Source organism: Lithobates pipiens, unplaced genomic scaffold, assembly GCF_037356315.1.
Source record: "Lithobates pipiens isolate NorthernLeopardFrog02 unplaced genomic scaffold, aLitPip1_a1.2 Scaffold_8, whole genome shotgun sequence".
NCBI classification, from domain to species: Eukaryota; Metazoa; Chordata; class Amphibia; order Anura; family Ranidae; genus Lithobates; species Lithobates pipiens.
In genome coordinates, this window is record NW_027507903.1 from 121,867,645 (window position 1) to 122,011,823 (window position 144,179).

At 43.5% G+C, this 144,179-nt stretch overlaps 1 protein-coding gene and 1 pseudogene across 1 annotated transcript; both read left to right on the top strand.

Annotated features, from left to right (window-relative positions):
* The first annotated feature begins 8,864 nt into the window (after positions 1–8,864).
* On the top strand, positions 8,865–95,624 carry LOC143963830 (stimulated by retinoic acid gene 6 protein-like). The gene is made up of 18 exons (XM_077473560.1): positions 8,865–9,021; positions 45,621–45,717; positions 48,823–48,920; positions 50,092–50,231; positions 60,767–60,887; positions 61,392–61,440; positions 64,167–64,289; positions 65,238–65,311; positions 65,798–65,909; positions 67,627–67,747; positions 67,843–67,918; positions 68,215–68,284; positions 70,711–70,759; positions 71,734–71,851; positions 78,053–78,172; positions 83,977–84,140; positions 91,462–91,578; positions 94,246–95,624. Exons 1-18 carry the CDS (start codon positions 8,996–8,998, stop codon positions 94,506–94,508), a joined length of 1,938 nt encoding a protein of 645 aa, XP_077329686.1. The 5' UTR covers positions 8,865–8,995; the 3' UTR covers positions 94,509–95,624.
* A 12,540-nt stretch (positions 95,625–108,164) lies between these two features.
* LOC143964088 (nascent polypeptide-associated complex subunit alpha pseudogene) lies at positions 108,165–108,961 on the top strand (annotated as a pseudogene).
* The last annotated feature ends 35,218 nt before the right edge of the window (positions 108,962–144,179 follow it).

The following is a 144,179-nucleotide window of genomic DNA, read 5'->3' on the forward strand; positions in this document are numbered from 1 at the left end:
GACAGAGCTCTGCTGAAACGGACTTGTCTACACACGATCACACCAAAGTCTGTTAGTTTAGAATGCAATGACGTATGATGGGACTAGAAAGAGGAAGTTCAATAGCTAGTAGCCGATAGCTGCCCTTGCATCATTTTTGGTCTGTCGGAATAGCATACAGACGAATGGTTCGGGAAATATTTAAAACATGTTCTATTTCTAAGTCCATCAGAATTTTTGAAAAAAAACTCAGATGAAGCCCACACACGATCGGATTATGCGATGAAATTATTCCGTCTGACCTTTTCTGACGGAAAGTCCGGTTGTGTGTACACGCCGTTAAGATTTGACTTCATATTATATTGTTTTGGTAAATCTGAAGACACAAATCTACAGAAAATCAAATAGTGTATATGGGGTCTAATTCTTAGTATGGGTAAGACTCTGGCTCACAAAAGGCTTCAAATTTCCATCATGTTATTGGTACTATACTCCCATGAATCCTTCTCTACAGATGTCCATATGCGGTTCATAGAGTCAAGTAGTCTCAGTATAGGCCAAGGCTAGGGTATGAGTCAGACTCTACTTCAAGTAGCACCACACAGTACCTAAAATATCTCAGCCTATGGCAGACACAAATCAGAAAAGCAGTGTCTGTCCATAACAGTATGGCAGCTCTCCTTGTAGCAGGACAGAAACAGCAACAGAACAGATACAGAAACACTGGAACAGAGGCACCGGTGAGCTCATTACAGCACTGAATTCACCAGTAACAAAATCTTGGATAGACCCAATACAGCAGCTGTGTACACTAGTCCCGGCTCAATAGGATTCTCCAGCTCATCACAACATCACAGGACAGCTAGGCAGTAAGGATGAGTTCCGGCGTGTTCGCATACTTCACGTGCAGAGCCCACCAGGAAGTCGGCGCAGCGCTCCGCTAATCACAGGCAGTGAGACATTGCCCAATCTCTGCAGCCGCGCATCTGGGCAATGTCTCACTGCCTGTGATTAGCGCAGCGCTGCGCCGACTTCCTGGTTGGCTCTGCACGTGGCGTATGCGAACACGCCTGAGCTCATCCTTACTGGGCCAAAAGACCCTTCAGGCTCCTAGCAGTCCAGCAGTCCTCAACAGGTACCAAATACAAATAATTTGTATACAATATTTCATATTTATCTGGCAAAACAATGTATTTTCCCCTAATAATAGTAAATAACTTATATACAAACTAAGGTTATAGAAATTCTATGCTGCTGCCTAATTGCTGGCTATGAATACGGTAGTATTCTTGCAATCGCACTGTATGAAACACACATAGCTCCCAAATGTGCCAGATTTTGATGGCCTGGCCCTGATTTCGAGCAATGTCCCTCTATCCCTCTTTCCTCCTCATTTGTCTGATCTATATAGTTGTATATAAAATGCCCTTTTTATCTTTCAAAAAGTGTTTTCCAGTGCAAAACCTTTCATTCCATTTCTAAATTGCTGCATATAATATAATATTATATATAATATTATAAATTTCAAAAGCCAATATTAAGGAATAGTAGTGGTGGTAAAAGCACCTGTGGCTTTAATTAACCTTTTTTTAAAATTATTATTTCCCCTTTAAGGGGCTTGGCAGGGGGCGTGTGCGATGCCTACATACATTTGCTAGTAGGTGTCCCTCATTCTCATCTCAAAATGTTGGGAGGTATGAACACATGTGCCACCCACTCAAACAACTGATAATGAATAATACAAAGTGCCTAAAGTAAAAAAGTCACATACCTGTTTGTGTAAACAGGTATGTCAGCTTTCTGTTCACAAGACTTAATGGCTCACATTATTGAAAGTGGAGATATTATTTGCATTGTGTACCATTTGCAATGTATTTTTGTGTAAATTAATCAAGTTTTTTTGACTCCTTGAATAGAAACATTCAAGCCATTAGATTAGTCAAACATGAACAGGTGTTCTGATTTCTTCCCTCGATAGAAGAGTCAACAAAGAAATGTGAACAATACCGATTTCTAAAACTTGCATATCCGTTCTTTGCTGTAATTAGGTGATAACATAGTTCAGATAGCCAAGAAAGTGTTTCAGCAAACAGAAACTGGCTGGTAGATGGAAATGCCAGTGTATTTCCAATGAGTACCTTAACCAATTAAGCCCCGAACCATGTTGCTGGCCAAAGACCAGAGCACTTTTTTGCGATTCGGCACTGCGTTGCTTTAACTGACAATTGCGCGGTCATGCGACGTGGCTCCCAAACAAAATTGACGTCCTTTTTTTCCCACAAATAGAGTTTTCTTTTGGTGTTATTTGATCACCTCTGCGTTTTTTATTTTTTGTGCTATAAACAAAAAAAGAGCAACAATTAAAAAAAAAAAACACATTATTTTTTACATTTTGCTATAATAAATATCCCCCAAAAATATATAAAAAAAATGTTTTTTCCTCAGTTTAAGCCGATACGTATTGTTCAACATATATATAATATATATATAATAAATCGTAATAAGGATTTATTGATTGGTATGCACAAAAGTTATAGTTTTATGGCATTTTTATTAATCATTTTTTTTATTAGTAATGACGGTGATCAGCGATTTTTATAGTGACTGCGATATTATGGCGGACATCGGACATTTTTGACACATTTTTGGGACCATTGTCATTTATACAGCAATCAGTGCTATACAAATGCACTGAAATCTGTGTAAATGACACTGGCAGTGAAGGGGTTAACCACTAGGGGGCAGTGTAGGGGTTAAGTATGTCCTGGGGATTGAATCCAACTGTGGGGGGCGTGGCTACGTGTGACACGTCACTGATCTCTGCTCCCGATCATAGGGAGCAGAGATCAGTGACACTGTCACTAGGCAGAACAGGGAGATGCTTGTTTACATTAGCATCTCCCCGTTCTTCCTCCCCGTGACATGATCGCGGTATCCCCAACTCACGGAGCTTGCCACGCGCGCGCAGGCCGCATCCTAAAGGGCAACGTACAGGTACGTTAGTTTGCCTGTACGAGCCCTTCTACCAACGTATATCGGTGTGAGGCAGTCAGCAGGTGGTTAAAGTGAAGTTCAATCTGGCCATACATTGAAATAAAATGTCACCAGATATAGACAATGATAGTTCAGTTTTCTTGGTAAGTATGCAATACATACATGCATTGACTGGTGTCTGTGCATGTCAAGTGAAAAAGGGGTTCTCCTAAGGGTATGACTGGTAAGAAATAATTAAAACTTTCAGCTTTGGCTCAAAACACAGGCAAGCCTTGGGCTGGTACACATACAGTTCCTTACCAAAAGTATTGGAACGCCTACATTTACACGGACATGGCATGAACTTTAACCACTTGCCGACTGGGCCATAGCCGAAAGACGGCTACCGCGCGGTCAGCATATTCTGGGAGGACGTCCTCCCAGAATCTTGCTCCCGCAAGCCCCCAGAAAAATCCATGACTGCCGGGTCTTCACGGATCACGGTAAATGGCCGCTGGTAGCAGCCGTCTACCACGTAATTTGACAGAGCGATCACTTGTAAACAAGCCGGCATCATGTTATGACACCGGTTCCTCCCTCCCCTCTCTGTACCCATCAGTACAGTGCAACGGGAGAGGGGAGAAATCGTTTTCAGCAGCGCTGTGGGCTGGATCTGTAGTGCCCACAGTGCTGCTCAGTGCCCATACTCTGCAGTACTCTGCAATACTCTGCCAATAATTTGCAATACTCTGCCAATACTCTACCATACTCTGCCAATGCTCGCTAATACTCGCTAATACTCTGCAATAAATTTTAACAGAATCAAAGAAGTTTATTTTATTTTTTTTACCGAATTTTCAGGCTTTTTTTATTTATAGCGCAATAAAATAAAATAAAACAGCGGTGATTAAATACCACCAAAAGAAAGCTCTATTTGTGTGAAAAAAAGGACAAATATTTCATATGTGTACAGTGTTGCATGACTAATTGTGATTCAAAGTGTGAGAGCACCGAAAAGTGAGAATTGGTCTGGTTAGGAAGGGGGTTTAAGTGCCCAGTAGTCAAGTGGTTAATGACATCCCAGTCTTAAGCCTCGTACACACAATTGGATTTTCAGCAGGGAATTGTGTGATGACAGACTGCCTAAAATACGACCGTTAGTACGCTCCAACAGACAATTGTTGTCCAACTTTCCACCAACAAATGTTGGATGACAGGCTAGTAAATTTTTGTTGGACAACGGTCTGTTGTCAGATTTTCCTATTGTGTGTACACCAGTCCATCACACAAAAGTCCAAAGTACAAACACGCATGCTCAGAATCAATGCTCACCAAACCCGACATTAGCAGAAGGTGCCCAAAGGGTGACACCCAAGAGCTGAATTTCCACGTAGTAGGTAACTATGTTCATGCTGGAAAATAATGGTAGCCACACAAAATATTGACACTTTGGGCCCAATTCGGACATTTTCATTTAGTGGTGTACTGACTTTTGTTGCCAGCGGTTTAGACATTAATGGCTGTGTGTTAAGTTATTTTGAGGGGACAGCAAATTGACATTGTTATACAAGCTGTGTACTCACTACTTTACATTGTAGCAAAGTGTCATTTCTTCAGTGTTGTCACATGAAAAGATATAATACAATATTTAAAAAAAATGTAAGGGGTGTACTCACTTTTGTGAAATACTGTGTGTGTGTATATATATATATATATATATATATATATATATACACAAACATACATGCCTCCATCTTCTTTGCACCATCCCTACTCCTCTTTTCCACTACCTGCACACCCCTGCACTGCTAATCTCCAGTGCCAACTTTGAACATACTTGTTTCTCTACTTCCAGTGCCAACTGTGCACTTCTTCGTATCCACTGCCAACCGTCCTTTATTGGCCATACCTGCCAAATCTTTCTTAACAATCCTATCAATGCATTGTCCCTTTACAGTATTATTTAACCCCCCAAAAAAGTTGTGTTTATTAATTAAAAAATCTATTCTAAAGCTATGTGCAGAAGCTTTCAACAATTTACTTTTCCTTACTAATAAAGACCTAGTTGATTCTGTCAGTTCCGAGGCCTTCCCCTATTGTAAGTGGCAACGATATAGCAGCCGATCCTCTGGCTGAACCGTTGCCTCTCTAATTGCGCATCCTCAGGCAGCTTCCCTGTAACTCTCTTCGTCAACTTGAGGGGTGGCTCCAGAGGGTTGAGTGACAGATGCCTGGTCCTTCATTGTCTACCTGTATCCTTGATTAGCTCAATGCTCACTGCTCCGTTGTTTTTACCCCAGCTCTTCCGCTCCCAGCAGCTCCGCTCCTATGATGCCTGGCTTTATTACTGTAACAGCCGATTTCCCTTCTCCTACTCACGTGGCAGTTGCAACATTTGAACATGGCCATTGCTGAGAACAGGGTGCGATTTCTTAAATCGCATGACAATTCACTCCAATGGGAACAACGCTTTATGCAGATTTATTCACTTAATTCTCTTTGCTGCTGCTGTCCTCCCTTCACCTGCCGAGTGTCAGATAGGTATGCCACTGCAAACAGGTTAGAAAATTGGTCATGGATTTTAATCCTAGTACTGGGGTTCAGATATAATAATTTATGAAAGTCTTATAAATGTCCATGGGTAGTCCATCCCTCAGGGCCCTAATCATGGCACAAAGCAACTATTGCAGAGCAAAGTTCCTCCTTAGTAAAGAGAATGCCAAAAATTCTGTGTCTGCAGACCAGAGTCTGAATAAAGTGATTTGATTGTGGCCTGAATACGATCATTGTGAGCTGTATAGGCCCTGGTAAAATTCCTGAGATAAGCTAAGTACCGCTCTGTGCCTTAAACCACACAACTGCCTTCAATGCTTAATAAAATTATTAAAGATACCAGGCTACTTGGGTTTAGTGATAGTTTCCAGGAGTAACCTACTCTTCCTCCCTCTACAAAGTATGCCTGTTTTCAGAAGAAAAGTTTATTCTTTGCTTTTTGCATAACCAGGCCAAGTACAGTGTCTTGAAAAACTATTTATACCCCTTGACATTTTTCACATTTTGTCGTGTTACAACCAAAAGCGTAAATGTATTTTATTGGGATTTTATGTGATAGACCAACACAAAGTGTCACATAATTGTGAAGTGGAAGGAAAATAATAAATGGTTTTCAACATTTTTTACAAATAACTATGTGAAAAGTGTGCCATGCATTTGTATTCAGCTCCCCTGAGTTAGTACTTTTTAGAACCACAATTACAGCTGCAAGTCTTTTTTGGTACATCTCTACCAGCTTTGCAGATCTAGAGAGTGACATTTTTGCCCATTCTTCTTTACAAAATAGGTCAAGGTCTGTCAAATTGGATGGAGAGCATCTGTGAACAGCAATTTTCAAGTCTTGCCACAGATTCTCAATTGGATTTAGGTCTGGACTTTGAATGGGCCATTCTAACACACACACACACACACACATATATATATATATATATATATATATATATATATATATATATATATATATATATATATATATATATATATTCATGAATATGCTTTGATCTAAACCATTCCATTGTAGCTCTGTCTGTTTGTTTAGGGTTGTTGTCCTGCTGAAAAGTGAACCCAGTCTCAAGTCTTTTGCAGACTCTAACAAATTTTCTTCTAAGATTGCCCTGTATTTGACTCCATCCATCTTCCCATCAACTCTGACCAGCTTCTCTGTCCCTGCAGAAGAAAAGCATCCCCACAACATGATGTTGCCATCACCATGTTTCACAGTGGGGGGGGGGGGGACTGCAGTGTTAGTTTTCCACCACACATAGCGTTTTGCTTTTAGGCCAAAATGTTCATCTGACCAGAGCACCTTCTTCCACATGTTTGCTTTGTCCCCCACATGGCTTCTCATAAGCTGCACACAGGCTTCTTATGGCTTTCTTTCAACAATAGCTTTCTTCTTGCCACTCTTCCATAAAGGTCAGATTTGTGGAGTGTATGACTAATAGTTGTCCTGTGTACAGATTCTCCTACCTGAGCTGTGGATCTCTGCAGCTCCTCCAGAGTTACTATGGGCCTCTTGGCTGCTTCTCTGATTAATGATCTCCTTAACTGGCCTGTCAGTTTATGTGTATGGCCATGTCTTGGTAGGTTTGCAGTTGTGCCATACTCTTTCCTTTTCAGATGACGGATTGAACAGTGCTCCGCAAGATGTTCAAAGCTTGGGGTATTTTTTTATAACCTAATCCTGCTTTAAACTTCTCCACAACTTTATCCCTGACCTGTCTGGTGTGTTCCTTGGCCTTCATGATTCTGTTTGTTCACTAAGGTTCTCTAACAAACCTCTGAGGGCTTCACAGAACAGCTGTATTTATACTGAGATTAAATTACACACAGGTGGACTCTATTTACTAATTAGATGACTTCTGAAGGCAATTGGCTCCACTAGATTATAGTTAGGGGTATCAGGGTAAAGGTGGCTCAATACAAATGTGAAACATGGTGGTGGCAACATCACGTTGTGGGGATGCTTTTCTTCTGCAGTGACAGAGAAGCTGGTCAGAGTTGATGGGAAGATGGATGGAGCCAAATACAGGGCAGTCTTAGAAGAACATTTGTTAGAGTCTGCAAAAGACTTGAAACTAGGTTCACTTTTCAGCAGGACAACGACCCTAAACAAACAGCCAGAGCTACAATGGAATGGTTTAGATAAAAGCATATTCATGTGTTAGAATGGCCCAGTCAAAGTCCAGACCTAAATCCAATTGAGAATCTGTGGCAAGACTTGAAAATTGCTGTTCACAGACACTACCCGTCCAATCTGACAGAGCTTGAGCTATTTTGCAAAGAAGAATGGGCAAAAATTTCACTCTCTAGATCTGCAAAGCTGGTAGAGATGTACCAAAAAGACTTGCAGCTGTAATTGCAGCGAAAGGTGGTTCTACAAAGTTTTGACTCAGGGGGGCTAAATACAAATGGACGCCACACTTTTCAGATATTTATTTGTAAAAAAATTGGAAAACAATTTATCATTTTCCTTCCACTGCCACTTTGTGTTGGTCTATCACATAAAATCCCATTGAATTAATTTACGTTTTTGGTTGTAACATGACAAAATGTGGAAAATTTCAATGGGTTTAAATATTTTTTCAAGGCCCTGTAGAATCTTCTGGGTTGTTTTGCAATGTAGCGAATTGGAAGTGGAAGCAGTAGCAATGTAGTCTCATTCATTTGAATAAACAATAGAGAGGGCCTACTGTTTGTGCAATTTAATGCTAATTTTTCATTTCAATAAATTTTTATTGACGTATTACAAGTTGCAATTAACAGAAGAGTAGCTGAATACAAAGGTAGCAAAAGACCTGGTACTGACCAAGGCTGCAGTTACAGGCCCAAAACAGTACCACCCAAAATTTACAAAATGGCCACGTCAATCAGAACACCCAAATATAGGATGCATGGGCATGCTATAAGGGCAGCCTAACTGCCAGGCCTTTAACATTGAGAGGAGTATCAAAATGTATGGAATAGTAAAAACCTTGAAGGATAAGAGGAGATAGAGATAACAAGAAAGAAGGATTGGGAGTAGAAAGGGGAACACTGGGAAAAGGGAGAGGATAACCCCGGGCAGGGTAGTGTTGTTTTCAATAGTTTGTATTTACTTAATGGGGTAGCGGGAGCCCAATGTAAGCCTCATGGGCTATTTATTACAGGCAGCTGTGCAAAATACTGTACATACTGTTTTTTTATGATCCATCACAAATGTTTAGCTCCTATATCATTACACAGAGTGCATGTGGAAACCATCACTGCAATCTGTCCTGTAATAAATACATGTATTTGAATGGTTTATAGCATTGTTCTTTCAGTGTGAAACCTACATGGCTGGAATTGGCCATGAATCTTTTTTTAAATGTCCAGTCTACCCAGTCATTCTGGAAATTTTCTCATTGGTTCCCTGCTGATAACGATCCCCGACCTTCATTTTTCACCTGGCTGGCAGCAGATTACAGACACACCTTGTGACCATTACTGCAGGAACAACTGAGACATTATGGATTCTCTTCCCACTTATAGCTCGTAAGTAGAAAAATTGTTTAAATAGACTGTATATTCTCATTTTACCCTGTACAGCTACTATGTACTTTTAGATATCATAACACACATATTTGCAGTTTAGTTAGTTAATGTTATATACTGGTAATTTCTTAAAATTATAGCATGGGAGACAGATTTGATGGAAGGACTACATTTGTTAGAACGTGTACCCAATTAAATTTGTATATATCTGTCATGTACTCAGCCACAGCCATTTCAGAAAAGGGATCAGTCATTGCATGGTTTATCGTTATAAGGATATGACACCTTATTGAGAGAGGCTGCTTTTGGGGGAAGCTGTTTTTATGCTTTTTAGATTTTTAAAAATGAAGTCTGTCTACAGTAGGCATTTGATTTTTCAATGGATACCCGTGTATTGAACTTTCCATTTGGCCATACACCTGTAGAATGTTGTTTAAAAATTATCATTCCTGGAATGTTTGAATTTATAAGGCTGGCCATAGACTGAATCGGCCGAGATTTGAACCATGTATGGGCAGGCTGAATGTACCAAGTTAATCGATCACGCAGCTTGGGTACAACCTGTGGATCTTACATGTGATTACCGCTAGCGCCTGGTAGAGTGGCCCTCTGCCAGCAGAATACAATGACAGGATTCCCCTGTCAACGCTGTCTGTATGATGGGGGAATCAAGCAAATTTCTATTTGCATCACATATGGCCGGCATCATTTTTTCTTAAAGAAACAAAAATCTACATGTGAATGTAATTTTAAATCAAACCTAGTGTAGTGTAACCTGCTTAATGCGTCTGGGAATTCAAACAAATAACAGGTCTGGATGAAATTGTAAGGGCTATTGAATAAAATAAGTTTACCCAATGCTGGCAAAAAAAAATTCTGAATTTCTATATGAAAATTCCAACTTAAAGTGGTTGTAAACCCTTACAAACCACTTTGACCTACAGGTAAGCCTATATTAAGGCTTACCTGTAGGTCCAAGAAATATCTCCTAAACCTACAAGTTTAGGAGATATTTACAAAAAGACGGGCATGCGCATGCACCATAGACAGCGGAGCTCAGGTGCACTGAGCATGCCGCTGCTAATGGCGATATGCCGTTAGTAGCGGCCCCCGTGCGCATGCGCAGGAGCTGCTCCAGCGCTGTGAGAGTGCTATGCTAGTAGCCCATTATCTTTACTTTTGCAAGGAGACAAAGAGGAAGTAATCCCATCAGGGTTTACTTCCTCTTTAAGGCCGGGTTCACACTGCTGCGGGGGGAGATCCGGATGTGATTCGCACCGCACTGCAGTGCAAATCACATCCGATCTCCGTAGCGATGCGAGTTCAGCCATACAGATAGTATGGCTGAATTCGCATCGCTCCCGCAGCAAACTCGCACGGGACCCTTTTTTTGGTCCGCAACAGAATCGGATCGCATGGGTGTTCACACCATGCGATCCGATTCCTGTGCGAGTCTGCAGATCGCACTGCGATATGCGGACGGATCTGGGGGTGTCATTAACATTTCATTGACACTCCCAGCCGTTCGCATAGGGCAGTGTGAACTGCCGGCGGGAGTCATGCGATGCGGGAAAACGCTGCAGATTCGCGGCGTTCCCGCATCGCTGTGGTGTGAACCCAGCCTTAATCTAAACATGTATGGCCAGTGTAAGTGAGCTACCAGATCTGTCCTTTTGCTGAAGCCAACTGAACAGGGTTATACATTAGGTGAACATAGCTTTTTAACCTAAAAAAACTTGCTTGCCCATGTAGCCTTGAATTTTGGTTGTAAATGTTGTTAAATTTTGCATCTTGTAGAAAAAAAAAATATTTGCCAAATTTATATAACAATGTATATGATTATAAACCAGTTTAATGTCACATTTACAGCATTTACAGATTCCTCGGCTGGAAAAATCTATCTACTATGTGAATAATAAAGAACATAAAGATTTTACCAGTCCATTATCTATAGTTTGTGGTTATATTATCACCTTAGATCTGTATAGTATCACTTTGGAACTTTAAGCTTAAAGAATATACTGTACAGTATAGGGAAATGTCAAATCCATATGTGCTTATTAGCTATGCAGACACTGAAATCCCCCACCAAAATCCCCCAACTGAAAAATCAAATGAGCCGGTTTGAATGTTGTCAGCCAAGTAGCAGCTGCATCCAATCAGATGCAGCTGCTGTTTGGGAATTTTGAAAGCGGGAGGTTCATAGATCTGTGCTGTATAGTGTAAAAAGTGGATTCAGATTTTTTTTTATTTTTTTTTATTATTATTCAACCCACGGACTCAATTTAAAAATTACAATAGTATGTGGCACAGCTTAATTAAGCTTATCTTAACCCTCTCTTTTCAATTGAAAGCGGGGCCTCTGATTCTTCTTGTACTGAATTGTAACTGTACTGTTTGACCTAACGCTGTAAAGTGCTGCCCAAACTGTTGGTGCTATATAAATCCTGTATAATAATAATAATTAATTGTTATTAAATGGGAAATGTCAATCACAATGCCAATGGGAGTAGTAAATGCCCCATCAATGGTTTTAGTGGGAGGAATAGTGTCTCATCAATGGTGTCAGTGGGAGGAATAGTGTCATCCGTCCCAGGGCTGCAGTTTGGAGACCACTGGTTTATAAGTACATATGCCCAATGATAGTCAAAGAGTCAAGTTTCCTATGTTCAAATTTTTCAATCATCAGTAGAAATAATTTCATAAAACTTTATTTACACATTATCACAAGCTCTAGTGATGGAAATCTGACCCTGGTTTGAACCCTGATGTCGTTTCTGCTGTTGGGATGTTCCCACTTCTTGTTACATTCTTCATTTACGAATCCAAAATGAAAGATGATATCTCTTGTAATAGCCATGGGAGGTGTGCAGACCTTCAAAAATCTAATCGCTAGAATCTGTTGGATGTTTTAACTGTCCAGTGTATACCAAATATTTAAATCTCAGCTTTTGGTGAGCTCACCCTTTTATTAATTTCATATACGTTGTAAAATACATTCTGCATTTTATAGACTCCAAAGTGAATTTTTAGATGGTCATGCACAGAAATGGTAGCCAACGTGGTCCAGGTTTACCATCTCTATATACAGTGGTGTGAAAAAGTGTTTGCCCCCTTCCTCATTTCCTGTTCCTTTGCATGTTTGTCACACTTAAGTGTTTCGGAACATAAAACCAATTTAAACAATAGTCAAGGACAACACAAGTAAACACAAAATGCAATTTGTAAATGAAGGTGTTTATTATTAAAGGTGAAAAAAAATCCAAACCATCATGGCCCTGTGTGAAAAAGTGATTGCCCCCCTTGTTAAAACATACTATAACTGTGGTTGTCCACACCTGAGTTCAATTTCTCTAGCCACACCCAGGCCTGATTATTGCCACACCTGTTCACAATCAAGGCATTACTTAAATAGGAGCTGCTTGACACAGTAAGGTCCACCAGAAGATCCTTAAAAGCTACACATCATGCCGAGACCCAAAGAAATTCAGGAACAATTGAGAAAGAAAGTAATTGAGATCTATCAGTCTGGAAAGGGTTATAAAGCCATTTCCAAAGCTTTGGGAATCCAGCGAACCACAGTGAGAGCCATTATCCACAAATGGCGAAGACATGGAACAGTGGTGAACCTTCCCAGGAGTGGCCGGCCGCCCAAAATTACCCCAAGAGCACAGCGACGACTCATCCAAGAGGTCACAAAAGACCCCACAACAACGTCCAAGGAACTGCAGGCCTCACTTGCCTCAGTTAAGGTCAGCGTTCATGCCTCCACCATCAGGAAAAGACTGGGCAAAAATGGCCTGCATGGCAGAGTTCCAAGGAGAAAACCACTGCTGAGCAAAAAGAACATCAAAGCTCGTCTCAATATCTCCACAACACATCTTGATGATCCCCAAGACTTTTGGGACAACATTCTGTGGACCGATGAGACAAAAGTGGAACTCTTTGGAAGGTGTGTGTCCAAGTATATCTGGCGTAGAAGGAACACTGCATTTCATAAAAAGAACATTATACCAACAGTAAAATATGGTGGTGGTAGTGTGATGGTCTGGGGCTGTTTTGCTGCTTCAGGACCTGGAAGACTTGCCGTGATAAAAGGAACTATGAATTCTGCTGTCTACCAAGAGATCCTGAAGGAGAATGTTCGACCATCTGTTTGTGTACTCAAGCTGAAACGAACTTGGGTTCTGCAGCAGGACAATGATCCTAAACACACCAGCAAGTCCACCACCGAATGGCTGAAGAAAAACAAAATGAAGACTTTGGAGTGGCCTAGCCAAAGTCCTGACCTGAATCCTATTGAGATGTTGTGGTATGACCTTAAAAAGGCCGTTCATGCTCGAAAACCCTCTAATGTAACTGAATTAGGACAATTCTGCAAAGATGAGTGGGCCAAAATTCCTCCAGGACGCTGTAAAAGCCTCATTGCACGTTATCGCAAACGCTTGGTTGCAGTTGTTGCTGCTAAGGGTGGCCCAACCAGTTATTAGGTTTAGGGGGCAATCACTTTTTCACACAGGGCCATGATGGTTTGGATTTTTTTTCACCTTTAATAATAAACACCTTCATTTACAAATTGCATTTTGTGTTTACTTGTGTTGTCTTTGACTATTGTTTAAATTGGTTTGATGTTCCGAAACACTTAAGTGTGACAAACATGCAAAGGAACAGGAAATGAGGAAGGGGGCAAACACTTTTTCACACCACTGTAGCTGACCATGTGTGTCTTCTATTAGATTAGTTATCACTATTAAAACTGGCCACCATATGGTCGTATACAGTTGTGTCAAAAATAATAGCAGTTTTTTTTAAGAAAGTGAGTGAAGCTGAAAATCCTTATAATAGCTTTTATTTCCATACACGCAAGTGTATTGGGAACACTGCACAGTCTATTCCAAATCAAAACATGAAGAAAAATATTTCAAAGTTGTTGTTACTTTACAGAAAGTGGAGAAAAAGGAATATTAGGCTTTTCTAAAAAATAGCATTGTCTACATTTCTCTTTACAAACTCAAACATTTACTATATAAACCAAACAAATGCTTGACAATTTGACTTTCCTGTGAATCACTGAACTAATATTTCATTTTATAACCACCGTTTCTGAGAACTGCTTCACATCTGTGTTGCATGGAGTCAACCAATTCTGGTATCTGTGAACAGGTATTGCAGCCCAGGACGATTGCACCACATTCCACAATTCCTTGGCATTTCTTGATTTTACCTTAGAAACAGCATTTCTATTGGTTTAAAGTGGTTGTAAATGCATTAAAGTGAAAAACTGTCTGTGCTCCAGCCCTTTTTCTTACCTGAGCCCGACTTGATCCAGCGATGTGAATGACCACAGCGGCTGCAGCCGCTGTCTCTCTCCGCATTGACTCCCGCTGCTTTCGATCAAATCCTGTGACACGGGAGCAGGGACGAGTCCTGCTGTCTGTGTCAATGAACGCAGCAGCGGAACTTGGGAGCAAGCCTGCATAGGTGCCCCATGGAAAGCGGATTTCCGTGGGGGCACCCGATGAAGAGGAGGAGCCTGGAGCACTGGCGAGGGACCCCAGATGAAGAGGATTGGGGCTGCTCTGTACAAAATATTTAAATAAATAGAGCAGGTAAGTGTAAACATGTTTGTTATTTTTATACAAAATAAAAAAAGTTTAAAAACACTTTAAGGTCTGGGGATTTGGCTGGCCACTCCTTAAAGTTAATTTTGTTTCATTTCAAGGGCATTTACCTTTCGGCATAAGGTAACATGACCTCTTCAAGTTTATTGATGTATTAAAACTGATCCATGATCCCGGGTATGCAATAAATAGTCCCAACACTATAGTATAAGAAACTATCCCCATATCATGATGCTTGTGTCACCATGCTTTACTGTCTTCACAGTGTACTGTGGCTTAAATTCAGTGTTTGAGGATCATCTGACAAACTGTCTGCAGCCCCCAGACGTAAAAAGAAGAATCTTGCTTTCATCAGTCCACAAAATATTGCACCATTTCTCTTTAGGCCAATCAATGTGTTCTTTGGCAAATTGTAACCTCTTCAGCACTTTTTTTTTTTTTAACAATGGGACTTTGCAGGGGCTTCTTGCCGATAGCTTGGCTTCAGATAGGCATATTCTAATTGTTAGAGTACTCACAGGTCACGTTAGACCTTCATTGATCATCCTGGAGCTGATCATTGGCTGAGTCTGTCATTTTGGCTATTCTTCTATCCATTCGAATAGTAGTTTTACATTTTCTTCCACTTCGTTCTGGTTTTGGTTGCCATTTTACTGAGCAGCCTATCAGTTTCTGCACTTCTGTATATGTTTCCCCCTCTCCAATCAACTTTTTAATCAAAGTACACTGTTCTTCTGAACAATGTCTGGAAAGACCAATTTTACTCCTATTTTCAGAGAGAAATGCACTATACATAAGATGTACATTTACGGCCTTTGTTCTTAAATAAGGGCCACCTGTTTGACACCTGTTTTTTCACAGACAGAATGACCTCACTAATTGAACTCTGCGCTGCTATAATTTTTATTTTTTTAAATTTTTTCCACAAAAGTTTTTTATTGAGATTTGTCATAGATAATACAGGTAGTACTATATAAAATATATAACCAAGATAGAGGTACATGGTTCCATCTAGAAGAATACACGGGGTTCAGGTTTCAGAAAGTGGGAACCAACCTATGTTGTCTCCACATATGCTCATCATACAATCATACACATAGTCGTGAAGTGCTAGAGTATATTTCTCATCATGGGGGACGTGTCTTACACGTCTGCTAATTTCATGTAGGATAGTAGCCTTCACACAAGAGTATGCAGTATATCTTCTCGAGTACCATCGCATTCGTGAGGAATGGGAGAGGTGTCTGACTACTAGGTCGGCATACACTTGTGAGGCTTTTTGTCGAATAAGATCAAAGATAAAGAGGTAAGAAAAAGGAGAAGAGAGGAAAGAGAAAAAGGTAGAGGGGAAAAGAAGAAAAAGTAGAGAGGGGAGGTGGGGGGAGGTGAGGGGGGCACAGAGAGGGGGAGTGTTTGGGGAGGGGGTGGGATCACCACAAACATCCCTCCCCAATCCGCCCTGATCAATAAAGAGGATGCAGCGGTCTGTTGCGCTGCTATTATTTTGACCACGCCCCTTTCAATTAATGATTCAATTACACAGAATCAGCAGCATGCACGTCATGACTGTTAGATCTGTTGGTTTTCAAACTCTACTACACCTACTAGTAAATTATTTGCCATGTAGAAATATAATTTATACCAAAAACAGTGATTGATCTGGCTAGTAATGTTGGGTTGCTATTATTGTTAACATAGCATCCTTGCTAAATTAGGTTTATAAACATGTTTTCATGGGGGGAATTAGGAGATGAGCACAGACAAGGTGAAACTAAGGCAAATGTGCCTAAAAAACCAATTCACACAGACGCTTGTTTTCATTTGCTTAGCTGTTACCCAACTTCACAGTCTTCTATTTGCACAGTTATGGGTGTATCAAATTTATATGACAATTGCTTTTAGTCATCAGACATGACAGTAAAAAGGTTAGTGCAGATTGCCATTATAATGCAGACTAAAGTACTGCTGAGAAGAACAACAGCCATAAAAACACTGTATGCCATCTACGAGTTGGTTTAGTTGTTCATGGAAACCTGTTTCTTTTTCTCCAACATAAAGTTTTATGTAAAGCTAATTACCCTCTTTACTGCCCATATCCTGCATTAAGAGCCCATCATGGGATGTTCTTTCTGTAAATTGTACCATCATCATGGCATCTTTCTATGGCACCCTGTGTTGTGCAATAATAAGCTGTCAGCATGACGTTAGTGGGTAAGCCTCTCTGTCTACACAAAGGAAATATGGTGCTCATAAAATACATCTAAAATATACTCTACAACCTGCAGCTATTTAAGAGAAAAACATAAGTTAAAAATATTTTTAACTGCTTTTAAAAAACATTAGAGAATTTTCCATGAGAAATTGAGCTGTCAGTTTATTAATAATTGGCTATTTGATAGTTTTATGACAGTAAAACCAAACAAAATTAGACTAAAATGTGTGCATATTCAGCACTCATCCTTTACTTGCCCTTTAGCCTGCCTAAATAAAGTCAGCTGTAAGGAATTTCTATTTTGCTGATCAATGGAAGTTTCAGACATAAGGACCTCCGACCTCAACGTGGTCGGGTCAGTTTACTAAGACTATCTTCATATCTTTGAGATTACGATTTCATGTGTTTTCCAGTGCATGTTGATGTGCATTTTGCATGTGCATGCATCGTGTTTTTTTCATGTTGACCAATTAAAAACTATGCAGGCTAGTTATCGGGAGTCGAAAATGTATTCAAAACACATCATACCTGCATTTTTATTTTTTACCATTGACTTCTAAATAGTCTGAGCTATTTTCAAAAACCGGTCCCTCTGGGGTTGAGCATTACATACAGATCCAATCATGCTATATTTATAACATTGCCTTTGATTACACATGTACTTAAGTGTGTTCCAACGTGCATGTTGCAACACTAATGTGTGAATAGGGAGGGACTAAGGCACTAGAAATTGTTCACTTAACTGAATTTTTACTTAGCTTAGGCAGGACATGGGTCGCAGGAAAGAAATTTGCACAATTCCCTCATCAATATAGACAGTGCTGACAGGGTAGTGTCAGGGCTGGGCTCAGCCCTTCCTTCTCTGAGCTGGCCGCTCAGCTGTTGGCTAATTGCCAGCTCCTATCTCTCCACAGTTACTCACCTGTTGATAATATCCTGCTCGTGTGTCCTGCCTACTTAACCACTTTCAGACCGGACCATTTTGCTGGTAAATGACCAGAGGTCTTTTTACACTTTGGCACTGCGCTGCTTTAACTGGTAATTGCGCGGTCATGCAATGTTGTACCCAAACAAAATTTGCGTCCTTTTCTTCCCACAAATAGAGCTTTCTTTTGATGGTATTTGATTGCCTCTGCGATTTTTATTTTTTGCGATATAAACGTAAAAAGACCGCAAATTTTGAAAAAAAATGATATTTTCTACTTTTTGTTATTAGAAAAATCCAATAAACTCAATTTTAGTCATACATTTAGGCCAAAATGTATTCAGCCACATGTCTTTGGTAAAAAAAAAGTCAATAATTGTATATTTACTGGTTTGCGCAAAAGTTGTCACATCTACAAACTAAGGTACGTTTTCTGGAATTTACGCAGCTTTTAGTTTACGACTGCCTATCTCATTTCTTGAGGTGCTAAAATGGCAGGGCAGTACAAAACCCCCCCAAATGACCCCATTTTGGAAAGTAGACCCCCTAAGGAAATTGATAAGAGGCATGTTGAGCCCATTGAATATTTTATTTTTTTGCCTCAAGCGATTGAATAATGACAAAAAAAAAATTTATTTATTTTTTTTACACAAAGTTGTCACTAAATGATATATTGCTCACACATGCTATGGGCGTATGTGAAATGACACCCCAAAATAAATTCTGCTGCTTCTCCTGAGTACGGGGATACCACATATGTGGGACTTTTTGGGAGCCTAGCCGCGTACGGGGCCCCGAAAACCAAGCACCGCCTTCAGGCTTTCTAAGGGCGTAAATTTTTGAGTTCACTTCTCACTACCTATTACAGTTTTGAAGGCCATAAAATGCCAAGATGGCACAAAACCCCCACAAATGACCCCATTTTAGAAAGTAGACACCCCAAGCTATTTGCTGAGAGGCATGTTGAGTTCATGGAATATTTTATATTTTGCCACAAGTTGCGGGAAAATTACAAACTTTTTTTTTTTTTTTTTTTTTTTCACAAAGTTGTCACTAAATGATATATTGCTCACACATGCCATGGGCATATGTGAAATGACACCCCAAAATAAATTCTGCTGCTTCTCCTGAGTACGGGGATACCACATATGTGGGACTTTTTGGGAGCCTAGCCGCGTACGGGGCCCCGAAAACCAAGCACCGCCTTCAGGCTTTCTAAGGGCGTAAATATTTGACTTCACTCCTCACTACCTATTACAGTTTTGAAGGCCATAAAATGCCAAGATGGCACAAAACCCCCACAAATGACCCCATTTTAGAAAGTAGACACCCCAAGCTATTTGCTGAGAGGCATGTTGAGTCCATGGAATATTTTATATTTTGCCACAAGTTGCGGGAAAATTACAAACTTTTTTTTTTTTTTTTTTTTTCACAAAGTTGTCACTAAATGATATATTGCTCACACATGCCATGGGCATATGTGAAATGACACCCCAAAATAAATTCTGCTGCTTCTCCTGAGTACGGGGATACCACATATGTGGGACTTTTTGGGAGCCTAGCCGCGTACGGGGCCCCGAAAACCAAGCACCGCCTTCAGGCTTTCTAAGGGCGTTACAGTTTTGAAGGCCATAAAATGCCAAGATGGCACAAACCCCCCCCAAATGACCCCATTTTGGAAAGTAGACACCCCTAAATTTAGGGGTACACTAGTGAGACTAGGTAATAAATGGCGGGTGCCCTGAAACTATAAAAAAATAACTAACCAACCAGCGTCACCTGTAACAGTTATATGGTGATCACTGGTGAAAGGGTTAACTAGGGGGCAATCAGGGGGCTTTATGCGGTAGTATATGGGGGTCCCTGGCGCTATAAAAAGCTGCGGCGAACCTAAATACCTACCTGCCTAACTAGCGTCACCTGTGACACTAATACAGCGATCAGAAAAACGATCGCTTATTAGGCTGGGTTCACACTGGAGCGATGCGGGAACGCCACGAATGCGCGGCGGGTTCCCGCATCGCATGCCTCCCGGCGGCAGTTCACACTGCCCTATGCGAACTGCTGGGAGTGTCAGTGAAATGTTACTGACACCCCCAGATCAGTTCGCATATCGTAGTGCGATCTGCAAACTCGGATCGCATGGTGTGAACACCCATGCGATCCGATTCTGCTGCGGGCCAAAAAAAGGGTCCCGTGCGAATTTGCGGCGGGTGTGGCGGGTGCGGCGGGTGCGGCGAATGGCTGAACTCGAATCGCACAGAGATCGGATGTGATTTGCACTGCAGTGCGGTGCGAATCACATCCGTTCTCAAACCGCTGCAATCTGAACCCAGCCTTAGTGACACTGGCGACGGGGGGTGATCACGGGGTTAAACCTTTATTGGGGGGGTTAGGGGGGTACCTTAGAACTAAAGGGGGCTAACCCTAACTGCCCTAACAGTTATTAGTCACAAATGACACCCGCCAGGTGATCAGGGGGTTAAACCTTTATTAGGTAATAAATGGCGGGTGCCCTGAAACTATAAAAAAACAACTAACCAACCAGCGTCACCTGTAACAGTTATATGGTGATCACTGGTGAAAGGGTTAACTAGGGGGCAATCAGGGGGCTTTATGCGGTAGTATATGGGGGTCCCTGGCGCTATAAAAAGCTGCGGCGAACCTAAATACCTACCTGCCTAACTAGCGTCACCTGTGACACTAATACGGCGATCAGAAAAATGATCGCTTATTAGGCTGGGTTCACACTGGAGCGATGCGGAAACGCCGCGAATCCGCGGCGGGTTCCCGCATCGCATGCCTCCCGGCGGCAGTTCACACTGCCCTATGCGAACTGCTGGGAGTGTCAGTGAAATGTTACTGACACCCCCAGATCAGTTCGCATATCGCAGTGCGATCTGCAAACTCGGATCGCATGGTGTGAACACCCATGCGATCCGATTCTGCTGCGGGCCAAAAAAAGGGTCCCGTGCGAATTTGCGGCGGGTACGGCGGGTGTGGCGGGTGCGGCGGGTGCGGCGAATGGCTGAACTCGAATCGCACAGAGATCGGATGTGATTTGCACTGCAGTGCGGTGCGAATCACATTCGTTCTCATAAACCGCTGCAATGTGAACCCAGCCTTAGTGACACTGGCGACGGGGGGTGATCACGGGGTTAAACCTTTATTGGGGGGGTTAGGGGGGTACATTAGAACTAAAGGGGGCTAACTCTAACTGCCCTAACAGTTATTACAGTCACAAATGACACCAATGCAAAAAAAAACAAAAAAAAAAAAAAAATGACATTGGTGTCACTGTGACTGGGGGGCAGGGGTAATTGGGGGGGTGATCGGGGGGTAAAGGGGGGGTGTGAGTGTGCCTGGCATGTTCTACTGTGTGTGTAGAGTGTTGGTGCAACTCACCGATCCGCTCTCCTCCGTGTCGGAACGGAAAATACCGACACGGAGGAGAGAATACATCACTTCCTCTCCTGTGTTTACATTACAGGAGAGGAAGTGATGTCACGGGGGATTTCCATTCGTCGAGAGCGATCGCGAGGGGGTGGCCATGAATGAATGGCCGCCCCCTCATCCCGGATCGCTCTCGAAGAAATGCCGACCGCCGCAGGCACCGGGGGGGGGCCCGATCGGGCCCCCCACCCGCGGGCAGGCAGGGACTTATATATACGCCCATATGCCTGCCCGTGCCATTCTGCCGACGTATATCGTCGTGCGGCGGTCGGCAAGTGGTTAAGCTGTCCAGCCCAGATTATATCTGCCTTCGCCTTGGTTAACATCACAGAGACTGTTAAAGACTTGCTTGGCTGACATTTCTTCTGGCTCCAGATCCTGCTTGCTGTTCCACTACGCTGTTGTCAGGGCTGGCTCAGCCCTTCCTTCTCTGAGCTGGCCACTCAGCTGTCGGCTGTCCAGCTCACTTCATCTCTGCCTTCGCCTTGGTCACATCACAAGAAACCATCTCTTGCATACCTTTTTAAAGACTGGCTTTGCTGACATCCCTTTTGGCTCCTTTGCCTGCTTGCTGTTCCACTTGGATCCCTGACTTTTGGCTTTACTGATTACTTGATCTGGTTACTGAACTCTGACTATGCTTTGACTACGCTTACTCTATTTACCTTTTTATTAATAAACAAGTGTGATTTAATTGTACTTCTGTCTTGGTCTGATTCATGGTTTCTGACAGCTGTTCCCTGGCTTCCTGACTTTCTGGCTTGTCTGACTATCCATTGCGGTTACCGAACTTTGGCTATGTTTTGACTACATTTGTTTTATTTACTTTTATTACTAAAGTGTGATTTAACTGTAATTCTGTCTCGGTCTGATTCATGGTTTCTGACAGGTAGTCACTCCTGTTGAGCAGTTGTTTGCTCCCAGCGGAGGGGTGGGGAAGGCAGTCCCCGCCGGAGAATACATTGATTATTGCTAGCGGCTATAGCAGCCTCTAGCGATAATCACAAGTGAATTTGGCAGGCTGGTTGTACCCAAGTTGATCGATCGATGAACTTGGTACATTTAGCCTGCCCACATAGAGTTCAAATCTTGGCCGGTTCCTGCTGAACCAGCCAAGCTTCGAACCATCTATTGCCAGTCTTACTGAATAATATGAAGCAGTGTTCACTTAAAGAGTAGTTCCTGTTGGGAAAAAAATTAAAGTCAGCTACAAATATTGCACCTGCTGACTTTTAATGTAAGGACACTTACCTGTCCAGGGAGCCCACGATGTCAGTTACTTGGCTCCGGGTGCAGGCGCTGGCATCCTTACTAAGGGGAAGAGGAAGTGAAGCTTTGCGGCTTCACAGCCTGTTTCTTACTGCACATGTGCGAGTCGTGCTGCGCTTTCTGAATGGTTCCTGCTGTCTAGGACCTGTATGTCCCCAGAAGGCAGCAGGGGGCCCGGACATTGTGTAGTTCGCCACACAGATTGAGGTGATCTTTCCACAGAAGTGGGAGCAGATACCTGGATGACAGGTATCCGCTCCCCCCCTGAAAAGTGCCAAATGTGGCATCAGAGATGGGGAGGAATCCGATCCGTGGAAGTTCTATTTCTCGGAGGTACTCCGCTTTAATAATTGGGTTATGTGCAAAAAGTAAAAATACTATTTTTTTTTCTCTCTCACACACATGATTGGGTATTCAAAGCACAACTTCATCTTATTCATTCAGCTAAGTCAACATCCACTTTAGCAAAGTTTACTTATACTTTGTTCAGTAAACAGTCTATTTTTCTTTCAACCCTGGTCTCTTTTTTTTCTGTTTTTGAAATCCAGAGGCTTATTACTGGTAATCTCTACTGGTATTTAACTGCTGAGAAGGCAGTGGCTGCCAAGAAAAATAAAACATTTACTCACTGCTATCATAATAGAAGAACATACAGAGCTAGTCCATCCTGAAAAGAGTGGGAGAAATTGTATTTTCCTATATTTATTTACATTTTTAGATAGAGTTGTTCAATTTATGAGTGATCAAGGTTAGTATAAATCAAAGGTAGATATTCAAACGAGACTCTGTAGGTGCCAAAAACATCATAACATAACATCACATCCTATTTTACATCAGGGGCGGATCCAGAGTCTAGTCTCGGGAGGGGCACTGCCAGAAAATAAGGTTGCCCGCACACTGGGGTGGGCGGGCGACGGCGGTAAAGGCCGCTAACGGGACGGTTTTATCTCATTTATTTCTACTGAGACACACAGCCGCTATATCCCAATATGACATGTTGGTGCGGGTACTTGAATAAACCCTGCATGAATTCTGGGATCCGCACGCATGACATACTGGGATATAGCGGCTGTGTGTCTCAGTATAAATAAATGGGATGCATGTAACACTTTATGCATCCCCAAGCCAGTAAAAGACAGCCCTGCATGTCAGACGCATGTCTGCCCTGTGTGAATGAAGCATAAAGATACAGATTTCTGTCATTCTATATCATCATTATCATCATGATAATCACACAATACAGGTGATGTGGCTCAATGCACCTGTGCTGTGTGATTATCATGATGATAATGAAGATGATTGGTAATTGTAATATGACACATGGAGGGGGGTTAATGTACTCACTGATGTATTACTGACCAGTGGCAATTAATTAACCCCTTTGTGCTGCATTAGTGGCAGTGTTTATAAACCCCTTCATGCTGTAGCATAAAAGGGGTTAATTAACATTGATGGTGCCACTGTCATTAATGCAGCACAAAGGGGTTAATTGTCACTGATCACAAATACATGAGTGAGTACATTAACCCCCTCCATGTGCCATATTACAATTACCAGTGTAAATTATTTCACCCCCCCCCCCACCCCCAAAGCATTCACCACTTCACCTGTAAGACAAGGTGTTAACTAATTAACATAACAATGCCGCTCGTAGCTAATTAACATAACAATGCCGCTCGTAGCTCATTAACACAACACTGCCTTAGCTAAGTAAGTGATCACTCACTTGCAGTGCACTGAGTTGGCTACAGTCCATCTTGTCTTCAATCCTGCGCGCCTCTGAATCGTGACGTCACACCAGCCGGGACTAGGAAGCTCCTGTCGGGTAGAGATCACTCCGCCTGACAGGGAAGTGAAGTGACACTCGTGCCGCTCTGCTGCAACTCTGCCAGCATGTAGCAGCAGCCCGTGTCACATAAATTACAGACCCCCATAGTGACCCACTGGCCCCCTCTAAATAAACTGATGGAAGCCAGGGGAAGCAGCAATAAAGTCCCAGCTGCATTTAGATGCCTCATGCAAATCTGGTGAGGTGGCGGAGGGAGAAAGCCTTGGAGTAAGTTCTATTTTCTCGGAGGGGGCAATTGTCCCGTTGCCCCCCCCCCCTGGATCCGCCCCTGTTTTACATACATAGTTAGTCAGGTTGAAAAAAGTCCATCAAGTTCAACCAAAAAATGTTATAAAAATACAATCCCATATACACAAACCTACACCTACAGTTGATCCAGAGGAAGGCAAAAAACCCCAGCAAAGCATGCTCCAATTTGCTACAGCAGGGGAAAAAATTCCTTCCTGATCCCCCGAGAGGCAATTGGATTTTCATTGGATCAACTTTACCTATAATTGTTAGTACTCAGTTATACTAGTACATTTAAAAAGGAATCCAGGCCTTTTTTTAAAGCAATTGACTGAGTTTGCCAGAACCACATCTGGAGGGAGTCTATTCCACATTTCCCAGCTCTTACTGTGAAGAAACCTTTCTGTATTTTGCATATTAAATATTTTTTCCTCTAGACTTAAAGAGTGCCCCTTAGTCCTCTGTGTTGGCCTTAAAGTGATTAACTCAACACCAAGTTCACAATATGGACCACCTAGATATTTGTGCATGTTTATCTAATCCCTCCTTAATCTCCTCTTCTCAAGAGGGAATAGATTTAGTTCTGCTAATCTTTCCTCATAGCTGAGCTCCTCCATGCCTCTTATCAGTTTGGTTGCCTTTCTCTCCTATCCTTTTTGAGAACTGGTGCCCAAAACTGAACTGCATATTCCAGATGAGGTCTTTGTAATGATTTGTACAGGGGCAAAATTATACCTCTCTCTCTGGAGTCAATACCTCTCTTAACCACTTGCTTACTGGGCACTTAAACCCCCCTCAGTCCCAGACCAATTTTCAGCTTTCAGCGCTGATGCACTTTGAATGACAATTGCGCGGGCATACAACACTGTACCCAAATGACATTTTTATCATTTTTTTCCCACAAATAGAAAAAATACAAAAAAAAATCATGTTTAATAGTTTGTTATAAAATTTTGCAAACAGGTCATTTTTCTCCTTCATTGAAGTGCGCTGATGAGGCGGCACTGATAGGCTGCACTGGTGGGCACTGATAGGCTGCACTGGTGGGCACTGATAGGCTGAATTGGTGGGCACTGATAGGTTGCACTGGTGGGCACTGATAGGCATAGTTAAGGCGGCACTAATAGGCACAGATAAGGCGGCACAGATGGGCACAGATAAGGCGGCACTGATGGGCAAAGACGGGCACAGATAAGATGGCACGGATGGGTGGCACAGATGGGTGGCACGGATGGGTGGCACTAAGGGGCACTGATAGGTACCACTGATAGATGGGACTGCTGGGCACTGATAGGTGGCACTGATAGGTGGCTTTGATAGGTGGCACTGCTGGGCACTGATGGGCGGCACTGCTGGGCACTGATGGGCGGCACTGCTGGGCACGGATATGTGGCACTGGGGTGCAGCACCTTTGTTTAGGCAGACTGTGGGCACTGCTGGGTGGCACTGTGGGCACTGCTGGGTGGCACTGCTGGGTGGCACTGTGGGCACTGCTAGGTGGCACTATGGGCACTGCTGGGTGGCACTATGGGCACTGCTGGGTGGCACTGACAGGGGGGACACATTGTTTATTTAGGCAGGCAAAGCAGGGGGCAGGTGGGCACTGGCAGGGGGCAGGTGGGCACTGGCAGGGCTGGCCGTGATCGGGACTGATGTCCCGATCACGGCCGTCGGTGATCGGCTTTTTTTTTTCTCCTCGCGCTGTCAGCGCGAGGAGGAATAATAGCCGATTATCGGCTCCGTTATATCACATGATCAGCTGTCATTGGCTGACAGCTGATCACGTGATAAGGGGTCGGGACCCTCAGGGGGCGCGCAGGGCACTCGTGCACGGGACTATGTCTATTGACGTCGTCCCGGAAAAGGAGATCCGCGCTGTAGCCGTCATTTGGCTATAGCGCGGATCTCAAGTGGTTAATACATGAAAGGACTTTGCTTGCTTTGGAAACCGCAGCTTGGCATTGCATGCTATGAGCTTATGATCTACCGAAACCCCCAGATCCTTCTCCACCATCAATTCCCCCAGTTTGTACTCCCCCTAGTATGTATGATGCATGCATATTCTTAGCCCCCAAGTGCATAACTTTACATTTATCAACATTAAACCTAATTTGCCACTTAGTGCATTGAGGTTGGCTTGTAAATTGGAGACATCCTGTAAGGACGTTATTCCACTGCATAGCTTGGTGTCATCTGCAAAGACAGAAATGTTACTTTTAATCCCAGACCCAATATCATTTACAAAGCTATTAAAAAGTAAGGGTCCCAGCACTGAACCTTTGGGTACACCATTGTTAACCTTGGACCATTCAGAGTACGAGTCATTAACAACTACTCTCTGAATTCTGTCTTTTAGCCAGTTTTTTATCAAAGTTTTTTATCAATTTACCAATTGATCTTTCCAAGCCTGTAGACTTTACCTTACACATGAGCCGTGTGTGGGGAACTGTGTCAAATGCGTTTGCAAAGTCCAGGTATACCACGTCCACAGCCACCCCTCTGTCCAATGTTTTACTTACCTCATAAAAATGAAATCAGGTTTGACAACTTCTGTCTTCCATGAATCCATGCTGTCTATTTATTGCTTAAAATATTTTTTTCCCAGCAAGAACTCGTCTATGTGGTATTTTATTAAACTCTCCAGTATCTTCCCAACTATAGAAGTTAAACTAATAGGGCTAGAGTTACTTGTTAAAGACTTTGATCCTTTTTTAAATATGGGCACCACATTGGCCCTGCGCCAAACCAGTGGTACTATTCCAGTTATTAACGAGTCCTTAAAAATTAGAAACAATGGCCTTGAATCGACAGAGCTCAATTCTTTTAGGATCCTTGGGTGAACTGTGGATGACATCTGGTCCAGGTGCTTTATCCACCTTTATTCTGTCTAAATATTTCTGGATCATATCCCATTTGGGGCTGTGTCAATAACACCCCCATTATGGACATGAGCTTCCCCATGGTCCTTTTTATACACAGAGCTGAAGAAAGTATTTGATAAATTTGCCTTCTCTTTGTCTCCCATCACCCACTCTAGATTATTTTGTAAAGGGCCTACATGCTCAGACTTGACCCTTTTACTATTAATATATTTGAAGACTTTTTGGGGTTTGTCCTACTATCTTTTGAAATCTGTCGCTCGTTTTGAATGTTTGCGACCTTGATTTCCTTTTCACATATTGTTATATTCTTTGTAACATTTAAACGATGATAGCATTCCTTCCTTTTTATATTTTTTTAACAGCTCTTTTTTTATAGCCATTTTAATTTTGCCCGTGAGCCACATGGGTTTTATTTTTAGCCCTTTAAACGTATTGCCCATGGGAATATACTTTGCAGTAAGTTAACATACAGTCACTTTGAAGAATTACCATTTCTGTTATGTGTTCATTGATGCCAATATTCCCTCCCAGTCTAAGTCCTGGAGAGCAGCCCATACCCTTGGAAAATTTGCTCTCCTAAAGTTAAGTGTTTTTATCTTACCCGTATGTGTTTTTTGCTTACAGCTAACATCAAATGAAATCATGTTATGGTTACGGCGATCCAGATGCTCTTTTATATGAATATTGGTAATAAGCTCTGCATGGTTTGAGATTACCAGGTCCAGCAGAGCGTCATTCCTAGTCGGAGCCTCAATAAACTGGACCAGAAAGTTGTCTTGTAATAGGTTTTTACATTTTTGCATTTTTAACTATCCCAGCAGTGCTATTACTACAGTCAATTCCCAGGTAGTTAAAATCCCCCATTATTATCACTGTCCCCGCCCTTGCAGCCCTTTCCATCTGTGCAAGGAGCTGAGTCTCTACCTCCTCACTAACACATGTATTCACTTACAGCTCATAAACCATTAGTCAAGGTTTGAACATACCTCTGAATCAACCCCTTTTACTATATGGACATCTAGTACCATGTATGTTTATAGAGAATAAATGCTGCAGGACACAGTAGTCCTCTTACACAATTCAACTTTAATGCAGCAACTGCTACATACAGCTTCTTCAGTTGACAGAGAGGGAGTGTTGCACTACAACACAATTTGCAGTCAGCTTTGTCAAGTAGACAGAGGTAATATTACCACTTTATCCATAATTAATGTAGCGGCAACACTTTGGACAAGGTGTCTGCCATGTACAAATTAAATTTTTTCCTCAGAACAGTAAAGGGGTTCTGAGGGCTGATTATGTAGGTTTAACTTTGGCATCAGTTTGGCTGGGCTGTGTTAGCCCCTGTACACACGGTCGGAGATTTCCACAACCAAATCCGTCGGATTTTGCCCGTCGGATTTTGTCCGTTGGATCTTGTCCGAAACTGTTGCATACACACGGTCGGACAAAGTTGGCGAAAAAATCGGATCTTTCAGAACGTGATGACATAATTTCGTTACGATGGGACTACATTCAGGCTAGTAGCCAATAGCTTTGATGTAGGAATTTGATCTGAGCACTTGGTCCGATCAAAATTCTCTACACATGATCAGAGTATGTCCGAACGGCCCAGTTGTTCGGGAAATATTTCCAACATGTTGGAAAATTGGGTCCGAGGGATATTCCGACGGAATCAGTCCGATGCATACCACACACATTCGGATTATCCGACGACACTGTCCGATAGGACACATGCCGATGGATTCTCCGACCGTGTGTACAAGGGCTTAGAGTTCTGCCTGGTTATGTGTACAGGTACTGGTTAGCTGCACATGACAGACCCAGAACCAGGCCTGGTTGGACGTTTTGGGTACCAGCGTTCCTCAGTAGGTGCGTCTGGCCCCACTGAGGAGTCTGGGCAAGGGTACTTAAGATGTTGAAGTCACGTGTTCAGTGTTCGTTCGTGAGGCCATAGCTGCCTGTTCCTGGAGCTGGACCGGGGTAGCCCCGCAACATGGTCAGTGTAACTAGCCCCATTAGACCCGCATGGTCTGGGGTAAGGATCCATCTGTTCCCGAGTCTCGGAACCGGCTGGTCTGAGGCTCAGTAACTGAAGGAGGATTCAAGGCGTCCGGGTGTGCTCTCAACTTGGAGGGGCACCGCAGCCCGTGTAAGCGATCGGGGGAGGACTCTTTGGAGGAGGGCCAACAAGCTGGCATCCCAAGAAGTGCCTGGTTGCTGGGTTGTCAAGGACACTAATGAATTCACGCTTTTCCAGTACTGCCAGGGAGACAGAGAATGTTCCAGGTACTGAGGAAAGGGTTCCTGTTCATTTTCGGTTGAAAGCTTTATTCAAGGTCAAAGACTTTGTAAATTCTGGATCAAAGTGCTGACTGCCATAATCTCTGCCTAGAGATTTAAAAGACTTTTATGGTGTCAGCGTCCAAAGTCCAAAGTTGTTGGCTACTAACCCTGGGAACCCCTAGACGTGGAAGAACAAGCCAAGCGGAGGTAACCGATAAGCCAAAAAGTCAAGGCCGCCCTATCGAGGGTTATGGCCGATACATTAATATTCTTTATACATGCACAAATTCCACAGCACATACATTGATCAGCCATAACTTTGCGACTGACAAGTTGAGTGAATAACATTGATTATTTCATTACAATGGCATATTAAAGTTGGTGGGATATATTAGGCAAAAAGTAAACATGTTGTCCCTAAAGTTGATATGTTGAAAGCAAAAAAAATGGGCATCACAATTTGCTGTGTATGGGGCTGCATGGCGACAGAACAGTCAGGGTGGCCATGCTGACCCGTGTCCACAGCCAAAAGCACCTACAAATGAACACATAAGCATCAGAACTGGACTATGGAGCAACAGAAAAAAGTGGTCTGGTCAGATGAATCTCGTTTTCTTTGGCATTATGTGGATGGATGGGTGTGTGTGTGTGCATTTCTTACCTGGAGAAGAGATGGGACTAGGCAAGCTGGAAAAGGCAGTGTGACAGTTTGGGCAATGTTCTGCTGGGAAACTTTGGCCCTGCCATTCAAGTGGATATTACTTTGACACATACCTACCTAAATTGTTGCTGGCCAGGTACATCCCTTCATAGAAACAGTATTCCCTAATAGAAGTGGCCTCTTTCAGCAGGCTAATGCTCCCTGCCACACTGCAAAAATGGTTCAAGAATGGTTTGAGGAACACAAGGACGAGTTCAAGATGTTGACTTGGCCTACAAATTCCCAAGATCTCCATCCAATCAAGCATCTGTGGGATGTACTGGAAAAACAAGTCTGATCCATGAAGGCACCACCTAGCAACTTACAGGACTTAAAGGATCTGCTACTGATGGCTGGGTGTCAGAAAGTACAGAATACCTTCAGAGGGCTAGTGGTGTCCATGCCTTGACAGGTGGCAAAAGGGGGACCCACTCAATATTAGGGTAGAAGAATTTAATTAGACTTACATATTAAATTATGCTCAGTCAAGTGGGTTTTTGAGCATGAACAGCCTCTTTAAGGTCATGCCACAGCAGCTTAATCTGATTTAAGTCTGGACTTTGACTAGGCCACTCTAAAACCTTATGGCAAGTCGTCCAGGTCCTGAAACTGCAAAAAGCAGCCCCAGAACATCACACTACTACCAGCATGTTTGACTGTTGGTATGATGTTTTTGTAATGAAATGCTGTGTTAGTTTATGCCAGATGTTCAAGTTTTGTCTCATCAGTCCACAGAATATTCTCCCAAAAGTCTCATGCCGCGTACACATGGCCGGACTTTCTGGCAGTCTAGGTCCGTCGGATAATCTGATCATGTGTGGGCTAATCCAATCTTTTTTATTAAAAAACTCAGACGGACCTAGAAATAGAACATGTTTCAAATCTGTCCAACGGACTCAATTCCTATTGGGAAAACCGTTCGTCTGTATGCTGGTCCGACGGACCAAATTTGATGCAAAGGAAGCTATTGGCTACTGGCGATTGATCTTCCTTTTTTAGTCCCGTTTTACACCATCACGTTCAAAACGGACCCTTCGAACTGACTTATTCCATTTGTTTGTGGCCAAGTCCGTTTGTTCGTAAAGTCCACCGAAACTCCACCAAAATTCCGTCTGACCTAGTCTGCTGGAAAGTCCGGTTGTGTATACGCGGCATTAGGGATAATTAAAATGCTTTTTGGCAAATGCGAGACGAACCTTTGTGGGTTTTTTTGGTCAGCAGTGACTTTCGCCTTGGAACTCTCCCATGGATGCCATTGTTGCCCAGTTACATATAGTTACATAGTAGGTGAGGTTGAAAAAAGACCATCAAGTCCAACCTATGTGTGTGATTATATGTCAGTATTACATTGTATATCCCTGTATGTTGCGGCCGTTCAGGTGCCTTTCTAATAGTTTCTTGAAACTAGCAATGCCCCCCCTGCTGAGACCACTGTCTGTGGAAGGGAATTCCACATCCTTCCCACTCTTACAGTAAAGAACCATCTACGTAGTTTAAGGTTAAACCCTGTGAGGGGGTTAGCTCGGTAGCGGGTGTGTGTGACCCCCTGGATGGGTTCACAACACAAAGTCAGGCACAGCAGACAGCGGTGTAGGTGCAAAAAAACAAAAGATCCGGTTTATTTAGGCTACATGCAATGATACATATAACAGCCAAACAAAATAAAACAAGAAAATAAATCCTGGTCAGCTTGACCTCTAACTACACACGTAGACTCCCTGTCTAACAACTGGGTGCAGCCTTGTGCTGCCCCAGTCCCTGTCTCTATTGTAGGGGTTTGCCACACAGGCGTTAACTCACCGCACAGATCTCAGACTCCCCAGTCTATACACACAAAACTGGTTCCAGGATGGAGCATCTCCCTATGCATGCTGGGGTTTTTTGTAGAGGTCTTAATGAGCCCACTTACTACAGCTGGGCTCATTAACTCTTCCCCTCTAATTGTAAAAGTCTGCATAAAGCCTGAATCTAGGACACACATATTTCCCATCCTGAATACAACCAGGTGATTTTACCTGCGTGCTGCCACATACCCCCCCCTCTTGTTTCAACCTTGGGGTTGTAACACAAGCAGCCAGACACGCATGTATCCGAGACAAAGCATCCACATTCCCCATTTTAACACCAGGGCGATGCTTAACTGTAAAGTTAAATTCCTGTAGGGCCAGGAACCACCTATTTACCCTTCTATTGGTCTCCTTGTTTTGAGCCATCCACTTTAAAGGAGCGTGATCAGTCACCAGGTCAAAGTGCCTACCTAGCAGATAGTACCAAAGGGAATCTAGAGCCCACTTCACTGCTAAACATTCCTTCTCAATCGTGGAGTAATTTACCTCATGGGACTTCAACTTCCTGCTGAGGTAAATGACTGGGTGCTCTTCCCCGTTCCAGACCTGGGATAACACTGCTCCTAACCCAACGTCTGATGCATCAGTTTGTACCACGAAGTCCTTAGAGAAGTCTGGTGAGTACAACACTGGCTGGCTACATAAGGCTGTTTTTAAGGACTGAAATGCTTCTTCAGCCTCTGGGGACCATTTAACCATAACCGACTCTTTCCCTTTTGTCAGGTTGGTGAGGGGCACAGCCTGAGAAGCAAAATGGGGAATGAATCGTCGATAATAGCCAGCGATTCCCAGAAACGCTCGTACCTGTTTCTTGCTGTTGAGACGTGGCCAACTCTGTATGGCCTCGACTTTATTGACTTGGGGTTTTATCACCCCCCTCCCAATAGTGTACCCAAGATATTTGGCCTCCTCCTGTCCAATGGTACACTTCTTTGGATTGGCCGTAAACCCAGCTTCCCGGATAGAGTCTAGGACTGCTTGTACTTTTGGCAAATGTGAGACCCAGTCTGTGCTATGGATAATCACATCATCCAGGTAAGCTGCAGCATATTTCTGATGGGGCCTCAGAATCTTATCCATTTTCCGCTGGAATGTTGCCGGTGCATTCTGTAACCCAAACGGCATTCTCTTATATTGGAATGCCCCATCTGGGGTTACAAACGCAGTTTTCTCCTTGGCCGACTCGGCCAGGGGAATTTGCCAATACCCTTTGGTGAGATCAAGAGTTGTCATATATCGGGCTGTTCCCAGCCGGGCAATCAACTCATCTATACGTGGCATGGGGTAGGTGTCAAATTTTGTAACTTTATTTAATTGTCTAAAATCGTTACAAAACCGCCAGCTCCCATCAGGTTTGGGCACTAGTACAATAGGACTGGACCAGTCACTCTGGGACTCCTCTATCACACCCAATTCCAGCATCCTTTGAACCTCCCCACGTATTGCCTCCCGTCGGGCCTCTGGTATTCTATAAGGTTTTAGTTTTACCCTTTCTCCTGGCGGGGTGATAATGTCATGCTCTACGCCAGATGTTTGTCCCGGAAGCTCAGAGAAAATCTCTTTGTTACGAAGTACAAACTCTTTAACCTCCTGTTGTTGGGGTTTCGATAAGGTGTCTGCTATTCCAACCTCAGGAACTAAGCAATCAGGCTGTACTTGTGACAAAGTCTCTGTGACTAGGGATTCCCTATCCCTCCAGGCTTTCAGCAGATTGACGTGATAGATCTGCTCCGGCTTTCGCCTTCCTGGCTGTCTAACCCTGTAGTTCACCTCACTAATTTTTTCAATTACTTCATATGGACCTTGCCATTTGGCCAGAAATTTGCTTTCAACCGTAGGGACTAGCACCAAGACCCTATCCCCCGGGGAAAAAGTACGGGTCTTGGCCCCACGGTTGTACACTCTCTGCTGTGCTAACTGCGCTTGGGTTAAATGTTCCTTTACAATTGGCATTACCTGTGCAATTCTAACTTGCATCAGGGCGACGTGCTCAATCACACTCCTGTGAGGAGAACTCTAATTTTCCCAAGTTTCCTTGGCGATATCCAGCAGCCCTCTTGGGTGTCTCCCATAGAGCAACTCGAAGGGTGAGAAACCCGTGGAGGATTGGGGTACCTCCCTAATGGCAAACATCAGATAGGGTATTAGACAATCCCAATTCTTTCCATCTCTATCCACCACCTTCTTTAACATTTGTTTTAGGGTTTTGTTGAATCTTTCAACCAACCCATCTGTTTGGGGGTGATACACAGATGTACGCAATTGCTTCACTTTGTACAACTTGCATAATTCTTTCATAACCCGGGACATAAAGGGTGTACCTTGGTCCGTAAGCAGTTCCTTACAAATACCCACGCGGCTAAAAACAAGGGATAGCTCTTTGGCTATGGTTTTGGCCGCGGTATTTCGGAGAGGAATTGCTTCCGGATAACGGGTGGCATAGTCCAATATAACCAAAATGTACTGATGCCCCCTAGCAGACTTCATTATCGGACCTACCAAATCCATTGCGATCCTCTCAAAGGGGACCTCAATGATAGGAAGAGGTACCAGTGGGTTACGGAAATGTGGCATAGGTGCCGACTTCTGACACACAGGGCAGGAGGAACAATACTTTTCTATTTCCTTCATGACCCCAGGCCAATAGAATCTCTGCAATACCCTCTCTCTGGTTTTCTCTGTCCCCAGATGACCTCCCAGAATGTGTCCATGAGCCAATTCTAACACCAACTTCCTGTAAGGTTTGGGTACTACAAGTTGCTCAATGGTTTCTTCTGCCCTTTGAGCCACTCGATATAGCAGGTCCCTTTCCATAGTGAAGTAAGGATAAGGGCAAGTCTTATCTGGGTTCACTAACTCGCCATCTATTTTCACCACATTTTCCCGTGCCTTTATTAGGGTGGGGTCTTTTAACTGTTCTGTGGCAAAATTTTCCCTGTGAACCTCAAGATCCGAAAACTCCACAGACGGCATGTTTTCATCTGAGGATGTTGGCTCCTCCCCAGTTTCTCGAGTTTCCCCCGCCAATACCAACAAGGGAAATTCAGGAGAGTCCTCACCACTCCCAGAGGAATTCTGGTCATCTTCCTGGTTTATAGGGGCACCAATGGGGGCCTCAGGACAATCCCAGAGTTCCCAGAATTTTGGAAAATCCCTTCCCACAATAGCATCATGTGGTAACTGAGACACTAACCCCACCTGATGAGAGAGGTTACCTTTGGGGGTCTCAAAAAACACTGAAGTTACAGGATACTCTCGGGTGTCCCCATGCACACAAATAACAGCCACCCTGTTCTTCCCAGAGACCTCTGTAGTAACTAATTCAGCTTTTATCCATGTTACCAGGCTACCTGAATCTAGCAACACATCAACATGTCTACCATTAATACACATTTTACATAAATGTTTCTCAGGTCCCCGAATGGCCGTGCATGCAACTGTCGCAAACAGCGACTGACGTCTCTCCCTTATAAAGTCACATTGCATAGGCTCATCCACAACTGGGCAATTGGCTGCAATATGTCCCTCTTGCCGGCAGCGGTAGCAAATAATCTTTTTCGCTGCCTCTTGCAGCATGGGCTTCCTGGGCTGCTCCCGCCAGACCTTAGGTAGAACTCCCACCCTCTCACTCTCTCCACCCTCACCCCTTGGAGTCATCTTACCCGCCACTGGGGATGATCTGGTCTTAGGGGGGAAAGTCCGTGAGTCCCTGGAAGAGGTGGTCAAGTTCTCTGTAGCCAAGTACCTCTCAACCAGATCCACAAGTTTATCTGCATTTTCTGGGTCTCCATGGCTTACCCATTTTTGGATGGCAGTAGGAAGAGCTCTCAGGAAACGATCCATAACCACACGTTCCACAATGTTTGGTGCGGTCAAAATCTCTGGCTGCAGCCACTTCCTGCTCAGGTGAATGAGATCATACATTTGAGACCTGGGAGGTTTTCCAACCTGAAAAGTCCAGTTATGTACACGCTGAGCCCGGACTGCCAGGGTGACACCCAGCCGTGCCAATATTTCTGCTTTTAGCACCACATAGTCTTTTGCTTGGTCAGGCTCTAGGTCATAATAAGCTTTCTGCGATTCCCCAGTTAACAGAGGGGCCACCAGTCCAGCCCATTGCTCCTTAGGCCACTTTTCCCTTTCAGCAGTCCTTTCAAATGTGGTCAAAAACACCTCCGGATCATCCTCTCCAGTCATTTTTGTCAGTAAACGGCTCACACCAAAGGATGCGGTATTTTTGTACCCACTTGCTTCATTGGTCTGCGGACGTTGCTGTATCAATGTCTCTATTTGCTGTTGAAAATTCTGCTCTTGCTTCTGCAACAGGTCTATGAAGCGGGCTTCAGATCGCTGCTGGGCTTGTTGCTGAGCTTCCAAACTCTGCTGCAAAGTTGCATTTGTCTGCTGCTGATTTGCATTTGCCTGCTGCTGGGCTTGTTGTTGAGCTGCAAGGCTATTTTGTAAAGCCGCATTTGTTTGCTGCTGATTTGCATTTGCTTGCTGCTGATTTGCATTTGCTAGAGCCAGCTGTCTCAGTATCTCCTCCATGCTGGCCTTTTAAAAAAAAATTTTAAAAAAAAACTGCCAAAATTCTCCACCAACTGTGAGGGGGTTAGCTCGGTAGCGGGTGTGTGTGACCCCCTGGATAGGTTCACAACACAAAGTCAGGCACAGCAGACAGCGGTGTAGGTGCAAAAAAACAAAAGATCCGGTTTATTTAGGCTACATGCAATGATACATATAACAGCCAAACAAAATAAAACAAGAAAATAAATCCTGGTCAGCTTGACCTCTAACTACACACGTAGACTCCCTGTCTAACAACTGGGTGCAGCCTTGTGCTGCCCCAGTCCCTGTCTCTATTGTAGGGGTTTGCCACACAGGCGTTAACTCACCGCACAGATCTCAGACTCCCCAGTCTATACACACAAAACTGGTTCCAGGATGGAGCATCTCCCTATGCATGCTGTTTTTTTTTGTAGAGGTCTTAATGAGCCCACTTACTACAGCTGGGCTCATTAACTCTTCCCCTCTAATTGTAAAAGTCTGCATAAAGCCTGAATCTAGGACACACATATTTCCCATCCTGAATACAACCAGGTGATTTTACCTGCGTGCTGCCACAACCCCTTTTCTTCTAATTTTAATGAGTGGCCACAAGTCTTGTTAAACTCCCTTCTGCAAAAAAGTTTTATCCCTATTGTGGGGTCACCAGTATGGCATTTGTAAATTGAAATCATATACCCTCTCAAGCGTCTCTTCTCCAGAGAGAATAAGTTCAGTGCTCGCAAACTTTCTTCATTACTGATGTTCTCCAGACCCTTTATTAACTTTGTTGCCCTTCTTTACACTCGCTCCATTTCCAGTACATCCTGGTGCTCAGAACTGGACAGCATACTCCAGGTGTGGCCGGACCAGAGTCTTGTAGAGTGGGAGAATTTTTGCTTTATCCCTGGAGTTAATCTCTTTTTTAATGCATGCCAATATTCTGTTTGCTTTGTCAGCAGCAGCTTGACATCGCATGCCATTTGCTGAATCATGAACACTGACCTTAACTGAGACAAGTGAGGCCTGCAGTTCATTGTCCTTTTATGATCTCCTGGATGAGTCCCGGTTGCACTTTTTTGGTAAGCCGGCCACTCTTAGGAAGGTTCACCACTGTTCAAAGTTTTCTCCATTTGTGGATAATGGCTCTCACTATGGTTCACTGGAGTTCCAAAGCCTTAGAAATGGCTTTGTAACCCTTTCCAGACTGACATATGTCAATTACTTAGTTTCTCATCTGTTCTTGAATTTCTTTAGATCACGCCATGATGTGTTGCTTTTTTAGATCTTTTAGCGTGTTTCACTTTGTCAGAAAGCTTCTATTTAAGTCATTTCTTGATTCAACAGGTTTGGCAGTAATCAGGCCTGGGTGTGACAAATTAAATTTAACTCCGCTTTCCAAACAATGTGGTTGATCATTGTTCATTCATGATTTAGCAAGGAGGGGGATTACTTTTTGACATAGGGCCAGGCAGGTATGGACAGCTGTTTTCCTTAATAAATGAAATCATCAATTAAAAAGTGCATTTTGTATTTACTCGGGTTATCTGTGTGTACTATTAAAATTTGTTTAATGATCTGAATCATTTAAGTTTGACAAATATGCAAAAAAAATTTAAAAATCAGTAAGGGAGCAAATACTTTTTCACAGCACTGTAAGTTGTTCCTCACCTGCAGTCCTCCCTTTCATGTGTCTATCCCACATGGCAGTACCAACAAAATGCCTCTCACCTCTTATCTGCCCTCCACTGTCACATGCACCATGCGAGGCCACATCATCACTTAAACAGGGCCACTCCAGAGCCCGTCAGCCACACACATATCAATAGTGGACAGACAGCCACTGTCAACCAGGAAGGGACAGAACTAGTAATGATAGGCAGAGTCACCCCCCATTGAGGGCCATCTGCTGGGTGATGGAAATTCCCTTTACTCCCTGTCCCATAGCCAAAATAGGGAATGGAAGAAAATCTTTCCATTGGATATAAGATAGGTATGGATAAAGACACTTGCAAAATTATACTATACCCTCTAATTAATCCTCTATTTGGGGGTTGGCTATTTTCTCTCTTTCAATCCAGAGACCCTGACCTTAGGCTTTACAGGGGAATGTACCTCACCTTACACATTTTTTACTTCTACCCTTACCTGTATAATGTCAAGACTTGTTATTGTAGCTCCTATAGTTATTCCCACATCTTAATCCTACATGTTTCGCCGTATGGCTTCCTCAGTGACAAACGTGGTTTTGTGGCTACTATATGTGTTAATTCTGATTTTATTTCAAGTTATTGTAGAACATTACACATATTTAAACAAATTCCGAACTTACATACATAATAAATACATATCTTAAGTACTTTAACACCGATAAAAAAAAAAAAAGGGGGGGGGGAAAAGAAGAAGAAAAAAGAAAAAAAAAACCACAAAAAAAGTGAAACAAGGGGTCCCCCACCCCCCTTTTCCTCCCCTCCCTCCCTCCCTCCATCCCTTCCCCTTTTCTCTCCTCCAGCATAGTCTTTCCTACCATTTCTTTCCTCCTTCTACCTTCAGCTTTTTACCAATTTCCTATACTGCCTCCATGGGTTCCAAACCAGGAGGCATCTTTCGTACGTATCTAATTCTTGTTCTATAAATACCTCCATCCTCTCTCTATTATCCATTTCTAAGGCCCATTCGTTTATCGCAGGGGACTGAGTTGATTGCCAGTGACGCGGTATCTTCTTGCTGCAATCAACCAGTGCCCAAGAAGCTTCTTTTTAATGTTCTTATATGTTCCTGGTAACATAGAGAGAAGGGTAATTTGGGATTATCTCCCCAGTAACTAGTGTGTATAATTGCATAACCTTTTCCCAGAAACAAAAAATTAGGGGACATTTCCACCAAATATGGAGCAAAGAGCCCCTCTCTGTATGGCACCGCCAGCATATATCTGTTTTTTCTGGGTATATACGGTGTAGTGGCTACTATATGAATGAACAGAAAGCAAATTACAAAAAAAACATGTAATGTTATATCAGAAAAAACCAACACTATACATAGTGTATACAATAAAGTTAATACATGAATGCATCTTATCTATTGGCAAGAGTTCCCTAAAATGATCACACCTCTATGATAGAAAGTAAAATCCAGTTATTGCCAAGCACACAGAAATAGAAGTCTGTCCATATTGCGAAACATGTAGGATTAAGATGTGGGAACAACTATAGGAGCTACAATAACACATCTTGAATTACCATAAAGCTGTTCATGTATTTTATAATATTGTTTTTTGTTTTTTTTTCCAAAAGTTTTTATTTAGTTACATAAGTAAGGTTACATCAGTCGTTGAACATATATATTGAACAGAAACAATATGAACAAGGACAGGGGTGGCAAGCCAGTCAATCATTCAGTTTTACACGGCTTTCCAGTACATATGTGCTGATAGTGTGTAATGTAATCGATAATATCTAGGCTTCAGTTTTAAGCTTACTGAGGCTGTAGAGGTTCTTGTGTTTTGCTCGACTGGTTTATTTAGAAAGTCCCTTGAACCCTTGGGGACATTCAGTGGTACATTCTAATGAGAAGGTAATCATGTGGTAATCAGTGCGTGAATGTGTTTTATTGAGGGCTTAGGGTATGGCGTATGTGGGTTGTTTTGTCAGAGGCACCCTGTTCAGGTTGTTAAGTATAGATTTATCAGGGAGGGGAGGTAGATGGGTTAGAGGTGGGGTAAACGATGGGGAATAAGTGTGAGTTGGGTGTTTCTAGGAATGGGGGTGGGGGGGGGGGGTGAGGGTGATGATATGGGCTTATGTTAGTGAGGAGTGTAGTAAAAGGGTAAAAGGTGGAGGGTGCAGGGATGGTGTCAGGGACAATGAGATCTAGGGGGTGTTTTGTGATATGGTAGTAGTTGTGGTCCTTTATCTCTTGCTTCCCCCCTCTGGAGGGAATCTCCAAGAGACCCATGTTTGCTGTCCATTGTTATGGTTATCTAATGTTTCTATTCACGTAGTAGATTCAGAAATTGTGTTAAAAGACATTGAGGTTACGTATTTATTTTCAAGTGTAAGCTTGGGGGTATCAATGTTTTGATCTTTAATGTGTTGGGAAGAAAAGGAGGGAGTAATCTGTTGTTCGAAAATGTGTCCAACATGCCCATTTGGTACTATTTGGTACTAAATTTGTGTGGGGAGTCTCCTGCTATGTGTATTAACTCTTCCATTTCAGCGATTCTGTTGATTTTGTTGAACCATTCTTTGATTGAAGGGGACGTTTGGGACTTCCAGTGTGTTGGAATGCACTGTTTTGCTGCATTGATCATGTGCATCGCAAGCGATTTGTGGTAGGTTCTGTGTGGTAAGTGTGAGTGGTGTAGTAGAAATTGGGAGGGAGTTTTTTCCAGATTGTGTGCAGTGACTTGAGTGGTTATCCTGTGTACTTCTGTCCAGAATGCTTGGATATTGGGGCATTCCAATTTTTGGGATCTTCTGTGAGTTTGTTTAGTATTGGCAAGTAATTTTTCGTGCATAAGCTTGATAAATTTGCGGGTAGTTGTATACTAGACTTGTGCACAACGGAAAATTTTGTTTAGTTTCGGTTCGTTGTCATTCGTAAAATATATCATTTCGTTCTGTTATATTCGTTATGTTACGTTAATACGTTTTCGGATAATTCGTTATTGTTCGTAGAGTGTCGAATTCATTCGTTCGTATTCGTTGAAATTCGCTATTTATGTATGTATAGACATTTGTGATAATGATTCGTAGTTTGGAAAGTCGTTTGTTTATTGAATCTTTTAACACACACAATGACAACGTCTCTTCTCCTCGGCTCAAATACAATACAACACTCTTCTAACTCAGTTCTCCGGAATGCACTTTGCCAGTAATCCATCCTCCGGGACAAAATTAATTAGTTGATTGGACTATAAGGCCGCGTACACACGCGCGGACTGTTCGCCCAACTTTGTCCGTCCAACAGTTTCGGCAAACAGTCCGCTCAAACTTAGCATGGACGGACATGGCCACACACGACGGACGAACAGTTTGCTGAAACCGTGCGCGATGACGTGAACGGCACGTACGACGGGACGAAAAATACGACGTCCTATACATTGCATTATAGCTTTCGGCGTGAAAATCCTTTCTGAGCATGCACGAGACTTAGTTGGCCGAACAAGCCTACACACGAGCGAACAGTCCGCTGAAACCTTGTTTCAGCGGACAGTTTTTCGGAATTTCCGTAAGACCTTGTTCGTCCAACTGTCCGCTGAAACTGTCCGCTGAAGCCCCACACACGAGCGGACTGTCCGCCCAAACACTGTTCAGCGGACAAGGTTGGGCGAACAGTCCGCGCGTGTGTACGCGGCCTAAGATTTACTTTGAGCTGACCTTTTGTTTCATTAGATCTTTAAAGAATTACCGAATCATGTCGAATGCATTCGAATTAATTCGTTATATTTCTTTCGTATTCGTTGTTATTCCTTATTTTTTTATTCGGACATTCGGATGAATGTCCGAAAGATGCAAAATTCGGCCGAATTTCGATTCGTTACGAAACGAATTGCACAAGCCTATTGTATACCTAGGTAGGTAATCGCCTCTGGTTGCCACTGAAAGGGGAAATTCACTTTGCAGTGATCGACCAAGGGCAGGTAGGGAGACATTAGGGGCAAAGGGCAAAGGGTTTAGTAAAGTTAATTTTAAGGTTGGAGATCAGACCAAATTTTCAAAATTCTTTGAGTAGTATTGGTATTGTGATATGTGGGTGTGTGAGGGATAGGAGAATGTCATCCGCGTATGCGGCTAATTTGTATTCTCTTTGGCCAGTAGAGATGCCCTTTATGTCAGGGTTTTGCCTTATGGAGCATAGGAGGGGTCCTAGCATGAGGACAAAGAGAATGGGGGAAAGGGGGCATCCTTGTCTCATTTCATTGTGGATGGGGAAGGCTTTCTAAAGGTTTTATTTACTCTAATTCTGGCTGGAGGTTTGGCATATAAAGAAAATATGAGATTAAGCATAAGTGGGTCTAGTCCTATGGCTTTGAGGACTGCAGCCATATAATCCCAAGACATCATGTCAAATGCCTTCTCTGCATCCAAAAAAAAAAAAAAACCTGCCTGTTTTGAAGTTGTCATAAGGTAGTGTAGATTGATCGCTTGTATAGTATTGTCCCTGGCTTCCCTTCCAGGGACAAAACCCACTTGGTCTCGGGAGATGATTGATGGGATTAGTGGTAGAGGTCTATTGGCTAGAATTTTGGATAAAATCTTGATGTCCACATTAAGTAGTGAAATCAGTCTGTAATTTGCCGGTTGTGTTGGGTCTTTATTATGCTTGGGTGTAACTGTAATGTGGGCTTGGAGCATTCCAGGTGTAAGTGGGTTGGAATCTTATAGGGAATTAAAAGCTTTTAAGAGGAATATTTTGAAGTTAACAGCAGATAAATTGTCAGGGCCTGGGCTTTTTCCTGACTTCAGGCTTTTAACCGCTTCTTTGAGCTCCTGTTGGGTAATCAGGCTTTCTAGTGCGTTGGAAGACTCTGGAGAAATTCCCTTGGGGCAATGCTGTTCTAGGAACCTTTTCATTTTAGTTTGCCGTTCGTCAGTGGAGAATGTGGGTGTATCAGACCTGTTTATATTGTAAAGTTTTGAGTAGAATCTCTCAAATTCCTGCACTATATCAGTATTACTCGCGTGCATTTGTCCTGTTGGGGAGTGTATCTTGTGTATTGTCGTTTTGGCTTTCTTCGAGTGTAATGCCTGGGCAAGCAGGAGCCCGCTTTTGTTCCCTGATTCATAAAATAGCTTGTGAGACAGCAAACATTTTTTCATAACTGTGCGACCCAATTCTTCCCGTAATAGTTTACGTGTATCTATGAGGTCCTGGTAAGATTGTTGAGCTAGAGTCTGTTTGTGGAGGGCCTCTAGTGTCTTGAGTTTATGAAATAGGTCTGCGAGATTTTGTTGTCTTTCTTTTTTAATTGCTGCCGCCATTGAGATAAGTCTGTCTCTGATCACCCATTTGAGTGCTTCCCATTGAGTTAGACTGGAGGTCTCTGGCGTGTCGTTTTCTCTAAAGAAGTCATCCAGACATTTGGTGAGCGTTGAGACTCTGGTTTTATCTGTCAGTATCCTGGGGTCTAGTCTCTAGATATTGGTGTGTGTGATTTTGTCAGGTAGGGCTAGAGTCATCGTAATTGGGTGGTGGTCCGAGATGGTCAGGGGTTCTATCGTCGCTTTGGACAGGAGAGGGAGATCCCTTTGAGTAAGAAATAAATAATCCAGTCTGAAGTATTTTTTATGTGGGGCCAAAAAGAAGGTAAAGTATTTTTCTTGTGGCCTGAGGGTGCGTCATGTGTCATGGAGAAGAAGAGATTGAATACTCAATTTTATTTGGCGCAGTGCTCTGTATGGCAGGCTGGATGACCCAGTAGCTGTATCTACGAGAGGATCAAGAGGGACATTGAGATCTCCTCCTAGTATGAGTATGCCACTTTGGAAAGAGGCAAGGGATAGCGAGGTATTGCTGAATTAATGAAACTTGGGATACATTGGGGTAATAGATGTTTGCTAGCATAATTGGTTTATGAGAGTGGTGTTGGTGTTGATGCATGATAGCTTATCGGAAAGTCCCGGTTAGAGAATTTAGGGATTGCTGCTGAGGAGAAGTGAGTCTCCTGTAAGAATAGAAAAAATTAGCTGCGCTAAAAAGCATAAATGATAACAGAGAAATGAATGAACTGAGAATTTTCCAAGTGACAATCCCAAAACTACTTTAAGGGAGATGTTTTTGGTAGTGGTTCTGGAGTCGGCCATGATATCCCCGGGTGTCACTGCACTAGGGGCAGGTCTCTCAGAGGAGGGAAGCAAGAGAGGGTGCTGTTTTCAAAGGTCATGGGGGTGGTGAATAGGGCTGTGGGAGGGGGTGGGAACAGAAGAAAATGGTAAAGAGGGTGGGCCTGACCATAAACATTCCTCAAGGCCTGCCCACTGGCTGTCCAATTGAATTCAACCACGGGCTATCCCACCAAGTCCTTCAGTGCGCCCACTTTTATTTTAATACTCTTAAAACCAAATATATCCATCCCATGTCCTCTTCCTCCTCCACTCCCCTTTCCTCCATCCCATGTGCTCCTCTTCCTCTTCCAGTCCCTTCTTCCCCATACCATGTCCTCCTACTCCATCCCATGTCCTCTTCCTTCTCCAGTCCCATCTACTCCATCCCATGTGCTCTTCCTTCTCCAGTCCCATGTCCTCTTCCTCCTCCACTCCCATATCCTCCATCCCATGTCCTCCTACTTTTCCATCCCATGTGCTCCTCTTCTTCTTCCAGTCCCTTCTCCCCCATCACATTTTTATAAAATTTTATTAAATTTGGTATGTCATTGTACTAATTGCACCTATAAAGTTCCACCCCTCCCTACTATTTTCTACACCTTTTAAAGTTGTCAACAGGACAGGTATGCCCCACTAGGGGATTTCTCTCACCTTCTCTACCACCAAGAGTCACTAGATTTACCCCAATTTAGTGACAATATTAGCAATTAAACTCCGACAGAGGTTATATTCAGAAAACATATATTTATATCTTGTATCCCAAAAAAATGGCTAGATTTTCACTTTGAAAAAAAAATGTATACTTTACATTTCAAATTGTATGCAGTTTATATGTTTTAAAAAGCTTGCCACTTTAAGCAGGTTTAGCAAGTATACTGTAGATTCCTATGTACTAAAATACATTTGTGTAGATTTGTGGGAAGCACATTTTAAAAAGTTGCTCTATTTTGTTTAAGCTTTACTACTGCAAATCATACAGATGGTGAAACGCCAGGAACTTGTCAAAAAAGCATTCAAATGGAACTCTTTGTTCATTATTCATTAATTCCTGCTGTAAGTATTTTATTCTTTGGTAAGTACTTTTTTCACGTCCTGGGACCAATTCTATTTATCAGCTAATGTAATTAAAGTTTACCAACAAGAAGTATCCTATGGCTCACCGTAAACATTATGGGCAGTGCATGCATGTTTTGCTATGCTTTGCTATAAAAACAGAAGAGGGAGCTGCCAAATACCTCTGGTACATGAAGAGCAATACAATATTTCTTTTAATGCTTTTCAGCAACTGGGGTCTGGCATTGTCCACGGATATATAAATAGAGGAAGGCACCCTGCAAACAAACTCATCTCATTTCTCTATGTCTAACAGGCACCCACCAGTTAACCATTTTCAAGGCAAAATAAGCAATGGGACAGATTAGAATGCTTGCTCTGATAACCATTGTTCTCCCTTGGGCCCATACAGTGTCTGACTGCTTGGTCTATCACACAATCATAAACAAGTGTAGGAACCTTGCCTTAAGCTGGAACATTCCGATCCAAATTTGTTGTTTGCAGCTCGGCCAGCTAAAGCTTTGTTTATATTATTTGGGATTGCTCAGTTTCTCCTAAGCTCAAGGACATGTTTTTCTTCTGTCTGCTACTGGGCACTGCTCCCCAGTAGGGTGAGTGGGAGCATACAATGTATTAGTATATGAATATTTCTGCCTAGTTCTGCTATGGCCAATCACTGAAGGGTTTATTTCAGTGATGTACACTGTGCTGGGTAGGATAATTATTTGGACAAACCCACTACGATGGTCCATGCCTGCCAGGTTCTGCCTGGTGAGAATTTTAATAAAGCAAGGCCAAGTCCTTCCCTCTTAGGCTCTGCCTTGGGAGGATGAAGCTCCAGAAAATTCCAGTCTTTGCCTGGAGGAGGGAGCCAGAGCCAAGAAAGGATGTTTGTTTTCCTAGATGCTCATCTGGGCCTAGAAGGGCCTGAAGAGTCCTAACTTGGCCTGTGGCAAAGGCAGAAGAAAATAAAAGGTAGCTGCCCATACAGGCCTACAGAATTTGCATTAACCTGTTGCAGAGGCATAGCCCGTTCTATATTAGTCTGTGGTACAGACATAAAATATACTGGACAATAGAAGCTGCCTGTGCCTTCTTTTAAAAGTTTATTGTGCAGAGAGGTTTTTGCTAATGTTTTTGGGTATCCTTTACAGCTAACCCTCTCTCCCCGGACAATCAAATCCATAAATTGCTAGAAAAGGATCGAAGGATCTGAAGTTTGTCTCTTGACGTTTCAAGGGTAATGCTACCCATTGCTCAAGTTGTCGTTTTACTGGGGATCCTCATACAATTTTCTCTTGTGCAAACAACAATAATACATCATCAGACAATCAATTGCCAGACGTATTATATAATATAAGTTATCACCTGTACAAAATTAATATTCATTATTTTGGGCGCACAACAAGACGCCTCTGTGACAGAATACCGAACTACATTGTCAGAAACCATGAATCAGACAGAGACAGAAGTACAATTAAATCACACTTGTTTATTAAATAAAAATAAATAGGTAAATAGAGTAATTGTAGTCAAAGCATAGCCAGAGTCCAGTAACCGGATCGAGTAGTCAGCAAGTCCAGAGTTCAATAACCAGATCGGGTAATCAGCCAGGCCAGAAGTCAGGGATCAAAGTGGAGGAACAGCAAGCAGGATAAGGAGCCAGAAGGAATGTCAGCAAGCCAGTCTTTAACCAGATACGCAGGAGATGGTTTCTTGTGATGTGACCAAGGCGAAGGCAGAGATGAAGTAAGCTGGACAGCTTTAAGTAGGCAGGTCAGACGAGCAGGATCAGGAACAGCTGAGTAACTGTGGAGAGAGGTGAGAGCTGGCAATTAGCCGACAGCTGAGCAGCCAGCCCAGAGAAGGAAGTGCTAAGCAAGCCCTGACACACATATCCAATATCAACATAAACAAAAATACCAATGTTGCTGGATATTTCAGATCCCGACTTGGTTTGGACACCAGTTCCCTCAAAGTTCAAGTCATAGAATGTGTGGACATCCCTGCTAGGGGGTGTGGGCAGTTTACTCTGCTCTGAAAAATAGAAGTATGTTGGACATGCATATTCCAAAGGGATTCAATTATGAGTGGGACGTCACTCTTTATTATGAGTGATTCCCCTCCCCCCTCTATACTGTTTTCTCTCCTTCCCATTCTTCTCTCCCCCCCTCAAGAGTGGAGGCATAAATGATACTAGAAGATAGCAGCCTGGGCCTTCTATGAAAAGTCAATTGTGCGGAGAGATTTTTGATAATATGTTGGTATATTTTTTACAGCTAACCCTCTTTCACTGTACAATCAAGTCCATAAATTGCTAGAAAAGGATCAAAGGATCTGAAGTTTGCCTCTCAACGTTGGTGCATCAGTTAGTTGTTTGTAGAGATGGTCAAGCAAGTTAAAGTACAAACTTGATGGATAGAGGGGGCGGTCTGGAAAGTTCTGCCCCCCAAGGGGTGTCCCCCTAGTCAGTGGGTTGTTTGGGAGCAGCTAGAGGGTACATCACTAGTAGGGAAAGTAAAAGAGCTGTTCAATGGAGGATTGTCTGATTGTAACATGTTAGATAACAAATTACTTTCTCTTAGGCCCTGTACACACGGTCGGAGATTTCCACAACCAAATCCGTCGGATTTTGCCCGTCGGATTTTGTCCGTCGGATCTTGTCCGAAACTGTTGCATACACACGGTCGGACAAAGTTGGCGAAAAATCTGATCTTTCAGAACGTGATGATGTAATTTCGTTAAGATGGGACTACATTTAGGCTAGTAGCCAATAGCTTTTATGTAGTAATTTGATCTGAGCATGCGTGGCACTTGGTCCGACCAAAATTCTCTACACACGATCAGAGTATGTCCGACCGGCCCAGTTGGTCAGGAAATATTTCCAACATGTTGGAAAATTGGGTCTGACGGATATTCTGACGGAATCAGTCCGATGCATACCACACACAGTCGGATTATCCGATGACACGGTCCGATAGGACACATTCCGACGGATTCTCCGACCGTGTGTACAAGGGCTTAAAGCAAACCATGCCATACTTAAGCGGTAGCACATATCTGTCCATCTATTATAAGCAGCCTTTAATGTTTGGATTTTTCCAGGTGCTGATTACAGTTTTATTATCCTTCCTCCAACGAAGAGCTACACATCAGAAAACAACAGATAAAATACCACTGGGCAGGAGATTCGGCATTGTTGTGTAAGTAATGTGTTCTCTTTTTAATGCACTGTTATAGAGGAGATGAACTTTGGAAGCTATACCCAAAAAATGGAGGTGGAGGGCAGTAGACTAGTCATTAGTATTGCCTGTAGTCTCCCTGCGGCTGATCTTTCATAATTCCTGATTTGCCATACCTTGTCCTGCACTGTGTCTTTGTGTGCAGGTAGCCAACAAGTAGAACAGTGAGCAGTAAAATATGTATTACACAAAATCTCACTTCAAACCTGGTGAGACTAGCAGTCAGTTGCAGCAGTGACTTAGATCTTACACTGCAGATATACAATTATGAAGCTGCAGACACAGGTGTGCCTAGGCACCCTTACATACCAGGGAATTTACTGTTATTTTATAACATGAATTCAGAACAAAGGTTACATTTTTCAGATTGCTACTTATGCAACATACAGTATATACTCACCTCTATGCTATAGCATTGGTGTGAAGCTGCAGCTCTCCTACGTCAGCTCTTAGACTAAGAACTGAGCAATCACATGCCTGCTGATCTGTCAGTTCTTGGTCTGCTCACCGGAGTGCCAAGACAAGTGTTACTGCAACATTCTTCTGGATGCATAAGGCTTGTAGGAGCATGGTGCATCTTTAGCCAGGCTGGAGTTTGGGAGCACCTGATGCTGATATGCAGGTATATTAGCTGTTATTAACTTGGGGACTCCATGCAGACAACCATCTAAGAATGCAAATGCCAGTCTATATGGACAGTCCTTCAGTTATTTTACTCCACATGCTGCATAGTGTACCAAGCTGGTATTTTTTAAGGGTACATGTGTATGGTCGCAAGAGGGCTGTACAGTGTACATTTGAGCATAGTAACCTGGGAATCACAGGTACAGTGTACAACCTGCTGCCAATAGCCCATCAAAATCAATGACAGGCTGAAATATGCAGTAGCTGAAAGCCGATATTCTTACATCTGAGTGGTACTTCTGAACAGAGACATATGTGCTTCCCTGGATGCTGACAGTCACATCTCAGGACTGTTAAGCTTCAATATATTACATTTCTGTTGTTGGGTTTAGATATGCTTTAAGTATGTTTACATGTTGCTACAATTGGTTTTAATCACTGAAATTCAAAATCTTCTGAATCCATCGCAGATTTCCTACAACCTGTTCTTTCTGTTTTGTATTTTCAGACCTGTGAACTTCATTAGCAGTTACTCAAACCGTTGGTCATATGGGGCAGCATGTGGTGCCACAGCTACAACAGTTTTTCTATTGTTCCACAATGAATATTCCAATTATTTCAACTTTACAGCTCCACCCTGGGCCAAGGGTATTTATAATTACTTCATTTAATAAACCTGTAGGCAGAAACAGAATTATACATTTACTCCATCATTTGTAAACACTGCTGGTTTTCTAGATGATACAATAGATCTCAGCTGATTAGAACATACTCACTTTTCCGGCCGTATGGCCCTTTAAAATGTCCTGCGTCAGATTAAAAAACCATGTGGCCAGTTTTGGTTTTTATCAAAATGTGTGATAGGTTGAGGTAGTTCTTAATAGCACCAAATTAAAAGGTAATTATGTCCACTTAAAGTGATTGTAAAGTCTCAATGTTTTTATAATTCTATGCATTAAGGTGAGAAACCTTCTGTGCTACAGCTGCCCCTAGACCCTCCCTTTTCTTACCTGAGTCCAATCCGATCAGTAATGTGCATGAGCCCAGCAGCTCCAGCTGCTGTCTCTCTACTATTGGACAGGTTGATAGACGCAGGAGCCATTGGCTCCCGTTGCTCTCAATCAAATCTAGTGACATGGAAGTGGGGCAGGGCAGTGTCTTTGTCAATGGACACAGCAGTGGGACTCAGGAGTGAGCCCGGATGGATGCTCCCATAGAAATCAGCTCTCTGTGGGGGCACCCCATGAAGAGGAGGAGCCAGCAGTACCGGCGGGGCACCCCAGAAGGGGACAAACCCTTGCACAGAGCAGATAAGTATAACTTGTTTCTTGTTTTTTTTTTTTTTAAAGAAAAAACAAACCTTTACAACCCCTTTAATAAATAACAAAACTGGAGGTAATTAAGGCCAACTCTAATTTAGTGTACAGAGACAGGTAGAGGGCCTGTCTTTATGTGCTGTTGAGAAGGAGCTGCATTTTTTCCACTTCATTGTGTATACTGCCAACTATGCCAAAGGTTAGCATGTAGCCACATGGGGGAACGGCATGCAGCCAGCATTACAGTGTTCTGTATTTCCTCTCATGTGGGTTAGCAGCATCTTGTGGCTGGAAGTCATACTACTTCACCAGGCCACACACATAGAACGATCAAGTCCTATATCCTGCCAGTGACGCTTGTCCTGGCACTGAATAGAGAGGAGTTCTGAGGGAGATAGCGCTAAGCACTCATAATCCTCCAACAGCTCTTCGTGACACTGACTGTACTTTTCTTCTGTCCTGCCCTTAAAGCAAAAAGTAGACCCATCACACTTCTCACAGGGCCCTGCAATCATGTGGTTTCAGGTCCAGTCCCTTGAAAAATTCCGTACTGCAGTAGGGACCTTGCCACATAATAGAGTGCCCCATGCCCAGCCATCTTTACCTGCATAATTTCCATTACTGGCCACCACAGCTCCACACCCAAATTTGCTTCTCTTTCTTGACATTACCTAGCTCATAACCCCAAGGCAGTGATGCCGAGAATGAGCGGCATCCCTATCAAGTCTGCTCTCTGCTTGTGATTCATAGCATTCATCATGTGTAGATCCATAGCCAATTCAGGCTGTCTATTAGGTACTTATTTCAGCAAAATGAGCAAACAGTGTGACCAGGCAGTGGGAAAAAGCAAATAGAATTCTAGGATACATCAATAGAGGGATCACCAGCAGGAGGAAGGAGGTTCTGATTTCCCTATATAGATCTTTAGTGAGAACTCATATATAATAACATGTCCCGTTCTGGAGATATAACAAGCCCAGAGACTGGTAACAAAAAATTGTGAAAGGTTTGGGGCATAAAACATATTGAGAGTGACTTTAGGAACTTAATATGTACAGTCTGGAGTAAAGAAGGGAAAGGGGAGACATGACTGAAACCTTTAAATACATCAAGGGGTGAATAGGGTTCAGGAAGGCAGTTTTTTCAATATGAAACCAAAATCAAGAACACGGGACATGACCTCAAACGAACTGGTGGGAAGTTTAAAACTAATCTTAGAATGTATTATTTTACTGAAAGGTTAGTTGATTCTTGAAATAAACTACCAGCAGAGGTAGTGAGACAGTCAACAGTAAATGGCTTCATACCTGCTTGGGATAAACATAGGTCTATAGTCAGACAACCAAGTTAACATAAAAAAATGGTCAGACTTGATGGACTACTCAGGCTTTTTCTGCCATCTCTAAACATTTTCTATGTTTTTATGGATCAGCCCACTGCTAACTGTGAAAGACAAGGGTGCGGACATTATAGAGAACTAGTGTCTCTGAATCCACATCAGGTTCTGCCCACGTGCATAACTTCTTGGCTGTTGCACTGTCTGTGTGACAGGTGCAGTAGCGGTGAAGGACACCGTGCCCTTTTGGACATTCCGGCATCAGTGTGCCTCAGGATGACAAATGTCAGTGCTTGCCCAAAATTCATGTACCAATTCCCAGCAGGTGCCTGCATTTAGGGCAAACACTAACATTGATCACGCAGAAGCATGACAGAATTCTAGTGTCATATGCACTCTTTGGATTCTCCAGAATGTTTTTCCTCAGCCCAGGTGACCTGCAGATGAAATGACTGTTCTACTGACCTTTGTATTGTGATAGATGGACCGTCTGTTTCTGTTTTGGAAGGGAAAAGGTCCCTTAACAGGTTGGGACTGATTGAGGATATGTGCGTGTTGAACACAAAAGAGAGTATTCTCTAGTTAGTCCTTGCCTTATGCACAGTGAGAACTGGTTGAAGCCTGGCAGGTGGGGAATGCTTGCCCATGCCTTCATATCCTGCACAGACAGGCCGCCGAGCCAGACTGACATCTGAGTGTGAAAGTTAAGCCCCATACACACGATTTGATTTTCTGCAGATTTTTTTCTTCAGATTTACCAAAACCATATAATATGAGGTCAAACCTTAATGCCACATACACACGACTGGACTTTCCGGCAGACTACATCCGAAGGGATTAGTTTGTTGGCAATCCAATCATATGTAGGCTAGTCTGATCGTTTTTCAAAAAAAAAAAAATCAGACGGACCTAGAATTGGAACATGTTTCAAATCTATCCGATGGACTCAATTCCGACAGACTAAAATCAGGAAAACCGTTTGTCTGTGTGCTGGTCGGACGGACCAAATACGACGCAAGGGAAGCTATTGGCTACTGGCTATTGAACTTCTTTTTTAATTCCCGTTTACGTCATCGCATTCAAAACAAACGGACTTTCGAATGGATTTAGTCCGTTTGTTCGGAAAGTCCGTCGGGACTCCGCCAAAAGTCGGTCGGGAAGACCGTCGGACCAAGTCTGCCAGAAAGTCCGGTCGTATAAGATAAGATAACATAAGAGTTTCAATTTGTATGCACTACATGGTTTTGGTAAATCGGAAGACAAAAATCTACAGAAAATCTAATAGTGTACATGTGGCCTTAAGCCTCGTACACACTGTACGATTGTTGGCAAGGGATTGTCTGTTGACAGGCTGTTGTCTTAAAATCTTACCGTTAGTATGCTCCTTTTGACAATTGTTGTCCAATTTTCGGCCAACAAATGTTGGATGACAGGGTAGTAAATTTGCAGTGGCTTGAGGTCAGATTTTTGTATGGTCAGTACACAAATCCGTAATACAAAAGTCGAAAGTACAAACACGCATGGTCGGAAGCAATGGTCACCAAGCACGAAATTAGCAGAAGGGGCCCAAAGGGTGGCGCTCAAGAGCTGAAATTCCACGTAGCATGTCACTACGTTTGTGTTTGTGGCACGACAATTGTGTACCGTTAAAAATGGCACATGCCCTTTTGACAAAAATCAGACGCTCGGTTGGCCAACAATTGTACCGTGTTTATGAGGCTTAACCTCCCTGGCGGTACGATTATTTCGGATTTTAGGTGCTAAAAGCGGTACAATTATTTTGCATGAAAATTTGGTGTTTTATATTGTAGTCCTGTAATTCTTAGGAATAACTCACATAAATCTGTCCAAACCAGAGTCTAGCAGACATCCCGGGTATGATAAAGTTTGAAAAATGAAATCATAAATTATAATATAATAAATAACTATAAATAATTATACCAAATAATAATATAACAATAATAAAAATTATTCAATAATGTAATCAAATCAAAAACACTGAAATTTGCTCACTTGCAGAATTGTCACTGTCATTACTTTTCAATATTTGATGACGGATCTCCCCACAAATCGCTATCGCTCAATTCTGCGAGTGATTACAATTTATTACAATTTATTGGATGACAGGGTAGTAAATTTGCAGTTGCTTGAGGTCAGATTTTTGTATGGTCAGTACACAAATCCGTAATACAAAAGTCGAAAGTACAAACACGCATGGTCGGAAGCAATGGTCACCAAGCACGAAATTAGCAGAAGGGGCCCAAAGGGTGGCGCTCAAGAGCTGAAATTCCGCGTAGCATGTCACTACGTTTGTGTTTGTAGCACGACAATTGTGTACCGTTAAAAATGGCACATGCCCTTTTGACAAAAATCAGACGCTCGGTTGGCCAAGAATTGTACCATGTTTATGAGGCTTAACCTCCCTGGCGGTACGATTATTTCGGATTTTAGGTGCTCAAAGCGGTACAATTATTTTGCATGGAAATTTGGCGTTTTATATTGTAGTCCTGTAATTCTTAGGAATAACTCACTTAAATCTGTCCAAACCAGAGTCTAGCAGACATCCCAGGTATGATAAAGTTTGAAAAATGAAATCATAAATTATAATATAATAAATAACTATAAATAATTATACCAAATAATAATATAACAATAATAAAAATGATCCAATAATGTAATCAAATCAAAAACACTGAAATTTGCTCACTTGCAGAATTGTCACTGTCATTACTTTTCAATATTTGATGATGGATCTCCCCACAAATCGCTATCGCTCAATTCTGCGAGTGATTACAATTTATTATCGCTGTTTTCTAGCTGGTCTTTTTATGTCTTTTTATGTAAAGGGACAGTTTTGGTTGCTATGGACAATCTCCAGTTTCCAGGCATAAAGAACAGTTTTTATAATATAAAACTGCATGCAGGACACTGGGCAGAACACTAGGGACAAAAGGGAGGTGAAATAATTACATACAGCAATGTAATCTGTAAGATTACATTATACTGCATGTATACTGTGTGTTTCACTTTTTGAATTTGGCGCCGATCTCCGTCCCCGTGCGTCTCAATGCTCGCAGGGAACGGAGATCGGCTCCGTGATGAATCGAGCGGAGGACGAGCCACTCGTACAGCGCGGGGACATTGCTGGATCCAAGGGAGAAGGTAAGTAAACCTTCTCCTGGATTCAGCGATGTGGTCCCGAGTCTGGCTCGGGGTTACCCCTTTTGGTACAGAATCTCCACCCCGAGCCAGACTCGGGAATACCGCCAGGGGGGTTAAGATGTTGTGAAAGGACAAAAATGGTAGGCTTTAGGCTATGAACCTATTTCAAGCAAATTGAAGGAATTGTCGGTTCCTTTCTCTGGGCACCCAAATCCCCAAGGATAGGGAATAAGGTGCTACAAGAACCAAGTGAAAGAGGGAGTTTAGCTTTGCCAGATTGGCATAAATATTATTTGGCTGGCCAGATGGTGTTCGCTCGCAGATGGCTCATATCGGATGATGGGGATGTGGCTACCGTATTAGAAGCTGCCTCACTGGGTTCATATGAGAGTCTGCGTTTGGCACATTTTAGGAGAGGCAGGTCCGACCTGCCTCTAACACAAACAATGAGGGCCACTATCAGAGCTTGGGGGCAGGCGGTGAAACTGGCATCCCCTAGCTATAGGGGGCTCTCCCCGTCCACCCCGCTGTGGATGAACCGCTTATTGCCTCACTTCTATAATCTACCAGATCCAATGATATGGGCGGTTAGGAGGGTGAAAACACTTAAGGATATTACCTCGTTTGGGGATTTGCTGACATTCCCACAACTTCAGACAAGACACAAACTGCCAAACACGCATCTTTTCCGCTTCTTCCAGGTGAGGCATACTTTCCAGAAACAGTTTGGAGATCTGAGGGTAGAGTCTCTCCCCTCGAGTCTTGAATCCATGTTGTCTCGGGAGGACCTTGGGAAGGTTCTCTCGGCGTCATACAAGGAATTCTTCGAACTAACGCTGAAAGCAGTCACAAACTGCAGAACTAAGTGGGAAATGGAGGTGCCAGATATTCAAGGGGAAGATTGGAATGATCTGTGAACTCAGCCATTTAGACACCTGATATCAGCCAGGGATAGGCTGATCCAATTTAAGTTTCTCCACAGGAGCTACTACACGCCAGCTGGACTGGCAAAGATCTACGGACATGGTCAGGCGGATTGTTGGAGGTGCTTGGCCACCCCAGTGGATGCCAGGCACATCTTTTGGCTATACAACAGAGAAAAAGGGGCCAAAAGAGGGCTGGGGAATCACCAACCCCCGGGACTTTAACGGTATCCAATCAAAAAATATTTACCAAGGAAAAAATCTTGATATATAAAATATTACAATTTTATTCAAACTATACACAATTTTAATTTAAACATTCATAAAAACGATGCTTTGACATCAATTTACAAGGGAAAACATATTCATATTTAATCCCATTTTTCACCGAACAAGAGAAGTGAAGAAAAGGCAAGCTGCAATCATTCTCAACATGTTTCGCCAAGGGATGGGCTTCTTCAGGAAAAACTGATTGAGCGGCCAACGAAACGATATTGCCAATGCTCCAAAGAATTCAAAATATTAGACGAAAGTCATTCTAAGACAGTATTAAGAAAATCTCTGTATTTGTTATAGCGAAAAACGCACGAATCAGAATGGAGTTTGTCGCCTAATGGGAATCATAATGAAGAAATTGAACCAAAAAAATTACTGAGAGAGGTTCTATAAACTTCCAAATAGGTCAATGTCACAATCCACATAATATATTGGCAATTGTGGGAATTGGATGCAGAGTTTGCACACACGAGATAGCCAATGAATGGCTTCAACTACTACATCTACTTCCAATATATTATGTGGATTGTGACATTGACCTATTTGGAAGTTTATAGAACCTCTCTCAGTAATTTTTATTGGTTCAATTTCTTCATTATGATTCCCATTAGGTGACAAACTCCATTCTGATTCGTGCGTTTTGCGCTATAACAAATACAGAGATTTTCTTAATACTGTCTTAGAATGACTTTCGTCTAATATTTTGAATTCTTTGGAGCATTGGCAATATCGTTTCGTTGGCCGCTCAATCAGTTTTTCCTGAAGAAGCCCATCCCTGGGCGAAACATGTTGAGAATGATTGCAGCTTGCCTTTTCTTCACTTCTCTTGTTCGGTGAAAAATGGGATTAAATATGAATATGTTTTCCCTTGTAAATTGATGTCAAAGCATCGTTTTTATGAATGTTTAAATTAAAATTGTGTATAGTTTGAAAAAAATTCTAATATTTTATATATCAAGATTTTTTCCTTGGTAAATATTTTTTGATTGGATACCGTTAAAGTCCCGGGGGTTGGTGATTCCCCAGCCCTCTTTTGGCCCCTTTTTCTCTGTTGTATTCACTAATATGGGGACGTGGTATCCTTAATTGGCTAGGACTCCCTCTCTCTCAAAATTTTTCTCTCTTAATATCTTTTGGCTATGTCCGTGCATACAGGACTTCTGCAAAGAGATCACGATGTGTATCTCAGACCTTCTGATGGCACACATTCCACTAACTGTGAAGGTTTGTTTGCTGGGACTGGTAGAGGAGGTAGTACCTACGAGGGCCTTGAGAACCCTGCTCACTATACTTTGTTCGGATATATAAAATCTGCTGTGAGCTGTGACAAAGGGGGGGGGGGGGTGGGAGGGGTTATATGGGTAGTAGACAGTGAGTTTTACCAATGTTAGTCAGTTAAGACTGGGCCCTGAGAGGCCGCTGGTTTTGGGGCCATGTCACGTTGATATGGTCTAGACTTATGTGTGTTTAAACTGTAATCTTCAATAAAAAGAATTTTATAAAAAAAAGATGTTATGAAAGGACAGATGTGATTTAGGGTGTGATGTAGTCCACATCAGAACAGGCCTGTGTGTCTGAGTTAAGCATGTAGGAGTCTGTGTGTGAGCAGACAATAGGTCCAGTTTAGGGACTAATGGCAAAAAGGCTGAGACTAAGGCTATTAGATTTTCTTCAGATTTACTAAAACCATATTGCACTACATGGTTTTGGTAAATCTAAAGACAAAAATCTGCAGAAAATCAAATGTGTATGGGGCTTAAGGCAGCTCTATTTTAGTGCTCATTCACACCAGAATATTTTACGGGAAACCCACATTCCTTATGCATTTCCGGCACCACGTTCCAAACGCACTGGGTGTGCAATGTGCTGCAGGTGTCAATAGCTGCCTATAAACACCTGAAATGCAGATTGCAAACTCAAAGCGTTTGCTAGCATCAGATCGCATAGTATCGCAGTACCAGATCCCTTTGCAGTGCGCTTTTAAAAGTAGTGCATGCATCCAGTGCAATTTGAATGAAATGAAACAGGCTGAAAATCATATCACACTGAATCATACAGGAACATGGAGCACGTTCCTGTGCGATTCCTGGTGTGAACCAGCACTTTGAGAGGAATAGACAGAGCTGCGTGACAAAATAACAATGAGGCTGAAAGATATTTGTATTTATTGTTAAACAACCCCCTTTATTGACAGAATATGTTATTTTGACACTTGGATAAATAAAAGTGGGCAAAAAGCCATAAACACACTCTGCTAAGTGGACTGAGTCCTTAGAAGATCCATTTTCAGGCAATTTCAATCATTTTCAGTAAGGTTGTGATTGTAGAAAAGACTAAAAGGATCAAGGCAACCTATCCAAAAGTTTTTACTGAAACATATTTTTTTTTCCCAAAAATCTTTTTTATTGAGAGATAGCACATACAAAAATAATAACAGAACTGTGACAAATGTATGGTACCAAGCTTCTTGATAAAATTATTCAGTGCCATTTTAAAAGATATACACGTAAGTAAGATACATCAAGATTGGTACCATTGATAGATAAACATTTCCAAGTGATAACATGCTATGCCACTTGGGGTCCCTTTCTAGCCCTCTCCCCCCCCCCCCCCCCAAGAGCTACCTAGGACCAGAGAGGGGGTCCACCAAGAGCCTATCTGATTATACACATGTTGCAGAGTTCTTAAGCCATCTGCCCCAGATTTGTTCATATTTGGAGGGACATCCTCTGTGAATGTATATGAGTTTCATATATGGCAACGTGGCATTAACCTCCGTGATCCAATGTGAGACATTTGGGAGGTCGGGTCTCATCCACACTCTAGCAATGACTTTCTGCGTGGAGAACAGCGTTTCATGTAGGAATAGTTTGGTGAATTTATTAGAGTCTGGGTCCGGAAAGATTCCCAGAAGACATGGTTTTGGCTAAAGTGTTATGGGGGAGCCCATCATGTCATGTAGGAATCTCACCACTTGTGACCAAAACATCTGGATTTTGGGACATTTCCACAAAAGGATTGTCATGGATAGGTGGCAAGGATTGGCATGGATGGGTGGCATGGATAAGTGGTATGGATGGGCATGGATAGGCGGCATGGATGGGCACTGATAGGTGGCATGGATGGCACTGATAGGCGGCATGGATGGGCACTGATAGGCGGCATGGATGGGCATGGATGGGCACTGATAGGCAGCATAGATGGGCACTAATAGGCGGCATAGATGGGCACTGATAGGTGGCATGGATGGGCACTGATAGGCGGCACGGATGGGCATTGTAGTGTACAGTACTGTATAGGGATGGATGCCAATCAGTGCCAAACAATAATGCATGTCAATCAGTGATGTTCATTGTGGGCACTGATTGGCATCCATTATGGGCTTTGATTGGCATCCATTGTGGGCACTGACTGGCATCCTTGGTGGTCTAGGGGGGCATACCTGTTGCTGGGCATCCCTGGTGGTGTGGTGGCATCCCTGGTGGTCCAGTGAGGGCATCCTCAGGGGGGGCTGTGCTGATAATCGATCAGCACAGACCCTCCCTGTCAGAGGAGCAGCCGATCGGCTCTCCTCTACTCACGTTTGACAGACGCGAGTGAGGAAAAGCCGATCACCGGCTCTTCCTATTTACACTGTGATCAGCCGTGATTGGACATGGCTGATCACATGGTAAAGAGTCTCCGTTGGAGACTCTTTACCGTGATCGTAGTTGCGAGGTGTCAGACTGACATCCCGCAACAACGATTGCCGCGATTCGCACCCCCGGGGGTGCGCATCGGCTTAATATCCTGATCACGTCATATGACGTCTGGTCAGGATATTACAACCACTTTGCCACCGTCATTTTGCTATATGGCGGGCGGCAAGTGGTTAAGGGGGACATTCTTCCTATTGACCACCAATATAAGCATTGTTCCTATTGAGCCCTGATGAATTTGTTTTAGTAAGGGTTCCTTGAGATATGAAAATCATTTTTGGGGTTCCTCTAGGGTTAAAAGGTTGAGAAAGCCTCTTTTAGACTATTCCATATGAATAGAGGACAACAGTTACCAAAGCATGTAGCTACTATTTAAGAACGTCATCATTGATGGAAATCTGACATTTTTAATTCTTTGACACTAAATTTTGCAAATACTTTAAATGATCACAGTTTAATTTCTTCTTCTTAGCACTAGTCTATCTACTGTCTGCACTGGAGGTTGGGCTGGACTATTATCCTTTCTTTGCCTGCTTATCTACTAACAACAGAGTGATAGGGTCAACCCTGGGATTCTGCTACTCCCTGTGCTGGTAAGTGATAACAAAAAGCAAAGAATATTGAACATAACATTCAGAAAACAGTAATTTTGTGTTAGAAAAGCTGTGAAAACGACCAATCTACTTCTGTACGTCAACCTTTTCAGCAAATTTTCCTAAACCAGTGCTGCATGTGTCAGATTCACAGAAACACTGCAATTAAGAATATTTCCCAAATAATGGTTATTTTACATTTTAGCCAAATGATATTGAACACCTGAGTATTTTCCAAGTTGAACATTTAAATTCATCCTGTACTCTTTAATGTGGTGAATGAGCCAAATTTTACAAATATGCTAGGCTTCTTCTTAGGTCTGCAAAACAGAGGGGTAATTATCAGTTAAAGGGTATGGGAGTGCGGGCAATTTGCTTAGTGTGTATATTTCTACACTCTGTACAGATACCTTATTATGAGACTTCACTACTGGTTGGCTAGAATCCTTTCACAGCACAAATTGGTATATTTGGTAAGACTGACATACTCTAGTTATCTTGCAGGTTTTGTGTACAACTGGCAGATGTGTTTGAATGTCCCAGAAGAAATTATGTGAGTTTTTTCTATTTTTTTTATTAAGATATAAATGAGGTATTTTTAAATTAAAGTGTACTAGTCTAAATGCTATGTTTCTGTTAAAAGGCCATTTATTGTAACAGAATTCATACCAACAGGATTTAGGTACACTGAACTTTACTGAAACAACTATTATACAATCAACTAGATATGATGTAATCAACCAGGGTTCAGTTAGCAGGCCATTGGTCAAACCATAAGGTCCGAAAATGGCAAACTTTATTCTGAACCCTGTTGAAGTCTATGGGGCGTGAATTTTAAAAATCCATTATGGCCATTTTCAGGTAATAGATAAGAGATTTTCGTAGGACATGGGAAGCTGGGAACTGCCACAGGGGACATTGACCAATAAGAAAAAAAATAAATGAAAAATACCATACAGCATGGAGAGGGTTCTGCTTTTTATGCAACTTTAAGAGTGATGCGGGAAATACACCAATACTTTTAATTACATACTTGGAAGACTTATTTAACCCTTTCATATGTATATAATTTGTGACTATTTATGACACCTACTTGTCAATGCTGGTTAAGGAAACAAAAGCTGCCAGCACTTGCCTCGCCCTTAGTAACCATTAACATCACCCTCTATCAATGATTGTCCATAGCAACCAATAACTTTACCTGGCTACATTAATTTGCTCACTCTGAATCCCTGGCCAGGTATACAAAGTGGCAGGGATACTACATGGCCATATCGGGGCAATGACACTGGACAGTTGAGAGTGTTTTATTTAAAAAAAGCTTCAAAACTGTATCGAATCCATGCTCACTTAGTAAATGGCTATTGTAGGCAACAGTTTCAGAGAATTATGCCAGGCAGGTGTTAATCAATAAATCAAAATGAGAGTGTGACAGACCCAACCAGGACAGGGGCTTTTGGAGGGGACAACAGGGTGGCTGACTATGGGCCCCGGCTTTTTTAGGGGGCTCTATTGTTTGAAAGCTGTGTGCCTGGGGAACTTCTGGAGTAGTTTTACTTCAGATTCAAGTCCATGTCTCCCCTGAAACACACAGACTCTAAGCACTGGAGGACCCGGATACAGATTTGGGACCTCTATGCAAAAATCATCATTGACTGCTTCAACCCTCCTTCTAGACTCAGAGCAGATGTTAATATAATCAGCTCAAAACACCCTAAAGCTGGGGTCTCCTGCTATAATCAGTTTTTTGAGGTGTTTATTGCTAAATGTGTCTCTTCTATTGTGTGCCTTATATGTGTGAATTCCCATTGTTAATTGAGTTAATAGAGTCAGCTATTGTTTCTGTCTGTCTGCTAATCCTTTTAGACAGCCCTAGGTCTTACCAGGTCTTACTGGAGAACTGGTGAATAACTGTCTGGCACCTAGGCTTGTTTAAGTGACTAGTGATTGATTAGCATACTGTTTATGTATATGTGAATGTGATCAAGCTCTGATTTTGTGTGGTATATACTCTTTACATTAAAGGGAGTTCCAGTTTTCACCTAAGCTAGTGTTGTCTAGTCTTTGGGTGCAATATTCAGCTAAAATACCTGGTTCCTGATTTCAGACTGGAGGAAACTGTATACAGACGGAAGCACCCAGGCAGGGTGCCAGGCATTCTGTCAGAGAGAGTGCATTATTTTACACAAAAAACCTTATATGTGACAGCTTCCTGACAATTATAACTGAGGAAACAGTGATTGTGAGGAAGCATTTATCTCATCCTTTGCCACCAGCGAAGCCACTCTCTGTCACAGTTCGATCATACATTGGCAAACTGTCAACTGTCTAGTTTGCCATTTTTCCAAACTGAGAACTACTTCAGTTTTGCTCAAACTCATGTTTGACCCTAAACTGAAGCTCATGCCTATACTAGCCTACAATAGGCTATACATTTCATTGTACATTTGGCATATATGTTGATATATTGCCTGCTGGAGCCTTCCTAACAATATGTCATTGATACTAAAGAATATTCGATTTATTAATGTATTGAACTGCTTTATTAAACATATCCCAAATGCATTTTTGGTGCAGCCTTTGGGCTTGGCAAATTTAAGAAAGAGGGATACGATGTCTTATAAAAAGGAAAATCAGATCTAGGTTACAACTTATCAGTTTGCCCCCAGTACTGCATTTCCCAATTTTTAAAGGTGAACGCTAGGTATAATGTGTATTGTATGCTTACATTTGTCCAGCTTGGACGAATGTAAGTATGCATATTTCATAGCTGAGGCACTGCTGGGGAAACTGACAATCACTGTAGTAATCTGTGCTGCTACAAGCCATAGTGATCTTCCATGTCCTGTGCTTTTCCATCTGCACACTAACCACAGGGGTTCGCCTTGTATTGTTTTCAACAAATGCAAGGGGTTCTCTGGGTGAAGTGGAGAGAAGGGGCGGTGGGTGATGTAACGTTTATGACTGTATGTCTGATTTCTTTTTAAAATCTATGGTAAGCTTTATCTTTCCCCCAGATAACTCAGACTTAGACATGCAATGGACTTTTGTATTTAGAATTCATTCTGACCACATACATGCATTTTCTTCATCAGAATAATATTTAGGTCCATTTGTGTGTGCAAGTAATTGTAAGCCTGATAAATGCATTTTCATGTGCATACAGATTGAATTTCCTTATGTAATAATGTTGTTTGTCTTTCCAGCCCAGAACAAAATAGCTAAAGTTAAATATGCATTGCCAAAAAAGTACATCTAACCTTGAGTAATTATCCGTAGGAATCTATCATCCTCATACTTACTCCAATCCCATCTCTGGCTTGCTGTGTTTTTCTCATGGGAAGATTTTTACAAATACTGGTTACATCAGTTCTGTCTATTTACAGGCAAGTAGGGAGTAAGGTAGGTATATATGAAAGTTTAAAAAGAACTAAATGTAACTACTGTGTTTTCCCGAAAATAAAACCGGGTCTTATATTTATTTTGGCTACAAAAAATGCATTGGGGCTTATTTTCAGGGGATGTATCTTACTTGTCCCCTGTCTTCTCTCCCCCTCTCCCTCCCTGTGAGCTTAGGAGTCAGCATCTCTGTAATCCCCAAAATAAACCCTAGTTAAAGTCCTTGTAAAATCATGTAATCCGCTCTGTCTTTATGTAACATTCTAAAAAATACCTTATTTACAGCGCTGCTGGGTGCTCACATGACCTGCTGGAGCTCTTCCTCCCCGCTCTGAGCATTGCTGAAGCAGATGCCAAGATCCCATTGACGTCACCCGGGAGGAGAGCTCCGATGGGTCACATGAGCGGCCAGTGGTGCTGTAAGGCCCCTTTCACACTACCGCGACTTCAAAGTCATGCGATTTTGCTGATATTTTACCGCGATTTCAGGGAATGCCTGTGTAAACTTGAGGTATACCTGGACCTCAACTCGCATGAAAGTCGGACCAAAGTAGTACAGGGACTACTTTGAAGTAGGCACGACTTGAAGGTGCACATATGAATGGTTATCATTGGAAATCATCAGGAATGACTTGTCATGTGACTTTGCAGTCCCAAGTTGTAGGACAAGTAGCACAAGCTTGAAAGGGGCCTAAATAAGGTATTTTCTACAATATTGTAACATAAAGACACACAATGGACATAATGTAATCCTTTTACAGCATGGATTACATGATTTTACAAGGACTTTGACTGGGGCTTATATTGCAGCCATCCTAGAAAATCGGGGGTGTTATTTTCGGTGCAAGTCTTATTTTCGGGGAAACACAGTATTTATCTGTTCTTGTCCACACTTTTTTCCCAAACTGTAACATATCCTGGATGTGTAAGTGACCACATTTGTTGTCACAGGAGGAAGAAGAGCCATTGTTGCCTGAACACTTAAAAAACTATCTGAGACATCTCCTGAAACCAACACCAGAAAAGTGAGTCAGTTTTGTACCAAGCACATTGTTCTGTCTAGGCTCTCAGTTTATGCATTCAAATAACAAACAATATATATTGATTCTATTATAGAGAAACAAACTAAATTTTTTCTCCAGGGAAAATATATATATGCCTAAAGTGAAATGCTGTAGGTAAAAGTAACAGGTTCATTTGATAACCCACTCCCCTGTTGCTGGCACATACCTAAATTTCCATTCACCTATAGTGCTAAGGCCTCTGCCTTTGTCTTCATGTGGCTACCCTGGGTCCAGACAAATAGTTCCTTGGGCACTAAGTGCTGCATTGTGGGAGTAGGGGAGGGGGCACGTGCCGCCCCCCCCCCCCCCCCCATGTCTGAAAGTACCATGGTCATCATATGGCAGCAAACCATAATTTTAAGAATAAATTGTAATTTGGAAAGAAAAGCAGCAATACTTTACAGACGGTCAAACAAAACTAACTTTCTACTTTTCTTTTACATATAGGGATGTACAGACTAGCTCAATTAAAGAGAAGATTTATAAATGGGACCATCATTTTAAATTTCCAACAAGGATGATTGTGACAGCAGTGCTCTGTCTTATCTGCCTGTACAATGTAAGACATGCATTAAGGATAACTTAAAAAAAAATACTATAGAATAACTTTATACAGTTCACTATTTATAAGGGCAAATAAAGCAGTTTTAGACTTAAAGTGGATATAAATCCGATTCATGAAATTCATGGCCCATCCATTAAGGGCGCAGGGCAACGCCCCCCCCCCCCCCCATCCAAGTGTCCGGCCCTTGCAGGATGGCGGGCGCATGAATTAAAATGGCTGGGGTGTTTTTTATAAGCACTGATTAGACTTAAAAATAGGGTGGACTCAGGCCGCAGTTAATGCGCTCACAGCCCACCCAGGTGTGTTAGAATAGCAAATATTCATTCACTGTTCTAACCCTGGTCCTCCTCCCGACCAATCAGGAAGCATGTCTGAAACCCATCACACGATTGGCTGAAAGAATAGGCGATCCTATTGTTGGATGCCTAGGAGGAGGGGAAGAGACACACTGCCGCTGTAATAGAGAAAAGGGACACGGGACCCGCTGCTCACTGCCTGATGTCCGATGCCTGTTGTCCGATGCTCGCTGCCTAGATATGGTAAGTGCTGGACTGGCCGGCAGATGGGGGGTGGTTGTTTGCCCCCCAAAAAAAAACACCAGCTGCCACTGGAGCTGGGCACATTGTCCCGTGGCTTTCTCCTGCTCTATTCTTCTGTTATCAGCATGATAACTGACAAGTTCTTTGACACACGAGAAAAAAACAAGAATTTTGTGTTAAGGTGGGTGCTATAAATAAATTAGCAAAAAGCTGCTCTACTCACAGGACAGCTCTGAAAGTCTCTGCCTGTCTGGAGAGGGGTGTGTGCCTTTCCTCCAATCAGCTGTCTCCCAACCGCTACTGCTGAATGAGCAAATGAAAATTCTAACACAATATGCACTTTCTAAACAGTATATAAAGCTGAAGACAGCAGATATACATGTAAAACACATATAGGGAAATTTGTTTCATCTATGTGTATTATCTGAGGCTGTTAATTTCACTTGGTATATGTGAGGGTTTACATCCACTTAAATTTACTATAATTATCTCAATGCAAATAAACCTTTGGACAAATTGTCACCCCACTGGCAATGATGCAGTACACTGCATAGATGGCAGACAGGATGACTGCATCTATTTTTGGGTGGATATCATAGAACCAGTGTGTCCACAATTTATTCCGGAAATTTTGCTCTAACATTTAATTGTTCAAATGCCATCATAAGCATTTGGATGGTCTAACCCAGCCATTCTCCACCAGGGCTCCTCCAGAAGATGCTAAGGGTTCCCTGAGCTGTGGCTGATTGACCTCCTATTTGATGGTGCCTGCACAGTTCCAGGGCCAACGCTACTTGGCAAAGTGAGCTTTCCTGAGACCTGAAAATGTCAAAGATTCCGCTGGGGCTGGTCTAAATTCTTCATATTATTAATATATACCATATCATTAAATAATTCATGCAATGTAATTAAATAGTGAGCATACAAATATAATCTAAATGGCAAACATCCCTTGATGGGGTTTCTGTTGTTCTAGTGAAGAGAAAACAATCCACTAATCAAAGATTCAGAACACAGATAAACCCCATGATACATGGGCCAGCCCAGGTTGTACCTGCAATCTCTGCTACCCTTGCTGCTGCTCAATGGAATTAGAAGTACATTGCAGCAGGTAGATGTAAGAGACATGAGAACTTTTATTATATTCAGCTAATGACAGGTTTTCTTTTCAGTTTGTCTTAGTGGACTTGTTGGTGTCACCCAAGGCTGTGAAAGGTCTGGATTCATTGATACTAAGAACAGTGAACTTTTCATATTCTGGCCAGACAAAGTTGATCTTATATCTCTTGAAAGGTCAGTTTAAATAATTTGTAAATCTGCCATTCCACTTGTTTGTAGAAAGGCTAGTCGTTCCTTTAGTATTAAAATGTCCTTTTGTATTTTTTCAGAGTGTTGGTTTTATGCTACCTTTCCGTCAGCTCTCACAAGTGTTATCTACATGCTTCATGTACTTTCCTGCTATAGGTAAGATTAATATGAAACCCTAGTATCACTGGCTATCCCATTAAATAATTAGATTTAATTAAAATCCCAACTTTTATTGCTGACTGTCTTCCCACAGAGGAGACTGTCCCTTATCTTCTGTTCATCTGCAACCAAGACACATGTGGTATTGGTTCTCACAGAGGTTCTGACTCTAAAGCAATACTACTTTTTGTTCCTATCATCTTGCCTTCAGTACAATGTGATGTGCCAAATGCTTAGAACATCATACTGCTGCTGCCTTGCAGCTGTTTGACATCATGTTTGTATTTTTCTAGAAAGGATATGAAGAAACTTTATAGAGGGACATCAGAAATTGATTGTACAGGAAGCCCACCTGTTATTCTGGTAATATGTATATTACATTCAATACTTTTATAGTATTTTAAGGTATACAAGTTGTACCCAGCATTCATTCATTAATGTGTTATCTACCCTACAATGCCTTCATCAGTTTTCTCTCTCATCGATGGTGTGAACCATCCTTGTTCAGGCAACATACAGGGCCAGCATCGCCTTCCTGTAAAGAGATAATTTCTTAAAAATTACAGTTATATAATATCTGCTATCATGAAGGTGCAGCGCCTTAATATAGCGACAACAAATTAAAACATCCACTATAAATCATGTGCATAAAAATGTGAAAGTCAAAATTACACACAAAAAATGCATAAACTAAAAAGTCCTTTAACTCCAGAAATGTCCATGTATTGCTTCCACCATCCAAAAAAGGTGACACCACATGCAACTGAGGTTAAGTCCGCACTTACCAGCTGCTAATGCAGCAAGTCACTCTGGGAATTATTCTCAGCTTTCACTCTTTGGACATCCAGTTCCATCCATCAACCTGAGGACTGTAATAGCAGCAGATTTGGAAAAGCCCACAATGCCACTAGATGGAAAAGAAGCGTTCACACAAGAAGCAAAATACCAAAAGGGGCCAGTAGTGTAGTAATCTATGACTGATGCATAAGAATCACATAAGAAATGCTAAAACAACATCCAGATGCCAAGTTGAAAACATATACAGCAGTGCACTTACTTAGATGGCCACCAGTTATGAAACCCGAAGTGGTGGTGTGACATCAGCGTATAACTCTTCCCCGACGTGTTTCGTGGCAAAGCATGTCTTCAGGGGACGCTAGCATTCTTTATCACTGTTATATTTAGGTTTTCTGTGTGCTTACCTTCTGCTAGCAGCCTACAATTTCTTATTATAGTTTATTTTTTTTAACACTGACTTATTACATTTATATAATGTCTGCTGCCTGTGCAGGTCTTGGCTGTGTTCACAAATGTCTGTATAGGTCCGCCTCATTCCACAGCTTCTCATCTTGTGACCTGTTAGCCCTTGTACACACAGTCGGACATTCCGACAACAAAATCCGTCTGTTTTTTTCCGAGGGATTTTGTCCGAACCTGGCGCTGTATACACACGGTTGGACAAAGTTGTCGGAAAATCTGATTGTTCAGAACGTGATGACGTTCGTTCGTTACGACGGGACTACGTTCAGGCTAGTAGCCAATAGCTTTGGTCTCGTAATTTGATCTGAGCATGCGTGTCACTTTGTCCGATTGGAATTCTCTACAAACGATCAGACAAAGTCCGATCACATCATGTTGTCGGAAAATTTTATATCCAGCTCTCAAACTTTGTTGGTCGGGCATTCTGACGGAAAAAGTCAGATGGAGCCCAAACACGATCAGATTATCCGACAACACGGTCCGATCGGACATTTTCTGTCGGAATCTCCGACCGTGTGTACGGGGGCTTACAGAGTTTCAGTTTGATCATTGGGAATAAGGAGACAGAGAAAATGCTTCCTTTTCCTGCAGCACACTGATTATAATGTCTCAGCTTAGGCAAAGGGGCACTGGAGCTCAAGGGTGGCTTTTTAATTGTCATAGGTTAAACTTTGTTAAAACAAAATATACTGTTGCTGCACATTGTTACAAGTAAGGAATTTATTAAAGCAGACTTGTAAAGCTACTGAAAGGTCCACTTTACAGGTGGAAAATGTATAAAACAAGTAAACCAAGATCACAATGCAAATTCTCTAGACTGGGTGCATCATAGAAAGCAAATATTCAAATTATAAGTAAAGAATGTGTACATAGTCATGCTGATAAAATTGTTGATGAAGACCAAAATGTAACATTTTATTTTAAATGAACTCATACAAGAAATTATAGACTGAGGACATGTTGGTGTCCTGAATTGAGATACAGAATTCATGGTAGAATTAATTTTCTTGCACAGTTACATTTAGTTAACCCTGCTTTAAAATGTTAATGGTCACAAACTAGAGGTCTTTCAATAAGTCTGAGAGCTATAAACACTTTTTAGTACATTTCTTTGCAACAATAGTTCTGAGAGAGTCTTGGTAAATCTTTTTAAAAAGGTTCCCAAAATTTTCAAGTTTTTCTGGATATTTTTGTCGTTATTCTGTTTCTCACTGTTAAAATAAAACTACCATTAAAATTATAGACTGATCATTTCTTTGTCAATGGGCCTTACTGTAAGTAGAACATGTTTGTTGTTTTTAACAAAAAAGAAAAATAGTTTTTTTTTATTGAAATTCTCCTTTCTACATTTTTTTAAGGTAAATGACCCCCCGCCCCATACATGATATACCCATACTATAAACATAAATGGTACCCTCATAAAATGGGGCAGCATGCATGCAAATTTCCAACTATGATGTATAGCCAGTATACTATATACTGTATTAGATGTTACCATTTGTTATTTACACTTTGTTCCTCTGTTTTAGGCAGCCAGTATCAGATACACAGGAAATCAGATAGCTTACCTACTATGGGGTAAGTGAAAGATGACATATGTATGCAGATTTGGGTAGAATGGCAACATCCTTCCATCTCCTTGGCAGCGATCAGATCCATTTTAAGAAATTGTCTTTGGTTGCAGACTATTGTCAGATTTCCACCCAATTCACTCAAAGTGTATTTCCACTTTTGTGGCCAAAATGGAATAGTATTTACTTTACATTAAAGTGGATGTAAACCCTTTACAACCACTTTAACCTACAGGCAAGCCTAGATTAAGGCTTACCTGTAGGTGCTTGAAATACCTCCCAGACCTGCACGGTCTAGGAGATATTTGCAAATTGCTGTACGGCGATGCATAGTAGCCCATTATGCTTTACCTTTGCAGGTAAACAAAGAGGAAGTTTTGTTTAAAAAATTTTTTAAAACAGTTTATCATTTTCCTTCCAATTCCCAATTATGTGCCACTTTCGGCGGGAAGATTGGAGTACAAAACTACTTTCTAAGTCCGATGTACTTTCGGGTCAAAAAAGTCCGCCGGAGGTTACACACGGGGGGATTGTCCGGCGGACTTGAGTTTGCCGGACTTTTCCACCCGATTGTTTGATCGTGTGTATGCGGCATTTGTGTTGGTCTATCACATAAAATCCCAATAAAATAAATTTACATTTCTGGTTGTAACATGAAAAAATGTGGAAAATAGCAAGGGGTGTGAATACTTTTTCAAGGCACTGTATTCATTTAACCTACAGGTAAGCTTTAATATAAGCTTACCTATAGGTTATAATCAAATGCGGAGTTTACTACCACTTGAAAATGTGAGTATATAAAATGACAGTTATACATAAATATTTTGTGTTTCCCAGTGTCCAGAAATATATTGTTTTACCAAATTAGTATCATTCCTATGTACTCATAAAAACCTAAACCGCATTTAGAAGAGAAGAGAATCATTTTCCTGTGATTTGTAATGATTGTGTATTCCGTATGTCTCTTTTGTTTGCTTCCAGGATATTTTCTCTTGCATATCATGTTCTTCCTAATCAGCTTGATTATAACATTCTGGTTCGTCATTCCAATACAAGAGGGAAGAGGACTGGTCATACTGCAAGGGTTTGGCTACACAGTGTAAGAGCTCTACCTAGTCACTTCTTCTTCCCTGCATGTTATTACCTTAAGTCACATTTTTCTGTATGTGAAAGAACTATACGAAGCATAATGTTATACAGGATAATGAAGTTCATGAAGTATAACGGAACTGTCATCTGCCTGCAAGCATTTTCAGAATCACAGAGATATGTGCCCACAGAGTGTTCATGGGCATAATGCCCATTCAGAATGGAGGTAAATGCAGATAGGAAGTGGGGCATTAGGGTATCCCTAGAGCTGAACTCTGGGATAAACATATATTATCCAAATAAAAGAGGCATATGTATTCTTGGAATTGGAATATTGGTGTTCTTTGTGTTTTTTTTTTCCTTAAATCTATACAGTAATATTGGGTAAAACTTTAGAATTGGGGGCATGCCAGGATCCTGGAGGTATGGTTCAAGGATTACTTGTCTCCTCATAGTGTGATCCTGGGTTTCACATAACTTTTAGGGCTGGTTCATACCACAATCGCAAAGATTAAGGCATATGTTTTATAGTAACGCACTGATACATATTTACAATATGCATACCTCCCAACTGAGATGGGAATGAGGGACACCTATCAGCAAAAGTATGCAGGCATAGGACACACTCCTTGACACGCCCCCTTAAAGGAGAATTGTACAAAAAAATAAGATTGGTTAAACCCACAAGTAGGGATGAGCTTCGAGTTCAAGTCGAACTCATGTTCGACTCAAACATTGCCTGTTCACCTGTACAGCGAACAGTGAACAATTTAGGGTGTTCGTGGCAAATTCGAAAAGCCGCGGAACACCCTGTACAAGTCTATGGGAGAAATCTAAAGCGCTAATTTTAAAAGCTAATATGCAAGTTACTGTCCTAAAAAGTGTTTGGGGACCTGGGTCCTGCACCAGGGGACATGTATCAATGCAAAAAAAAGTTTTAAAAACGACAGTTTTTTCAGGAGCAGTGATTTTAATAATGATTAAAGTGAAACAATAAAAGTGTAATATTCCTTTAAATTTCGTACCTGGGGGGTGTCTATAGTATGCCTGTGAATGGGCCTTTCCCGTGCTTAGAACTGTCCCTGCACAAAGTGTCATTTCTGCAGGAAAAAAAGGCTATAATGAATTGTCGGCTCCCGTACCAGGCCACATGCCCTCAACATTGGGAGGATGCTTTGGGGTCCCCCAAAGCACCATGTCCCCATGTTGATGGGGACAAGGGCCTCATCCCCACAACCCTGGCCGGTGGTTGTGGGGGTCTGCAGGCAGGGGCTTATCAGAATCTGGAAGCCCCCTTTAGCAAGGGGACCCCCAGATCCCAGCCCCCCTTTTTGAAATGGTAAGGGGGTACAAAAGTACCCCTACCATTTCACAATTTCACAAAGAAAGTGTAAAAAATAGTTCAATAAGACAAACACACTTTTGAAAAAGTCCTTTATTTAAAAAAAATAAAATAAAAAAAAAGATTCAAGCGGTGGTAATCCACTCTTGCAGGTTTCCGTTCCATCAGAGGGGGGCGGGTCACCCACACGTCATTGGGGAAGCCCGGCTTCCCCACTTGCGTCAGAGGGGATCGGGGTCAGGTGACGGATGGCCCCGCCCTCCTCATATAAGAAGTATCAGGCCGCTGGGATCCCGCAGTGTCTCAGACAGTGGAGACAGAGGAAGGATGGGTGGACTGCGCTGCGCTGGACTGAGAGATCACCCGTCGCTGGATCAGATCAGCCATCGCTGGACCCCGGAGAGATGATCATCCGTCGCTGGATAGCAAGAGTGGATTACCACCGCTGGAATCTTTTTTTATTTTTTTTTAATAAAGGACTTTTTCAAAAAATTGTGTTTGTCTTATTTAACAATTTTTTACACTTTCTTTGTGAAATGGTAGGGGTATGTTTGTACCCCCTTACCATTTCAAACAGAGGGTGGGCCGGGATCTGGGCCAGGACCAGGGCCCTCCGGCCAGGGTTGTGGGGATGAGGCCATTGTCCCCATCAACATGGGGACATGGTGCTTTGGGGGGGAACCCAAAGCATCCTCCCAATGTTGAGGGCATGTGGCCTGGTACGGTTCAGGAGGGGGATGACACTCTCTCGCCCCCCCCCCCCCTATTTTCCTGCGGCCTGCCAGGTTGTGTGCTCGGATAAAGGGTCTGATATGGATTTTTAGGGGGAACCGCACGTCAATTTTTTTTTACATTTGACGCGGAGTTCCCCTTAATATCCATACCAGACCTGAAGGGTCTGGTATGGATATTTAGGGAGAAAATTTTTTTGAACAGTAACTTGCATATTAGCCTTTAAAATTAGCACTTTAGATTTTGAACGTTTGAGTCCCATAGCCTCTAATAGGGTTCTAAAGTTCACATGAAGTTTAGGTCTGTTCGCAGGTTCTGGTGTGAACCGAACAGGGGGGTGTTCGGCTCATCCTTACCCACAAGTGCTTTTTTACCACTACTATTCTTTTATATTGTTTTTTTGCATTTACAAATGCAGCAATTTAGAAATTAGATGAAAGGTTTAGCTCTGGATAACACTTTTTAATAGATAAAAAGTGCATTTTATATACACTTATATAGATCAGACCAAAATGAGGGACAAATGAGGAGGAATGAGGGACAGAGGGACATTGCTCCAAATTAGGGACAGTCCCTCGAAATCAGGGACAGTTGGGAGCTATGAATATGTATACTTGCGGTTTGAGTGCCTGTTTCTTGAGCTCCTTTGAGCTGGATTATATTAAGGTGTGTTTTGTGTTTATAATACTAGACATAGCCACCTTTGTGGTTGCTGATTAAGTGTAATTAAAAAAACAAACAAAAAAACGATACTGTATATTTGCTGTGGCTATTTTTTTGGTGAAGCTCATAACTTATCCCGATGAGGAGACGTTAGTGCTTTTAGGTACAGTGTGAATACAGGATCAGCAAGATTGCAGCTGAAAGTGGAAAAATTATTGTTTTGTTAAGTTAATTTGTACTGTGCTGTCACATGCAGACATGTTGAGCTGCAGTTGGATGCACTATATAGCATTGCTATAGTGATGGATTGCTCAAAAATGATGCATAGTGCAAGGAAACGCAGCACATGGGCGTGAATAACACCAACTGCCACCAATGTTATTTCTCTTGATTGATGCGTAGCGGGTACATAGTTCCATAGTAGGTGAGGTTGAAAAAAAAGACACAAGTCCATCAAGTCCAACCTATGTGGGTGATTTGATGTCAGTATTACATTGTAAATCCCTGCATGTTGTGGTCGTTCAGGTGCTTATCTAATAGTTTATTGAAACTACCGGTGATCCCCACTGAAACCACCGCCTGTGGAAGGAAATTCCACATCCTTGCCGCTCTTACAGTAAAGAGCCCTCTACGCAGTTTAATGTTAAACCTCTTTTCTTCTAATGAGTGGCCACGTGTCTTATTAAATTCCCTTCCACAGAAAAGTTTTATCCCTATTGTGGGGTCATCAGTACAGTATTTGTAAATTGAAATCATATCCCCTCTCAAGCGTCTCTTCTGCAGAGAGAATAAGTTCAGTGCTCGCAACCTTTCCTCATAACTAATATCCTCCAGACCTTTTATTAGTTTTGTTGCCCTTCTTTGTACTCACTCTATTTCCAGTACATCCTTCCTGAGGACTGGTGCCCAGAACTGGACATCATACTCAAGGTGCAGCCAGACCAGAGTCTTGTAGAGCGGGAGAATTATTGTTTTATCTCTTGAGTTAATTCCCTTTTTAATGCATGACAATATTCTGTTTGCTTTGTTAGCAGCAGCTTGGCATTGCATGCCATTGCTGAGCCTATCATCTACTAGGACCGCCAGGTCCTTTTCCATCCTTGATTCCCCCAGAGGTTCTCCCCCCAGCTTGCATTCATATTTTTGCCACCCAAATGCATTATTTTACATTTTTCCACAACCCTCATTTGCCATTTAGTTGCCCACCCCATTAATTTGTTCAGATCTACTTGCAAGGTTTCCACATCCTGCGTAGAAGTTATTGCCCTGCTTAGCTTAGTATCGTCCGCAAATGCAGAGATTGAACTGTTTACCCCATCCGCCAGGTCGCTTATGAATAAATTAAACAGGATTGGTCCCTGCACAGAACCCTGGGGGACCCCACTATCCACCTCTGACTATTCCGAGTACTCCCCATTTATCACCACCCTCTGAACTCGTCCTTGTAGCCAGTTTTCAATCCATGTACGCACCCTATGGTCCCTGCTGACAGATCTTACTTTGTACAGTAAATGTTTATGGCAGGGATATGCACCTAGCGAACCTCCAACTGTTTCAGAACTGCAAGTCCCATGAGGCATAGGAAGACTTTGACAGCCACAAGCATGACACCCAGAGGCAGAGGCATGATGGGCCTTGCAGTTTTGCAACAGTTGGAGGTCCGCTAATTGCATATTCCTGGTTTATGGGGAACTGTGTCAAATGCTTTTGCTAAATTCAGACACACCACATCTACGGGTCTTCCTTTATCTAGATGGCAACTCACCTCCTCATAGAAGGTTAATAGATTGGTTTGGCGAGAACAATTCTTCATGAATCCATGCTTACTGCTAATGATACCGTTTTCATGACTAAAATCTTGTATATAATCCCTTATCATCCCCTCCAAGAGCTTGCATACTATTGATGTTAGGCTAACTGCTCTGTAATTCCCAGGGATGTATTTTGGCCCTTTTTAAAATATTGGTGCTACATTGGCTTTTCCCAACGTTGGACAACGCACAACAAAACAGCTCTGGTGTAAAGTGGCTGTTAGCCATAATTATCCATTGTCAGTAGCTGGTTCATTAGCTTTTTTGTACCTGGTTCTGTTGTGAATAAACAAATTCAGTGTATTTGCAAATGAAACAATTCAAATAAGAAGGAAAAAAAAAACAATCATCCCTTAACTTTGTTGCCTTTAAAATGTTTATTTACCGCCATCTAGTGTTAGAAAATCAAATTGCTTTAATAGAATTTTGGTCAAAGAAAATACTATAGACTTGTTAGAGCAGTGAGGACAGGGTTCACTAACAGGCCATGTATTACCTTGGGGAGATGCAGACTAAAATACTGCAATCACTGAGCAGCAAATGATATCACCTGTCATGTATTTCAGTTATGTTGCAAACCTGGCCTGTTAGTGTGCCCTGAGGACAGGGTTGATGACCACTGAGTTAGAGGATATGCAGACCTTTGTGGAAATTCTACATGTATATGAGGAAATTCTTTAATCTGAGCTCCATGCAAACAGCTAAATGTGTGGATGCAATACACACAGAGGAACAGTTTTACCAGCAAGAGGATGTGTGTTTCTCCTCTTCCAGCTCTGAGACTTGCACAGCTCTACCACACTTTACAGCCCTAGGTATTGGGGGAGAGATGTGAAATTTCTTTGCTGCAGCTTAGTAACATGAACAGTTCTTCTCCCTGTGACTGGACAGTGAACAGAGAAGCAGCAGACTAGTGAGCTCCTCTCTCTGGCACTCTGAACTCTCCTTTATATCAACATGCTCTGCTCCTGCACAACTGATTGTCCCCTTGTGTGGTTTCTACCTTTTTCAGTCTGTGCTCTGTTGTACAGGGACAGTAAGAATCTAATACCAAGTAAAATTTCAAGTGGAGGGCCACCCTAAAAAAAATAAAAAAAATAGCTTTAATATTCTTTAAAAAATTTTGATTTTTTTTTCCTTTAACTTACCAGAAACCCCTGTTGCAAGGCAGTCTTCCTAATCTGCCTCTTCCTACTCTGCAGTGATCTTCAGTCTTCTCTCCTCCTCGCGTTGTCTTCTGGTGAATGGGGCGTGGTGTGTTCTGGGAAATGTGTGTGTGTCCCAGAACACAGCGCGCCTCATTCACAAAGTGCCGCGCGACTCGTGCATGAGCAGTAGGGGACAGGCAGTGAAGCCGCAAAGCTCCACTGCCTGTTTCCCTTAGTGAAGATGGCAGCGCCAGGACATGATACGAGGGATGTATCAGCCTCGGGGGGGCCGACATCGCGGGCAACCTGGACAGGTAAATGTCCTTGTTAAAAGTCAGCAGTTACAGTATTTGTAGCTGCTGACTTTTAAAAAAACAATTTCCGCTGGAACACCACTTTAAGTACTGCTTACATTTAAAGGATGAATTGATGAATACAGAACTGAGTTAATGCATGCCATTCGTATCTGCCTAAAGTTCAGCTTTAATATAGGAATTTTGTTTTTCTTGTTGCAGGTTAGGCATAGTCCTCATGATAGCTGTGATGCTAGCCCAGGTTGTGGCAGCTCAGTTCTTATTTCTTCAAGACAAAATATTACCAACTGACAAGAGTAAACCATTGGCCATCAATAACAGGTAAGCCTTTTTATTGACAGAGCTACTTTATTATTCTTTATTTATGGTTTATGTCCTGCTAGCAATCAAACCAACCAGAATTCATCCAAAACTTAAAGCGATAATAATCCCAAAAAACAAATATTGTTGTACTGGAGCTTACCAGTTTGTAGATGGGGTGGCTGCATTCATTTTCTTTTGTTTTTGAAAAGCAAGGAAAAAAAAACAGCCAGATAGTAAAGTAAAAGAAGCATACATTACACAAAATACACATTGTTAGGCACACAGTGAACCCCTTCCCAGCCAGTGTTATATTATTAGTACAGTGTCATTGTAAGTATTATCACTGTACTGGTGTCTCCAGTGACGTCAGTGTCAGTTGATAACCCTCCCAGATAGTGTCTGTTAGCGCCAGATTACCCACCACCCTATCACAGTCCTATTATAAGACACTGATCACCACCATTATAGTATAACATCTATAGCTGTGTAAATTCCAGTATAAAGTATAAACCATAGTTTGTAGACATAACTTTCCACAAACCAAATAATATACACTTATTGGGATTCTTTTTACCAAAAACATGTAGCAGAATACATTTTGTCCTCAATTTATTAATTTTTGATGTTTTTAATTGCAATCTTTGATTTGTTTTATAACAAATGGAAAACATTTTTTTTAATTTTCTAGGCTTTTTTTCATTTATAATATAATAAAAAAAAAAAAAAAAAGTGGTGATCAAATACCAAAAAAGAGCTATATTTGTGTGAAAAAAAATTCTAATTTCATTTGCGTACAACATTATATAACTGCGCAAATTGTCAGTTAAAATAGCGCAGTATGAACAGCAAAAAATTCCCTGGTCGCGAAGGGGGTAAAACTTTCCGGAGGTCAAGTGGTTAAAGCTGAACTGGAGCTATGTTGTGTTGACAGTAAGAAGTAGATCGTTTTCAATGGAGCTCTTTTGTGAGTTTAAAGCTGAAGACATATCAGTGTAAATCAATTGCTTAAGGTGGTTTATTTAAATTTTTGGGGGATACAACACCATTAGTTGTGTAATGATGTGTATCCCATAACCTGCAAAATGTTGATGATGCTAAAAATCCCACCTGCAGTGCCTTTTCAGCCACTGAATACTGCCCTGAGAAGCTGTCTTCTGGCATTGAGACGTAACTGTGGTCACTGCTATACACCCACCCCTTTTTGCCTTTTCCGCTATTCATACTGTTTTTATTACTATAAACCCACAATGCATCATATTCTGTGAATGGATGGTGGGGCATTTGAATTACAGGTTTCCACCACCCATGTACAGAACACAATGCATTATGGATGTGTATTGTAGCGGCTGCTCTGCATCACCACTACATTGCCAAGTTGGCCGGGACTCTCAATGAACAGAGACACAGCTTGTCAACTCTGCAGGAGTGATTCTCCTCTCCCTTTTTATTCTAACAGACATGTTCACAGTCAAGACAGCCCACTCTACCCTTTCCTCTAATTCTTCATTGGCAGAGTAAAGTTAGCCAATCAAGGGAGGACTGGAGAAGCTGTAAAAGAACTTTGCGAGATGAAGTTCCCAGATCAGGCTGCTTGACTGAAATCAACACATAGAGAACTACATAGCCCAAGAAGCACTCCTGCACAGGAAAAGAGGCTTCCTGGGAGAGGATAGAGCTATCACGAGGTGCGAGAGAGTCTGGACATGGGGACAGAGTGCTGCAGCCTTAGATCTGGGGGATTGCGCCTGCTACAGTCAGGAAGTCGGCAGCGGGCCTTCGGAGCTAAAGGAGGACCCCGAGTGTATTCTCAGGCATCCCGATCAGCGTGTGATACTCCCGTGGGGAGGTGTCAATTGGGCACTCAAAAGGACTGGTACCATAGTATTTGGACACAGGAGTTGGTGAGAGGGCTTTCTCCCAATCCTCCCTAAGTCAGGACTCTGAATTAACTTTGTTGCTCTGCCTTTCTTAGTTACACAGGACTGTGATGCTGTTACACCCTGCCTGGCAATGAACACCATTATCCACTACTATATTGGATTACAACAGTGGTTGCATGCCAAGCCCTTCTGGATGTACTGTGTTCACCTCATTACAGGAGATCAACAAGTCTTAAGGGCTCCATCTGTGTTCAGGACACTAGTCACTTACAAGTGGATCCACACTGGGGGTTGATTCAATGCACTGGGTCAGGTATTGTGATTAAGCAGGCTTGCTGGGACTGTGGTGCTAGGGTGAAGAAGGGAGAGGACTGACAGACAAAAATATGGTAATTTCTCTACTCTCCTCCTGCCTGGACTCATATAGCCCAATTCATTTGAAGTTATCAGATACTCTATTAAAGTTAAAGCGGTTCTTCACCCTAAAGGGGAAGTTCCGCTAATCTGATCCCTCCCCCCCTCCGGTGCCACAATCGGCACCTTTCAGGGGGGAGGGGGGTGCAGTTACCTGGATTATCCAGGTATCTGCACCCACTTCCGGGCAGACCGCCGCAGATGCCCCGCTCCCCCCATTGTGTTCTGGGAAACACAGTTCCCAGGACACAGCGGGGGACCAGAAGAGACGCGCAGCGCGACTCGCGCATGCGCAGTAGGGAACCGGGCAGTGAAGCCGCAATGTTTCACTTCCCGATTTCCTGACAGAGGATGCCGGGGGGGGGGGGGGCAGCAGCGAGACGAGCGATCGCTCATCATCTGCCGCCGACATCGCTGGACCCTGGGACAGGTAAGTGTGATTTTATTAAAAGTCAGCAGCTGCAATATTAGTAGCTGCTGGCTTTTAATATTTTTTTTTTTAGGTGCAGAACCACTTTAACATTGCATTTTCTTGACTTGTTATTCTCATGTGTTTACCTCTGCTTGTGGGGCCATTCCACTTAAAGTAGTTCCCTGAAAGCAGACAGACCTGATCTTGTTGATTTTTTGACTTTGTCCTTTATTATATTTCATCATACTTGTTTACTGCTTTATATCACTGTGATTGTTTGTTCTATTTTCTTTTAAGCAAGCTCATAGTAAAAGTTACTTTCTGAGTTCACCAGAAGTCTTTCACTGCGGTATTTACTAGGGTTGTCCTGATACCAATACCGAGCATTTGCGTGAGTACTTGTACTTGCACAAATGCTGCCAATGCCAGATCTGATACCTGGGAGAGATAAATAAAGCGATCCAGCGCAACCGTAAGTCTGCAGGCGGAACAGCGGAAGTGACATTCCGTGTCAACGTTGGCGGTTGGACATCCCGACACCCATCTTGGTACACCTTGCACTCGGCCGCAGTAAGCCAGCAGTGGAAATCTTGTTACACCCAGCCCAAACTATATAACAAGTGTAAAACAAGATGGCCACTACTGCTTTTATGCGGCCGAGTGCAAGGAGTACCATCGCAGGCAGCCTTTCCTCATGGCATTTCAGTGACTGCCCATCAGTGCCCAATGCCCATGAGGGCCACCTATCAGTGCCAGCCACCTGTCAGTGCCATCTATCAGTGCCAGTACCACCTATCAATGCCATCTATCAGTGCAAGCCACCTGTCAGTGCCAACTATCAGTGCCCGCCATCTGTCAGTGACCCAAGATCTGTCAGTACCAGCCATCAGTCAGTGCCCATCAGTGCTCACCAGTGCTGCTTAATCAGTGCCACCTATCAGTGCCCATCAGTGCTGCATATCAGTGCCACCTACCTAATCTGTATCGTGTTTTGAAAATTGTCACATGACATTAAAAAAAAAGTATCTGTATTGACGAGTACTTGAAAAAAAGCATTGGTACTTGTACTCGGTCTTAAAAAAGTGGTATCAGGACAAGCCTAGTATTTACACTACACTACTGCCAGGTGTGTCAGTGGAGTTGAGTCTGTTCTTGGGTTTAAAGAGGCAGCGTGAGGAACCAACAATATTCAAGTGGCTCCTACCAGGGTAGCGCTACTGTAGTAATAGGAACAATATGAATAGTGGAAAGGCAGAAGGGGGTGGGTGAGTGGCACACATTTTCTCTGTAGCAGCACCTGTAGTTACCTCTCACAGAACCAGAGGACAGCCACTCAGGACAGTGTCCAGTGGCTGTTAGGGGGCAGTAGAATCAGCCACTTGCAGGTAATGGGATATACATCATTATACCACACACACCAATAACTAATGCGTATGATGCTGTATCCCAAAACAAAAACCAACCAAACAAAAAACTAGACTTTAGCCTTAAATTAGTATGAAAAACAAAAGCACAGTGGCTAAGTGGTTATCACTCCCAGAGGATAGCCCAAGGGTCATCAGTTTGAATACAAACCACGGCACTACCTGCCTGCAGTTTGCATGTTCTCCCTGTGCCTGCGTGGGTTTCCTCCCACACTCCAAAGACGTGGTGGTAGGCCATTTGGCTCCTGTTTAAATTGTCCCTACTATGTGTATGTATGAATGTGAGTTAGGGACCTTAGCTTGTAAGTGCCTTGAGGGCAGGGACTGATGTGAATGTATAATATATGCTGTATTTATTGGCATATAACACACACTTTTTTACCTTGAAAATCAGGTGCAAATAGAGTGTGTGTGTTATACGCCGATACTGCAATTTGGGCTGCCTAGGAGGGAACGGGGAGGGGGCGGGACAAGAGCTGTCAGATTACATACAAAGAGAATCTCCAGTTTACTCAGAGGCCTCTGTAATAGGAAGTCTTGTCTCCTGGGCTGGCATTGGACCAGTGATATCATAGAAGCCAGGCCAGGAGGCGTGACTTTGTATTACAGAGGCCGCCGAGTAAACAGGAGATTCTCTCTGTATGTAATCTGACAGCGCTTGTCCCGCCCCCCTCCCGGTCCCCTCTGAGGCAGCAGTAATCTGAGGTGAGGCTGCAGATGGGCATTGATCAGGCTGCATTCATGCCAATGGTGAGGCTGTAGATGGGCATTGATCAAGCTGCATTGATGGGCAATTGTGAGGCTGCAGATGGCATTAATCAGGCTACAGATGGGCAATGGTGAGGCTGCATTGATGGCCACTGACCCTTATTTTGCTTTAAAGTTCTTTATTTAAAATTTTCGTTTTTTTTCTGAAACTTCCCTCCTAAAATGATGGTGCATGTTTTATGCCGATAAATATGGTATACCTGTATGTAAAGCACTGCATACATTGATGGCCTTATTTAAGTACCTGTAATAAATATAAGCAAACATTACACTGCATCTTTATAATTCTTAGATGTGATGGCTGCATTCATATTGTTTTTAGGCTTACCTTTCTTTTATTTTCACCTGGTGATCTGGCCAGTAAGTCTGTTTTTCAAAGAAACAAGCTGTCCTGAAGGTGGGGCAGTTAGAGGGTTAAGGCAAACCATTTAACACTGACAGGGCTGCTTAAAATGATCTGGTTTTATCTAAATCTTTTATCCCAAAAGAAAAAAAACTGTTGTTGTAACTGCTTACAAAGGATTAGCTGGAGTCAATTTGTTTTAGCGTATCAAAAGACCGACAATGTTGCTGTCCAAAGGTGTCACTTCTTCATCCAGAGTGAAGACACTACAGGAGGTATGTAACTGGCCAGATCACCAGGTGAAAACAAAGGGTAAAAAGCCTAAAATAAACAAAACAAAAAAACCTAAAAACAAATGCAGCCACCACATCTGCTGATTGGTAAGCTGCAGTAAATTGCATTCTTGGTTTTGGGTTTAATACCGCTCCAAGCAATTGCTTTGCATTGACAAGTCTCAGAATGTGCATTTCTACGAGTAAGGTTATGTTGTCGTGTTTTTCATAATTTCTCAGCAAATTGTGATGTACTTCTTTAGTTGTTCATGTTGTCTGTAGTAGTCCAAATCATATTATTTTTCCTAGGAGAGGATTTCAGAACTTTAGCTACTTCTTCATGTTCTACTCAGCTATCCTTGGTTTGGGCTCATGTTTACTCCGAGTCATATTTAACGTGTTCCTGGGGAGCTGGCTACTGGCTAGGATTGATCGTCCACTTTTCCCAAGAGGTTTTGAAGGAGCCGATATGGGTGGGTACCTTCAGTGTTTGTCTATGTACAGTAATGTTTTGTGTGTGTGTGATAGATCTCTAAACCTTATTTTATCTGCATGCTGCTCATATTTGGATCATATGAGTTTGAGGAAACTGCGCATGAATTGTTGTACCATGAAAGCAAAGTTTTCAACATGATTCGTTTTTGAGATGAGGTTGATTTAGTAAATGAAAATAGACTGTTTACTTTGCAAGGGAAGTTTAACTTTGATGGGGAATTTTTCCTAGAGTTTAGTGAATGAGCTTTTATCTAGACATGTGCGGTTCGTTTCATTCCAAATGAATATTTGGACAAATTCTTCGTTATTCGGAGATTTGGATATATTCAAATACCTGAATTACAGTATAAAAATTTTTTACTGAATGCTCCGAAAAAAGAAACTAAATTTGTTTGAATTTCTGAAATTCAAATCGAATTTTACATCAAATTCCATTTGAATTCAAACTGTAAACATATTTTTGAAATCAAAGACTGTGTGTGTTATTAGAGTACCATTTCGAAATAATGCTGTTTTTGTTAAGCCAAAATGTGATTTAAAGAGTTATTGTAATCATTTAGTGGAGATTTTTCTTATGTTTGTTCACTCTGCCACATTCTAATTGAAAAATGACCGTTTCGAAATTTATCGATTCGAACGCTTCGAATCAAGGAATAAAATATATATAATTCGGTAAAAGAAAATTCAAAAAAAGACAAAACGAATTCCAAATACAAATTGAATGAATCATCCAAATTGAACTAAACTAAACAACTAGATCAACTAATCTAATACTAAACTAAACACATTTTTCGTCATGCCCATATCTACTTTTATCATCCAATTATGTACAAGCAAAAAAAAGCTTTTTTAAATTTTTTTTATTTTCCCTGCATGTGATTGGCTGTTCTTTGCAAAAGTGAAATTTCACCACATTCACTAAGCTCTGGGGAAAATTCCCTTGCCATGTGCAACTTCCTTTGCAGCCTATTTTTCTTTAGTAAATCAACTCCAGTATCTTTGAATTCTGCTACAATACATATGCTGTTTTTGACCATACTCACATGCACCCTAATAGTCAATTGCTTCATACTGTGTATGTAAAAGAATCTTTCAAAACTTTCCCCTTGTCAAAACACAATAGCTCAGTGGGGAGATTGCTGTACTATAATCACATTGTTAGTAGAGGACCTCCTTTTAAGCTCCTCAAAACTTTTTGACAAATATCCTAAAATTGACATTATGCTAAACACTCAGTGAAAACTCAAGTTAGTTGTTTCTGTGGAATGAGTTATGTTTAACCACTTAAGTCCCGGACCATTTTGCTGGCCAAAGACCAGACTACTTTTTGCGATTCGGCACTGCGTCGCTTTAACTGACAATTGCGCGGTCGCGCGACGTGGCTCCCAAACAAAATTGACGTCCTTTTTTCCCACAAATAGCTCTTTCTTTTGGTGATACTTCATCACCCCTGCGTTTTTTATTTTTTGCGCTATAAACAAAAAAAAGATGTGTATTGAAGTAGGGCATTGGGGAGTGCGCTGCCCGGTCTGGGGAAGGTGGAAGATTTTGGGGGCGGAGAAGAGATGAGGGCTGTGGAGGGATATGTGTATTGAAGTGGGGCATTGGGGAGTGTGCTGCAGAGGTCAGAGCCGAGAAGAGGTGGAAGTGAGATGTGGACAGCCTGCAACAGAGAGCTGAACCCTGCACACTGTACAGAGTTCAGGGGTGCGCTATGTACATAGTGCACCCCTAATACTGCACCTTGTTCATAGCACACCTCTGAATTTAGCACTCTGTGCATAGGGCACCCCCAGGGGCAGACTGACCATTGGACCACTCGGGCACTGCCCGAGGGCCCCATGCCACTAGGGGGCCCCATCAGGGTTGCCAGCCTCAGTAAAACCAGGGACAGTATGTCAAAATTTGCGTTTTTTTACATCCGTCTCTGAAATGACCCTTTACCAACATCCTTTTGATCGAAAAAATCACGAGATTATAGCTGCCCCACCTCTCCAGTACCTTCTCAGCCAATAGAAACATGTCTGTGTATACGGTGTGATTGTATACTGTGTGTGAGTGTTTGTGTATACTGTGTGGCCCCATAATCTCTGATTGCCTGGGGGCCCCATAATCTCCTATTGCCCGGGGGCCCCATGAGTTGTCAGTCCGCTCCTGGGCACCCCTGAAACTGCGCATAGCGCATCCCTGAATTTTGCACAACTCACTCCTGGTATATATTGCTCCTTTAACCACTTTCCACCTGCACTATAACCATAAGGTCAGTGGTGTATTTAGGTTTTGTGCTGAACTAGGCTTGACAAAACTCATGTACCCCCTAATTTAAATACACCCCACCCCTTCCTGTCAAGGCCACACCCCTTCCTGATTAAGACCCACCCTATCAGCGCAGCTTACGAGTGCCGCCTCATTTGTGCACAACAGTGCAGCCTCATCAGGGGCCATCAGTGCAACCTATTGGTGCCCATCAGTGCAGCCTCACCTGGGGACACCAGTGCAGCATATCAGTGGCCATCAGTGCAGCATCACCAGGCTCCACCAGTGCAGCCTATCAGTGCAGCCTCATCAATGCAGCTTATGAGTGCTGCCTCATCTTTGGCAATCAGCGCATACTCAGTTTCATAATATAACAGTTTATTAGTGTATGAGTTATGTTTTGATTATAGCATGAAGCACTTTGCACATGCTGAAATCGATGCAAGCTCATTAAACAGTCCTCATTCAGTGAAAGTTTATATACTGCAAAGTTTGCATTGATTTCAGCATGCATGGATCACTTTACAGTACATGAACTTTCACTGAATGTGGACTGTTTAACCACTTCAATACCGGGCATTTTCACCCCCTTCCTGCCCAAGCCAATTTTCAGTTTACAATGCTGTCGCACTTTGAATGACAATTGCGCGGTCATGCAACACTGTAACCAAATGAAATTTTTATATCTTTCCCCCCCACAAATAGAGCTTTCTTTTGGTGGTATTTGATCACCTCTGCGGTTTTCATTTTTTTGGGCTATAAACAAAAGATGAGCGACAAGTTTGAAAAATAACTTTTTTTTAAATGTTTCCTCAGTTTAGGCCGATATGTATTTTTCTACATATCCACACTTATATACCATATACACTTTTGACAACATTTTGGGACCATTGGCATTTATACAGTGATCAGTGCTATATAAATGCATTGATTACTGTATAAATGTCACTTGCAGGGAAGGAGTTAACACTAGGGGGCGATCGAAGGGTTAACTGTGTGTCCTAGGGAGTGATTCTAACTGTAGGGGGTGCGGACTCGCAAAGGGAGGAGACCGATCGGTGTTCCTCTGTACTGGGAAAACATGATCGCTCTCCTCTCACCTGACAGGACATAGATCTGTGTTTACACACACAGATCCATGGTCCTGCTAGGTTAACGGGCAATCGCGGGTGCCCTGGCTGACATCGCTGCGGCCAGGCACACGTATCGGGTCCCATGTGACACGGCAGTGGCGCGCGTGCGCCTCCCAGGCGGCCGGGAAGCCCAGGACGTCATATGACGCCTGCCCAGAATGGGAGATCCCTCCTGTCATACGACTACATGCGGGATGTGAAGTGGTTAATGAGTTTGTAGCACACATGGACCACTTAACTGCAATATGATTTTTATATATTATCCACATTGAGACCTTTGTATTCTGCTTGGCGCATGCACAAAAGTAATAGTATTTGTTCTACCTGCTCACCTGGTTGCCATCTGGGGGTTCCTCTTCCTATTGTCACAGAGAGACCAGGATCGGGCAGAAGATGTAATGTAAGGATGCTGCGTGGAGGAGGGCAGGTGGAGCGTTAGGCTCCGATTCCACCAGTTTAATTATGTGCATCCGGTTTGGCCAGTCACCAGCCGTTTTATGGGGGCGTCAGTCGCTCCTAACACCTGGCCCCATACTCAGGGATAGGCACGGACCAAGGCTGTGGCAGACATTTTCAAAAATACAGACCTTAGTAAAAGACTCAGGGAGACTCAGCGAGTCTGTGACTGAGGGTCAGTGCAGCGGCCGTTGCAGCGCAGGAGAAAAAGCACAGAGCCAGCGCAGAGCCAGAGGAGGAAAGAATGTGCTGCTGCTGGTCCGAGTACCTACCTAAGTGTTTTAGCATGTGCGATGATAATAATGATTGCATCTGCATTCTGCAATCATTAGTACAGGCAAGGGCCCTGCTAGTTGAAGTGGTGATGATGGCATAATTGTCATGCATGGGCCAGTCCCAGACCAGTCCCTTCCCAAGTCCTGTGACTGTCCCTAATCCAGAGCTGCCTCAGTCATAAGAACAAGACAAGCGTTCACAGTGCAGGCTGCCATGACTAACTCTCTGGCTGCTCTACTCCACTAAGACCCCTTTCACACTGGGGTGTTTTTCAGGCACTTTAGCGCTAAAAAAAGCGCCTGTAAAGCACCTGAAAGAAGCCCCATCTGTAATCCCAATGTGAAAGCCCAAGTGCTTTCACATTGAGGCACTGTGCTGGCAAGGCATCAAAAAAAGTCCTGCAAGCAGCTTCTTTGCAGCGCTGCAAAGAAGCTGCTTGCAGGACTTTTTTTGATGCCTTGCCAGCGCAGCGCCTCACTGTGAAAGCACTCAGGCTTTCACATTGAGATTGCAGATGCTTCTTTCAGGCGCTTTTTTTTAACGCTAAATCGCCTGAACAATGCCCCAGTGTGAAAGGGGTCTCAGTGTGAAAGCACTCGGGCTTTCATATTGGGATTGCAGATGTGGCTTCTTTCAAACGCTTTACAGGTGCTTTTTTTTACACTAAGACCCCTTTCACACTGCTCCGCCCATAACGCTATTTTTAGTGGTGTTTTACCATCAGATTTGCACATTTTAACCCCCGCTAGTGGCCGAGAAAGGGTTAAAACCACCCGCAATGCACAGCAATAGCAGAGTTTTGCCGGCGGTATAGCCGCGTTGCCCCATTGATTTCAATGGGGCACTGCTCCTTCACCGCTCCAAACAAGCTGCTGGCAGGACTTTTCCCGACGTCCTGCCAGCGCACTGCTCCAGTGTGAAAGCCCTCAGGCTTTCACACTGGAAACAATGGTGCAGCTGTTTGAGGGCAGATTGCAGGCGCTATTTTTAACGCTATAGCGCCTGCAAAACATCCCAGTGTGAAAGGGGTCTTAGAGTCAGATTGAGCTGCCTTTCAGTTCCTTCCTTCCCCACCGTGAGGGGACGTTGCTGCCACTGAACAGAATTCCAGCCCCTCCATCAGAGATCACTTCGCAGCAGGAGTCAGGAGGAGTGGGTGGCACCATGCCCCCAGCCAGACGGATTTACACAGACCCGTACAGCCTAGGAGAGACTAAGAGAACAGTCATCATCATCATCAAATAATTTTCCGATCCCTGCCCATAATATTAGCAAGTGCTGCACAGCAAGCTGGACGCTGCCAGTGGTTGTATTTGTGTGGAAGGTGGCCGCAGAACTCGGGGGGGGGGGGCTTTTTTTCATGCAGGGGGCTTTTTTTTGCCGCCTCCCCCCAAAGTGCCGCCCTAAGTCTAGGCCTTGTTGGCCTAGTCCAAGACACAGCACTGCATAAGGTGGCAACAGCGTGGGCTTCCAGTGCCAGGAGGGCATCAATAGAAGTCCTCCTGTGATCGCGCTGCAGCATGCAGCCAGCACGCTCTGTAATTGGAGAGTCCTTCAGGCTCGGCCAACCACAGAACCGGGTAAAGACCAGTCACAGCGCCCCTTTAACACTTGATCAGCTGTCAGCCGATGACAGCTGATCACTGACGTAAACAGAAGTCGGTTATTGGCTTTTTTTTTTCCTCATGATCAGTGTGAGGAGAATAAAAGAAAGCCATTAATCGGCTACTGTTACAGGGACATCGGTCCCAATCTGTTTCCGGCAGTGCTACCACCCAGTGCCACCTATCTGTCCCTTATCAATGTCACCTATCAGTGCCACCCATCAGTGCAGCCTCATCAGCGCACATCAGTGGAGAAAAATGACCTGTTTGCAAAATTAACAAACTATGAAAAATGTTATTTTTTTTCAAAATTTAATCTTTTTTTCTTAAGCAAAAATAAAACACCCAGTGGTGATTAAATACCATCAAAAGAAAGCTCTATTTGTGTGGGGAAAAAATGATAAAAATGTAGTTTGTGTACAGTGTTGCATGACCGTGCAATTGTCATTTAAAGTGCGATGGTGCTGAAAGCTGAAAATTGGCCTGGGCAGGAATGGGGTAGAAGTGCCCCAGTAAGCAAGTGGTTAAGATTCTTCCACTGTTGGCCACATCCACCATATGATTCGGTTCAATAGAGGAATTGTGTGGTTGGGTTTTTGCACCTATTGAAAAAAACCTGATACTTAAAAACAAATCTGTCTGAAAAACATATTTTTAATAAGATTTATGAAAAAAAATACATACAACCTCTCAATACTCTACGCTTAGGACAAAGTAAATAAAATGAGAATGATACAGTGTAATTCCATTAAGATTGCTGCCACCATAAAATAATAAAAAAAATATTCAAAATATATTTAAATAAAAAGAGAATAAGACTAATTATTGTACTGTCTAGTAGCGTAATCAAATTCAATATATCGTAAATATAAAAGTGCATAAAACAACCAAAGCAAAAGTATCAATAATAGTAAAGTCCATATAATGTTCATAAATGCATGCTCACATCAATCTGTGATATCTTCATGAACTTGAACAATCAATATTCTTATTAAGGTTTCTGTGCAACTCTCCAATCCTCCACCATGGTGCAAATAGTGTATACAGCTCTCCTATGTCTCCACACTCACCAGAAATATCTGCCTCTCATTTAACTGATTGGCAAAAAAGGTATTCAAAAGGAACCCCTTTTATGCACCTCTGCTCTTTTAAGAACACTCAATCTGCTCCCCATAAGCTCCATTTTTATATTAGGGCTTTTAAAAGTCTTGATCAAGTGTGAATGAACTTCCTACAGCTGGAGGTCTCACCGTCTGTCACCACCTGGCTGGAGAACACCCGCCATAGCATTGCCTGTGTTACTAGGTCATCAATTAAAAAAAAAAAAAAGATTTGTGTATATGAAATGTAATAAAGAATACAATGTACAGTATTTTATGTAACAATTTGTGTGGCATATGTTTCTGGCACCTACAAAATCCCTCATTTAGGATGTTTTTAGTATGGGTTTTTTAGAGGGATGTGGTGCCCAATGGGCACGGCTTGCACCAACAAATTTTTATGTAACAATTTTTTGCTTCCACCACTTCTCATGTATGAAACGTTTTAATTATGCTTATTTCTTTTCTTTACAGGGTATAATACATGGACAGGTATGCTCCAGGTGGATCTTTACCACACTCATCCTGTTACTCTGTCCTTTTGTCACCTTCTCACACAAGAAGTGTCTAGAAGATCTCAAGCAAGCCCAGGTAATAATGGAACTGTATGTCATATTGTACAAACAGAATGTCCCTACAGCGAAGTGCACCAGTTCAGACCCCTTTCACACCGCTAAGCCTATAGCATCGGCGGTAAAACGCCGCTATTTTTAGCAGCGTATTACCGTCGGATTTGCTGCGCATTTCGGCCGCTAGCGGAGCGCTTTTACCCCCCGCTAGCAACCGAGAAAGGGTTAAAACCGCCCGCAATACACTGCAATAACTGGTAAAAATGGGTGAAAAGGATGCGCCAGCCAACATAAAGTAACAACTGCTACACTTAAAATCCCTGAATACCAGGAGATGAAGTGAAAAGATTATATATATATATATATATATATATGTATATATATGTATATATGTATATATATGTATATATATATATATGTATATATATATATATATATATATATATATATATATATATATATACACATACATATACATACATATACATACACAGACACACACAGTATCTCACAAAAGCGCATACACCCCTCACATTTTTGTAAATATTTTATTATATCTTTTCATGTGGCAACACTGAAGATATGAAACTTTGCTACAATGTAAAGTAGTGAGTGTGCAGCTTGTATAACAGTGTAAATTTTCAGTCCCCTCAAAATAACTCAACACACAGCAATTAATGTCTAAACCGCTGGCAAAAAAAGTACACCCCTAAGTGTTAAATTTGGTGTTTCTGCTCTCACTCTCTCATACTGGTCACTGGAAGTTCAACATGGCACCTCGTGGCAAAGAACTCTCTGAGGAACTGAAAAAAAAAAAGAATTGTTGCTCTACATAAAGATGGCCTAGGCTATAAGAAGGTTGCCAAGACCCTGAAACTGAGCTGCAGCACCGTGGCCAAGACCATACAGCGGTTTAACAGTTCCACTTAGAACAGGCCTTGCCATGGTCAACTATAGAAGTTGAGGGCACATGCTCAGCGTCAGATCTAGTGGTTGTCTTTGGGAAATAGATGTATGAGTGCTGCCAGCATTGCTGCAGAGGTTGAAGGGGTGGGGAGTCAGCCTTTTAGTGCTCAGACCATATGCCATACACTGCATCAAATTGGTCTGCGTGGCTGTTGTCCCAGAAGGAAACCTCTTCTAAAGATGATGCACACGAAAGCCTGCAAACAGTTTCCTAAAGACAAGCAGACTTGGATTACTAGAACCATGTCCCCTGGTATGATGAGACCAAGATAAACTTATTTGGTTTCAAGCATGTGTGGTGACAACCAAGCGAGATGTACAAAGACAAGTGTGTCTTGCCTACAGTCAAGCATGGTGGTGGAAGTGTCATGGCACTGGAGAGCTACAGTTCATTGAGGGAACCATGAATGCCAACATGTACTGTGAGATATTGAAACAGAGCATGAGCCCCTCCCTTCTGAGACTGGGCCACAGGGCAGTATTCCAACGTAACAACCTCACACACACCTCCAAGATTACCACTGCCTTGCTAAAGAAGCTGAGGGTAAAGGTGATTGATTGGCCAAGCATGTCTCCAGACCTAAACCCTATTGAGCATCTTCAAATGGAAGGTGGAGGAGTGATGCCATCATGGAGGAGTGGAAGAGGACTCCAGTGGCAACCTGTGAAGCTCTGGTGAACTCCATGCCCAAGAGGGTTAAAGCAGTGCTGGAAAATAATGGTGGCCACACAAAATATTGACACTCTGGGCCCAATTTGGACATTTTCACCTAGGGGTGTACTCACTTTTTTTGCCAGCGGTTTAGACATTAATGGCTGTGTGTTGAGTTATTTTGCGTGGACAGCAAATTTACACTGTTATACAAGCTGTACACTCACTACTTTACATTGTAGCAAAGTGTAATTTCTTCAGTGTTGTCACATAAAAAGATAAAATATTTATAAAATATTTACAAAAATGTAAGGGATGTACTCACTTTTGTGAGATACTGTATTCATTATATTGCAGCTTACCGATTCTTAGATGTGATGTCTGCATACATTTTCTTTTTTAAGCTTTCTTTCTTCTATTTTCATCTGTTGATCCAGCCAGTAAGTCTGCCGTTTTTCAAAAGAACAAGTTATTTTCCAAATGTATTCGTTTACAGGGATGAGACAAACTAACTAACGCAGATAGGGGTGCTTACAATGATCAGTTTTCAATTATTTATGAAAAACCTTTATCCCAAAAGGAAAAAAAACTGTTGGCTGTAACTGAATATAATGAGCTGGATTTTGACTTTAATTTTTTAGTGTATTCATATCTGATAGTACATTTAACTTCCCCCTCCCTCCAGACTGAAAATGCTGCTGCCTGCTCTGCCCCCTGTGCGCTTTCATTCAGAGCGGGGCAGTCTAATACAGAAAGTGTGTTACTCGCTATATCACCATAGAAAAACAGATAGGTGAAAGCCTTAAAAAAGAACACAAATGCAGCCACCCCATCTAATGATTGTTATATGGAAGCATATTACATTTTTGGCTTTAATGTTTATTGAGAATGTTTAGGTTCACTTTAACAGAGGAACGTGAATAGTTTGTGATATAACCCACTCGTATAATAAATATTGACCATCTTCTCTTTTAAATCATTTTGAAAGTAATATTGCTATTACCCAAAAAATCATAGTATCAACATTTTTATTAAACTGTAATATAAGACTCTATGAATTCTTTATTTCAGATGTGCTGATGGACTGCAAAAATAGACATACAAGGACCAAGTGGCACTTGGCATACACTCTTATTAACAACCCTGCACTAATACTAAACAGAAAGCGGAGCTGCTGCCGTACTATTGCTGGTTCACAAAGTCCGGAGGTTTTACAGAGGTTACTAGTGTCTGCTTTACAGTGCACTGGCAGAAAATGGATGCTACCAGAGAAGGCTATGGAAAATTCTGCATCAACAGACCTTACTGTCCAGATCGAAACTGTTCCTGAATAGATGGTGAACACAAACTGATTAAGGAATTATGTGAACTCAGTTGATGAAGGCATCAAACTTTATTGGGATGATCCATTTCCTTATTAAAAAAAAAAAAAAATATATTCTAACCTCTGCAAAAGGAAAACTTCTCTATATGGAACGGGACAGGGGAGAAGTCATGGATGCTGCAGAATGGCAAAGATTAGCCAAGGGAGCCCAAATACATCTCTGATCAAAGCGAACTACAAGGTCCCAACTAGATGTGTCCAGAGGGTATCAGGGGCCTCCCCCCTATGTTTTAGAGGGTGTGGACAAGAAGGAACAGCGTATCATACCTGGTGGATGTGCCCAAAAATCTGCAGGTTTTGGATTTGCACCTATAACTTTACAGGTACTAACCTAACCAAATATCTGCGACAGGCATTACCTCTGCCACCCGGCAGAGGGACCCCTGAGGCCCACCCAGCACCTAAAGCATTTATCTTTATAGTGAAAAGGATTACGATAGCAAGATCTTGGAAATCCCTCACAATACCCTTCAATCTTTAAAAGGCCAAATTGTCCTGGATAATGTTCAATTAACGCCTCTCTGCCATTCTGCAGTATAAGATGCCCAGATTTGAAAATCTTGGGATCCTTGGATCTCTTACCTGAAAGGAACCAACTCACTAGTATCCCAGTGAAGCTTTTAGAGCTTCAGGGGGTGCTAGCTGCTTTTTCTCTTTCCCTTTTTTTTCCTCCTCTTACCTCCTCCTCTGTGTTACCCTTTTGTGACATTTTGGGAAGGGCCATGAGATTGCAGGACAGTCACCATGGACCATATACCCTGCCTGATAGCTGATTATTTTGTTTGAGAGGGTCTGATGGAATTGGGTTGAGGTGTCCCTTCACCTTCCGGGAGGGAGACCCCCCAGTTCAGCAGACTCTCTTTGGCAAACATTATATTTAATATTCAGGAATATTCAGGAATACAGTTACAGCCCTAATTTTTCATATAGGACTCTATGGATATTATGTGTGCAAGCTCTGCTATCGTACTCTGGTATTTTTCTTATATTGTATCGTTTTGCTTTTGTATTGTTAAAACTTTAATAGATTGGAAAAAAATAAATAAAAGGTTGTTTATTTTACTTACTTTAGTTTTGAAAATGACCTTGGAATTTGTAAAGTTGCTCAGAGTCATTATAATATGGATTACCTATTCATACAACTGGTGCCTAAAAGTTAATGTCCACTAGGATTTGCCGCTGAAGTTCTTTATTCCTTGTACAAATGAAAGCGACGGCAAAAGCACCTCAGAGGAATTCAGAAGGTAATCACAAGCAACTCATAAGAAGCTCAAAAGAAAGCTGCATACACTTATCTGCATTTGGTGTGCGCCTGAGGTCCAGCAAATCATTTCACTTCAAAAGAATGTATATGGGCTCTACCTGTCACCATGCTCACAAAATTATCAATCATGATCATTTCATGAAACATATAACGTATACCTCTATGCCCTTGTACACACAGTCGGACATTCCGACGGAAAATGTCCGATCGGACCATGTTGTCGGATAATCCGACTGTGTGCGGACTTCATTGGACTTTTTCCGTCAGAATGTCCGACCAACAAAGTTTGAGAGCTGGATATAAAATTTTCCGACAACATGATCCGATCGGACTTTGTCCAATTGTTTGTAGAGAATTCCGATCGGACAAAGTGCCACGCATGCTCAGATCAAATTCCTAGACCAAAGCTATTGGCTACTAGCCTGAATGTAGTCCCGTCGTAACGAAACGTCATCACGTTCTGAACGATTGGATTTTCCAACAACTTTGTCCGACCGTGTGTATGCAAAACAAGTTTCGGACAAAATCCGTCGGAAAAAATACGATGGATTTTGTTGTCAGAATGTCCGACGGTGTGTACAAGGGCTATAAGTATATAACTCTGATCCCCATTGTTGAAATTTTTATCAAAATCTTTATTCCATATAGATTAAAAATTATTCCACAAACATATATCACAAATGGTTAAAAAACAACCTGCTGCCTCAACTCAACCCACCCAACCTATAATATTAAGGTATAGATGTATACATAAAGCCTTAAAATTACATAGAATAGCAACATTTCTTGAGGTGGCCACCAGAGATGATATATAAAAAAAAATGATTAAAAAAAGTATAATGAAAAAGAAAAAAAACTTTCCAGAAGACAAACAAAGTTGGTGGTAAAAGCCCACTGTAGCTGTATCAAGCTGGCTCTGCTTCAAAAATGACAATTATGAACACTTTCTCAAATCATAGTGATGAAGATTCCATAGGTAGGTGGATGTAATTTAAATTTTGGAACAGAATGTACATCCTTTCAATGTAGTTGACAGAAAACCGATGGATTCACCAAACTGTAGTCTAGACCAGTGTTTCTCAACGCCAGTCCTCCAGGCGCCCCAACAGATCATGTTTTCAGGATTTCCCTCAGGTGAAACGGCTGTGGTGATTACTAAGGCAGTGAAACTGATCAAATCAACCATGCAAAATAATGGGAAGCTTAAAAACATGACCTGTTGGGGCGCCTTGAGGACTAGAGTTGAGAAACACTGGTCTAGAGGATGTGACACAGGAGGATGGGGACACATAGTCCTAAAATGCTCAAAGATTGTTCACACTGCTCAACCCTTGTCGACTCCCTCACACTGATGAAGTAAGGCTGCTTTCACACTGCAGCGGCGTCGGCGGTAAAGTGCCGCTATTTTTAGCGGCGCTTTACCGTCGTTTTAGCGGCGGTGTGCGGGCGCTAGCGGGGTGGTTTTAACCCCCGCTAGCGGCCGAAAAGGGGTTAAACCCGCCCGCAAAGCACCGCTGTAGCGGCGCTTTGCCGGCGGTATTGCCGCGGTGTCCCATTGATTTCAATGGGTAGGAGCGGTTTAGGAGCGGTGAATACACCGCTCCTTCACCGCTGCAAAGATGCGGCTAGCAGGACTTTTTTCACCGTCCTGCCAGCGCATCGCTCCAGTGCCAAAGCCCTCCGGCTTTCACACTGGAGTTAAAGGGGCCGGTTTTTTTCAGGCGTTACACAGGCGCTATTTTTAGCGCTGTAACGCCTGAATACCGCCCCAGTGTGAAAGCAGCCTAATTGGTGCTTGGTGTACACACAGATATCTCCTGGTCTAGAGGAGGTAAATTAACTTATATTAACATATATTCCTTTCATAAAGGCACGGATTCTTCTCACGCACAGAGTATCTGCTCTGCTCCCACATATTTTATCAGAATACAAGAAAATAAACTTTCGAAGCATATGACATCCACTCATCAGCAACTGATTACTAAACATTGAAAGTCCATAGAAATGAATAAAGTTACTATTCAAAACGGATATAATTCCCATACAGCCAATGCAAAAGGAGTAGATATAGTATAAGTAACTTGTAAAAAGTGTGCAGTATAAAGAATCCTCATGAAGGAAAGTTCAAAACTTATCAAATAGTATGTAAGAAGCAAAATAAAAAAACGTCAAATGTTGTGCTTATGAGATCACCTCAACATATGATACATATATGATTATACATATAATTTTCTCAAGTGAAACACGATGACGTGTTAATAATGTGTCAAAAAAAACACGTCATCATGTTTCACTTGAGAAAATTAGTGTTGCACACAGATGCACATACACATATATGTATCATATGTTGAGGTGATCTCATAAGCACAACATTTGAAGTTTTTTTATTTTGCTTCTTACTTCCGGTTTTGTATACACATATATCCTGTTCATTCTGGGATTTTGAGGTTAGCGCAGTTTTACTTTCTTTTTTCTCTGTTTACTTGTGTATTTTTGGTATACATTAGAATTGCAGCTTCCGACTACTTTTGATCTTGAATATTCCGTAGCGCAGTTTCTTTCCCCCTTTTTTCTTTTTATCAAATAGTATGCAATCCATTTTATCCAGTAAATCCTTTGTTCAATGGGTGGAGGTGGCCAACAGGATAGCCATGTCTGGCTGGTTTCACTGACACCCTGCTTCAGAGACAAGCAAATGTGGCATGGTGTTCCTTATATAAGCAATTAGGAATAAAAGGATTTGTTTTGGGAGGATATTGGTAACGTGTTCTCAATGGACACCACTAGATGTTTGGCTCAGACTAAAACGTGTGTCCCTGTTGTAAAAATTAAGAATTAATCCTACACTGCAACAACCTCATGCCAGATTAAGCATAAATGATGTATCACTGGGACAGGTAGTTTGGTCGCCTCCAGCTCCCAAATCCACCTGACCTTATGTTGTAAAAGTATACAATCAAAATCCCCCCCCCCCCCCCGTACTAGAAGATACCACTTAAAACACCCTACAACTAAAGCACTTTGGGTCTCTGTTGTGCTGTAAGCACACATGACAAGCAATGGGAGCTTTTAAATGATAAGTGGAAATTTCATAGATGATTTGAAGCTCATAGCGGCCCCCCAACTTCCACTCGACACTCCTGGACTCTGACCTTCACAGGGCCCCCATACCCCCTTTATAGTCAATAACCTGCATATAAGCATTCAAAATGGGGACTTTTGATTTTTCGAGTTCTGGCCCCAAAGACTTCGATAAGCTTCTGGGTTCTGGTCAGAACTTTTTCCCTATTCTGTGTAGAACAGAAACTGGGATTGTTCTGCCCATCACTAGTGTTACCTCTAACTTCATTTAAGTAGACAAAAATCTTGAAAAATGTCACCTCCATAACAATGCCTTTAAAGTACTTACCTATGTTTCAGTGATCTGACTCCTGTGAGGTCCCTTATCACATCTTCTCCCTGACCTTATCTTGGTGCCGGTCTTTGGCAGTCTTGATTGGTCCCAGCACAGTGGCACCATGCCGGAATCCTAAGCTGAGCTGTGCATGAGCAGCTCAGCATACATTCTGCAAGAAATTGCAAGCAGGTTGGTAAGTTTTTATTGCAGAAGAGACATTGCATTTCATTTCAATAAAGAACCTGCCTACTTTTTTTTATTGTTTTTTTTTATCGATTTTAAAAAGGTAAAAAAAAATCTCATTTTTAAACCAACAAACATGTCATATTTGCCTGCTCTGTGTAATGGTTCTGCACAGAGCAGCCCTGATCCTCCTCTTCTGATGTCCCCCAACAGCACTTCTGGTCCCTCCCCCCCCGCCGAGTGCTCCCATAGCAAGCTGCTTGCTATGGGGGCTCTTGTGCTTGCTCCCGAGTCCATTGATTCACAGTGCAGCTCGGCCCCACCCCCTGCTCCCCCCTTTACTGGCTGTGATTGACAGAAGCAGGAGACAATGGCCCGGCTACTGTCTCTCTGTCCAATAAGGGAAAGAGCAGGATTGAGATTGAGCTTGAGAATGAGCGTTCCAGTTTAAATGCATTTTCAGAGCAGAAAACCATAGTAAAAACAAACCTACTGACAATCCCTGCTTTGTGGTTTTTATCGGGCGCTCAGTATGAATCCTCCTGGTTGCTTGACAGACTTTAAAGTGTATGCTACCATCTCAAGACATGAATACATAACAGTATTACTTTTATCTTTATCAGCTATGTTTATTGAATAAAGCTACAAGCACACATTAATGTCAAGCATTGAGATAAGAAGGTAGTCAGATAAGCAGAGGAAATCAATCTTGGCTTGTCCAACAAAGAATAAAGAAACACTGCTTATGACTCATAGCGGAGGGGGAGGTGATGTAATGGCAATCACAATATGTTATTAATCAAATGTTCCTGCCATATTAATTTTACCAAAGAACATGCGTCATCATTTGATCCAGGTAACTATAGTTAATGTCACCTCACATCTCTGGATATCTTAACAGATATGAAGATGCATCCTGAACTATAAAACGAAGAGCATCTCACCTGTTCCTCCAATAGTTGGAGTCCTTGGAGTTTTCCTCATAGTCTACACATCATAGTAGGCCACAACTGGCAACTCACATACAATGCATACAGAGCTTTATCTCCTTTGTATAACTAGTGTTACCTAGAGATGGGCGAGCTGTTTGGTGTGAGAATTGGTTTGCCCCTGAACAGCGCACATTCGGGCGTTCGCCATGCACCCACAGATGTTCAGCTGCTCAGCGGTGGCTGAACATCTGCGCTGCACAGTGCATTTTAAGGCCTTGATTGGCTGAAGCATTGTACCTGACCACTGTTCAGGTGCAACGCTTTGCCCAATGAATGGTACAGAGCACTGTCAGAGCCCTGTTTGGACAAAGTCATGATGACTTTGCCCAATCGTGGCTCAGTTTTCATAGCCCCACCCCACACTATAAAAAGTTCCTTCCCACAGAACCCTTTGCAGTGTGTTGTTGGAGATAGTGATAGTTAATGTGTAATTGTGACTCAGTGTAGAGTGTCAGTGTAGTGTTATTGTAGTGTGAGTATAGTGTAGTATTAGTGTAGTGTTATTGTAATATTTGTGTAGTGTCAGTGTCGTGTGTCAGTGTATTGTTAATGTAGTGTGATTATAGTGTAGTGTCAGTGTAGTATATGTTATTGTAGTAGCTCTTTTCTTTCAGAGCATAGAGGCTGGTCAGTTGTCGGTTAATTACCCGGCTACTCATTGTTTCCACAGTGACTCACCTGGTTACTCTTACCTCCCTCATTAGCCCAGCCTTCAGCCAGTCCCTTTTTGCTATTTAAACAGCTTTGCTCATTCCCTCTGTTCCCTTACGTGGTCTATGAGCTCCAGTGTGTTCCTGTGTATGACTTGGCCTGGCTGACTTCTCTTCCGATATCTGTTCTTGTTTTTGCTCCTTACTATGCTGACTTCTGGCTTCCTGACCCTGACTTATCTGATTGTTGGCTCTAGCATTCATAATCTGGCTTCATTTTTTGACTATGTTACTGAAGTATGTTCTGTTTTGCTATTTTAGCTGTGATTTTAACAGCATTTTCTGTCTCTGCTTGATTTATGGTTCCTGATACTTATTGATAATTTTTTTCTTTGTAGTTAAATAAAACTTTTGGATTCTTGTAGCACTGTCCCGGTATTAGAGCTCTAAAAAGGTTAGCTAAAACGAATGATGGTGCTTCTCAGTTCTGGTATACGGGGACATTTAGGAGTGTGTATAATAAGTGGTCCATACACAGTCAGATCTCTCAGAGTGAAACTATTCTGCTCATCCCCCAGAGCCTGAGACACCAGACCTACTGTGACACACAAAAAGTAGTAAAATAGGTGAGAGAAAAAAAGGCATCCTTGGAGCATGCATTATGCTGTGCAATAAAGTGCACTGCATTAAGGCAGCCAGTTGACTTAAATGGGCTGGTAACTAGGGTTGCCACCTGTCCACGATTCACCCGGACAGTTCGGGTTTGGTATCATGTGTCCGGGTTTCAAACTGCCTGAAACCTGGACACATTATTCAAACTGGACTATGGCTTCCCAGCAGGGTTTCTGGCTGCAGTTGTCTAAGCTGAGAGTGTCTGTTACACTCTTTCACACTGCCCAAAGCCAGCACTAACAATCCCCTCCTACCACACACACAGACAGGAGAGAAGATAGGGCTTGATCTGCTCCTCTTCCTTCTGCCCTCCCCCCTCTGTGTCTGCCCACCCACACTCCAATCCTTGGCGCTGTGTCTCAGAAAAAGAAAGTAGGGGCTGGAAATTTGCAGTCCATAGCCTCAGATATATCTGGATGAGAGGTGCCAAGGGGTGGGTGAGCTCTCCATCCATCCCTGTCTGTGACTGAAGTCTCTCCCCCTCCCCCGTTCTCTCTCCTGCCTCTGAGTGAGTACAATAAGGGAAATCAGGGTTCTCAGAGCACCCCTTACAACAGAGTTCCCCTTTACACCAGAAGCCACAATGTTCTCCTTACATCAGAGTCCTCTCTGTGTATCAGAGTTCCCAGTGTTCCCTGAGCATCCCTTATGTCAGAGTCCCCTGAATTCTCCCTTACATCAGAGTCTGTGGCTCATCGTATGGCTCCACCCTGTTTTATCATTCACGACATCACCCTCAGATGTCGTGAATGATGAAACATGTCAGGATAAAGCCATATGAGGAGTGTAGTCACGTCAGCAAGCCCAGGAACACAGCATGAGTCCCCGCTGGTTACACAAGCCGAGCGCGGTAGGAGATGTTGCATGATACCTGATGTGAGCTGATGATATTTTGTGAACATCGCTGTGACTTATGTGATTTTTTTGTGAGTGTACATCGTGAAGGGGTTTTAGTTTTTAATAATATTAAAAGTTGCTTAAATGGGATTACGCTATGTCTGATTCCTTTTTTCTTTTCACCTGATTAATTGAGTAATTAAGAATGACCGACACAGATTGGACAGGGAAAAGAAGACGCCGTAGAGACGTTCCACTGTTTTGAGATTTACACGCAAAGTTTAATATCTTTTCTGGTAAGAGTTTTTTCAAGAGGGGGTCTCTTTGCACAAGATGTTATCTTTAGGTGACAGCAATTTAATCCTAAAGGATTTTTTTTTTTCAAATAACATATTTATTTATTTTCAAAGAGTGCATTACACGTCATGCATTACTACATCAGAATAAAACAGCTAGAACAGAAAAGAGTAGGCCGCAGGGACCACCCACCTCTTGGCCCATCCCAGTAGGCCCCCCAGGGCCGGCAAATGCCAGCCCGGGGGGGCCCCCCGCGAACAACCGGGCCGACCCTGAGAAATAAAGAATGGCTTTACCCACCATAGGGTCCAGTGGAGTAGCCCCGCATCAATCCTAAAGGATTTTAATGGCCTGGCCTGTCTCTGCAACATTTGATCACAAACTCCATTTTTATATTAAATATTTTATATTTACACTGTGTACGGACTACATAGAATGGACATATGTTGAATAGATTGCTCATGTTATGGGTATAACAGCTGATTGATAATTATTAAATAATTATCCCACGTGGATATAGACAAAAACACAAGGATTTCTTCAGAATAACAAAAGGTAGGAATCTGCAACAAAGTTTGTTAAAATCCCTGCAATGCATAGATCACCCAGAGGGGAATGTTTTTTTTCTCAACAAAAGCGGAGTTACGCTTTAACTTAAGCCATATTCACCAGATTTTTAAGAAACCATCAAATGTATAGAGGTTTCATACTCTTGTCCAGGTCACAAGAACTTTATTTTTATAGTCCATTTCTGCTCTGGATAGGCTTGGGGATTCATGCAATCCCTATCTGGTTTCTTGTCATCTGTGTTGAGGCAATTCCCTTATTTCTTGTCCAAGCCATAAAATGAAGTGGAGAACCCCCCTTCCTGTTACTGAAACAGTTGTCCTCTTGGAGTATTTAATAAACTGTATGCAACAAACCATAAAATACAGTTACAATAACCCAAAACATATGAAGCGAAGAAATCTATAAAATAAATGCTCACATATTACTAAAAAGTTATCCATTAAATAAACTGGGATGATCATCAAAATAAACATGAATGGAGACAAATGTAAGATAATGTTCCACTCCACCACCTCCAGTGGACACACATAAGCTATTATGAATAATCAAACTCATTTCCTTGGAAACTTCCATATAAGGAAACACCACGCTAGATAGCTCAGAAAGAAAAAAGAAAAACAGAGCTCTGTTTCTATAAGTAATCATTCATTGATCTTTATTAAAAATAAGGGAAAAAGTCTGATAATCTTTTATAGTTTATCCCAGCTGTTTAACCAGTTCCTACTGCTTATATACTGCGGCATGGCGGCCCGGCTACGCAAAATCACGTACAGGTACGTAATTTTGTGCACATGGTTTTGGGTGCACGCGTGGCCAACCGCCACTCCCGCTGTGATTGGACACAGCGGGGGCCAATCAGCGGATCCCGCAGCAGCGATGGCCGCCGCGACCCGTCGACCATTCACAGGAGAGTCGAATTACCCATCTGCCTTTGTTATCAAGGCAAACTGTATCAAACTGTGGATCTGTCAGGAAGGGAAAGAAAGATCTGGGGATTCAGCTAAGCTGAATCATGAATCTCCCTTTTCCTTCAGTGTGACACTACCCTGCACAGTTAGTAAGCACCTCCCTAGGGAGCATTTAACCCCTGATCGCCCCTGGTGTTAACCTTTTCACCTGCCACTGTCATTTATACAGTAAGCAGTGCATTTTTATAGCACTGATCACTGTATTGGTGTCACTGGTCCCCAAAAAGTGTCACTTAGTGCCAGATTTGTCCGTCACAACGTCACAATCCTGCTAAAAATCGCAGATCGCTGCCATTACTAGTAAAAACAATAAAAAGTCCCTAAATCTATCCCCGTTTTTGTAGACGCTATAACTTTTGCGCAAACCAATCAATATATGCTTATTGGGAATTTTTTACAAAAAAATATGTAGCAGAATACATATTGGCCTAAATTTATGAAGAAATTAAATTTTTTACATTTATTTTATTGGGAATGTTTTAAGCAGAAAGTAAAAAATATTGTTTTTTTATTTAAAATTGTAGCTTTGTTTAAAGCAAAAAAAAGAAAAGGCGCAGAGGCGATCAAATACCACCAAAATAAAGCTCTATTTGTGGGAAAAAAGTACTAAAATTTTATTTGGGTACAGCGTCGCACTGGGCAATTGTCAGTTAAAGCAACGCTGTGCCGTAGAGCAAAAATCGCCTGGTCAGGAAATGGGTAAAACCTTCCGGAGCTGAAGTGGTTAAATGGATGCTGCACTACTGGTATTGTATAATATTAAGGTCCAATGCTGTAGGTCAGAGTTGGATTAGAACATGGTCTCACATTTTTCTCCATTCATGTTAATTTTGATTATTACAAAGGAGATTTATTTACTGGACTAAATAAAACAACTTACATGCTAATTTTTTTTTTTGCTTTATATATTTCTTAGCTTCATATGTTTTGGATTATTGAAATTATATTTTATGGTTTGTTGCACACATTCGTTGTTATTAGAGCATGGTCCAACTTACTTTGTACGTTTTGGGAAAGAAAGTTAACACTTTGAATATTGCAGCTGGCTAGATAATAATAGGTGTGGGTGAGCGCCAGAGTGTTACTTTTTCACTATTGGCGTATTTGCCTTTTCACCTGCTCAAACAAAAATTTCATAGATGTCAAATTTCTTATCACTTCATCGCTGTGACCATGAGATGAAAAGTGTGAAATGAAAAGCGCGAATGGGCACATACATACCAAGATCATCACTGGTGAAAATCTCGGATAACAAACCGAGGCATCGGGGGGGGGGGGAGAGAAAAAAAAGGCCATCTAGAACAACAGACTCACCCAAAACAATGAAAAAGATACAAGATAATTTCATTGTACAGTAATAATCAATGACCGCAAAAAGGAAAGTTATTTTGGGGAAAAAAATATATTTTTGAGATGAGATGAAAAAGGCAGCCTTGGTTATGCAAGTAATCACCACTTTTATTGTGAAACCCCATTCAACCAATTTTCTTTGTGTGTAACATGGTCACACTATTTTAAAATCTATCTAGAAGGCTGAGATAACTTTTTGGAGAAGCATAAATTTCAATTTGAAAAACATCCTAATCTTAAAGTCTGTAACAACAGACTTTCAAGCTGAACTTGAGAAAAACAAAAATGCAGTGGACACTCCTGCACTGCAAGGGTCAAATGCTTGTTTTGTAAAGGGGACTGGGAAATTCCTTACACAATCCTCTACTCCCTCAGACTTCTCCAATTTGTAAGTCCCCACAATCTCTTCCATGCTCTAGCAGGCTGACACCCTCTTATGCTCTAAAGTTCAATGCAAAGCCCATATTCCTGCACTGGAAATGAGGACACCGAAGAAAGTCCACCATTGGAGAATATAGTCTGGTCAGATGAGACCAAAATTGAACTCTTTGCACACCATAATACACACAATGTTTGGAGGTCAAATGGCACTGCACATCACCCTAAATACATCCCCCACACCAACAGTGAAGTGTGGAGGTGGGAACATCATGGTGTGGGGCTGTTTTTCAGCATACGATACTGACAAACTTCATATCATTGCAGGAAGGATGAAAGGAAAAATGTACCAAGACATTCTTGCTAAAAATCTGCTGCCATCTACCAGGATGATGAAGATGAAACAAGAGTGGACGTTTCAGCAAGACCATGATCCCAAACACAAAGCCAAGGAAACTCTCAATTGGTTTCAAAGAAAGAAAAAAAAAGCTGCAAGAATGGCCCAGCCAATCACCTGACTTGAATCCAATAAAAAATCTGTAGAAAAAATTAAAGATCATTGTTCATAGAAAAGGCCCATTGAACCTTCAAGATTTGAAGACTGTATGTGTGGGAGAATGGGCCAAAATCATACATGAGCAGTGCATGCGACCAGTTTCTCCATACAGGAGGCGTCCTGAAGTTGTCATTACCAACAAAGGATTTTGTACAAAGTTTATGTAGCACTGCCCCCCCGAAATAGCTGCTGATTTGATTTGGGCCTGCACTCTGCTAATAAACCCCACTAGCTTGCCTCAGTCCCCTTGACACAGCTTTGGTGCAATACATTACAGTACAATACAATATAACACAATATACCTGTATTGTCCTCTCAGGATCCACTGGCTCCACCTGCTGGGAGAAAACAATACTCCACACAATGGGGTACTGAACCAAAGTATATTTTACTGTATATATTGGTAAACAGGTGATTACAGCAATTGCACTGTCATCCCAACATAGAATGACAGAACAATGAATTTTGATAAAACAGTTATAAACAATATATGTATATATGGGAGCTCCCCCTACTTTTATAGCTATACGTGAGATCTCACTTAAAGTACTTCTGATAATTCCTTATAATTTGTAATCCAAGGGTTAACGTAATTAAAGTTGAGTTAAGGATGATCCTAGTGTTGCTTCTGTAATTATAATACAGTACTTGAAATGCAATAGTAAGTAGGCCTTATGCCTGCCTAGTGTCAGTTACTATACTCCTCCTCTGTGGGACTATGGATCCCAGCGAGGCCTGTATATAAGTCTGACTAGGTGCAAAGATTAGAAAACTGTGGGCCGCAACCCACTCACCAACTGGATCGGAAGCTCTGTATGGTAGCTTTAGTCCAGTGGTTGCAGCTTGCTTCTATGTCAGCCGGCTTCGTCACTCCCGTCCGTTCTGATAGGTGGACCTGGTCTTCTGATGCTCAAATGAGTGTCTCCGGATCTTCCCAATCTGATCACTGTGTCTCTGACACAACCGAGCAGGGTTGCGCTCCGCAAGGGCAATAGGCTGCTTCCTCCGGGAGGCCTCCTCCCAAGTCCTCACAGGCAGACCATGCGTTCCCAAGAGACCTAAGATGGCTGCTCCGGGTCCTTTTATGTCCTACTCAGCATGCAGTGCAAGAGAGGGTGTCCATGTGTAGGTCATCCGGCATCCTGGGTAAAAAGGTTAACTCTCCAGTGTAAATACAGTCACTTCCTGTACCAAGTTCAATGCTTGTGAAAGCAAAAATCATTTAAGTCCACTTTCAGTGTTTGGCCGCTAGATGGCGCCGAACACTAAGCCATAGAAACGTCCATAGACTTTCATTGTAAATGCTAATACACATTAGTAGACAAGGATACCAGCGCTACATTTAAATAAATTTAAATTAGCATGTTCAATGCTTTTTCCCTGTGTCATTACATTTTATTACACATAACTTAACATATTTGTTTTGGTTTCTTTGGATGTGTGGATTGTATGGGCTGTTACCGACATATGGTAAAAAATTTCACGTCGCTTTCTTCAGCCATCTTGGACCTGACCTCCTTACACAAAATGCCCGGTGAAGCCATAGAAACTGTCCCAGTTGCAGAACAAGAACTCCACCAGCCACAAGCTGAGACGGGGTCGGGAACAGAGTCAGACAGCGATGATTCTCCTCCAGAGTTGGAACAGGACTCCTCCCAAACTTCCACAAAGCAGGCACAGCTTGCCGCAGCAGCAGAAATAGATGAGGAACCTGTCAGCAAAGCAAAACAAAGCAGGAGCGAAAAGAAAGCAAGGAAGGCTATGTCAAAGCTGGGGCTTCGCCAGGTTACTGGGGTCACAAGAGTCACTATCCGAAAATCCAAAAACATCTTATTTGTCATTACAAAACCAGATGTATACAAGAGCCCAGCATCTGACACATTGTTTTCGGAGAGGCTAAGATTGAAGATCTCTCACAACAAGCCCAGCTTTCTGCTGCCGAGAAATTCAAGATACAGGGAGAAGCAGTATCAAACATACAGGAAAACACACAGACTCCTACAGTACAAGAGGAGAGCGAAGAGGAAGAGGTTGATGAGAGTGGAGTAGAAGTTAAGGACATTGAGCTTGTAATGTCACAGGCGAATGTGTCTAGAGCAAAGGCTGTGCGCGCTTTGAAGAACAACAGCAATGACATAGTAAATGCTATCATGGAATTGACAATGTGAGGATGCCTCAGACTGATCTCCTTTCGTCTTGCTCTTGGGTCGGTGCAGCTAGAATTGAGATTTATACTATTTCTATTGATTTAATAAACTTGTGGCTTATTGGTGAAAAAAAAATAAAAAATTCACGTCAATAGCAACTTTCAGAAATATATTTACCTCGAAAAATGGTGACATGTTCAATATTAATTTTACCTGCTGTATATACCATAGTTTGTAGCTGCTATAACTTTCACACAAACCAATTAATTGGCCAATCTCCGGATCGGCTCCTGGGTGCTGCCGATGCCAAATCCTGGTAAGGGAAACTGGTCGTGAAGCCATTCAGCTTCACGGCCGGTTCCCTACTGCGCATGCGTGAAGCGCACTGTGCTTTCTAACTAGCTCGAGGGCAGGGAAGAAGGAGGGGGGCTGAACTTCTGAGTGATGGCAAAGCGACGCAGTCTTCTGGAAGTGGGGAAGGGTACCTGTCAAAACAGGTACCCATTCCCCCTCCCCCCTGAAAGGTGCCAAATGTAGCACTGGAGGGGGAAGGAAGCCTTTAAGCTGAAGTTCCACTTTTGGGTGGAACTCCGTTCTAACCATTAGATGACCGCCCTATAGCAGTGATCCTGCATTTCCAGGTAGCGGGCGCAAATGTTAGAAAAGCTGTACATATCCTTTAAAAGTGGTAGTAAACTGATGGGTGTTTTTTTTTTGTACCCTGAAAGGTAATGTCATAATGTGCTAGTAGGCATCGCATACTAGCACATTATGTTAAACTTACCTAAAAACAAAGCCTTCCAGTGCCGCATTGTCACCGCTGCAGATGCTCTCATCTTCACCCAATGTACTTTCCGAGTTTATGGACTCCAGCTGTGTGAATGGCTGGAGCCGCAATGATGTCACTCCCGCGCTTGTGCCCTGCACAATTAGGAGATCTTTAAAGTACCTATCGGTAAGCCTTATTATAGGCTTACCTATAGGTAACAGTCAGAGATGGGAGTTTTTTGGGGGTTTCAAAACAACAAACATCTTATAATTACCTGCTCTGTGCAGTGGTTTTGCACAGAGCAGCCCAGTCCCTCCTCTTCTTAGGCCTCTCGCTGGCACTCCTGGCTCCTCCCTCCTTTTGTGTGCCCCCACAGCTAGCAGCTTGCTATGGGGGGCACTTAGCCTCAGCTCTGCGTGTCCATTCAGGCACAGAGCCATGGCCCTGCCCTGTCTCCTTGCTCTCCTCATTGGCTCACTGACTTGGATTGACAGTAGTAGGAGCCAATGGAGCTTCGCTGCTGTCTCCAATGTCCCGGACAGCCGAGTCTCTTGTGCAACATCGCTGTATCGAGATGGGGACAGGTAAGTGTTAGGGGGGCTGCTGCACACAGAAGGCTTTTCATCTTAATGCATAGAATGCCTTTTTTTTTACAATGCTTTCTTTTGTTGGGGGGGGGGGGGGTGGATGGTGTCAGTGTGTTTTTTATTTTATTTGTTATTATTTTCACAACTTACCCTTTTAAATATTTATTTAGTACAATTCCTTTATTTTTTATTATCAGCCCTGTTGGGGGACTTTGGGGAGATATCAGAGGTCTGTTATCCTTTTGAGGCAGGGAAAGGGACTGAGGACACAAACTCCCCAGTCCCTTTCTATGCAGCCTCAGCTGCACTGGAGATGAATGGACGGGAGACAGTGGCTCCTCTCCATTCATAAACTGAAGCATCGTAAACACAGTTTAGTGAGTCAGTGATCGCAATCAGTGATCATGGAGGGGGACCGGAGAGGAGCACATGGGGGACAGGAGCAGAGAACAGAGGGGGACAGGAGCAGAGCACAGACGGGGACACAGAGGGGGACTGGAGGAGGATACGGGGATGGTCAGGGGTGATTGGTGCGGCGGTGGGGGGAGTTATGCCACCTACACACGACCGTTTTTTCCATCAGAATAAACTCTGCCAGTCTTTCCGACGGAGTTCCGCTGAAATGGACTTGCCTTCACACGATCACACCAAAGTCCGTTTGTTTAGAACACGATGACGTACGATGGGACTAGAAAAAGGAAGTTCAATAGCCAGTAGCGAATAGCTGACCTTGTGTCGTTTTTGGTCCGTCGGACTAGCATAGAGACAAACGGTTTTCCCGATAGGAATTGATTCAGTCGGAAAGATTTAAAACTTGTTCTATTTCTAGGTCCATCAGAATTTTTGAAAAAAAAAAAGTCAGATGAAGCCCACACACGATCGGAATATCCGATGAAATTATTCCGTCTGACCTTTTCTGCCGGAAAGTCTGGTCGTGTGTACGCACCATTACAAGCACCAATCTCCCTGTATAGATTTCAATAAAGCACTGAAAGCAACGGGAGGGAGAGGAGGAGAAGCGGTTTTCGTCTGCTTTATTAAAATCTATACAGGGAGATCGGTGCTTGTAACTGCCCCACCGATCACCCCTGACTGCCCAGGTATCGGATAGTATCAGAATACTCAGGCAAATGCTGCTCGGTATCGGCACTGATTCTGATACTAGTATCGGTGCAACCCTAGCATTAAGATGAAAAACCTTCCGCCTTTACAACCACTTCAAGTCCCACACATGGTTGAAGAGAATTTGGCCACATGCAAAATTTCTCGCCCATGCCCATGATGTTAAAAATGTATTTAAAAAAAAATCGTTTTAAAACTAAAAAAATTTAATTTTATATTGCAGACTGATCATTTTTCTAAAAAGAAACTAGACAAAAGAAGCCCACTTGCCGTGCCATTGTTATTACACAATGCCGTGACTCGGATTCGAACCGAGGTTGCTGCGGCCACAACGCAGAGTACTAACCACTATACGATCACGGCGAGCTACTTGGGCTTATGGGAAATTCAGTTGACAGAAGTGCCTTTAGCTACAATACAATGTGATGTCACTACTGTCACCCAACGTTATTATTGATCTTCTTCATCTCTATTCTACCCGTCACTTACTCCTCCACATTACCCAGTACACTTATGTTATATTTTACTCAGACATTGCACCCACCAAGACTGAGAACAGCATTGCCCACACCGCAGAGTGTCACAATAATAAATGGGCACTCACAGCGAATATACATGTGAAGTCACCATATAAAATATACATTTTGGGGACATTTACTACAACTAGAGCGTGCAAAATCTGATGCAGCTGTGCAAAGAAACCAATCAACTTCCAGGTTTTAGCCCTCGTTCACACAGGACACGGCTTTGAAATCGTGCGTCTTCATCTGAACATGTGCGATTTTAAAGCCGCATTTCAGAGTGACTTTGGGTGCGACTTGAAAGACATGTGTGCGGGTTCATGCACAGATGTCTACTGAAGTCGCCAAAAGTAGTGCAGGAAGTATTTTTGGAAATCGCTGCGGGGTTGCAAAGTCGGAGTCGCACCGATTGGGACGCTCCTATTACAATAGGCTTCAGTTTAACATGCAATTTGACCTGTTATATCTCTCCGATGTGAACGGGGGCTTATTGCCAAAGCCTAATTGAACAAGCTGAAGTTAGAAGCTGATTGGCTACCATGCCGAGCTGCACCGGATTCTGAGCGCTCCGGTTTTAGTAAATCTCCCTCTTTGTGTCTGATATATAAATCGTGTATAATAATAATAATAATAACCTCCCGTACCTTCTGTATTGTACTTTAAAGAAGAAGTAAAGGAACTTTTTTTTTTTTTTTTTTAAATGCAACCTGCAAGGCAAAGGCATAATGAGCTAGTGTGCATAGCATACTAGCTCATTATGAATAACTTACCTGAGAACGAAGCCCCCGAAGCGGTCCTCCGTCTTCATGTTCGCCGCTGCCATGCATCCCGGAGTGACTTCCGGGTCTCGCTGCTCTGGCGCTGTGATGCGCCGGAGCCGTGATGACTTCACTCCCGCGCATGCGCACAGGAACCGACACGAGCGGCATATCGCCGTGATCTGTGGCCTGCTCAGTGCGCGCCGCTGTCTACGGCGCATGCAACGTAGACAGCAGTGCCTGTCTTTTTGTAAATATCTCCTAAACCATGTAGGTTTAGGAGATATTTCTTGGACCTACAGGTAAGCCTTAATCTAGGTTTAGCTGTAGGTCAGGTTTGTAAGGGTTTACAACCACTTTAACTGTGTTGTCCCCCCTATACATTTTAAAGCTCTGTGTAAACTGTTGGCACTATATAAATCATATGTAATAATAATAACTATATAACACATCTACTAAAAGAAGGCAATACATAAACACCATAAAAGAAGAACATAAACTCATTGCTGTCAATAAACATATATACACATTTATAAACTCACATATGTTATTAGAAATATTTAAAATAGGCATGGATAGGTTATTTAACAGAAAAAAAAAAAAAACATATGAGTCCACATGCCGTGTCATTGCTTTTATCCGCAATGCCGTGACTCGGATTCGAACCGAGGTTGCTGCGGCCACAACGCAGAGTACTAACCACTATACGATCACGGCGAGCTACTCGGACTGCTGGCAGCTCACTCAGATTTTTGTGCTCTTCTATTAGACAGCGTCTACGTCACTTTCAACCATATTGCGCATGTTCACATATCTTGTGTCTGGGTTCAGAGTCTGTGTGCTCTTGACTGTCGTCTGAGCAAGGAGGGATATCATGTGACCTAGCCCATTCCTAAGCTATGTGTACACACGGTCATCGCTGTCACTGAACACTCTCCCCCTCCCCCGGCTGCAGCAATGAACCCTTCCAACGCTGTCTGTGTGAGGCTTGTAACACCGCCTCCCTGCTTTCTATAGTAGTTAACCCATTCAGCTCACCGTGTGCATTATTCCTTCTCCCCGCCCATGATTCCTACTACATGCATTCATTAACCCTTTCTTATAGCTGTGCCTTCTTGCTTTAACCCTTTCACCAAGAACAACACCCCTCCATGTTTGTTAGCACAACTAATTCATACTCGTTGCCGGTTAGTGTAAGTTTTGGGGGGCACACAAACCCCCATTGGAATCCATGCGTCTGGCGCTGCGCCCTGCATACACGAACCCCCATTGGAATCCATGCGTCTGGCGCTGGGCCCTGCATACACGAACCCCATTGGAATCCATGCGTCTGGCGCTGGGCCCTGCATACACAAACCCCATTGGAATCCATGCGTCTGACACCGCGCCCTGCATACACGAACCCCCATTGGAATCCATGCGTCTGGCGCCGTGCCCTGCACACATGAACCCCCATTGGAATCCATGCATTTGGCGCTGCGCTCTGCATACACGAACCCCCATTGGAATCCATGTATCTGGCGCTGCACCCTGCATACACGAACCCCCATTGGAATCCATGCGTCTGGTGCCACGCCCTGTATACACGAACCCCCATTGTAATCCATGTGTCTGGCGCTGCGCCCTGCATACACAAACCCTATTGGAATCCATGCGTCTGGCACCGCGCCCTGCATACACGAACCCCCATTGGAATTCATGCGTCTGGCGCCGTGCCCTGCACACATGAACCCCCATTGGAATCCATGCGTTTAGCGATGCGCCCGGCATACACAAACCCCCATTGGAATCCATGCATCTGGCGCTGCACCCTGCATACACGAACCCCCATTGGAATCCATGTGTCTGGTGCCACGCCCTGCATACACAAACCCTCATTGGAATCCATGCGTCTGGCACCGCGCCCTGCATACACAAACCCCCATTGGAATCCATGCGTCTGGCGCCGTGCCCTGCACACATGAACCCCCATTGGAATCCATGCGTTTGGCGCTGCGCCCTGCATACACGAACCCCCATTGGAATCCATGCATCTGGCGCTGCACCCTGCACACACGAACCCCCATTGGAATCCATGCGTCTGGTGCCACGCCCCCGCATACACGAACCCCATTGGAATCCATGCGTCTGGCGCGGCGCCCTGCACACATGAACTCCCATTGGAATCCATGCGTCTGGCGCCACGCCCTGCACACACAAACCCCCATTGGAATCCATGCGTCTGGCGCCGCGCCCTGCACACACGAACCCCCATTGGAATCCATGTGTTTGGCACCGCGCCCTGCACACACAAACCCCCGTTGGAATCCATGCATCTGGTGCCGCGTCCTGCACACACGAACCCCCATTGGAATCCATGCGTCTGGCGCTGCGCCCTGCATACATGAACCCCCATTGGAATCCATGCGTCTGGCGCCGCGTCCTGCACACACGAACCCCCATTGGAATCCATGTGTTTGGCACCGCGCCCTGCACACACAAACCCCCGTTGGAATCCATGCATCTGGTGCCGCGTCCTGCACACACGAACCCCCATTGGAATCCATGCGTCTGGCGCTGCGCCCTGCATACATGAACCCCCATTGGAATCCATGCGCCTGGCGCCGCGTCCTGCACACACGAACCCCCATTGGAATCCATGCGTCTGGCACCATGCCCTGCACACACGAACCCCCATTGGAATCCATGCGTCTGGTGCCGTGCCCTGCACACATGAACCGCCATTGGAATCCATGCGTCTGGTGCCGCACCCTGCACACACTAACCCCCGTTGGAAGCCATGCGTCTGGTGCCGCGGCATGGCAATAGCCATACAATACTGGGCAATAGTGCCTGCAAACCCTCATCCACCCACCTCTCAGCCACTTTCTATACAAGATTCCACGTTTATTCTAAGTTCACACTTTTAAGGCCCGGAAGATTTACCCCCTTCATGACCAGGCCATTTTTTGCGATACAGCACAGCCTTGCTTTAACTCACAATTGCGCGGGCATGTGACGTTGTACCCAAACAAAATTTATGTCCTTTTTTTTCTCACAAATAGAGCTTTCTTTTGGTAGTATTTGATCACATCTGCGTTTTTATTTTTTGCGCTATAAACAAAAAAAGAGCAACAATTTTGAAAAAAAAAAAACATAATTTTTTACTTTTTGCTATAATAAATATATAAAAAAAATGATAAACAAAAAATGTCTTCATCAGCTTAGGATATATATTCTTCTACATATTTTAATAATAAAAAAAAAAAACGCAATAAGCGTATACTGATTGGTTTGTGCAAAAGTTATAGCGTCTACAAAATAGGGGGTAGATTTATTCAGGGAAGATTCAGGGAAGCCTATCCCACACCTACCTAACAACTGTCCCTGAGCCACCTCCCATCAAATCATTCCCTGCATCTATTACCTTTTGTACCACCACCCCTACCTTTAGAACCTCTATGAGCAGGGCCCTCCTGTCCCTTCTGTATTGAACTGTACTGTAATTGTGCTGTCCCCCCTCTACATTAGTAATGACGGTTATCAGCGATTTTTAGCAGGACTGCGGCATTGCAGCAGACAGATCGGACTCTTTTGACACTTTTTTTGGGACCAATGACAATTATACAGCGATCAGTGCTACAAAAATGAACTGATTACTGTATAAATGTCAATGGCAGGGAAGGGGTTAACACTAGGGGGCGATCAATGGAGTTAAATGTGTTCCCTGGGAGGTTTTTCTAACTGTGGGGCTGGGCTGACTACAGTAGGAGAGAGATCGCTGTTCCTGATCACTTGGAGCAGCAGATCTCTCTCTACTCCCCTGTCAGAACAGGGATCTGTTTGTTTATATTGACAGATCCCCGTTCTGCCTCTCTGTGGAGCGATCGTAGGTGGCCAGCGGACATTGAGGCCGCCGGCCACGTGCATCAGCTCCCCCACCGTATAGCGAGCGCACCTGCTATAGCTGTTTAAAGGGCCAATGTACAGCTATGGCAATTTACAGGAACGAGGCGACCTGCCACAGTATAATGACAGCGTCTGGTCGGCAAGTGGTTAAAAATGTGACGCATTGAACCACATGGTGCTGTGACATCATGTACGTTCGTACCTACACAAATGCAGGCGTCTTGCTGATTAGAGGGGGTGATATTGAGAATTAATGGCACTCCAGACGTCTGCTAAGGAGCTGCGTGTTTGCCTTTTGGATGGGAACACATAGTACAGCCTAGACTTAGGCCGGGTCACACTAGATTTGGCAGACAATTGATTTCAATGGGCATGCCAAATGCACAGGAATGCGCAAACAGTAAGGCTGGAACTTCTTCTTTAGATTGCGCCCCAGCCGCAAATGTACTGCGTTTGAAAAATGAGCTTGGGGAGTCATAAACAATGAATGGCACCCGTGCGCGTCTCACAAGGTTGGTACACATGCTTTTCCCATACTGCTTACTAGTGTGAACTGGCATGTAATGTTCCTTTAAGTAGTTAGTTTGGGTCAAGCTGCCTAAATTAACGATTTGCTGCACTAACAGGTACATTTGCTGGGTGCTGGGTATAGCCTTGGCTATATCCAGTATACAGAGCTGTGCTCTGGTAGTGGGACGGGAACTTCCTATCTCACTCTTGGAAACCAGAGTCAGGCTGAGCGCTGCTCAGCCATTCACAGGAAGCTTTGTATTGTATGAATGAATATAATGCTTCCACTAATTGGCTGAGGGGGACAGGTGGGTGGATGGCATCATGATACCCACAATGTGAATACAAAGCTTCCTATGAATGGCTGAGCAGCGCTCAGTCAGACTATTTTGTTCAAGAAATTGGACGGGAAGTTCCCATCCCATTTAGGGTTGCCAACTCATCCCTTTAAACCCACATACACATATGAATTACACAGGTTCTTAGGCTGATTTAATTCAGATAAGACACCAAGTAAGTTTAATTACCACCTTAATCTGCCACACAACCCGTGTAATTAATATGTGTTTGGTTTTTTTGCATGTGAATCTCACAGGATCCACACCACAATCCTGTACAAAACAAAATTAAAGGGGTTGTAAAGGTTTTTGCATCCTATGCATTAAGGTGAAAAAACATCCGACAATACCGGCCCCCCCAGCCCCCCCCCAATTTTACTTACCTGACCCCTCAAAAGTCCCGTGCTCGCCCCCGACATCCTCTTCGCCGTTTAGCCTGGCCAGTGATTGGTTACAGTGGATGGATTTAAAGCAGTGCAGCCATGGGCTCGCGCTGCTGTCAATTACATCCAGTGACGCAGCGTGCCGGGGGGACGGGGCCGAGTGATACAGTCAGTGGCTATGGCCGCCAGCTGTATCACGGGAGCCTGCCCGCAAGCACTCCTCCCCAATGCAAGGGAGCTCACATGAAGGTGTGGAGTCCTTGCGGGGGGGAGCCGAGACAGCCGCCGAGGACCCCAGGAGAGCAGGTTCGGGGCCACTCTGTGCAAAACGAGCTGCACAGTGGAGGTAAGTATAACATGTTTGTTATTTAAAAAAAATAAAAAATAATTCTTTAGTGATCCTTTAACCAGTTCCCGAGCAGCGCACGCCGATGTACGTCGGCAGAATGGCACGGGCAGGCATATTGGCGTACAGGTACGTCCAACCTTTATTGCCGCCCTGGCATCGCGAGCGTGCCGCTTGCGGCGCACTCGTTTGGCGGTCAGGACCCCCGTGAGTTCGGTCGCGGGTCCCGCGGACTCGATCACCGTGGGCATACCCGCGATCGTCTCACGGGGCGGCTGAACGGAGAAATGCTGTTGTAAACAGCATTTCCCCATTCTGCCTAGCAACTAGTGACGCTGATCTCTGCTCCATATGATTGGAGCAGAGATCAGTGTTCACTAAATGATAACCCAGCCCCCCACAGTTAGTAACACACCCCTAGGAACACTTAACCCCTACACTGCCACCCACTGGTTAACCCCTTCACTGCCAGTGTCATTTACACAGGAATCACTGCATTTATATAGCAGTGATTGCTGTATAAATGACAATGGTCCCAAAAATGTCCGATGTGTCCGCCATAATGTCGCAGTCACAATAAAAATCGCTGATTACTAGTAAAAAAAAAAAATTATTAATAAAAATGGCATAAAACTATCCCCTATTTTGTAAACGCTATAACTTTTGCGCAAACCAATCAATAATCGCTTATTGCGATTTTTTTTACCAAAACTATATAGAAGAATACGTATTAGCCTAAACTGTGGGAAAAGAATGTTTTTTTATATATTTTTTGGAGATATTTATTATAACAAAAAGTAAAAAATAATGCGTTTTTTTTCAAAATTGATGCTCTATTTTTGTTTATAGCGCAAAAAATAAAAACCGCAGGGGTGAACAAATACCACCAAAAGAAAGCTCTATTTATGGGAAAAAAAGGACGCCAATTTTGTTTGGGAGCCACATCGCACGACCGCGCAATTGTCAGTTAAAGCGACGCAGTGCCGAATTGCAAAAAGTGGTCTGGTCTTTGATCAGGAAAATGGTCCGGGGCTGAAGTGGTTAAAGGGGTTGTAAAGGGAATTTTTTTTTTTTTTTAAATAACAAACATGTTATACTTACCTCCACTGTGCAGCTCGTTTTGCACAGAGTGGCCCCGAACCTGCTCTTCTGGGGTCCCTCAGCGGCTGTCTGTGCTTACCCCCGCAAGTACTTCTCATGTTCATGTGAGCTCCCTCGCATGGTGAGAAGTACTTGCGGGCGCGCTCCCGTGATACAGCCAGCGGCTGTAGCTGCTCACTGTATCACTTGGCCCTGCCTCCCGGCGCCGCGTCATTGGATGTGATTGACAGCAGCGCGAGCCAATGGCTGTGCTGCTTTCAATCCATCAACTCTAGCCAATCAACGGCCAGGCTGAGTGGTGAAGAGGATGTCGGAGGCAAGCGCAGGACTTTCGAGGGGTCAGGTAAGTAAAACAGGGGGGCCAGTGTTATGACAGATACAGTCCGGCCATCGAAAAGTGTCCGCTCTGATGTGATCCTGTGTGGGCAAACTGCACTATGTTTGCAATCCTTTTGGGGTGTCTTTAACTTTGTATTGACACAAAGTGGTGCAGGAGCAGGTATCGATGTGTTTTCCCACACCACATAAGTGTAAACTGGGGCTAAAGGTTTTGACATCGCTTCCACTTTGCTATAGTATAGATATGGGTGGGGGCCATCTTAGCCTCACTCATCTCCATACCACAGACAAGGCAGGTCCGATCGCCTCCGCCGCTACAGACGGCTCCGGTAAGTGGCGGAGGGCGCGGGAGAGTGGCAGGAGTGGCACCTCTCCCGCCACCGATAACGGTGATCTCGTGGCGAACCTGCCGCAGAGACCACCATTATCGCACACAGGACCGGCACCTGAAGAGATGGATATCTCGGTTGTGGCAGCAGCTGCTGCCGTTACCGAGATATCCCTCTTCAAAAAATGGATGTACATCGGTGTGCGCCGGTCGTAAAGTGGTTAAAATTGCACCTACTCATGGAATGGCGACAAACTATACGGTACTGAAAAATCTCTCTAGGTGACGCTTTAAATTTGTTTTACAAGTCATCTGTTTAGAGTTACAGAGGAGGTCTAGTGCTAGAATTACTGCTCTCACTTTAATGATTGCTGCGATACCTCACATGTGTAGTTTGAACACTGTTTACATATGTGGCCTTAACGTATGCATTCGCTTCTGCGTGTGAGCACAGAGGGACAGGGCGCTTTACATTTTTTTTCTTATTTATTTAACTTTTTATTTTTACACTGTTTATCTTTTTTTTTTTTGTAAACAACGTAAACAACCCTTATAATAGAATTAAGCATGACAGGTCCTCCTTATTCAAAAAGACCCCCGATCTCTCATTTACCCTTAAAATAAAAAATTAATGAATAAAGACACTTTGACTTAAAAAAAAAATCCCTTTAAGTCCGAGAAGCGGAAGTGACGTCAGACATCGCTCCAGTCCTCTAAGGGCACAGAGCCAAGAGGGGGCTATCTTGCTCTATTTCCTGCCCAGGCATCAGAGTAATTGGATCTGTTCTGGGATTACTGATGGCTCTGTTAAGTTCGGAAACGTCTGTGAAGCGGCGGGTGGGGGGGGGGGCAGCTCTCCTGTCGCCTCTAAAAGTAATCCAGTGGCAAATCCAGCTCTGGGACCACCTTTAGCTTGTAGAGAATCGCCCACAGTACAAAATGATACTGGGGTTATGGCATAGGGTTGCAACCTGTCCAAGATTCACCTGGACAGTTCGAGTTTGGAATCATGTGTCTGGGTTTCAAACTGCCTAAAACCCGGACACATTCAGACTGGACTATGGCCTCCCAGCAGGGTTGCTGGCTGCAGTTGTGTAAGCTGAGGGTGTCTGTTACACTCCCTTTCACACTGCCCAAAGCCAGCACTAACAGTTCCCCCCATATACATACGGGAGAGGAGAGAGGGCTCGATCTGCTCCTCTTACTCCCGCCCCTACCCCTCTGTGTCTGCCCACACTCCAATCCCGGTGCTGTACCTCAGAAAAGGGAAGTGGGGGGTCAGAAATTTAAAGTCCAGCAGCCTCAGATACATGTGGATGAGAGGTGCTGTGAGAGGAGTCTGTGACTGAAGTCTCTCCCCTTCTGTCTCCTGTCTCTGAGTGAGTGCACTAAGGTAAATCAGGGACCTCAGAGCACCCCTTACATCAGAGTTCCCCTTTACACCAGAGGACACAGTGTTCCCCCTTACATCAGAGTCCTCACTGTGCATCAGAGTACTCAGTGTTCCCCCTTAAATCAGGCTTCCCAGAGCATCCCTTATGTTAGAGTCCCCAGAGTTCTCCCATACATCAGAGTCTTACAGTGTAAGGGAACTCAGCAGATTCAGCTGTAAAAGGGGACTCATGTGATTAACTTCTTGTGATTAGAAATGTTATTTAATTGCAAAATATACGTATATTTTAAACTATTAAAAAAAATTGTGTGTGCCGCTAAAGTGTTTGAGTTTGACTTGAACAAAAGGTGGAAACCCTATTATGGCAGCTAGTTGCTACCATAACAGTATTTAACGTCAAAATAATGAGGTAAATGTACCGTGGGCGGTCTGCAATGTGGTATTTTCAACAATCTTTATTGCCTGGATTGCTTTATTACCCCTTTGACTTCAGTGCACATTAGCGCAATGCCTGATAAAGTATGTTACGTGCCTTAACACATTGCAGTGATATTCATTGTATAAGGCATTCCAACACACAAAGGCTTTGCAGCTTCAATCGTGCAATTGTGCACACCCTCGCCTCCATTATCTCAAGATTCCTGTATTTTCAAAATTTCACATATAAAAAAAGAATGCTTGTAGTTGTCGATCCCAGATTCACCTCATACATGTGTTATGTCACGGTGCTGGTGTCAGATCACTCTATCACGGTGCAGGTGTCAGTGCTCTATATCACGGTGCTGGTGCTGGTGATCATCTCCTGCACCCTTTTCTTTGCCTACCCTGACCTTCCCTCGCCTCCATTATCTCAAGATTCCTGAATTTTCAGAATTTCACATATAAAAAAAGAATGCTTGTAGTTGTTGATCCCAGATTCACCTCATACATGTGTTATGTCACGGTGCTGGTGTCAGATCACTCTATCACAGTGCAGGTGTCAGTGCTCTATATCACGGTGCTGGTGCTGGTGATCATCTCCTGCACCCTCTTCTTTGCCTACCCTCACCTTCCCTCGCCTCCATTATCTCAAGATTCCTGAATTTTCAGAATTTCACATATAAAAAAAGAATGCTTGTAGTTTTCGATCCCAGATTCACCTCATACATGTGTTATGTCACGGTGCTGGTGTCAGATCACTCTATCACAGTGCAGGTGTCAGTGCTCTATATCATGGTGCTGGTGATCATCTCCTGCACCCTCTTCTTTGCCTACCCTCACCTTCCCTCGCCTCCATTATTTCAAGATTCCTGAATTTTCAGAATTTCACATATAAAAAAAGAATGCTTGTAGTTGTCGATCCCAGATTCACCTCATACATGTGTTATGTCACGGTGCTGGTGTCAGATCACTCTATCACGGTGCTGGTGTCAGTGCTGTATATCGCGGTGCAGGTGTCATTGCTGTATGTCACGCTGCTGATGTCAGTGCTCTCTATCACGGTGCTGGTGTCAGATCACTCTATCACGGTGCAGGTGTCATTGCTGTATGTCACGCTGCTAATGTCAGTGCTCCCTAGAGGTCGACCGAAAAAAAAGACCTCTGCGCAAATACCGCGTCACATAAAATATTGCAACAACCGCTATTTTATTCCTTAGGGTCTCTGCTAAAAAAATATATATAATTTTTGGGGCTTCTGAGTAATTTTCTAGCAGAAAATACTGGATTTTTACTTGTAAGCAACAAGTGTCAAAAAAGATTTAGTCTTTAGGCTGGGTTCACACTGCTGCGGCAGCGAGAACCGGATGTGATTCGCACCGCACTGCAGTGCAAATCACATCCGATCTCTGTGCGATGCCAGTTCAGCCATACAGATAGTATGGCTGAATTCGCATCGCACCCGCCACAAACTCGCACGGGACCCATTTTTTGGTCCGCAGCAGAATCGGATCGCATGGGTGTTCACACCATGCGATCCGATTCCTGTCCGAGTTTGCAGATCGCACTGCGATATGCAAACTGATCTGGGGGTGTCATTAACATTTCACTGACACTCCCAGCAATCCGCATAGGGCAGTGTGAACTGCTGGCGGGAGGCATGCGATGCGGGAAAACACAGCGGATTCGCGGCGTTCCCGCATCGCTCCAGTGTGAACCCAGCCTTAAATGGTTAAACTGAGAACTTCTACACATGGAGTTCAGCCCATTGAAGAAGAAACATTGTATCATTTTGTTCTTTTCTTGGCAGCCTGCCCAGAGAGGATGAAAGTCCTTCACTGATGTCTTCAGGCAACTTACATTGACTTCTATCACAGAAGTCTTCTGCAAGTCATAATAAGCATAATGACTGAAAAACGTGGTAAAAAACGCTGCGAATCGCGGTAAAAAACGCCGCAAAAAACGCTTGAAGTCGTTGATTCGACGACAACTGATCCGAAATCCGGAATTCGTAAACAAAAGTTCATATTCCGTACAGAATTCGGACGCACGGCAATTCGTATTTCGGATCCTCCCGAACGTACGAATTTTGAGAAATTCGTACGAATTTGAGATTCGTACGAAACGAATCGCACATGTCTAGTTTCCTCCTCTCCACTTCCTCTTTCTGTAGGGGTACCTCAAGGTTTTGTCCTTAGACCCCTTCTTTTCTCCATTTACACCTCCTCCCTTGGTCTGTTAATAAACTCCCATGGCTTCCAGTACCACCTCTATGCTGAAGACACACAAATCTATCTCTCTACTCCTCACCTCACTCCTTCAGTCTCCTCTCCCATTCCTAACTTACTAACTGACATATCAGCATGGATGTCACACCACTTTCTCAAACTCAATCTTTCTAAAACCGAGCTCATCATTTTTGGACCAGCCCGTTCCCCTTCCCCTGACTTCTCCATCAAGATCAATAATACAACTATCAGTCCCTCCCCTCATGCCAGGGTACTAGGTGTAATCCTAGACTCTGATCTGTCCTTTCAGCCCCAAATCCAATCACTGTCCAAATTGTGCAGACTTCACCTCCGAAAAATCTCCAAAATACGCCCCTTTTAACCATTGACACCACTAAACAACTTATTCACTCCCTTGTTATCGCTTTCCTTAACTATTTTAACTACCTCTTCATTGGCCTACCGCTCCACAAGCTATCCCCTCTTCAGTCTATCATCCATCCACACTCATCCATCTTACCAACCATTCAGTGTCTGCCACTCCTCTCTGGCAATCCCTCCACTGGCTTCCCATTGCCCAACAAATAAAATTCAAAATACTAACAATTACATACAAAGCCATTTAAAATTCTGCCCCAAGCTACATCACCAATCTTATGTCCAAATATCACTCAATCCATCCTTTTCACTCCTCACAAGACCTTCTGCTCTCTAGCTCCCTTGTCTCCTCCTCCCATGCTTGTCTCCAGGACTTCTCCATAGCCTCTCCCATCCTCTGGAACTCACTACCCCAATCTGTCCGGTTATCTCCTACTCCAGTGATGGCAAGCCTTGGCACCCCAGATGTTTTGGAACTACATTTCCCATGATGCTCAACTACAATGCAGAGTACATGAGCATCATGGGAAATGTAGTTCCAAAACATCTGGGGTGCCAAGCTTTACCATCACTGTCCTACTCTGTCCACTTTTAGGTGATCTCTGAAAACTCATCTCTTCAGGGAGACCTATCCTGCTTCCAGCTAACAACCAAATCTTCTACTTCCCTCAACAGTTCATCCCTCACAGTCACTACCTTTTGTTTCACCACCCCCTCCCTCTTAGATTGTAAGCTCGCAGGAGCAGGGCCCTGCTAACCCTCTTGTTTATTATTGTGTCCACTAACACCGATGCTGGGGGTTATTATTGTGTCCACCGAAACCAATGTTTGGAGGTATTATTGTGTTCACTGTCATCAATACTGGGGGTTATTGTACTCCAACTTTCTTAGGCCGGGTTCACACCACAGCGATGCGGGAACGCCGCGAATCAGCGGCGTTTTCCCGCATCGCATGACTCCCGCCGGCAGTTCACACTGCCCTATGCGAACGGCTGGGAGTGTCAATGAAATGTTAATGACACCCCCAGATCCGTCCGCATATCGCAGTGCGATCTGCAGACTCGCACAGGAATCGGATCGCATGGTGTGAACACCCATGCGATCCGATTCTGTTGCGGACCAAAAAAAGGGTCCTGTGCGAGTTTGCTGTGGGAGCGATGCGAATTCAGCCATACTATCTGTATGGCTGAACTCGCATCGCTACGGAGATCGGATGTGATTTGCACTGCAGTGCGGTGCGAATCACATCCGGATCTCCCCCCGCAGCAGTGTGAACCCGGCCTTAGTGTCGATTGTGATATGCTCATGCATGCAGTCTTATTTATGTCAATTGGTGCAGAGTGGCTGCACAGACACAGGCACTGCTCTCAGTTTGACCTCCAAAGAGCCTCTAAACACATACTGTCTGCCTTCAGCAACTCACACCTAAACAGATGTCAAGTTGGGAGCAGCTGCTTTGTCCCAATTGACATGAATGGGACAGCCTGCATGGGAATGCACAGAACACCTATGCATCCTCGTGCGGACAAACACAGTCCAAGCATAAGCTTAAAGAGGAACTGCAGTATGCTCACATGATTTGTAATAAAAACATCTTTGCCATTCTGAAGCTTTCCTCCAACCACTTTGCATATTATTTTATATATACTGTGAATCTGTACTTGCCAAATATGCTGCAGAACTCTCGTTCCACTGAGTCTGGCTGCAAATATTATAACCGTGGGCAGCTGGATTTACACAGACACACAGACGCACACCTCCAGCTCTGCAGCTCTCATTGGCCCTCTTATGACTCACCCCCCCCCCCCCCCCCCCTCCTTTCCTGGCAAACTCTCATGAGAGTGAAAGAGAGAGCTGTGCATGATGTAAGTCATAAGCCTAGGTTAATGACCAGACAAGAAACAGGAAGTGGGCTGTATAAGGGATTTACTGGCAGAAATTAAAAAAGTTTGACTATCCAAAGTTAAAAACAACAAGGGCAGAAGATTTAATAGATGGAAAAATGAAAAATGACTGACATTTCACTTTAGGCAAACAAGAAAGGAATGTGGAACTTTGAATGAGGCAATTGACTTGTGGAGGTAGAGTGGTTAGTAAACATTTTTTATTCGTGACAATGGTATTCAATAAGTAAAAAAGTAATTTCATATATACACATATATATATATATATATATATATGTCACATGTACTGTGCACATTCACGGCGCTCATGCACTCGCCTAGGGCGGGTGCAGAGCGGCGATCGGGGATGCGGCTTGTCACCCTGACACAGCCCAACGCCGATTGCAGTAAAGAGCCAATTAAATTGGCTCTTTACCACGTGACCAGCTGTGTCCAATCACAGCCGGTCACAGAATGTAAACAAACCGCGGTAACGAGATGTTACCAGGTTCTCCTCCTCACACACTGATCCTGTGTGAGGAGGAGATTGCGGTAACTTCTCGTTACCGCCTAGTGTACACCAATCACACTGATTACCCCCCCCCCCCCCCCAATAAAGAGGACCTGTCACCACCCATCAAAGTACCTGTCATCACCCATCAAAGTATCTGTCATCACCCATCACAGCCCATCTGAGTACCCAGGTACCTGTCCCAGCCCATCTGAGTACCTGAGTACCTGTCCCAGCCCATCTGAGTACCCGAGTACCTGTCCCAGCCCATCTGAGTACCCGAGTACCTGTCCCAGCCCATCTGAGTACCCGAGTACCTGTCCTAGCCCATCTGAGTACCTGAGTACCTGTCCCAGCCCATCTGAGTACCCGAGTACCTGTCCCAGCCCATCTTAGTACCCGAGTACCTGAGTACCTGTCACAGCCCATCTGAATACCCAAGTACCTGTCAGCCCATCTGAGTATCCGAGTACCTGAGTACCTGTCAGCCCATCTGAGTTCCCAAGTACCTGAGTACCTGTCAGCCCATCTGAGTACCCGAGTACCTGAGTACCTGTCACAGCCCATCTGAGTACCAGAGTACCTGAGTACCTATCACAGTCCATCTGAGTACCTGAGTACCTGTCACAGCCCATCTGAGTACCTGAGTACCTGTCCCAGCCCATCTGAGTACCCGAGTACCTGTCCCAGCCCATTTGAGTACCCGAGTACCTGAGTACCTGTCACAACCCATCTGAGTACCCGAGTACCTGTCAGCCAATCTGAGTACCCGAGTACCTGAGTACCTGTCAGCCCATCTGAGTACCCGAGTACCTGTCCCAGCCCATCTGAGTACCCGAGTACCTGTCCCAGCCCATCTTAGTACCCGAGTACCTGAGTACCTGTCACAGCCCATCTGAGTACCCGAGTACCCGTCAGCCCATCTGAGTATTCGAGTACCTGAGTACCTGTCAGCCCATCTGAGTTCCCAAGTACCTGAGTACCTGTCAGCCCATCTGAGTACCCGAGTACCCGAGTACCTGTCACAGCCCATCTGAGTACCAGAGTACCTGAGTACCTATCACAGTCCATCTGAGTACCTGAGTAGCTGTCACAGCCCATCTGAGTACCTGTCCCAGCCCATTTGAGTACCCGAGTACCTGTCCCAGCCCATTTGAGTACCCGAGTACCTGTCACAGCCCATCTGAGTACCCGAGTACCTGTCAGCCAATCTGAGTACCCGAGTACCTGAGTACCTGTCAGCCCATCTGAGTACCCGAGTACCTGTCACAGCCCATCTGAGTACCTGAGTACCTGTCACAGTCCATCTGAGTATCTGAGTACCTGAGCACCTGTCAGCCCATCTGAGTACCCGAGTACCTGTCACAGCCCATCTGAGTACCCGAGTACCTGTCACAGTCCATCTGAGTACCCAAGTACCTGAGTACCTGTCAGCCCATCTGAGTACCCGAGTACCTGTCAGCCCATATGAGTACCTGAGTACCTGAGTACCTGTCACAGCCCATCTGAGTACCAGAGTACCTGTCACAGTCCATCTGAGTATCCGAGTACCTGAGTACCTGTCAGCCCATCTGAGTATCCGAGTACCTGAGTACCTGTCCCAGCCCATCTGAGTACCCAAGTACCTGTCCCAGCCCATCAGAGTACCCAAGTACCTGTCCCAGCCCATCTGAGTACCCGAGTACCTGAGTACCTGTCACAGCCCATCTGAGTACCCGAGTACCTGAGTACCTGTCACAACCCATCTGAGTACCCGAGTACCTGAGTACTTGTCACAGCCCATCTGAGTACCTGAGTACCTGTCACAGTCCATCTGAGTACCTGTCACAGTCCATCTGAATACCTGTCACAGCCCATCTGAGTACCTGAGTACCTGTCACAGTTCATCTGAGTACCTGTCACAATTCATCTGAGTACCTGTTACAGTCTATCTGAGTGCCTGTCACAGTTCATCTGAGTACCCGAGTACCTGTCACAGTTCATCTGAGTACCCAAGTACCTGTCCCCAGCCCGTCGGAGTACCAGAGTACCTGTCACAGTCCATCTGAGTATCCGAGTACCTGAGTACCTGTCAGCCCATCTGAGTATCCGAGTACCTGAGTACCTGTCCCAGCCCATCAGAGTACCCAAGTACCTGTCCCAGCCCATCTGAGTACCCGAGTACCTGAGTACCTGTCACAACCCATCTTAGTACCCGAGTACCTGAGTACCTGTCACAGCCCATCTGAGTACCCGAGTACCCGTCAGCCCATCTGAGTATTCGAGTACCTGAGTACCTGTCAGCCCATCTGAGTTCCCAAGTACCTGAGTACCTGTCAGCCCATCTGAGTACCCGAGTACCTGAGTACCTGTCACAGCCCATCTGAGTACCAGAGTACCTGAGTACCTATCACAGTCCATCTGAGTACCTGAGTAGCTGTCACAGCCCATCTGAGTACCTGTCCCAGCCCATTTGAGTACCCGAGTACCTGTCCCAGCCCATTTGAGTACCCGAGTACCTGTCACAGCCCATCTGAGTACCCGAGTACCTGTCAGCCAATCTGAGTACCCGAGTACCTGAGTACCTGTCAGCCCATCTGAGTACCCGAGTACCTGTCACAGCCCATCTGAGTACCTGAGTACCTGTCACAGTCCATCTGAGTATCTGAGTACCTGAGCACCTGTCAGCCCATCTGAGTACCCGAGTACCTGTCACAGCCCATCTGAGTACCCGAGTACCTGTCACAGTCCATCTGAGTACCCGAGTACCTGAGTACCTGTCAGCCCATCTGAGTACCCGAGTACCTGTCAGCCCATATGAGTACCTGAGTACCTGAGTACCTGTCACAGCCCATCTGAGTACCAGAGTACCTGTCACAGTCCATCTGAGTATCCGAGTACCTGAGTACCTGTCAGCCCATCTGAGTATCCGAGTACCTGAGTACCTGTCCCAGCCCATCTGAGTACCCAAGTACCTGTCCCAGCCCATCAGAGTACCCAAGTACCTGTCCCAGCCCATCTGAGTACCCGAGTACCTGAGTACCTGTCACAGCCCATCTGAGTACCCGAGTACCTGAGTACCTGTCACAACCCATCTGAGTACCCGAGTACCTGAGTACTTGTCACAGCCCATCTGAGTACCTGAGTACCTGTCACAGTCCATCTGAGTACCTGTCACAGTCCATCTGAATACCTGTCACAGCCCATCTGAGTACCTGAGTACCTGTCACAGTTCATCTGAGTACCTGTCACAATTCATCTGAGTACCTGTCACAATTCATCTGAGTACCTGTTACAGTCTATCTGAGTGCCTGTCACAGTTCATCTGAGTACCCGAGTACCTGTCACAGTTCATCTGAGTACCCAAGTACCTGTCACCAGCCCGTCGGAGTACCAGAGTACCTGTCACAGTCCATCTGAGTATCCGAGTACCTGAGTACCTGTCAGCCCATCTGAGTATCCGAGTACCTGAGTACCTGTCCCAGCCCATCAGAGTACCCAAGTACCTGTCCCAGCCCATCTGAGTACCCGAGTACCTGAGTACCTGTCACAACCCATCTGAGTACCCGAGTACCTGTCACAGCCCCTCTGAGTACCTGAGTACCTGTCACAGTCCATCTGAGTACCTGAGTACCTGTCACAGCCCATCTGAGTATCTGTCACAGTCTATCTGAGTACCTGTCACAGTTCATCTGAGTACCCGAATACCTGTCACAGTCCATTGGAGTACCCAAGTACCTGTCACCAGCCCGTCGGAGTAACGAAGTACCTGTCACCAGCCCTTTGGAGTAACGGAGTACCTGTCACCAGCCCATCAGAGTACCTATTTGCAGACCATGCCCCATAGAATACACGTTGAGGTGTTTGCTTTCCAAAATGGGGACATTTTGGGGGTAATTCCATTGTCCTGGTGCTCCAGGACCTTTAAAAGTGTGATAGGTAGGAACGAAATGAGATGTGTAATTTATGCTCCTATTACGCCTGAAGGTACTACTTCAATGTTGGACCTCTGTATATGGCCAGGCTGTGTAAAAGTCTCTCACATATGTTATCGCAATACTCAGGAGGAGTAGCAGAATGTGTTTTGGGGTGTAATTTTTGCTATCTACATGCTATGTGTTAGAAATATCTTACAAATGGACAACTTTGTGTAAAAAAAAAAAAAGATTTTAATTTTCTTTCCACATTTTCTGAAGACTCGTGTAAAAAAGTTAACCGTTCAAAAGACTCATAATGCTTCATAGAATATACTTTGGGGTGTTTGTTTTCCAAAATGGGGTAATTTCATGGGTAATTCCATTGTCCTGGTGCTCCAGGGCCTTCAAAAATGTAATAGGTCGTTAGCAAATTAAAGGTGTCATTTATGCTCCTAGAACGCCTGATGGCACTCCCTGCATGTTGGGCCTTTGTATGTGGCCAGGCTGTGTAAAAGTCACACACCTGTGGTATCGCCATACTCAGGATGAGTAGCAGGCTGTATTTCAGGGTGTCATTTTTGCTATGTACATGCTTTGAGTTAGAAATATCTTATAAACTGACCACTTTGTGTAAAAAAAAAAAATATGTTTTTATTTTCTTTCCACGTTTTCTGAAGACTTGTGGAAAAAATGACCTGTTTAAAAGACTCATTATGCCTTTATAGAATATACGTTGGGGTGTTTTCTTTCCAAAATTGGGTCATTTTGTGGGTAATTCTACTGTCCTGGTGCTCCAGGGTTTTCACAAATGTAATAGGTTGTTAGGAAATTAGAGGTGTCATTTATGCTCCTAGAACCCCTGACGGTGCTCCCTGCATGTTGGACCTCTCTGTGTGGCCAGCCTGTGTAAAAGTCCCACACATGAGGTATTGCCATACTCGGGAAGAGTTGCAGAATGTATTTTGGGGTGTAATTGGAAGTATGCGTATGCTGTGTATGAGAAATAACTTATGACAATTTTGTAAAAACAAAAAACACAAAAAAAACATTCTTCTTTTTCCCAAGAATTGTGGGAAAAATTTACAACTTCCAAAAACTCACCATGCCTCTTACTAAATACCTTGGACTGTCTTCTTTTCAAAAAGGGGTCATTTGGGAGGTATTTGTACTTTCCTGACATTTCAGAGCCTCAAGAAATTAGATAGGCCGTCAGTGCATCAGGTGTGATCAGATGTGATCAATTTTCAATGATTTGCACCATAGCTTGTAGACTCTATAACTTTCAAAGAGACTAAATAATATCCACTAATTTGGGTTATTTTTTACCAAAGAGATGTAGCAGTATAAATTTTGGCCCAAATTTATGAACAAAAATGACTTATTTTCGCTCTTTTTTCACTTATGTCGCAAAAAATAATAAACAATAAAAAAAATAATAAACCCAGTGATGATTAAATACCACCAAAAGAAAGCTCTATTTGTATGAAAAAAAAGATAAAAATGTTGTTTGGGTACAGTGTTGCATGACTGAGTAATTGGCATTCAAAGTGTGAGAGTGCTGAAAGCTAAAAATTGGTCTGGGAAGGAAGGGTGTATAAATGCCCTGTATTGAAGTGGTTAATATATTCTACCCCTAAGGGGAGAAGAGATCTAATGGGGAGAAAGGGGTCTATACTTACAGGTCGGCTAAAGCACTGTGCTTGGCTAGCATCGAGGAACATGGAACCCCAAACTGGTTGTCTGTTTCCGGAGCTGAGGCGCCATAACATATTCCACATGTGTAGGGATGATTACAAATATAGTGTTCTGAAAAATGTTTTTTATAAAAATATGTGAAGAATATGTAAAAAAAGTGAGAAAATGTGAAAAGTGAAAAAATATGATGAATGATTGGGAAGCTCCACTTTAAATATACCCCTGTGAATGAGGCCTAAAAAGTTATCCACTTCAGATCTATTTTCAGAGGGTGGTAGACACTGCCACCCATGTGAAAGCGCCATTAAAGCGGTTTGTAAACCGCTGGAGTTTTTTCTTTACCCTGCAAGGTAAAGGCATAATATGCTAGTATGCATTGCATATTAGCACATTATGTTAAACTTACCTTAAAACAAAGCCCTCAAATGCCAAGATGTCAGATCTGGAGGCTGCTTCCATCTTCACCCGTCTTGTTTCCGGGTTTGCAGACTCCGGCTCTGTGACTGACCTGAGCCGCGATTACGTTGCACCCACACATGCTCACAGGAGCCATCGGTCATGGCACGGGGCTCTGGAGAAACGGCATGGGTGGCCTTTCCTTCAGAGAGCATGTGCCAGTGATGTCACTGGCTGCATGTATAGTAAATATCTCCTAAACCAGGGGTACCCAACCTTTTAAAGAGCGAGGGCCACTTAAGCGACTTAGTAACCAGTCGCGGGCCATAATGAGTGGAGCAGGAGGATGACAGGTCCATGTCCACCCTGCATAAGCAGTGCGGACATGGACATGGCTCACTCTACTCTATGGGGCTGTGGCTCAATAGAGGTGAATGGAGGGTCCAAATTGGGTCGGACCGATCACGCCAAAGGGACCTAATGCTGCTTTCACACTGACGTGCTGTGGTTTACCTGTACTGCAAGTGCAGTGCACTACGCCTGTGGCTTTCCTGTGGGTTAGCTGCACTTTGCCTTAGGCCGCGTACACACGGGCGGACTGTCTGGCCTACTTAGTCCGCCGCGCGGCCCCCCCCACCCCAAAGCACCTTGTCCCCATGTTGATGAGGACAAGGGCCTCTTCCCGACAACCCTGGCCGTTGGTTGTCGGGGTCTGCGGGCGGGGGGCTTATCGGAATCCGGGAGCCCCCTTTAATAAGGGGGCCCGCGGATACCGGCCCCCCACCCTATGTGAATGAGTATGGGGTACAATGTACCCCTACCCATTCACCTGTGAAAAAAAGTACAAAAAAAACACAAACACAGGGTTAAAATATTTTATTGCACAGCTCCGGGGGTCTTCCGTCTTCGGGGGTCTTCTCGCCGGACTCCTCCGCTATCTTCTTGTAGCTCTTTTGCTAGCGGAGGAGTCCGGCTTTCTTCCTCGCCGCCAGCCTCTTCTCCCGACTTCGGGGGTCTTGTCCCCCTCTTCGGTTCTTCTGCCGGGCCACCGTCGAGGCGTCGAGGCAACATCTCCTGGAGGAGAAGAAGAAGAAGAAGAAGAAGAAGAAGAACGGAAGGCGGCGGCGACGGCGGCGACAGAAGACCGCCTGTAAAAGAGCTATAAGAAGGCGCGGTGGCCCGGCAGAAGAACCGAAGAGGGGGACAAGACCCCCGAAGTCGGGAGAAGAGGCCGGCGGCGAGGAAGATAGCCGGACTCCTCCGCTAGCAAAAGAGCTACAAGAAGATAGCGGAGGAGTCCGGCGAGAAGACCCCCGAAGACGGAAGACCCCCGGAGCTGTGCAATAAAATATTTTAACCCTGTGTTGTGTTTTTTTTGTACTTTTTTTCACAGGTGAATGGGTAGTGGTACATTGTACCCCATACTCATTCACATAGGGTGGGGGGCCGGTATCCGGGGGCCCCCTTATTAAAGGGGGCTCCCGGATTCCGATAAGCCCCCCGCCCGCAGACCCCGACAACCAACGGCCAGGGTTGTCGGGAAGAGGCCCTTGTCCTCATCAACATCGGGACAAGGTGCTTTGGGGTGGGGGGGCCGTGCGGCCCCCCCTTCCCAAAGCACCCCCCATGTTGAGGGCACGCGGCCTGGTACGGCTCAGGAGGGGGGGGCGCTCGCTCGCCCCCCTTTCCTGGCCGCCCGGGTAGCGGGCTCGGACAAGGGTCTGTTGTGGACTTGGGGGGGACCCCACGCCGATTTTTCCGGCGTTGGGGTTCCCCTTTAAGTCCATACCAGGCGGCGGGGTCAGCGTCGTCTCCTTCGCGGGCCCCGCCTACCTGGAGACGCCCTCGAAATGAGCGAACTTTCCTCCGCGTGTGTGGGCGAGTCCGTTCATTTCAAAAGTAGGGCGGATAGTATGGCGGACTTAGTCCGCCCAAAAAGTGCCGTGTGTGGGCAAGTCCGTTCATTCGAAAGTATGACGGACTGTCCGTCGGATTGTCTGACGGACTAAGTTGGCCAGACAGTCCGCCACGTGTGTACGCGGCTTTAGAGTCGGTTCACACAGGGGCATCTCAGGATCTGACTTCAGGTTGTCCCTAGTCGCCTCAAGTCGCGCTACATGTAAAAAACAATGTAAGTGAATGAGAGCCGTCTTAATGCACACTACTGAAGTCGCCCTGACTTCAGAAAAGGTTTCTGTACTACTTCTATCCGACTTCTAGGCGACTGGTACCCATTGATTTCAATGGAAGTCACCTCTAAGTCGGATCTCCATCTATATTGAGGTGACAATGTCACCTCTCACAGAATAATCAGCTCTCGAGAGAGAACTCCACTCCAAATTTTAAATAAAAAACCGGCATGGGTTCCCCTCCGGGAGCATACCAGGCCCTTAGGTCTGGTATGGATTTTAAGGGAAAGCCCCCCTACGCCAAAGAAACGGCATGGGGGTCCCCCCAAAATGCATACCAGACCCTTATCTGAGCACGCAGCCTGGCCGGTCAGGAAAGGGGGTGGGGACAAGCGAGCATCCCCCCCTCCTGAACCATACCAGGCCGCATGCCCTTAACATGGGGGGGTTGGTGCTTTGGGGAAGGGGGGTGCTCTGCGGCCCCCCCACCCCAAAGCACCTTGTCCCCATGTTTATGAGGACAAGGGCCTCTTCCCGACAACCCTGGCCATTGGTTTGCGGGCAGGGGGCTTATCAGAATCTGGGAGCCCCCTTTAATAAAGGGCACCCAGATCCTGGCCCCCCACCCTATGTGAATGAGTAAGGGGTACATCGTACCCCTACCCATTCACCTGGGGGAAAAAAGTAAATAAAAAAACATAGCACAGGTTTTTAAAGTAATTTATTAATCAGCTCCAGGGGTCTTCTTCCGATGTCGGGGGTCTTCTTCCGACTTTCCCGCTCAGTTCAACCTCTTCTCCTGGTGTCCGGCCTTTTCTCCCACTCTCCGGCGTCTTCTCCCGCTCTCCGGCGTCGTCTCCCGCTCTCCGGCGTCGTCTCCCACTCTCCGGCGTCGTCTCCCACTCTCCGGCGTCGTCTCCCACTCTCCGGCGTCGTCTCCCACTCTCCGGCGTCGTCTCCCACTCTCCGGCGTCGTCTCCCGGGGCTCTTCCGCTGTCTACTTGCAGCTCTTTTACTAGCGGAGGAGCCCCTCTCCTCTGTCCTTCTTCCTTCTTCCCTCTTCTCTCTTCTTTCTTCTTTTGATGTTGACACGCCGCTCTCTTCCGCTGTAATGGCTTGTGCGACGCGCGGCAACTTATATAGGTATGGGGTGTGGTCACCAGGTGATGTCACAAGGTGACCCCGCCCCTTTATGACGTCAAATCCCAAGGCATTCTGGGACTGTGACGTCATAAAAGGGGCGGGGCCACCATGTGACATCACCCGGTGACCACGCCCCATACCTATATAAGTCGCCGCGCACGTCACACAAGCCATTACAGCGGAAGAGAGCAGCATGTCAACATCGGAAGAAGAAAGAAGAGAGAAGAAGGACGGAGGAGACCAGGCTCCTCTGCTAGTAAAAGAGCTGCAAGGAGACAGCGGAAGAGCCCGGGAGAAGACACCGGAGAGCGGGAGACGATGCCAGAGAGAGGGAGAAGATGCCGTAGAGCGGGAGAAGAGGCCGGACACCGGCAGAAGAGGCCGAACAGAGCGGAGAAGTCAGAAGAAGACCCCCGATGTCGGAAGAAGACCCCTGGAGCTGATTAATAAATTACTTTAAAAACCTGTGTTGTGTTTTTTTTTTACTGACACCTTTTTCCCCAGGCGAATGGGTAGGGGTACGATGTACCCCTTACTCATTCACATAGGGTGGGGGGCCAGGATCTGGGGGCCCCCTTATTAAAAGGGGGCTCCCGGTTTCCGATAAGCCCCCCGCCCGCAAACCCCGACAACCAATGGTCAGGGTTGTCGAGAAGAGACCCTTGTCCTCATCAACATGGGGACAAGGTGCTTTGGGGTGGGGGGGCCGCAGGGTGCCCCCTTCTCCAAAGCACCAACCCCCCATGTTGAGGGCATGCGGCCTGGTACGGTTCAGGGGGGGGGGCGCTTGCTCGTCCCCACCCCCTTTCCTGACCAGCCAGGCTGCGTGCTCGGATAAGCGTCTAGTATGAATTTTGGGGGACCCCAACGCCTTTTTTTGGCATAGGGGGGCTTCCCCCTTAAAATCCATACCAGACCTAAGGGCCTGGTATGCTCCCGGAGGGGGAACCCATGCCGGTTTTTTATTTAAAATTTGGCATGGAGTTCCCCCTTGAGAGTTCATTATTCTCTGATTGGCCATGGCCAAAGTCGCCTGGTCTGGGGCGACTTCAAGTCACGTTGTAAGTCTCCCAAAGTCGTGTTGAAGTCGCGCTGTTATTCATACTCAAGTCATGTCCAAGTTGCCTCCAAAAGTCGCACTGAAAATCGTGTTGCCCCTGTGTGAACTGGCTCTTAGACTTCTATTATATCCTGCAGGTATGAGGCACTTTCTGAAAGCGCACCACACCTGCAGGTAATAACAGAAGTCTACGGCTCAGTGCAAGTAACCCACAGGTGTTCTGCGCTGCACCCAGTAACCACTGCAGAAGAGATATGCCCATATATACACTGATTTTAGTAATAAACTTACCTTAAACAGTCTTCCATTCAGGTATCGCCGGCTGTTAATGTCCCAGGCAGAGTGCATTTGGTATCACTCCTCCTGTGACAGAAGGCGGCGCTATACAGGAACCATTGGTTTATGCAGCTCTGTAGCCACTTGCTTTCTCTACCGCTGGCTTCATTAACAACACTGATGTTCTGGGATGGCGGGTCGGTAACCCACAATCTGGGTTTGCCAACCCACCATCCCAGAGCAGGAGGTCACGGGCAACATCAGAGGTCTCCACTGGCCACGTTTGGCCCCCGGGCCACTGGTTGGGCACCCCTGTCCTAAACAGTGCACATTTAGGAGATATTTTCATTACCTATAGGTAAGCCTTATTCTAGGCTTACCTTTAGGAAAAAGTCATGCATAGAAGTTAACTTCCACTTTAAGGAAATGCAAAGTTTAATCTTCGCTCATCCTTACTACCTAATAGCAGAATAATTGGCTAAACACAGCATGTTTCCCTTTGCCATGCATTGTAGGTCTTCTTTATCACTAGTCTTGCAGGTATTGCAGTATGGAGGAGAAAGGGGAATTTGACCTGCTGATAGCATTTGTAAGTTAATAAGAAGCAAAATAAGATTATGGTTAGACTGACTTCATATAGCCTTGGAATGATAACTAGTTATGCAACATTTAAAGTTTATGTTCCATTACTGGAATCAGTGGAATGCTAATACCACACATATAACATATAACCATGATAGGTACCATCAATGTCTTTTATTTGGCAATAAAATGTTTTTCAGTTTATATTGTATGTATATTAAACACAGCACGTAATAAATGAATACAATGTTTATACCTTGTATAAGTCAAGTAATTTTATATGCTTCAAAGCTATACTTATTTTATACACTACCTCATGTTATGGCTGCATAGTTATACTACTTGAATTGAGCATATTGTTTTTTGTTTTTTTTATAGAATGGTTTCATGCTGACAAGTAGAGATGAACAAAGGCATGTTCAAATGCACTTCGGAACCCAAAAGGCTGAGCCTGCTAGGAAGCTGTCTCCTGTAATGGGCCAATCATTTGATGGCAATGCATTCCACATGTAAACATGCCCCTTGTATATGTACAACACCAGGACTCGAAATTCCTTGGTTGCAAATAACTGGCCCATTACAGTTGATGGCTTCCTGGTGGACACGGTCACATGGGATCAGAAGCCCATTTGAGCATGCTGAAGCTCATTCCTACTGAGAAGCGCTGACACTAATGCTGTATAGCTAGACTTTGTCTCATTTTGAAAATAGCAATGGGTGGAGGTGTATTTTATCCCAGATACATTTAGTAACCTCTAAGCCTTTGTACACACGGTCGGAGATTCCAACAACCAAATCCGTCGGATTTTGTCCGACGGATTTTGTCCGAAACTGTTGCATACACATGGTCAGACAAAGTTGTCGGAAAATCCGACGTGATTACGTTATTTCGTTACGACGGGACTATGTTCACACTAGTAGCCAATAGCTTTGGTGTAGGAATTTGATTGAGCATGCGTGGCACTTTGTCCGATCAGAATTCTCTACACATGATCGGAGTATGTCCGATCGGAGCATTTTGTGGGAAAATTTTACCAACAAGTTAGAAAACTTGGTCCGTCGGATACTCCGATGGCAACAGTCCGATGTAGACCACACACAGTCGGAATATCCGACAAACCATTCCGATCGGACACATTCCGTCGGAATCTCTGACTTTGTGTACAAGGGCTAAGATTTACCTGCAATGGCATGGTCAACTGAAACACTGGGGTCTTTCTTTCAGCAGGGCACAGCTCATAGACAAGTGCATGGGAGAATATTTGGGAAATGCAACAAAGACTGATGTCACCAGGTGGCATATAGGTATTAGATTTACTGCACATGGGCATTGACTGGTAATTGTGCTGCTTCAATGACTGTTCTACAATTACAATTATCATGCTGGTTCTGGTCCTAGTTGATCTTCTAGATTTTGTTCATCTAGTTCAGACGTGGTCAACTTGAAAATGATAGAAGGCCTCTGCTGCTACCCCCAACACTTCCAGAGGGCAATATAATAGCAACGTGTTTTTGGGTGCATGAAGTGCGTCAAGTTAGGCAGTCCATAGGCTGTAAAGCACCGCAACACCTGAAAACGTTGGTCCTGCTGCAGGTTTTGCAATTCATCACAAAGACACACCTAAGAGAAAATTGTCACCAGTGATCATAATAATAATCCACAGCAATGGTGACCACACTGCTCAGTAGAGATGAGCTTGGGTGTTCTCCGAACTTATGTCTATCTGAACTTCCACTTTGCTCCATTTTCTAGTCTAATCAGCTACAGTCCTATGTCCTCTCCTTTCAACTCCACATCTAGTCACTGTCCAAATCTTGCAACCTTAACATTCCTAAAATACACCCCTTCCTAACCAATGAAAAAAAGTTTTAAAAAAATTAAAACTACTTACAAAGCCATCCACCACTTTGCCCCCAACTACATCACCAGCCTCATCTCAAAACATGGACCAAACTGTCGTCTTTGCTCCTCCCAAGACCTCCTGCTCTCTAGACTCATCATGACCTCCTCCCATGCTTACCTATAAAACACAAGAGGAAAACCCCTAAATGGACTTTAAAGGCATTGACATAGTAAGTTATTGAAAAAAGTATCATTTATTAAACATAATACAAAAACAATAGCAATAAAATGCATTGTTATGATTACAGTTGCTGTACGGAAAGTCACGACACTTTGAAATTCTCTGGGTTCATCCGATGCGTTTCAGAGTATCAAAAGTCTCTTTCTTCAGGGGTGTTATGAGAAGGTCAATGGTGTATCTAAAATATAGTGGTTACAAGAGGTCACAAAGATTATTATATAGCAATCAATGGTACAATATATATCTGCATTAAATATATTTGAACAAACTCACATATATTGTAATTGTGTCACAAATGAAAACATTCCATAGAACTTTTAAAAACAAACATAGACAGGACTGTGTCAACATAAACCTCCTGCTTAGCTGGTCTTGTTGATATGCATTAGTATTGCATAGAATGATGATGGAATTTAAATAAAGGCATACTCCCCCAAGGGGCAATGGACCGCTAAGGCCGCGTACACACGGGCGGACTGTCTGCCGAAACTAAGTTCGTCAAACAGTCCGCTCAAACTTTTGAATGAACAAACTTGCCCACACACGGCACTTTTTGAGCGGACTAAGTTCGTCGTACTAAGTCCGCGCAACTTTTGAAATGAACGGACTCGCCCACACACGAGGAGGACAGTCCGCTCATTTCGAGCGCGTGTTAAGGTAGGCGGGGCCCGCGACGGAGACGTCGCGGGCTCCGCCGCCTGGAATGGACTTAAAGGGGAACTCCAACGCCGAAAAAAATCGGCATGGGGGTCCCCCCAAAGTCCACAACAGACCCTTGTTCGAGCACGCTACCCGGCCGGCCAGGAAAGGGGGGCGAGCGAGCGCGCCCCCCCTCCTGAGCCGTACCAGGCCGCGTGGCCTCAACATGGGGGGTGCCTTGGGGAAGGGGGGGCCGCGCGGCCCCCCCACCCCAAAGCACCTTGTCCCCATGTTGATGAGGACAAGGGCCTCTTCCCGACAACCCTGGCCGTTGGTTGTCGGGGTCTGCGGGCGGGGGGCTTATCGGAATCCGGGAGCCCCCTTTAATAAGGGGGCCCCCGGATACCGGCCCCCCACCCTATGTGAATGAGTATGGGGTACAATGTACCCCTACCCATTCACCTGTAAAATAAAAGTACCCAAAAAAAAAAACACAACACACGAGATAAAATATTTTATTGCACAGCTCGGGGGGTCTTCTCGCCGGACTCCTCCGCTATCTTCTTGTAGCTCTTTTGCTAGCGGAGGAGTCCGGCTTTCTTCCTCCCCGCCGCCGGCCTCTTCTCCCGACTTCGGGGGTATTGTCCCCCTCTTCGGTTCTTCTGCCGGGCCATCGCGCCTTCTTATAGCTCTTTTGCAGGCGGTGGCCCGGTCTTCTTCTTCTGTCTTCTTCTTCTGTCTTCTTCTTCTGTCTTCTTCTTCTTCTTCTTCTTCTGTCTTCTTCTTCTGTCTTCTTCTTCTTCTTCTTCTTCTGTCTTCTTCTTCTTCTGTCTTCTTCTTCTTCTTCTGTCTTCTTCTTCTTCTTCTGTCTTCTTCTTCTTCTTCTTCCTTCTTCTTCTTCTTCTGTCTTCTTCTTCTTCTGTCTTCTGCTTCTTCTTCTTCTTCTTCTGTCTTCTTCTTCTTCTTCTTCTTCTTCTTCTTCTTCTTCTTCTTCTTTTTGTCTTCTTCTTCTGTCTTCTTCTGTCTTCTTCTTCTTCTGTCTTCTTCTTCTTCTTCTGTCTTCTTCTTCTTCTTCTTCTTCTGTCTTCTTCTGTCTTCTTCTTCTTCTTCTGTCTTCTTCTTCTTCTTCTGTCTTCTTCTTCTGTCTTCTTCTTCTTCTTCTTCTTCTTCTTCTGTCTTCTTCTGTCTTCTTCTTCTTCTTCTGTCTTCTGTCTTCTTCTTCTGTCTTCTTCTTCTGTCTTCTTCTTCTCTCTTCTGTCTTCTTCTGTCTTCTTCTTCTTCTGTCTTCTTCTTCTTCTTCTGTCTTCTTCTGTCTTCTTCTTCTTCTGTCTTCTTCTTCTTCTTCTGTCTTCTTCTGTCTTCTTCTTCTTCTGTCTTCTTCTTCTTCTTTTCTTCTGTCTTCTTCTTCTTCTTCTTCCTTCTTCTTCTTCTTCTTCTTCTTCTTCTTCTTCTTCTTCTGTCTTCTTCTTCTTCTTCTTCCTTCTTCTTCTTCTTCTGTCTTCTTCTTCTTCTTCTGTCTTCTTCTTCTGTCTTCTTCTTCTTCTTCTGTCTTCTTCTTCTTCTTCTTCTTCTTTTTCTTCTTCTTCTTCTTCTTCTGTCTTCTTCTTCTTCTTCTTCTTCTTCTTCTTCTTCTTCTTCTTCTTCTTCTTCTGTCTTCTTCTTCTTCTTCTTCTTCTGTCTTCTTCTTCTTCTTCTTCTTCTGTCTTCTTCTTCTTCTTCTTCTTCTTCTTCTGTCTTCTTCTGTCTTCTTCTTCTTCTTCTTCTGTCTTCTTCTGTCTTCTTCTTCTTCTGTCTTCTGTCTTCTTCTTCTGTCTTCGTCTTCTGTCTTCTTCTTCTTCTTCTGTCTTCTTCTGTCTTCTTCTTCTTCTGTCTTCTTCTTCTTCTTCTGTCTTCTTCTGTCTTCTTCTTCTTCTGTCTTCTTCTTCTTCTTCTGTCTTCTTCTGTCTTCTTCTTCTTCTGTCTTCTTCTTCTTCTTCTTCTGTCTTCTTCTTCTTCTTCTTCCTTCTTCTTCTTCTGTCTTCTTCTTCTTCTTCTTCTTCTTCTGTCTTCTTCTTCTTCCTTCTTCCTTCTTCTTCTTCTTCTTCTTCTTTCTTCTTCTTCTGTCTTCTTCTGTCTTCTTCTTCTTCTTCTGTCTTCTTCTTCTTCTTCTTCTTCTGTCTTCTTCTTCTTCTTCTTCTTCTGTCTTCTTCTTCTTCTTCTTCTTCTTCTTCTTCTTCTTCCTTCTTCTTCTTCTTCTGTCTTCTTCTTCTTCTTCTTCTTCTGTCTTCTTCTTCTTCTTCTTCTTCTGTCTTTCTTCTTCTTCTTCTTCTTCTTCTTCTTCTTCTTCTTCTTCTTCTTCTTCTTCTTCTTCTTCTTCTTCTTCTTCTTCTTCTTCTTCTTCTTCTTCTTCTTCTTCTGTCTTCTTCTTCTTCTGTCTTCTTCTTCTGTCTTCTTCTTCTTCTTCTTCTTCTGTCTTCTTCTTCTTCTTCTTCTTCTTCTGTCTTCTTCTTCTTCTTCTTCTGTCTTCTTCTTCTTCTTCTTCTTCTTCTGTCTTCTTCTTCTTCTTCTGTCTTCTTCTTCTGTCTTCTTCTGTCTTCTTCTTCTTCTGTCTTCTTCTTCTTCTTCTGTCTTCTTCTTCTTCTTCTTCTTCTGTCTTCTTCTTCTTCCTTCTTCTTCTTCTTCCTTCTTCTTCTTCTTCTGTCTTCTTCTTCTTCTTCTGTCTTCTTCTTCTTCTTCTTCTTCTGTCTTCTTCTTCTTCTTCTTCTTCCTTCTTCTTCTTCTTCTGTCTTCTTCTTCTTCTTCTTCTTCTTCTGTCTTCTTCTTCTTCTTCTGTCTTCTTCTTCTTCTTCTTCTGTCTTCTTCTTCTTCTTCTGTCTTCTTCTTCTTCTTCTTCTTCTTCTTCTTCTGTCTTCTTCTTCTTCTGTCTTCTTCTTCTGTCTTCTTCTGTCTTCTTCTTCTTCTGTCTTCTTCTTCTTCTTCTTCTGTCTTCTTCTTCTTCTGTCTTCTTCTTCTTCTTCTTCTGTCTTCTTCTTCTTCTTCTTCTTCTTCTTCTTCTTCTTCTTCTTCTTCTGTCTTCTTCTTCTTCTTCTGTCTTCTTCTTCTGTCTTCTTCTTCTGTCTTCTTCTTCTTCTTCTGTCTTCTTCTTCTTCTGTCTTCTTCTTCTTCTGTCTTCTTCTTCTGTCTTCTTCTTCTGTCTTCTTCTTCTTCTGTCTTCTTCTTCTTCTTCTTCTGTCTTCTTCTTCTTCTTCTTCTGTCTTCTTCTGTCTTCTTCTTCTGTCTTCTTCTTCTTCTTCTTCTTCTTCTGTCTTCTTCTTCTTCTGTCTTCTTCTGTCTTCTTCTTCTTCTTCTGTCTTCTTCTTCTGTCTTCTTCTGTCTTCTTCTTCTTCTGTCTTCTTCTTCTTCTGTCTTCTGTCTTCTTCTTCTGTCTTCTTCTTCTTCTTCTTCTTCTTCTGTCTTCTTCTTCTTCTTCTGTCTTCTTCTGTCTTCTTCTTCTTCTTCTGTCTTCTTCTTCTGTCTTCTTCTTCTGTCTTCTTCTTCTTCTTCTGTCTTCTTCTTCTTCTGTCTTCTTCTTCTTCTTCTTCTGTCTTCTTCTGTCTTCTTCTTCTTCTTCTGTCTTCTTCTTCTGTCTTCTTCTTCTTCTTCTGTCTTCTTCTGTCTTCTTCTTCTGTCTTCTTCTTCTGT

What these genes read in the sequence shown, in the direction of transcription:
- LOC143963830 (XM_077473560.1), top strand. Translation starts at nt 8,996, where the DNA reads ATGGATTCTCTTCCCACTTATAGCTC. An exon ending in TTCTGCTACTCCCTGTGCTG is followed by an intron (nt 60,888 to 61,391) that starts GTAAGTGATAAC and finishes GTTATCTTGCAG; the next exon opens with GTTTTGTGTACAACTGGCAG. An exon ending in GATAGCTTACCTACTATGGG is followed by an intron (nt 70,760 to 71,733) that starts GTAAGTGAAAGA and finishes GTTTGCTTCCAG; the next exon opens with GATATTTTCTCTTGCATATC.